Source organism: Brienomyrus brachyistius, chromosome 5 (genome assembly GCF_023856365.1).
Source record: "Brienomyrus brachyistius isolate T26 chromosome 5, BBRACH_0.4, whole genome shotgun sequence".
Taxonomy (NCBI): Eukaryota; Metazoa; Chordata; class Actinopteri; order Osteoglossiformes; family Mormyridae; genus Brienomyrus; species Brienomyrus brachyistius.
Genome location: NC_064537.1, coordinates 20,820,285 through 20,959,857, shown reverse-complemented (window position 1 = coordinate 20,959,857; position 139,573 = coordinate 20,820,285). Strand labels below are relative to the sequence as shown.

The following is a 139,573-nucleotide window of genomic DNA, read 5'->3' as shown; positions in this document are numbered from 1 at the left end:
TTAACAGTTATGTATACTAACTGGTGCCTTAAAACCTTAATCACACACACACACACACAAATAAATTTATATATTATTGTCCTAATATAAGCACACTTGTGGTCCTACAATTTTCTAAAGCCTGATAACGCAGTGATTCATTTATCAGCAGATAATTTACTTGGAATTTGGTAAGAGCTACACGTAGGACAATACTTCCATAAATAGCAACTATACAAGGGGAAACTTTTTGTCTTGAGGCTATTTATGGAAATGCAGTCACAAATCCCTGTTCCAAATATCACCAGGCTCAGGGCACTGCTATAATAGTAGTTATCTGATTCATTTATATTCCGGGTAGAAACCCTTATCAACTTTCACTTTCTGGAATGCTTCTTTATCATGTAGATTTGTATGTGTGAAGACAGGTTACACTGAGGGAGAATACAAAACTCAACGGGAAACCCAGTCGTTAGCGAACATCAATACTTGTCAAGTAATAGCTCAATTTCCAAGTCACGTTAGCAAATAGTGAGAGGTAGACTGGAAAATGCAAGTTATTAAGTTATAGTCATTTATAAGATAATATCGATTCATATTTTACGTAGGGTAATACTTTGATGGGATCCTACAAGAGTAAAAGAATAAGAAGTTGTTGTGGAAGATACACTTACCTTTCACTAGTATATGAATTTGTTATATCAAAATGCAAATGCATTATGTTAATAAAACATGTAGCAAAGGTGCTGTTGTTATTAAGTGGCAGCGCCTCAAAGAATAGGGGTTAGAAACCTAGCTTTCCTGCATTTGTGTGGAATCTACATCTTTCTATATTGTAAGGGTTTTCACTTTTGAAATTCAAAGGTATGCAGTTACACAAACTGGCGTTTCTATGTTGCCTATAGTGTGTAAATGTGTGTGCACTGCGATGGTCTAATACCCCATGTAGACTGTTCCTCTGCCTTGTTCCCCGTGCTGGCTGGGATAGACTTCATGAATCCGTGTATTGTACTGGAGATGGGTGGATATTCCCTTCCCCTCTCCACATCTACTACACAGGATAAAGTAGCTAAATCACCTTGTGTTTTCCATATGCCACTCTTTTGTTTCTACTGAATTTATAGGATTTCAAATTACTTTCACAGACATTTACCTGCAACCAAACTATATGTTCCCAGACTTAAAAATAATAAAGCACAGCATTGATGTAACATGTATATTCTGAAAATTATTTTAGACCATAGGGGGTGCTAAAGCCATAGCAACGTGCCATGACTCCAACAATGTTCAAGTAGAGAATAAGAATACAGTTTGTCCTCCACAAAGATACATTGTAGTCTTAAAGCAACCATATAGACTGTCTTTTACAGGTCAGTCCTGCATTATGACTGGGAAAAGATTATGATCTAAAAAGTTCTGTGTTTATCTACCTCTTCCATTCTTCTGACCACACACCAGGGTGCTGAAAAGGTAGGGGTGCTGGTGGGGGGGCAGGTGGTTACGATGATACCAAGGACCCCTGAGTGACAGAGGACTTTGGAACATAATTGGATTGGCCAGGGTTGGGACCATGATATGATGTACTTTCATGGGGCCCAAAATTTTTAGCAGCACCCGTAGCTACATACTCTCTTGACAATAGGTTATAATCAACAGAAATAGGTATTTGCCCATCTGGGAACTCAATCTGGCTCGAAAACCCAACAAATGATGTTCGTAATGGTGCACATGTGATCAGACTGGCCTGTAGCTTGATGTAGATCTTTTTTGTTTCTCCAAGGCAGCCAAGCCTCCCATAAAAACGTGCCAAAATATGTCTCATGCTCTCCATGTACCATTTTGCACGCCAGATTATGAAATAAACCAAACTGCAGTTTCATTGTACTGAATAAAGATATTCACAATTCAGTTTAGCAATTTAACAGTCACCCAAACAAGCAGCCTCGGGATATAAGTGGCAATTTCTTTCAGAAATTTTTTTCCCGATGGGTTAATTCACTGTGTTAGAATTACAATGGAAAACAACAAACACATTACAGGAGAACAAAAAAATGAAATTATGCAAGACATTATCTTTCATTTTTAAGTAATATTTAATTTTCCATTTTTTAAATCTGTATACAGTGTAGGTATACATGCACACCAGAGTATTAATTTGGATTACATTAACCATGCAACATTTACATTTATTTAGCCGATTTTTACTTTAAAACAAAAATACAACTTGGGCCATCTAACTGTCATTTGTGTCTCCCCATTTTCTGCAGTAAAAATTAAAGGCACTGTAGATGTTTTGGTGTGGATTAAGTACAGTCAGAGACCGGAATTGTAATAGCAGACATTCTTGCAATGGGTATTTTTTCATTCATTTTATTATTTTTGTTTTTTTATTAATTAATTTAAAATTAATTCGGCAAATCGATGAATTAATACCAATGAGGTGTTTAAAAAGAGCAATGCATAATGTTGGACAGCCAAAGCCTGACCTCAACCCTGCCTTGCCTGTGTCTGTGTGCTGACTGGGCCTCTTCTTTTGCCAGGAGAACTCTCCTAAGGCCTGACACCTCAGTACCCCAAGCCATACAGCTTCCTGACATGCTAAGTCAACAGCTCCCTCAGTGGGTAAACATAGCTTTGGTGAGCTTTGCTTCCTTGGGATAGATTCTCTGCCACAAGTAATTCAAATACAAGTTCATGAGGGTCAACAGTGACATTTGCTGTCCCATATCTTTACGGAATGCGTAACAAGTGGTGAAATCTTCAGATTGGTTATTGTTATTACAAAGAGGCAAAAATGCAACCAAACATAAGAATCATAAAATTGTATTGTTTGGGCCTATCTTGTGTTACGTTGGACCTTATAAGTATCTGTGTATTCATTTATGCATATAAAAATGTTACATTTATAATATCAGAATTACACATTGTTCAGGAAATTTTAAAATAAATTATATCTGTTCATTTGTAAGTACTTCTGAACGATATGTTAGCCTTTCGATCAAAACAAAAGAACTGAATGAGGTGCTGAAATGAAACAAATCAATTTGAATTCACTAAATTACATTATATTGCAACTCATATTAACTGAAAACTGAAGTCTCCGCATTTGAATAGAGAGCTATGCATATTCTAGTGAATTTTATGGTCTTTGGTGGTTAGAAACATGCTTGACGTGTCTCAGAGGTAATATAATCTATTAAATATACTTATTACTCTATCCATCCATCTTTTGACCACTTATCCAGCACGGGGTTGTGGCGACTAAAGGGTCCAAATGCTTATTGATCTGAACATTTTGTGGATTCTACAATGGTTACATGTCATTTATTTTGAGATCTCTTTTCAGGATGTAACCAATGAGTGACGTGGGCCTCGTCACACTGGTAAACGGTTTACATAGTTACCATGGCAGCGTTCCATAAGTCCAAGCTTCCTGTATTGTGCGATTCATGTGCAGGGCTACGTCACGCAGGTAGATTGTTTACATGGTTACCATGGCAGTCTCGATGAGTTTAAACTTCCAGCATTGCAAAGCTGTTTCTGCCCAGGCAGTTATACTGATTGGTATCGCTGAGGATAAAAGCCGGGAGAAGCCGGTGATAGGGGGCATGATCCGATGTTCTTCCTGCATTCGATCAATAGTTGGGGATCCCAGTGAGTTGCCGGTTCTCCTGTGTCTGGCTGCAGTGCAAGATACATCCATCCATTTTCCAAACCGCTTATCCTTCTGGGTCGCGGGGGGTCCGGAGCCTATCCTGGAAGCAAATGGCCGCAAGGCAGGGAACAACCCAGGATGGGGGGCCAGCCCATCACAGGGCACACTCACACACCATTCACTCACACATGCACACCTACGGGCAATTTAGTAACTACAATTAGCCTCAGCATGTCTTTGGACTGTGGGGGGAAACCGGAGTACCCGGAGGAAACCCCACGACGACATGGGGAGAACAAGCGAACTCCACACACATGTAACCTAGGCGGAGACTCGAACCCGGGGTGTGAGGCAACAGTGCTAACCACTGTACCACCATGCCGCCCTGCAGTGCAAGATGTTTTGCTTGGATGGTGTGGTGGTGGCGATGTGTTTGTGCTTTTTGTAATGGTAAACTGCTTCTTTTACACTGTCTTTCAGGTTGAAGATTTGTGGGTTTATACTGAAGCCCAGGTAAGATGCATTTACCATTAATTTGCATACATTGTGCATATAATTACTTTAAGTCTGTGTGCATCATGGCTACGGTACTAACTGTGTGCTTATGTTCGCAGGAGTTGCCATCGCTGTTTTTCCTGTACATTTTTAATTTCATGTTTTCTTTCTTCTTGTTTGTGATAGGGTGACCTTTTTGAACAAGTGACTATGCCATGGCTACTGCTCGTGCATATGTGTTGGGTTTCTTTTCTTTTTTTTTACCTTTCAGTTCAGTTTCGGGGTACTGGCTGGTCTATTATCTTGTGTGTGAGTCCCGAGTGCATTTATTTATTTATCCTTTGTTCTCTCTCCATCTATAGTATAGAGCCAGTGAATGTGGTGCTGGTGTTTTGGGGGTGACTGGTGGGGCCTTTTCTGCACTGCATGGAGTGAACAAGGTGTGAATCAGTAAGCACTCTTACCCTACTGTATGTGGTGGTTTGCTGTGTGACTGCGTGTTAGTGATATACACTAACCATGTGATGTGTTTACTGTGTAGAACTTCCTCACCCCTCTTCCTCCAGGTAACCACTCTCACTGGCCCACATATTGGATTAGGTTTCCATATAGAATTGGACTGCCGGTACTCTGGTTTTTGTAACTGAATCCTCCTTTCCTTGCTTATGACTTGTGTTTTTAGCCATGTTTTAATATTGTCTTGTGAACTCAGGTTCCTTTTAAGGGCCTTATTGAGTTAATAAACATTGCCCAAGTCTCTGTGTAATCTATGCGACGTAGCTGAGCCTGAGGGAATCCTGAGGGTAACTGCAGTCATACCTCTTAAGAGGCAAGGCCTTAGGTGGCGTAGTCTGCTCTCCAACCTACATTTAGTGGCCTAGCAGCACAAGGTTACTAGGACATAAACAGTAAACAGTCTTGTGTATTTTAGAGCTCAATGTGAGTTTAATTGATTTTCACTTAATTTTATGCCTGTAATATAACAAAACCTATGACACAGTTTTCTAAGGTCACCCTCCGTACTTTTTTTTATAAAGTTTTTACTATTTATCAGGTATTAACAAATCTTTTGTGATTCAGTTGACATGCTGAACCATTATTCATACATTTCTCATATGCTTAGTAATTTAACAACTGCTAAATGAAATTCATTTACCAATTACAACATAAGAACATTAATGCAACCTGCTTGGATGGGTAGGTTATTTAAAAATATTAGCTTTTTTGTGAATCTTCAGTCTTCATTCTTTGTATTTTTACTTTATATTATTCAGTAAAATGTCAGAAAAGCATGTGTTCTTCCACAGCAAAGGATGATAATATGGGATACCCATTAACCTCTACTGCAGCTCTCAGAATGCTTCTATAGTCATCGCATGTTTTCCTGCCCTCCAAACAACACGTCAGGCTATTTCTGGCCCTGCTTCCAGTGGGATTTGACACATTTAGCAGCTAAGGGTAAAGCTCAGGGCAGTGGGTATGAGAGAGCAGATAAAGTGTCTAGAGGAAGTGAGTAGTATTTATCTATACTTTGCATAGCTATAATCGCTGGCCATTGTGGTCATTGAAATATGCTGTATTACAAATAGCAACAAATATTTTGGAGTCTGTAGGCATTATCTGACCAAGGTTTCTTAAAACATGCACCAGGCTCTGGAATATTGTGTTTTAAAGAGCTGTAGGCCGTGACTGGACAATTTTCATACTTTTATGCTTTGGTGAGTGGCCAAGACCAACAGGCTAGAACTGTTCACTCTGAAACAGGATATTGGGTTAGTAATGGATGTCTAGGGACCCTCAGTATGACATAAATAACACAGTGATTCCTTTACATAGCGAAAGATGTAATAGAGGTTATTCCAAATGACACACATATAAATCCTTTATTAATTAATCATATTAAATAGCATTTAATAAGATCTTGGTATGTGTTAGAGTGGATGAATCTGTTAGAATATCTGAAATATAAGCTAAACAGTTTTGTTATAATTTTACTTTATACATATACTAAATATATATGTATATACTGCTTATATATATATATATATATATATATATATATATATATAGAGAGAGAGAGAGAGAGAGAGAGAGAGAGAGAGCGAGAGAGAGAGAGCAGTAGAGATATACGCAATATATATTATTAATATATATTATATAAGAATTAAGTTGAAATTGTGTGGGATTTTGTTTTAAAAAACCTACTCTCTCATCAAACATCATATTTATTATGCTGAAAACATGTAAATGAAGTCATGTTCACATATCCTGCAATCTAAAACAAAATTCTCTTGAGATGATCTTGATGGTGATCTCTGATTTTTTTAAGAATTAGTATAATATGTATCTGATAACATGTATTTGAGCCATGGTGCTAAATTCAGCCGTAGCAGAAGCCCAAAGCTGCGAGGTCCCTCATGACACCTTACCTGTGACACTTAAACGAAATCGTCCGAAACGCAGCCTCAGTCATGCAAACGTCACATGGCTTAAAATAGTTTTTTTTCTTTTAAATATATAACTCTGATTACTCTATAATCAACCACGATTAAAGTTCACTTAGACTTAGGAATTTGTTCATGAGGTCAGGAGGAAGAATGTTCTTGGAAGCAGACCAGATACAGGCTTTATAAATCAATTCTGGATCTATAACAAAGAAATCAAGGTGATCTAAGCCAGAAATGCAGTTTTAACTATTTTGTGATTGAAATAATATAAAGCTAAACTGGTGGAGGAATGAAGACTTACATACACAACCACTAAGATCGCATCGCCAATGCATTTCTTTTCTTCAGTGACAGTCTCTCTCTCTCTCTCTCTCTCTCTCTCTCTCTCTCTCTCTCTCTCTCTCTCTCATGTCCAGTAATCATTTTAGTCAAAAGCTCTTGTCATTGTTGAATGGCAAAATTTTGAATTCTTCAAAACAACTCTCCATTGATTTTAGGACTATGCACCAAAAATTGTTCCAAAGATTTACCTGGACAAAATGGTCCAGTGTTGATGTAGATCCTGTATTTTTATATGGATTAATAATAAAACATAATTTTCTCATTTACCCAATGTGTCACGCATGCTAAAATAACAACCCCCTTCATAAAAATAAGCAAGTAGTGGGTCTTGATTGATTGATGTTTATATGTTTTATGTATTATTAGAAGAACAAGTATAACTGCAACGCACTAGAATACAAAAGGTTCATTTTTACAAAAGGTTTTATACTAATGTATGTGTGCGTGTGTATGTGTGTGTGTATGTTATGTTTATATTACATTGTGTGGACCAAATGTTCCCCACAATGTGATAAAAAAAGCTGTTATTTTGATGTTGCTGTGATAATTTTTCAGGTCCCCACAACGATCTGTGAATCAAAAAACTAAAAATGGAAAATGTCTCGTATTTTGTTTGGTTACTTATGGTTAAGGTTGGGGCTGGGTAAGGGTTAAGGTCATCATGTTGGGATTAGAGTTTAGAGCTTCCATCTTAGACATGAATGGAGAGTCCCCACAAAGATATAACTAGAAACCTGTGTGTGTATCTGTGCGTGTACACAGACACACACACATATAAATATATATATATATATATATATATATATATATATATATATATATATATATATATAGTCGTACAAGATGTCTTATATATATGTATTAAACCCCCAAACCCATGTGCAGTTACTGAGATGGGCAAAAACTGTGAGTGTCCTTTGCCCCAAAGATTTCTGTAATCTGGATAAAGTAAATTTTGGATTTGTATATGCCTGCACAAGTATACTGTTTATTTAAAATACACTGGCCCTGAATTATGGCTCTTAATGATTACTTAAATGCCATTTCTTTGCACTATTATAACAATGATGCCTCCAAAGAGGCACACTTTTGTTTATTTAAATTTTCCATTTTATATTGCTGTGTGTCATTTGCGTGTTTACAGTTTATGCAAAGTGATTGATTTTTTCCTTCACCCTCTCCTTCTGCAACTTAGTTAGGTGGTGTCATGCTTACTGTCACTGCCACTGTAAAAACAGTAACTAAAAAACACAGTGACACTGCTTTTGCAAAAGTTTCCTATATGTGTCTGAAATAGAAAATCCAGTGCGTATAATGTGTCCCAACTGAATGTTCCCTTCACACCTCAATTGTGTTTTCTTTAATCCTTAATTGCATTAATTAATTCTAAGATGTGCTGCTAGGGCTGTTGGAAATACTGCTGGATGCATATAGCCTCACATTCCATACTTATCATAATATAATGCTTTCCAGAGGTATGGTCGTTTTTAAATGAAGCACAGTAGATAATGTTGCTGTTCAGTGTGAAACTGTGGCAGTCTGGCATTCTAAGCAAGCTTTATTCGGTCCTCACTTATACAACCCCTAGCTGCTGTTAGACGTCCAATTGGATTTAAAACAACACCATACTGTTTACATTGGCTTGGGCGTCATGTACTTCATATTGCTTCATCATATTAAAGTCACTGGTGCAAACTGTTTGGACACCCCAGAGAAAGTTAAAATAAAAATAGTTGTTTTATTCCCCTGTCGATTATATGTTTTTAAATAAATAATATGTGTATATAGCTTGTGCCTACAGTTTACTTTTATTTCAATTGTTAAAATTCTGTGCCACATCTAGTACAGAAAATAGGGCAAAAATATTACATCAATGGAAATGTCTTTAAAAGATACTGAAAGATCAAATGGCAGCGTTTCCTCCAAATGTCTACATATTAAAAATGTTGGTAACACTTTTGACTTAAAGCAGTCATTTTAATGCATTATAGATTCCTTGATAATGCATTATAATGCATTACCAATGTATCTATGATGCATTATAATGACTACTTTTAGTAAAGTGTTACCAACACTTTTACTAAATGAGAAGAGTGAATCATGATCTGTTTTAAAGCAGTGTTGGGGGCAGTGAGTATTGCAGTGATCCTGCATTAGCAGCAATTAAATACTATTTTTTTTGCCTCAGTGAAATATAATACTGGACCGGACAACATGATGAAAGTGATGATTACCTCATTTGTAATTCACTGATTTCCAGTAAAGGTTTAATAATAATTATTTTTAACAGGTCTCTCTGATACATTCCTCATGCGGATATAACAGCCAGGACTTGAAGACGTAGCTGAATTGTTCCCAAACTGTTGTTTGCATACTTATAACTTTCTTGTCGAGATGGACTATAAAACAGAGAGCTTTATTATGACATCTGTGTGTGGTTAACAGGTTTCTGGGCTCCAGTAGAATGCCTGGCTTTAGCATCCCACAGAGAAGTCTACCTGCTGGATTCCTTATGCATTGAGTCTGGCATCTCCAGCAGCATATTTTGCAATAACTCTACCCTAACCTGATCTTTTGTTGTGGATCCCACAAAGAGTGAAGTTTTTCACTAAACTGTCCCCTCCACCTGGACTCGAGTGGTACGCGGTAACCTGCTTGCCACAATGATTCTTTTGGTTTCCATGTTAAAAATCGGAAGCATGCTTAGATACTGAAATGGGTACTTTTGCATTCATTTTGACCTAGAATTTCCCAACTATACAACTGAGCCACTCCTCAAAAAGGCTGAAAAAGTTGCCATTTGGAATCTGTCTTTCCGATACTGTAGCTGCAGTCTACTGTTTATGATATGACTTCCCATTGTAGTCTGATCATCCTATGGATGCAGTCTGTGGGAATTTTGCTTATGACATATAGTCTTTGATGTATACTTACTGAATTGCTTGTCATAACTGTATTAATTCAGACATGTATTTAGATGTACTGGTAATGGAGTCTCCTTCTATTCCACCTCACAGATGAGAAACACATCAGTTTTACCTCTTATGAAAGGATTCATTAAGTGTTGAACATTGTACTTAGCTCCTGCAACATGTGAAACCCTTAAAAAGGGCAGAAGAGGACTCCTCTAATTGGTCGATATACTAAATATTATGAGTTGTACAAGACGTCTTCTGGTGCCTGATGCTATAAGTGGCCATTGAAGTTCCCACCAAATCTAATTACCTGTTTTGGATTTCTAGGGGTCACTCACATCCCCTGCCTTAACGTTGCTTATAAATATAACACAGGGAGATAAAGTCAGGAAATTATTTCTCAGTCTGCAAACACAGAGATGTGAATGTAAATAGTGTATGCTACCTTGTCAGCTAGGAGTGAAAAGCACTTTCCCTACTCATTGCACTTTATATCAGAATTTCTTAATATATTATTTGCAACACTGTAGACGATACAATGGCACAACTTAGTTTTATACAATGACACAACCTAGTTATATAAAGGTTATCTTGATAAACTCTATTCTTTTCATCTTAAAAGGTAAGGTTTTGCACTTGATACTTTGACAGAGGAAGAAGTAGACGTCTGCAGTCTTGTGTCCTGTGTTGGCTCTGATAGGCTTAAGCGCCCTCCCCCCAACCCTCACAAGGACAACTGTTGAGAAAATGCACAGATTTATGGAAGATGGAGAGAGAGCTAGGATCCTACTGTATGCTTGTGATCAGAAGCTCACTGGTTCAAATCCCTGCCTCTGCCCTCAATTACTACTTAACTTTGTTTTTCTCTCAAAAATGTACATTGTGTTGCTTTGGATAAAAGCAGCTGCTAAATAAAATGCAAAATAAAGTACAAGCATCAGATGTAAAGTTAGTACAGGTACCGTACCCGCATGTACACTTCTCCTCGGTAGTCTTCTTGTCACATGTCTGCATGTACACAATAACTTGATATTTTGAGTCCAAATAGCTTCAGTTCACTATTATGATCAGTATGAGTGCATTGATAAGAATGATTGTTCCTGACACTAACATGGGATGGGGATTAATCTCAAAGCCTGGGTGTGGATAAGCAATTCAGTGCTTCCCCATGCTCCCCTAAAGGTATATAATGGCCTAAAAGCATGATGTCATGAGGGAAGTACCTGGTTAGAGTGTTGTAATTTAGTTTGGATCATGTCTATGTATTCATTAATGTTGTTAGTTTCATTAAGTTGGTATTTCAGCGTAGTACCACTGGTTTAGTTTAACGTTGCTTTGTCTAGTTAAATTTGATATTTCCTTAGGTTGCTTTGTCTCCTTTGTTTGCTGAGCAAGCGTGGTCTTCTAGCAGCCAAAACTGTGGGGCAGACGTGAGGATGGGCCTGCTCTGCTGCGCTGTGGCGGAGCCGAACCCCCCACAGGAAGGGGGGTAAGTTCTGTTTTTGCTTTTTTTTTTCATTCCACTTATTGCTGCATGCATAGCTATGTATCTTTTCATTTTCTTTTTTATGTTGGGAAAATTGTCTTTTGTTTCTTTAATTGTTGGTAGCTCTGCCATGATCTGACCTAAAAGAGGGGGGATTATAGAAGGGGGTCTCAGTTGCTCTCAGTTGTATTTTTTTGCCTGGCTAATGGGCAGGTCCCTGATTTTTGTACCTAAGTGTGGGTGTTTTTTTGTTCTCTATTTTGGTCCCTTTTGTGGAATTTCTGATTCTTCTGTTTTTTTGTTAAATGTTTTTATGTTAATTTAGTTTTCTTATTTATTTGTTTGTGTTTGTTTGTTTGGATTGCATCTGCGCGACCAGTGCGGACTGCCATCTTCTGAATAAATCTACATCTGCCTGAGTGTCATGCTCTCCTTGAACCGATCCTCCCGTGTGCCACGCCCCCCTCGCTACCTCGTGTGGAATCCCGATGTCTTCAGCTGTTTCTAGCATTGTAAATAGCTGTTGTGTGTTTAAGTCTGCATTAGAGTATGTTCCTGGAGTCCGGTCATTAATGTTGTAACGTTGTGAAAGTCGTTGTTTGTTCCTGCCTGTCCTTACACTGAGTGAGCCCCGCATTCACCTGATTCCTCAAGTCTTACTCCTATTTCCCCGGTCTGTGCCCGTTCGTTGTGGCACTGAGAAGCAGCTACCTTTACGTCTTTTCGCACCACCCCCACAGCATGCTGCTTAGCTGTCTTGGAGGGTCAGGCTGGCCCTCACACTGGGCTAAACAGCTGTCGTTGCACAATAGTGCATGTAAATATATTCCCCAATTAATTAATGTGAATGGTAAAAAGAAACAACAGCTCTGGATTTGGTATTAAAAACTAACTGTGCACCTAAAGTACCAGTGAAATTGTTGCGTAACATTATCCAGTGCATCTACTCATGAGGCCGACAATATATGTAATCCCAAGCATATTGGGGAACAGTATTTGATTAGTAGTTTTCCAGCATGTTCTTGATTAATGGGTCTGTCCATATGTGGCAACAGCCCAAGAAACTCTACTCACGACTGACCAAACAAAAAAGGATCCCGCTATTCCGGTAATGCCATAAAGGTGCCTTTTTTTCTGGAACCACCTGACTCCATTCTTTTTGTTTCAAGGCCAAAGTAAAGCAGCATGTTATCATAGCATATCATACTATGTAATCCATAACAATTAATGGAGCATTCTCTGTTTTCTCTGAAAAGTATAGTCCAGGATTACAGTTGAACACTTGTCGGACATTTATGAACTTGTTACCGATTGGTATTACTCATGTTACTTGTCCTTCTAGTTCTTAGATTTTTTTTTATCCTGCAGCAAATGTTCAAGACACTTGTGGGAGGTGTTTATGACAGCAGTCGTCAGCCAAGACTTTAGATTCCCTTAAGCAAAAAAATAAAGTCTCTGTAGAAAAGACTTGGTGACATTCTTCTAGCTAGCCAATGATATTCAAACAGCCCATAGAGTGACAATTTGTCACTGTCTCTCCCCCCCACCTGTATTATATTTGAAACAGATTTATGGAGCATTTTACCATTGCTGAATCTGGATTATTGAAAGCATATTGCAATGGAAACATTTCTGTGCTATTCTAAAATTACTATTAACTGTAATAACAAGCATGTAGCAGCCTTTTAGGATATCAGAATGACTCGCTGTATTTTGATTTTTTTTGGCATGGGGGTTTACTTCAGCATTTTTGTTGTGTGATGTCAATGAATATTCAAAATAAGATTATTAGTCAAAAGGGTAACACTAAAACCATGTAGACTTTTTGGCAGGGTCGCCGAGTCCTGTGCCTGAAACCTGTCAGCTTAGTAACAAAATGATTGGTTGTTTATAGAAGTTGAAATGTTCAGAAGGAACGTATCTTCTGGGCTGATCCCAGGAGCCAGAGCTAATTAGAAACAACTGTTTGAAATTCAATTCAATAATTCCAGAAATCTTTCTTTTATGTAGCTTGGCGAGTGGCTAGCTTTTGTCAGCTATGTACAGTGGCTCATCCTTTCATTTTTAGGGTCTCTAGGCTGTAATTGTGTTTTTCTCTTGAGTGCTCAGCAAAGAGAAAAGCTTACTTCTGTTGTGAACCAGTTCATGAAAAGATGTCCCGGTTTTCTGGGGTAAACATGAGAGAAATCTGTTTTTAATTGTGCACTTATTTCTGTATTTGGATCTCGCACTCTATTTTTTTAGTAAACATTACATCATTGGGGGCCAAGGCAAGCAAGAAGCACAGAGTCTTCCAATAATTTCCCTCTTATGTGATCCGATTCAAAAATCAATCATGCTGAACATTTGTACTGTAGTTCTGTAGAATAATGTTTTATTACTGGTTATTACTGCTATAAAATCGCACTCCATTTTGCATTTATTAATAGGCACCTATTCAGGTAGACTTTCTTCAATCTATTTGTCCAATGCAAGGGTTCGTGAATGATTAAAATTGACATACCTTTTTGAAGTAAGCCTTTTGGGTCAAACTGAATCTTCTCTAAACACAAGTATGCCGTTCAAGCAATTCTGCATAGGTAGTGTCCTACTAACTAGAAAAAGGATAACAATACGTCGAGAGATGTGAGAAATTAGATTCGAGTGGGATGATTTGCTTTCAATCACCTGCTGATGTCCACTGGTTATATTGTTGGTTCTCCTATGGATTTGTGAGGCCATGAATTCTGAGACATCGATTCCTTGACCACATTAGGGGAAAGTGCATAACAGTGAAATGTGTCCACTGCATTCAACCCATATGTCACATCATGACATAGCAAGGAGTCACTAATTCAGCTCCCGGGGTGCAGTGCTTGGGGGTGGTACCTTGCTCAGAGTACCTCAGTGGTACTTTGCTGGCCAGGGATTTGGACCAGCAATCTTTTGATTACAAGTGTGTGTCCCCAACCATTAGGCCACCACTGCTACCCAACGTTCCAATTAGCAATAATCACGCTTCGGATGATGCTTATGGACCACGATTCAATTAGTCCTTAGACATTTCTTATTTCATTTTGCTTTTGATACAGTATTTGTAATTTTTGAATAAGCACTCAGAAATTATACAGTTAAGAACTTGAGATTTAATAAATGTTATTTCTATGAGGTGACATATATCTTCAACTCTGCAGTTAGATGTGACAGTTTTGGCAAGTATTCTACAGTACTGCAAACAACTGTTCTATAAAGGCTTTCTGTATCATTTAGTCTTCAAAGAACATACTGTGTTAAGGTTTGCTTTAGATATGCGTATGTTATTTGAATGTTTGTTGGCAGGGACGATTAATATGTTATTATGTTTCAAATGAGGGTTGAGGTCATATAAGTGATTCTTGAAGAAAAGATATAAATATTTAAAGGATTATTATTGTATCATTCACGATACTTTCTTTTAAGGTGGAATATCTATTCAAAATATTAGTAGAAAACCATTGAAAAGAAAAGTCAAAGAATATATGTGTTTAATGGCTGAACACTGTAAAGACAGTCAGATCTCTTTTCCTAAAAGGATATTACCAAGGCAATGAGTATTGTGAGAAAACAATTATGAAACTTCCAACAACAAACATCCATTGATGGGAACCCCCACCTCCTTTTCTACAATGAAACATAACGTTTTGCTGAATATTCACGGTTAGCTCATAGAGTATGTCTTTAATTTAATGACATGAACTAAGTTGGTTCCAGTATTGAGGTAATGCAGATATGCATGACGTTTTGATCTTTCAGCGGACTTTTAGCAGGAGTTAAACCACTGACAGAACCTCTGAATTCATTTAAATTGTCTGCAGAGCCACCCTACCCCTGTAGCACATTTATTCAGTCCCAAAATATTAAGTTACTGTCAGACATTGTTATAGGATAATATTCTGCTGGCAAATTTAATAATTGGCTCTAAGCCATACATTCCAAAGTCTGCGTCAGAATCAAAAATAAACAGTTTAAAATAGTTTGGGATTTTTTGCTCACTGAAGTCGAGATGCAGAAAAAGCCGGACGGATACTGGAAAACATCTTGTATCCACAAAATAAGAAAGGGGGTGAAGCAACTACTTGCGCTGAGTTATGTGGTCGCCGTTTTCTCATCTTCATTTTTTTTTTCTTTTTGGTTTGCAAACACTTTGAACTCTGAACTTTCTTGTTCATCTCAAAATGTGGTTTAGTTAAGCTGATAATTAACACTGATGCATAGAATTGAGGGAGTTTTTGATTATGTAAAATGATATTCTTGGCCAACTAAGATGTTGTTCTTGTGATTACATTCAAAATCCAAACAATAAAAGTAGGGTTAGGCTGATCATGCACTTATTTTGGAAATATGAGAAAATCAGAGAGAATAGCCCTTACCGTTTTGTTTGCCCTTTCACTTAACACGAGAATATATCTGCCAAGTCATTGAACATTAATCACATCCAGGGAAGTTAATACCTTATAAGAGTAGTATTTGAAAGAAAGCTGAAATATACTTTAAATAAGACAATGTAGGGGCGGCATGGTGGTGCACTGGTTAACACTGTTGCCTCACACTGCTGGGACCCGGGTTCGAGTCTCCGCCTGGGTTACATGTATGTGGAGTTTGCATGTTCTCCCCATGCTGTCGTGGGGTGTCCTCCGGGTACTCCGGTTTCCCCCCACAGTCCAAAAACATGCTGAGGCTAATTGGAGTTGCTAAAATGCCCATAGGTGTGCATGTGTGAGTGAATGGTGTATGAGTGTGCCCTGCGATGGGCTGGCCCCCCCATCCTGGGTTGTTCCCTGCCTCGTGCCCATTGCTTCCGGGATAAGCTCCAGACCCCCTGTGATCCAGCTGGATAAGCAGCTTGGAAAATGAATGGATGGATAAGACAATGGAACATATGGATATTACATTTGGCAATCATCCCCATATGAGTTTTCTGCATACTATGTTTAGATTTTGGAATAATAGATTAATGACAAATGTTACATTACATGAAGGTGATTTTAAGTTTTAATTATTGTATAAAGATGCCGATAAATATCGTTATAGTATAGGTAAAGCAGTAGTGAGACAGGCCATAGTAGTACGTTTATAATCAATTAAGCAAATATTAGCTAGGGATATGAATATTACCTCATTATAGATCATAACTGATGCCTAGAAAGAAAGGACTTAAATATTTTGAAAATGATGTGTAGTCTACTATATAACTGTAAACTAGTCTAGCATTTTTATGGAAAGAATTCAAATCATAACACGTTCTCTTGTAGAAAATGCAGATGACATTTCCAACACAAACACCAAACAGAAATAGGTTTTCTATTTTTGCCCACTTCTCTTGTTTTTTTACATAGAACATGACGTGCAGAATGTTCAATTACAGCATGATAAAGTTACTCCTTCCACTGTTTTGTTTTTCCAGTTCTGTTTCCAGGGCAGGTTATTCCGTGTTCATAACAAATTGATTAAATGGTACAGTATGACCGTCACAATATTTATTTGCATTGCTATAAACAACAACCAAAGAGCAGGTAAAATGACACGATTTTAGGCATCGACAGAAACATTGGAGGCATCATTAAATGTGGAAGCCATTTTTGTTACAGGTGTATCTTTTTAGGCGATTTTTAGAATTCGGCACTGCCAGTCTAACTTTTGTGACATTTATCAGCAATTGTAGTGCAAGTGAGAAGCTAACAATGCATTTTAATGATAAACAGATATGTACAACTGTTAAAACAGAGAAAACACATTAGGAAGAATTCCAGACCTACAGTGTGATGCAGTCAAAGCGTTCTTCTTCTATATGAACTTCAATGTCATTTTACTTTTAAACACTCACTGATACTGTTCATTGGCCATTCTTTAACAGTGAATGGAATTAGTACAATGCCTTATTTACTGTATATAACATCTTAACATCTTATTATCAATAAGATTAAAATCTAGAACAATGCCGTCCGATGAAATAAGAAATGGAAATATACAACAAGAACATGTACAGCATACATGCAGATAGTAGAAGTGACACGAGCTTCGCGAAAAAAGAATGAGCGTAACTTAGTGCAGGTGGAACAGAACAGTGATGAGTGGAAGATAGCAGAGTTAGTGTCATCCGAGTTAGGTGGCGTTAGTGCCATGGAGACTGGAAGCAGTGAACAAATCCCTGACGACAGACACAAAGCACTCAGTGGTACATCTTGGGCAAGTCAGTGGCTGAAAACACACCTCATTAGCTCATTAAAGAGTCATGCTTCTGCAATCTCATAATCATAAGATGAATCAAAGCTGGGTCTTGGTTAGGTCCGGCCTCCTTTGAGGTCATTGATTTAAAAGTGGGGGGTGGGGGGCTAGTGCACTGTCAGTGCTTCCATCTGAGAACCACCTCATCATCCAACTATTGGGTAATCATTCCGGATAATTCACGAAGAGTAGAGTAATGCCTGTAAATCTTCTGGTAAAATGAATCACGTTAAACATGCCCAAGACCTCATTCACTGTTTAAAGGAAGCCCCATTGCTTGATATGACAAGCAATGATATGACAATTAAGTACACATTATACAATCAGACGTAATCATATTTCATAGAAAAATTAGCTTGTGTGTCCTTAAATTATTTGAATCTAAACATTTAATATCTACATATGAGCAGATGAGCGGCACCAGATGAGCAGTTATAGAAGCCGCATAGATGTTCGTTATATTAAAATACATTTAGAGTTTTCTTAAATATGTTTTTCTGAAAACGTTTGCCACATAAAAAAATATAATAATAATAATAATAATAATAATAATAATAATAAAATTCCATACTGTAATACATTTGTTTATAAACGTAGTGAAATTCAAACCGGACTCGGAATAAGAGCATGAAACAGTTGTTGTACCATTTCAAAACCACAGGTACTATCATTATGATGTAACCTGGTAAATACAGGTACTGTAGGCTTCAGTACTTTTCGTGTTCCCTGCCTTTGACCGGAGGGGGTTGATTCGACTATTTCCGTGAGCCGAGAGCAATGCAGCACTTAAAACTCGGCAGTTGCTGCTGCACCGTAACTTCACAGACTTGGTGAATAGTACAGTATGTGAGGAGGTCCGTCGTATCCATAGCCAAGTGCGTCTCGACCCACAGCATCCGTAAATTTCATCTGCGAGAAATAGCACCATTCGCCACAGCTACTCATAAAGGTATTTTTGGCTTTCGTTTATTGACAGTTGCCCATAGTACAAGTTCAGTAGCGCGATCAAGTGCTGAAACGTGCCGGCACCGGTTGAGCGCATTGTATGCTGAACCGTAACAGGTGGGGGCAATTTGTAGGTTTCTGTCGCTTCGTTTATCTATTACCTGTGTTCACCGTTCTCATATGAGAATCTGCGTTAGTGTACAACCCTGCTGAAAAAAAAGTACAGACTAAAAAAAATCGTATTAATACGTGACTTTTATGTGTCTTTAATATTCAGCGCTACGATTATTCTAATGGGCTTTATTTGCTTTTCAAATGCTGATATTGTATATTAGTTGCATTTATAGTTATGTAGCAATTCAGTAAATAAAAAAAAAACTGAAAAAGAACAATCATTTTAGTGTAAATGGGTGGCTTTCCATAGGGTTTCATGGTGAAGACAAATGTTGCAGAGTTTGCTCCAGAACATGGAAACGGCACCTGACAGTACACTTTGTTCGAGGGCAATGCTCCATGCAGTGTGTAACCTTAAGCAGGTTTGTTTCAAATCACACATTTGGGTCACTGCAGCTGTGGACTATAACCCTCGAGCCTGTCATTCCATCTGACACTTCACACCACTCAGTATGACGGAATGAGTGATTTGAACATGAAAAGAAAAAAATAAATCATTTTCCTGCTGCTGTTAATATTAATCCTTTAACATCCAAGGACTTCACAAGCTTTGCATAATAAAATAAAATACTTCCAAATACTGCCGAAATGGTTTTATATATCACAATACTAGAGCATTAGGTATAATACATTATATGACATATTCTGTACATTAATAAAATACATGAGAAATGCAGTCATGCAATGTGGAGAGGATGAGTATAGATTCATCTGAAACATGCACCATTTTTATGGCTGAAAACCCATAAAGTACTGATTAATAATGAGATTCTTAAACAATTCTACAGTGGAAATGATGATGTTTTAACTGATTGCCAAGGATCAAGTGGTAATTGACAAATTGACAGAAGAGATTCTATTAGCATTTAATAAAAGGGAGAGGTTAGAATTTCAGGTTCATTTTAATGGTACATCAGACTGTAGCCTGCACTGCCAGCCAGTGTTTTACTGTTTAGATATAGAAACCCATTTTCAATTTGTCATGAACTAGGGACGTGAAGTAAATACATAATTGAAGCTTAGCAAACATACCAAAGTCCAAGCTGTGAGTATATATGTGGTGATCAGGAAATAAAAATTATTTTCCAAATAATTTACCGTCTAATGAAGTGAGCATTAGTTTATTCTAGATAAGACATTGCATCATTTGGGATCCATAAATCTACATCTTTAGGCTTTTAAATGGCACGAGGAAGCATGAGCTATTTTAAAATGCCAGAAAAACTGAACAAGGCTGTATGATAACTGTACAGTGAAGCGAGGAAATGTGTTGCTTGAGATAAAGCTACCCTGACCTAAATATAAACATGAACAAACTGACTCTTACATTCAGCAGTGTGAAATACTAGGCATAAGTATTTTGGTAGTTATCAATAAAGTTTCTGTAGCAACTGTCCCTGCAGAATGCTGTGATCTGTAAGATGCAAGGGCTTTGTTTATAAATGGTCTATTTTCTAGAGACACCAGTGGTCTCTGGTCCTCAAGGGGCTCGTCTTTTGATTCTCTGCCCACAAATTCCTGTGAGTTGAGGTAAAAATACTGTTTAGTGCTCTGTGTTTCCCTTAAAACCGTTACATGTTTAAAAATGGCTTGATTTGGTCTTAAAGGTTGTACTTCTAGGAGGAAAAATGTTTTAGGATCATGCTGGAGGAATTATTTTTTTTTTGGGGGGAGGGTTACTTTATTAGTGTGTATTTGTTAATCTACATTTCATTATCTGCTTACGTATCTATATTGCAGCAGATGAAGACCACTCACAAACTCAGAAACTATCCGTACTATTTACTGTATAATATGGCTATGGGTTATTTAATATGGTGAAATCAAATATCCTTATTTTTCAGGTAAAATATGTGCAGTTGCAGTAAGACTCCATTTTCCTGTGAATATCTTATTAATTGGAGGGCAGTGAGTGTCTCAGTGGGTTAAGACACTATGCCAGTGATCAGAATGTCTTTGGTTCAGATGCCCGGTTTGGTAGTATGACATCACTGCTGGACCCCTGAGAAGGGCCCTTAATCCCTAGTTGCTCCAGGGACCGTCTAACCCTGCTTTCTCTCAATAATATACATTACTTTGGATAAAAGAGTGTGATAAAATATATTAAATATAAATTAACTACAAGCCAACAATTGTAATATGCTTCAAAACACTGGATTTATAGTTTTATTTATAAGAAAAAGGTAACAAAACAAACAATAAAAGCTAGAAGAAACCCTTTCTGTTAGAAGATATTGTCTTAACTACAGTATTGAATGACACTTTGGCAGCCATTTGTTCTACATGTACCTGTCAAAACAGCAAGGTTCGTTCTGAACTTGAGAGACACTTAGGCGTTGAAGCCAAGCGTACTTTTATCACCTACAGAAATCCCAGTAAACTTGGCTTCTGTCATAGGACATGTTGAATCAACTTGTAATGCTGACACATTCCTTAACTGGCCAATGGATTCCTTAGAACACAAGCATTTTAGAATGATATTTCTGTGGGAAATTGAAGACTTTTTATATTTTGCTCCATTATTGTTGGTTTATAGAGCATACATGAACTATATCATTGTTTGTCTCTGTCTCATGCATTCTCAGTTCTGCTTGTCCAAACTCTAGGTATTTCTATTAGTTTTCAGGATTTAGTAAATCTTTTCAAATATCAGTTATAAAAACAGTCCATTCTGGATAATTACAATACACACTATGATGCAAAAATCATAGTGTACTGATTTTAGAATCAGCCACTGTTAATACGGAATTTAGCAAATAGAAGTGTTTCACATTTGGTTTGCATTTGTATTCATTTGCATGTGTTCCTTTTTGTAATCCTCTTACTGTGTTACCAAAGGAACTCCTGCAGTTTAACTTCTCAGCGCCATATTAAACAATTTCATAGGTACATTATATAGGCGTAAAACCTCTGTTCAATAATTACATTATATATGCTGTGTGTGTATGTATACACATGGACACACACACACACACACACACGTTAGTAATTATATCTTTGTGGGGACTCTGTGGGGAAAACTCTAATCCCAACATGACGACCTTAACTACTACCCAGCACTAACCTTAACCATAAGTAACCAAACAAAATATGAGACTTTTGACATTTTTACTTTTTTGATTGCATTCACAGATATTTGTGGGGACCGTGTAAAAAGGTCCCCACAACGTCAAAAAAGCAGGTTTTCATTACACACGCATACATTTCATTTTGGATCCAGTGATGGAAAACAAAGCTTATCCAGTATGTTATCTGTTTTCCTGTATTCTGATACAGCTAGATAACTAAGAACACAGCTACTTCACACTAATGGTAAAATAAGGTACGATAATAATACTTTGATTGGCTTACTGCACACTTGTGATTTACGGTATTGCAAAAAAAAACATGTATGATTATGTTAAGTATGTGATATGGCAAGTTTGATTTATTGCACATAAAAAACAGGAGTTCCTGAGAGTCTGCTCTGGGGCTACTTAGCTCTCATCCCTGGGGGTCACAGTTATGTGTGCTTTTGCCCTGGCCCTAACACTCTGTAGTGCAGAGAATCCTTTCTCCAAATCTCTAAACATGAAAACTGCATTTATATTTAGTCTTTGTCCAAGCATGGAAAAACCCCTCACATGTTTTATCAAAGGTGACTTTTTTTTTTCGTGTTTACAAACGTTTGTGATTTTTTACAATTTCTCAGCACCTCTGAAAAGTGTATATTTAGTTGATTTAAATAAAAAATAGAAGAATGGCATTCTAAATGGTCTCAGATTATTGATACTGAGTTTGTGCTGAATAAAAGCATTTGTAGCACTTTGGGATAAATGTTTTTTATATATGTCAAATATTTTAAGATGTCAAGGCATGTCAGACTGCCTCAAAAGTAGCTGAGAGGCCTCAAACTCCAGAGGGTCTTTAAAAAAAAAACTTGGATTGTTGGTATTGAGAAAATGAAAAGCAAAAGTAATTAAAGGCCCACAAATCCCTTTGACAGCCCATACTCACTGATTTTCTAGTTTATGATGTGCAGATGGGAGGATCAGCAACCTTTCTCTGTGGTTGAATGTGATTTTTATCAATGGACCCCAAGTCTATGTAAAGTCATTTGATGAACACTACAAGTATGTCTAAGTCCAGAAAAGGGAATTTGGCCAACTAGTATCTAAGAAGGACATTGCTGGAATGAACGCCTGCATGCAGCCCAGCCCTCAGGAATGAGGGTTCTGTAAGCCCTAGTGTTCCGATTGCCTATTGATAACAATCACAGTTTTTACATGAGCATTATTTCAGAGCAGAGATTCAACATTTTGAATACTTTGTTTACATTTTAAGAACCAAAAAAAGAAACATTTAATGCTGCTTTTCTAGACGCAGGTCAATGTCATTCTTAAATATGACATGAAAAGTACCCCTAAGATAATATGTATGAGGATGGCTGATGCTCTGTATTGTGAAAAAGTGCTGTAATACTTACATTAATCCAGTGCAAAATCCAGAAACTAAATACTTTTATAAATATTCATGGAAGTAAATATTTGGTTTGTCAGATTTATGTATTGGTAAGCATTTCACTGGACATTAGATCAGATTATGGACATTACACTAATAGTTACAGCAATAGTTTATAGCCAGCCAGTGTCTTTTGTTTCCATAAAACGCGAACTCATTTGATGTGTTATAATTATATAAAAATACTTGTAATTTTTTTTTTTGTAATAGTGATACTGTTCAGGAGGTGGGTAACCAGAATTGAGGAATAAGATTACAGCATCTTGTACACAACGGAATGTTAGCATGTACAGTGTGAAGTCAACTAGAGTGAGTTGATTCATTCATGAAAAAAATGTAACCAGTTCCAAGTATATTACATTATTTATATCTTCTTCAATGTACAGTCAAACCTCGGACTGCGAGTAACTTGGTTTGCGAGTGTTTTGCAAGATGAGCAAAATTTTTAAATAAATTTTAACTTGATAAATGAGCGAGGTTTTGCAATACGAGGATTACGTATACGCTTTGCCTGCCGAGCGTCACGTGATCACGACTGAGCCAATGGTTCTTCTCTGTCTCTCGCTGTGGGGTTGTGGGTAATCGTCTCCCATGCTCAGTCTCAGTCGGCGCGTCTCACTCATATAGTCAAAATTTAGTAGAAAAGCACCACCTGAATAAGGGTGTAGCAGGGCGAGCAATGAATCTGTTTAACAACAAAGCAATGTCCACAGTACCGCGAAATCGAAAAGGAGACTAAAGCAGCCGTCATTGGACAGACTCCTTGTTAAAGTTGCACAAAAAGAAAACTATTCCAATAAACTTATAGATAGCAGTGATTCTGTTAGTTATAGTGAAAGTCGTCTTACAAAATAACCCTTTTCTCTCCCTCGCACCATTCACGATTCTTTTCAAAGGTAAAGTGCAAGTTAATTTGTTTTATGTATTATTACTTTATATTTTGTATTAATCATTTTATATGAATATTTTTGAGATGTGGAACAAATCATCTGCGTTTCCATTATCCCTAATGGGAAAATTCGCTTTGATATACGAGTGCTTTGGAATACGAGCACGTTTACGAAACTAATTATGTGCACAGTCCGAGGTTTTATTGTATATGTTATATATTAGGCCTACATAAGCTTCAAACACATGTTATTTTAAAACTGCGAGTGGAAAAGGATCAACTGAAGATTTTCTTACTAGTTCTTACTTATTAGCTCAGAAAGAAATATGGAAATGGATTAGTTTCGTAAGGGCTGAAAGAAAGTTTCTATGCAAATGGGCAGGACATAGTTCTAGTAATCTTGACAATATGTTTGTTTATTTAGCAAAAATTAAGCAGTCAAGTAGATGTTTGTTTATGCTTTGCTTGGAACCACCCAATTCTGTGAATCGTTTCGATTACTTAAAATTATTTAGTAATCGTCTAATAGTCCTAATAGTCCTGATTTTTCTAAGTGCAGGAGAGTATATGGGAAATGCATGAGATAGCTACTTAAATGAGGTAATAATTTTGCTTTGATGTTATTTTGCAAAAAAGAGGGCATGGTATGTTTTACAAAGGTATAGTTTTATCCCTGCTCTATTAGCAGTGAGTGACTCAGTGGGCTATGTGTTTGTGGCTGTTGCCGATTGCCCGTTCAAGCCCTGGCCTTGGCAGAACAGTCATATGTCCAGGGCCCTTGAGCAAAGCCCTTAGCCCCCAGCTCTAGGGGGTGCTGCGTGTTGAATGACCCTGTGCTGTTACCTCCAGGCTATGGAGAGTCAGATGGGGGTGGTGGTTAGAAGCATTCCAATGTATTTGTGCAAATAGCAAATGAAGTTTGTTTGTTTGGGATAAGCAGATCAGTAGATCAGTAACACACAAAATTAACTAAATAGGCTTGGATGGCGTTGTAGTAATATGGTACACCACAGTATGATGGATATGCTGTGGTGTTTTGGGTATGACTACATTAGGTGGATGTATGACTTGCTCCAGGTAAAAATGTGTGGCATAGCCTAAAACTTATATTAATGGTAACATGGGGTCGATGAAGAAAGTCAATGGACTCATCACATGACTTTGCCATGGTTGGGACCTCCATGTCTCTCCCATCTCACAGTGAGCTAACAGCTAAGGATCTTTGTATTTTGGTAAAGTTGTGCTAAAAACATTGTTACTCGTTGCCAGTAGAAAATTATAGAGTAGACAACAATACAGATTAGCTAGATTTACAATATAGCATAAAATGTAAGTTAAGGATATAAGAAGAGAATGATAAAGATTTCATCTGAAATTCTTGCATTACATGGTTTCGAAAGTGTTTATGCATGTTTTTTTTTTTTTTTGCATGTATGATGCTGTACTGAAATATACAATATAAAGATATTCTGTCCAGTTTTATGAAAGAGGGTGTAAACTTGGCCCTAATGTTTAAATTGATCTGCCCGATTATGAATCCGGAATATCAATTTGTTCTGAAATCAGTGCATCACCGGTGATAGGATTCATTATTCTGGTGCTCGAATATTAATCCTTCATTCTAGAAGACTTGGTATTTCTGTAGCAGCAGCTACTATGCTTCCTGAAGCAGAGGATGCCTGTCTATACTCTTCGGTGCCTTAGGCTTGCTGTCCATGCAGATTGGGTCTTTTGGTTACATTGTTATATACTTTACCTCTTCAGAAGCAATGTAGAATATGCTGGAAAGAGGGACAAGAGCAAGTTTATATATAAAAGAAGAGATTCACCATTTACACACTAATAAAGTAAGTCAGTAAATCATTTTTAAAAAGTCCAAAAAAGTACAGTCCGTTGTGGAGACAAACTTAGCATGACTTAACTTTTTCACAATGCAGCTGAGCACAACCTTCCTAATGTGCACTTGAGTGAGTAGAATAAACTAACCCTGAGCAATTTCATAGATTAAAATATAAAACAAGTCTTTGAACTGAGTTATTTAAACTGTTGTATTTGTGCCGCTTTTTGATCCGTTCTGAGCTCACTTGATGACGGAAGATGTCTTTTTGGCCAAGGCTTATCTGAAGATTGTGTGTAAAGAAAACTGCAAAGGTGATAACAATTTTCTCTCGGAATAATCTGGAATACCCAAAAGTCATCCGCTGTCTTCTTACAGTATATGTGTGCTGGAGATAGCTTGCCTTTTATTTTAACTTTTATAATGTATTTGTAGAGTCTTTATCAGTTGAACAGAAATTCCACAATTGGTTTAGCAAAATACTACGAGACAAAAATAGGCTAACATCAAGGAAAGTATGCTTGGTGGAGTGGGTCTGTCTCTTGCTAGCTACCTGTACCAACATCAGCAGTGACATTTGGTTTGTGTCACAGGGTGCAAATGAAAAGAGAAAGTCCAATGATAAAATGCTTCTGTGACAATGGAAATAGCCCTACTCTGGAGGATGTCATCGCGTATTTCTATCCGTAGAATTTGTCCTGGGATCGTATATCCCGTTTCACAGGTAATGCAAGCCAGATGCTGAGAGGGCACCGGGCATATATTCTGTGTAATTTTTAACGTATAAGCATCACTGACAACTCCAAAGTGACTATGAACTGTAAAAGGTTACCTCACAGCCATCACAGAGATCAAGGGACTGATACTCCCACATTAGAGAGAGCCTGGAAAAGTAGATAAGGAACCCCCACAAAGGGAGAGTAGGTACTGTACAATCCAGTTTAAACAGCTGCTCATTCGGTACTGTATGAACCGGACCTCTGGTCGTGTGATAGGAAAGACAGAATTAATGAACATCTGTCTTAATCATAATCTTCAAAGATTGTTTTATTACCTGTACAGCAACAACAACAAAAAATGTTTCTGGGAGTTAAGCCTCATTTGTCTTCTAGATCACATTTTTAGCTTGTGTGGATCCATAAATGTCTCATTCTTGGGAAATTTCCAAACATACACACACACACACACACACACACACACACACAAACATGTTCGTAACTATATCTTTGTGGGGACTCTCCATTCATTTCTATGGGGAAAACTCTAATCACAACATGATGACCTATGACATTAACCCCCACCCAGCACTAACCTTAACCATAAGCAACCAAACATAGTACTAGACTTTTGGGATTTGTACTTTTTTGATTACATTCACAGATCATCAAAAAAACAGATTTTTATTACATTGTGGGGAACATTTAGTCCCCGCAATGTAATATAAACCTAATCCACAAAAACATACATAATGGCACGCACAAAAATTCTAAAAAACTGCTGAGCAGCTGGCATAGCAATTATTTATTTATTGTTAACGATTAATTGGTGCCATTAACCTTATCAATAAAAGCAGGATGAAGATGGATGGATGGACAGATATTTAAATTAGGCTGAGTGTATTGTTCTTTCTAAGTTACCTGTGAAAGCTGCTGATTTCAGTTTTCACTGCGGAAATAAAAACATTCATTTTATCAAGTACATGGAATAGTAAATTTAATAGTAAAAAAGTAAACTCTGAAAACAATACCAATTTGTTATTTGCACCACTATGCATCCTATGTATCCAAAGTTACTTTTTGGCAACATTTCATAATTATGCATTATTTAATCTTTACATGGGTGACTAGCTGGCACTTATAAATCGAATAACTCTGTACTGTATGTGGTTACAGATAAGCTACTATTTAAGAAACAGTACGATGTAGGCCGTTAGATGCAACAGTTAAAAGCTAACATAAGCTAGCTAATTTTAGCTGTGTGGTCTGGTATGACTGTAATGTGCTATATGATGAATGAATAGAAGGACACCATGCTCTATTTTTAATATAACATCAGTCTAATAATTTTGTGCAGGAAAAAAAAATCCTAGTGTATAGCTATAACATGTAATATGTCTACTAATGTATACATTTATGAAAATTTAGGTATTAATGTATACATTAAACTTTTATGTTAAAAGAATAGACATGCTTGGTTTTTATGGGTATGCATTTGGGTATTTGACGATAAAGCACATTTAAGGTTTGGGTGGATTTTTTGTCTCTTATAAATTACATTTAATTAAACAAACAAAAGAACACTTATGGAAGTGCCTAAAAGCAAATTTGGCACTGTGATGTAAAACCTGTTGCTCCAGGTTTAAGCACCTTAAGCAGAGTAGCCCTGCAGAGTTTTACATGTGACACTTCCTTCATAACTCTTACAAACAAAACTTTTAATTAGATTTGTGGTGTCTTTCCTTACTAAACAGCTGTTTCCTGTTAAATGAGCATCATTGGTAAAATATGATGTTGTTTTCCTATGAAATAATCAACAAAAATAATTATAATTCTGTTAATGTTGGAATGCAGTTAGGCTAATTGGTGTCTCTGAATTGGATGTGTGTGTGACAAAGGGGGGGGGGGGATTCATTCTCACATTCATTTGCTTTCTAATGAAGTTTTCATTCACATTTAGTTTTGCTCATTGTTGTACAATGTTGTCCTTTAAATTAATTTCCGTAATTTTTGTCTTCCAGATCATTGCTTTTGATTCCATTATTTCTGTTATATTACACATTTTTCTGTAAACGCTATAATGTTTGTGCTCCAAAAAAGTAAATAAAACATTTAAAGTATGACTGCATTGTATCCTCAATGAGCAAAAAAGTTAAGTGCGAAGTGGTGAAAATTACATGAATCTGCAGGTGGTGAAAGGTCATGAGACTATATCACAATGATTGTAATATCAGATGGAACTGACAAGAGTTGGCAGTATGGGCACACTGCTGGTCCCATGTCAGTAGTGTGTGGCACCCCCTCCTCCAGGGCTAGATACATGCGGTGATACAGTGTGGAAGGGAGTCGTACAGCCGTTGTATCCTCTCCTGCGGCAAGTCGGCCCACAGCTGTTGTACAATAACTGGCCCTTGAGATCCTGGAGATTGACACTGGGTCTGAGTTGATGTCTGATCTGATCCCACACATGTTCGACTGGAGAAAGATCAGGGGACCTGACTGGCCACTGGAGGACCTCAACATGTCACAGACAGTCCTTAGACACACGTGCCGTGTGTGGACGGGCTTTGTCTTGTTGAAAGACTGTACCAGGGTGCTGTCTCAGCAGGGGTAAGACATGCGGAGGTCACTGACGTAGCACTACGCCATCAGGGTCCCCCAAATCACTACCAGAGATGACCTGAAGTCATAACCTATGGCTCCCCAAACCATGATGTCATACCCCTTGACTCCCCAAACCATGATGCCAGGAGTAATGCAGGTGTGTCTCTTCACAACATTGGCAGGATTGGTCCTCTCCCCTATGTGCTATCATACACACACATGACAGTCATCCGTGGTAATGTAGAACTGAGATTCATTGCTGAACACGGGACGATGCCACTCGTCATCAGTCCATGCTACCCGGTTACGGCACCACTCCAAACGCAGCCGTCTCTGCGCTGATGTTAAAGGCAGCCTGCGCATTGGATGGTGAACACATAGTCCGGCTAATGCCAGTCGTCGAGACACGTTGCAAGATGACACGGGGTGTTGTACAGAGTCGAATACCTGTGTCCGGATGGCAGGCACATGTCATGGGGTTCTGTAATGCTTTGCGCAGAACCTCTGTGTCTGATGACTAGATGTGCCAGCTCCTTGCAAATCGAATCATTTACATACCCATCACTTGTCTGCACTTGTACAAAATTACATTCAGATTGAACCATTACTTCTGGGTGCTTAACTTTTTTTTTTGTCACCGAGTGTATTATTTGCCTTATAATACAATGCGTCCGCTCACCCCCCTCTAATATGGTAGTGTTCTGATTGTGGCAGTTCCATGATGTTGTCTTCTATCCCTTTCAATAAGCATTCAGTGCATCCTTGTGATTTATATTTTTTAATTATACCTTGCTACAACTGTTTTGTAATATATTTAATTTGTGAGAATATGAGGTATACAATTATATATATACACACACATATATATACATATAAATGTGTGTGTGTGTGTGTGTGTGTACGTGAGTGCGTGTGTATAAAAACAAGATATTCTTTAATAAATCCCCCTTCCAAACAATAAAATAAACGCCCCCCACTCCCCAAAAAAGGCCTTGCTGCAACTCTGTCCATTACATGTACCTCTGCTTATCCCTCTACTGCCTTTAATCTGTTACATCTATGGATGTATATCCTGATTGCTCTCCCACCATGGCCTTAAGCTAGTTGGTTTGTGTCTTTTGCTTAGTGTCTACTCTGCTGTTAGCTCCAGATGCTGTAATAATAATAAACTAAAATATAATAAAATATGTAAACGAGTGTGCAGACTTGTCTGAAATTGAAAATTTCACTCCAGCCAGCTGACCAAAGTTGGCAAACCTGCTTACTTACTCGATCCAGAGGGGAAATTATGTGTTTCAGCAGGAAAATCTCCAGGACTGGCATTGAGTCCTTGAAACAGTGAGCAATGAGATGCTCGTTTTAGGAGTGGGCCCTGGTACACCTAGAATTTACCAGTACCCACGTAAAAAATTTAGCTGCTGTTGGTATGCCCTGTAATTAATTACCCTTAAAAACTACAACACCTAAACATCATATTCTAGTTGTCCCATTAAAAACTACAACACCCAAGCACCATATTCTAGTTGTCACATTAAAAACTACAACACCCAAGCACCATATTCTAGTTGTCACATTAAAAACTACAACACCCAAGCACCATATTCTAGTTGTCACATTAAAAACTACAACACCCAGGCACCATATTCTAGTTGTCCCATTAAAAACTACAACACACAAGCACCATATTCTAGTTGTCCCATAAAAAACTACAACACCCATGTGCCATAGTCAAGCAGACCCCTTTGAATCTAAAACACCGGTGCGCCAGCCACGTGCTTCCACGAGGTCTTGACTTCACTGCTCGCTCTCAAAAGCAAAGCAGCTTGTACACCAGAGCGGTTCTGTGCATAAGGCAGACAGATAGCATGTGCGCCAAAGGCAAACTCCAGTTAGGCAAGAGTGACGAATTGGTACCAAAAAACGATGGAATTTCGATTGTTTGGTTATGTAACCAGATACTGAGCAAACTGAAGTCTAATACAAACTTCCAGAAAATGATAGAAAGATTAATACAAGCAGCATGTTTCATTATCACACAATTTAGGAAACAAAACTATGCTTGTACGCTTGCATTACGATTGTACCTTGATTTAAAGAAAACAGTTTTAAGTTCTAGTTTTATAATATTTAAATCTTAAAACGGTTTGTGTGACGTTTGCACTAGTGTTGTGTTCTGTTTGTCTGAATTTACACTCTCCCCCATAGAGATATGAAGTGACACGAGGAGATTCCAGCTTTAATCGTTAAGCATATTAAAATGATGTAATCCAATTAAATAATATTATATGCGCTCACTGTAATGCTAACTATTTGTTTTCAGGGATTTGTTATGATTTTCTAAATTTCGCAGGGCTAAAATTATTGTGAATGAATTGTTTTCAAAGTAAATGTTTAAAAAACATTGTGATATTGATTTTGGATAATAGCACCTCAGCCATACTCAGGAATTAAAAGGTTCCTCTGAAAGGAGCCCCTCAGTCCCTAGGTTCGTAATTCTGGGTATAATAGTTGAGGTGCCCTGTTATTCGACCCCCCCCCCCCACTGTGAGTACTTGCTCTGCAGGTAACTTTGTAGTTTTCACCAAGAGAACCGCAGAGGTGACTCAGAAAAGACAACATTGGCAGCAAAGTTGTGGACAGGTGGACAAAAAGTCAAGAAGCTGGGAAAGCAGGATCAACATGGAGAAAGAAGTAAGACACAAACATGGTGACCATATCAAAGGCAAATCTAACAAAGGTTAGAAACTGAAGCAGAGATAGCAAGACTTACTGTATAAGTGAAGAATGAGATTTGGTTGCCTTGTGATTCTATTGTTTGTTGTTTCTTGCCAAAATGAAGATGCTTTTAATTGGTGCAGTTCCCCACCAACACTTTGAATTTCCCCACAAAGAATTTGACAATGGCTCACTGCCTTGTAGCTGCATGGAGGTATCCTGATCTTCCAATTTCTCGTCAGACAGTGTAGTAAGTGGAACACCGAGCACTTGGCTTCAGGGGACTTCCATTCACAGAGAAGGTCCTCCAGCCTATTTCGTGGTTCCACTTCCTCAGGTTCTCATGAGTTCTAAAATAGTACAGTGTAAAAATATGTCAGAAAAAAAGCATTTGTGCAATAATGGGATGCTTTTTTGATGTTTAAACATTTAAAATTGTCTTCCCCGTCAATTACCCAGAATATAACATATACAGACCAGTAGATTTTATTGTTTTTTTGCCAACCAGCAAACAAGTTAACTTTTTTTTTTCGTAAAAGACTGGACAATTTAAGGGGTGTCAAGGAGGACAAATAAAATTATTTGAGAGAGATGAAGCAACCTTTTTCCCGGTCAGTTGTTCTGTGATTGCATTAATTAAGATATCATTAGCAATGTTATGTTATGTACTACAGTGTGGTCTGTGTATGAATCAAGCGCAGTGGTCTGCGAGGTTTTTGAGGTGGTTCTTGGTTTTCTGTGGCTATTTCAGAAGCAGAGGAAGTCGCTGCCTGGGAGACTCTGCCAAATATTCAGTTAAATTTGCGTTTTGCACAGCTGACAGGAATGCTTTTACTCTTGAATATTGTAGCCCTCAAATTTCACATTCTACAGTTTAATAAGAGCTATTTTCCATAACCGGGATAAAAAAAAAAAAATCATAAAATAACCAAAAGATAAATTATATAAATTGCTCCTACAAACACATTTGGATATTTGGGTGAGTAAACTGGATTTTCTGGTGTCACAGTAAGAAGCAAATATTTTTGTTGTTTTTCTACACAGAATTATTAACGTTATAAGTTGTATTTAAAAGATGTGGTCTTTCTGGAATAATAATTCAGCATATTTTGCCAGTGTTGTCAATGGTAGACTTACTTTTAGATTATTATCCATCCATCCATTTCCCAAACTGCTTATCCTACTGGGTCGCGGGGGGTCCGGAGCCTATCCCGGAAGCAATGGGCACGAGGCAGGGAACAACCCTGCCCATCGCAGGGCACAATTACACACCATTCACTCACACATGCACTCCCACGGGCAATTTAGCAACTCCAATTAGCCTCGGCATGTTTTTGGACTGTGGGGGGAAACTGGAGTACCCGGAGGAAACCCCACGATGACATGGGGAGAGCATGCAAACTCCACACACATGTAACCCAGGCGGAGACTCGAACACGGGTCCCAGAGGCAACAGTGCTAACCACTGCACCACCATGCTGCCCCTCGATTGTTATATAATCTGTAAATATCTGCATTTTATTGGATCAAATGTGCTTGAGTAAAACAAAAAAGGACACTCCTGAAATGTAAACATGAATATAGTGCTAATATTGGCAAACCACAGTAAACCGGAACTTTAGCTTTACATCATTTGTCTTTATTTGCATGAGTATAATTAATTGCCCTGAATTTGGCTGTGACCTAATAGCCCATTCAGGATGTGCTGGGATTTAGTTTTATCAGGATCTCGATAGCAGTCTCACTCTTTAAAGGCCTGAATAATGCCAATTTAACACAATCACGTATAACAACAAGTCATTAGTGTCCTTGTTTTTTGGCTTATCCAACGTCTTTTCATCAGAAATTAGTTTAGAAAATGGCATTGCCCCATTTCACAAACATTTCCCACTAACCTGATCTCTTATCACATGGAAACAAACATTTTTGCTTGATGATATACGCTTACCAAGGCCTTATACATCCCGTAAGATATGTAATGTTTTGTGACGTATTAAAGGACAGTTTTCTTTCGTTAGAGGCCTGTCTTTTTCTTCAGAAGAAAAATGTGATTCTTAAACAGGCTACGATGCTGAATAATAAGTTTATAAAATACAGAAAAAAATACATTTCAAAATTTTGGGCATACTGATAATCCCAAAATGTAACAATTTATAAATTTATAAAATTCCATAGGGGGTGTTTTTGCAATGTAATGGTATTTAGCCTAAATTTATGTATTTAAATGCATGGCTCAGGATGGACATCTGCAGGGTATGCCCCAAAGTTAAATCAGAGTTAAATATGTCTTTTTTTCAAAAGTAATTGTGAGAAAATTCTTTACATATGACGTACAAATGTTTACAGACTCAATAATTGTCCGTATATTTACTTTGCAGTTTGTTTTTATTCCACCAGAATGTTAAATGTTCTCTGGGTGGAGGTCACTGAGTAGTTTACATAGTTTAGGCTATCAGATATCAAGTTGACTACTAATTGTGTTAACAAATAGCTGGGAAATTAGTTGACAAATATATCTTGATCAGCATGAAAAGGATTTGATAAAGGAAAAAAAGGGATTAACAATGAAGATGTTAGCTTTGCTCAGTTTTCACACAGTATGAAACAAACTGTATTTTTAGTTTGGACTATTTTGCTTTATTTCTTTATTTAAACCACTGAAGGGATGAATTGATTTCTAAGTTAAGCCCATTGCTAGAGAGGTGGAGTACTCATGTAGAATAGGCAGCCTCCTTGTTGAGATTAATTTAGTAGGAGGCTTGGTTCATATAAAATTAAGCTGACCTTTATAAGGGATATGTATAGAAGGGAGCCTGGCTAGTAGGCCTGATTATAAAAATGGGAATGGGTATGAAGGTCAAACAGGTTGACAATGTTGGAATTTATGACTGTATAAAATTTGGGGGCGGTATGTGACTGCTGCCACTATTGACCCCTTGAGCAAGGCCCTTAAACCCCAAGAGCTCCATGGGTCCCAGATGTTGGCTGAACCTGCACTATCACCCGCAAACTTGCTCCTGATTGAATATGTGTTTGTGTATGTCATGGAGAGCAAGATGGGATCAACGGAAAGACAGTTTTCCCACGGGGGTGAATAACTTGCACTATTCTGCTATTCTGTTCTATTTAACTTGCCGTGAATGGATATTTGTGTAGATATTATTAAGTGCCTTACGTCTACTGTCACCTTGCTGCTTGGAAATGTTGTTTTTAATCATCTTTCCGCTTTACTTTAATTATGTTACATTAATTAAGGTAAGCTTACTTGACGTCTTAGCACATGGTATTTATGCAAATGTGGAAAAACAACTTATCAAAGATTAAAATCAGTACAGATCATGATTTGTATAATCAGTAATAACTATTCATTACTGAAATGGGGATTGAAAAGGACAGATGCGTTGGTTGTCTACTTGCCTATTGAATAAAAAATAAGCTAAACTCATATTATGCAAATTATTTGCTGACCATTTGGAATATCAGAACACAAACAGTTGAAGAATAAAGTAATAAAATTATTAGGTATATATAATGTAGTGCTATGCTTCATTAAATAGTACTTCTACCTCTCACCTCCAGGGTTTGTGCTTCAAAACCTGCCTTCGCTCAATGTTTTTGACCTTCTGGAGACCAGTTTCCTGGAACCCATAAGGGGAAATGCAATTAAATATTAAACTGTAGTATTTTGTTTGGTTACTTGTGGTTATGGTTGGCTAGGTGTTAAGGTTGCCATAGTTAGCATTAGCATTTGTCCCATAGAAATGAATGAGCAGTCCCCAGAAAGATATGATTACAGGTGTGTGTGTGTGTGTGTGTGTGTGTGTGTGTGTGTGTGTGTGTGTGTGTGTGTGTGTGTGTGTGTGTGTGTGTGTGTGTGTGTGTGTGGTTTCTGGAATATGGTTTGATGGAAGATGTTTGTGCAATCAGATCTGACAAACTTTCATGCTTTCTTACAACTGGTAAACAAGACTTGCACAGTATTTTTCAGTTAATGTTTTGATTGATTTCTTCCAGAAAGAACAAAAATTGCCAGACCAGCTAAGATTTTGACTGCATGTGTCATACCTCCTTTTTTACCGGTTATTTTCAGTGTCAAATTTTCATTGCTTAAATTCCATTGAAACAGAAACTCACTATTTCTCCTCTGTCATACTAGACAAAAATAGTTGTTTTTTTCCAGAAGTTAACATGTCATAATTTCCTCATCTACTTATTTTATCTTACTATTCAGATTTATTTTGAAATACCTGTGAAGAGCCTTTCTTTTGATGTATATCTGTATTTGGAAAATGGGGAAAGTGAGGATTTGCAACAGTAAGATATGATTACAGGTGTGTGTGTGTGTGTGTGTGTGTGTGTGTGTGTGTGTGTGTGTGTGTGTGTGTGTGTGTGTGTGTAGTTTCTAGAATATGGTTGGATGGAAGATGCTTGTGCAATCAGATCTGACAAACTTTCATGCTTTCTTAAAACTGATAAACAAGACTTACACTGTATTTTTCATTTAATATTTTAATTGTTTTCTTTCCCAGAAGGAACAAAAATTGCCAGACCGGCTAAGATTTTGACTTCATGTGGTCAGTCATACCTCCTTATTTACCAGATATTTTCAGTGTCAAATTTTCATTGCTTAAATTCCATTGAAACAGAAACCCACTATTTCTCCTTGTCATACTAGACAAAAATAGTTGGTTTTTCCAGAAGTTAAACATGTCATAGTTTCCTCATCCACATATTTTATCTTACTATTCAGATTTATTTTGAAGCCTTTCTTTCTGTGTGATGCTTCAGCTGTAATATTAAGTTTGAAACACTGAAGTTATGGGCCTTTTGATTGGAAAACCAAAAACAAAGCTAGATAAAATCACTATTTTATTGAAATTTAATAAAAAAAAAAAAAAAAAGTAAAAAAAAACTTAATGCATCCTTTAGCCCCGTTCCATTCTTGACCAATGCTGGGTTTGAGTGCAAGAGGCTTGTTTTCAAACTTCATGGCGTCAGTAGCCCTATAACACCATTTTCCATTAAAACATCCCTCTGGTTGTTGTATATGCATGTTTTTGTTTGCATTTCTGAAATTCCCCTCAATGGAATGGTGACTCCTTGGCAATTAATGTCCGACTACACACAGATAAAAAGCTGTTCGTTTCTGCAAGCAAACATCAGTACTAGAAGAACACAGCATAGGTGATTTATATGTGGTTGCACAGAACTTGTTTAGCATAAGAACTTTGTGAGAGGAGAGGCCATTATCTGTCTTTGTAGAATTTAAATTACAGGAGATTTGTATGTGCCATACAATTAGTGTCCTGGTGGATTTGGGTCCAGGCTGACTGCTAGCATGTAGCAGCGACAGTGTTTATTCCCTTCAGTAAGTTCGCAGTGTGTGCATTTCATATTTCACAGTTGGCTGTTCAGAATAACAAAACATCCGTTCCATCCATCCCTGCTTGACTACTGAAATGTTTGTAGTAGGTATTGCAAATTGGTTCCTTTTAAAGGGTGATTAAAAGCATTAAAAAAACTGAAGAAAATTGCACACCTAGCGCTCCAGTATTGTAATAACTTTGTCTGGACTACCCACTAACTTGGGCAAAATGAATAATTAACAGAATAAGACTAATGGTGAACATACAGTGAACACAAAAATGTTACTTAATTTCTCGAGCAACACTTGTATTGTTAAAGATAGATCTTTGTTGTGCAAGAAGTAGGCCTGTGCGTTTTAGCTGACTCTTCAATATGGGTGTAGTTATTTGTGAAACTGTAGAATTAAACATACCTGGATTGAAAGCCGAAACGAAAGCAACAGTATGAATGTGATTAGCAGACGACACAAAGGCAGAAACCATGGCTCCCGTAGCTCCTCCAGAAGTTTGGCTAAAATGTAGAATGTTCCCATATACATATCCCATTAAGTACGGACCAGCTGCTAAAACTGCATATAGTACCATAATACTGTAGTAGCTTAATAGTAGTAGTAGTTTATAATAGCATATTGCAGCATGCTGAAGCTTCTTGCAAATCAAAGCAGCCCCAAATATCTAAACAATCAGCACATCCTTTCCCTTTTTTCCTGTTGTGTTTTTTCCCAGCAGAAGGATGGGTACTTAACTCCTGCCTGTGTAGTTTAAAAGGGGATTTATCATTAAAGCAATGCAGACGATTGGCAAAGGAATTGGCCTGTCCCCTATTTCATCCTGTTCCTTTCTGGGGGATCTCCATGAAGCCAAGCTCAGCTCGCCCACCCAGGATGTCTCTAACTATATGCGCAGTCTGGGTCTCTCATTTAAATTTTTTTTTTTCGTGTAATATCACTGCACCCACAAACAAGTAGATCCCCTCAGCAAAGGGACATGGAAAATGTTGTTATAAATCCAGATGACAAGTATATTTATTTCCCATATCACATATATAAATCCTGAATGCTGTGAACAAATATATATCATTAAACAATTTTCAGTCATCTTTTTTTCCTGTAGTAGGACTCAATATGAAGGCCAAGATAGTTTTGTGCTTATATGGATAACAAGCAATGGATTCAACCAAAAAGGTGTCCAGATCAGTTTCACTGCAGCTGCAGGGTCTTGTCTTTTGGAAAAAATGCTGATGACCCTCAAACTTCTGGGAGGTTCTCCACATCACCATGTCCTCAAGGCCAAATGTGTCCTACAGTCGCAAGATATTAAAAGTATCTGTGTTCATTTTAATTCAATAGAATATCTGATATTGACATAATTTTTTTTTTTAAATGTTCCCATGACAAAATAATCCCAGATATTTGGGTATGTTTGGCAGCAGTCTTTTTTTAAACTCTAAACTCATGAGAAACCTATTTTTGGATTCGTGCTTTTCCATCTTAAAAACTGCTGCCCGTGATGCATTAGCAGGTGTAATGCATTAAAATAACTCATCAGCTAAACATACCTCAAAAATAAATGTTGGGGAAATAAACACTTAGACATGGATTAATAATAGTGTAGAGAGACAAAATTATTTCCTAACAACCCTGCTAAATCTCTTCAACGCTTATAGTGATTATACCATTGTGTGTCTGCTGTTTGTCATCTAACATTTCAATATAGAATTGCTTGCATTACCAGAAAGTAGCATTTTAAAAAGTCACTGTTCATAGAGTGTAAACCAAAGCTCAAGGAGACTGGAAGAAGCCTGGGGGTCTGATGTTGAATGTGCTGGAATTATAAATACAGATGACTCTGGCTTAGGAAAAAAAATAATAATGCAACATCCTACGCACCAGCGTTTTCCTGTATGTGTGATGTGTTCCATGGATTTCCGCGTGTTTACAGTGTGTCTGCCGTAGGAATAGCCGTTGCCCAAACACAAATATTGCCTGACACGAGGACTACTGTAAGTAGCATTGCCCAGGTTTCTACGTTGCGCACGTCTGTGTCTACAGTGCAAGTTAAATATTATGGCGTGACACTTAACGCTATACAGCACACTTACAGAACCCACACATCAGTTACAAATAGGTAGTCTGTGTAAGGAATTTTGGATGAATTTTGCATTTTAGTACGTATTCTTGATGCCAGATTTATTTATAATATGTTGTTGTGGCTACTTATACATTTAGATAAATATTTAAACATGACTTGTATGTAAACTTGTTAATGTCAGTGATGTAAAAACAGATTTATTTATGAAATTTCTGCATTCCATTTGATTATGCTTGTGAACACACATCAAAATGGTGTAGTACTGTGAACACAGTCTTGAAAGAATCTGAATATTTAAAGCTATTCGGTCTATTCCTGGGTTGGAATGGCGGTGCAATGGTTCGAGTCTTTGCCCTGGTGCCCTGGGTAGAGTTTGCATGGTCTTCCTGTTTCATCATGGGCTCCCCCCCCCCCATGGTCCAAAAACACTAGGTGAACTAGAGCTACTAAATTGCCTGTGTGTGTGAATGTGCTGTGAATGGTGTGTGTTTGCCCTGTGATGGGTTGGTGCCCGATCCTGGGTTATTCCCTGCCTTGCGCTTGTACTGTAGCTCCCCAGATGCACTTCCTGACCCTGCATAGTCAAAGTGTATACGGAGAATGGATGGGTATTCCTTGTTAACTGCTGTGAGATATGTGGTTTGTGTAACGGCTAATAGCTCATTTGTAGAATCCCACGTCACTCACTGCTACTGTAGCTGGCCTGAGAGTAAACTGGAGCCATTAAGACATAGCATTATGTTTCTTGTGCATGACTGGCATTCGCTCTCAGCCTGCCTTTAACTTCTTAAAACATACGGTGAACACCGCATTGAAATCAAATACCTATGTGACTGAGGAATCCTCTTTCAGGCAAGATGTAATAAATGATTAGTGAAAATGTGGAGCGAGTGGCAGAGAGAGGAGCTATGGGAGCAGGGCGACCCATGTGACACAGGCGGCCCTTTTTGTCTTTCCCACACCAAGTGATATGACATCGTCTAAATCGCTGCTATATATAAGAGGACACACCCTCCGCTTGGGCAGTATCAAGCCAACACCGGACATTTGTCCCTGGCTTTAGAAGGGGGCTCGTGTTCTCAAATTTACGATTGTTATAAGTTATGCCTAATATTTCAGTGAAGGGTGGCTATTTGACTTTAATGTCACCAGCTGTAAGCAGTTAAAATATACGACATTGTGAAAGAAACTCTCTGCTTGCTTACAAACACAAAGGCAATTCCCAAGACACATTATCTTAAAATTTCAGTGGCGGGGGGTTGTCTGTTAAGATTTCTATTGATCTACAATTTTTGAAACTGCTTTTTAGCAGATGTAAAAGTGGTGTTCTACTTTGCAGAACTGTCTGTTCTTTCAATTTTATGTTATGTTTTATGTCTTTTTAAAAAGTGTGATGCCAAATCAGACTGAATAACACTGCACCTTGAAGCTGAAATAGGCACTCAAATTTTATAAGAATACTGAAATGTGTTTACTCTAGTAATTCAGTAGTCATATAAGCAAAGAACGGAAAAAATACAGCAAATAATGTGATAAGCAATAATAAGCAAAGTCTGACGACTTAAATGGTCTGCCTAAACGGTGTGGATTCTGCTCTGCCCAACACATCCTCCATAAAAACCATTGTGAACTTCATGGAGAACTTGGAATAATTAAATTGGCTATAAACCATGGAGGTAGCTGGAGAATCCATTGAGTGTGCCTCTGGGAACAAGCGCGATTGCCACGGTACATTTCAGTGCGAGTAAGAGGCGGTAAGAACACAAATTCAGGCCGTCTCTGGGTGCAGCTTTCATTCATTACGTTAGCGATTACTTTTATTAAATTACAAGATCTTTTACTGGATAAGATGGAGTACCGCTGCTTTGTGACCTCCGCACCCCAGGGTCAGGCTGCTGACTCCCCCACAAACCATAAGCAGTTGGATGGGTAAAAGCATTATCTGTAGATTTTACTGAAGAGTAAACCTTTTCAGTAGAGATGTAATGTTTAGGACAGGAGTTTGTGCTTTTTATTCATATCTTATACACTCCCGTTCAAAAAACTGGGCCAAAGCTTAATGTTATGCAATTTGGGTTTGGCCCCATTTTTCACCCAGGAATGTACATGTTTGCATGCAGTATCAAAATTTATGTCAGCTACCAGGCCATGCATGTTGTGGATAAACATATAACAATATAAAAAAAAAAATATATATATATATATATATATATATATATATATATATATATATATATATATATATATATATATATAAGAGGAAATAAATGTAATGGTACTTTGCCTTTTTCCTGGTAGTTAATATTACTGAATTAACAGATAAACTTCTGTGGAAGTTGTTCGGAAGCCTGTGATTTAATAGCAAACAACAGGCTGTTCCCAGAACCAGTCTGACATTCGGCAATGTATCCAAGAAGAAAAACAAAATTCCTGGATGCAAGATCTCCTTAATATGGTGCTGTGGTTTGCATTCTCTCTGCCCAGTCAAAAAGATGCCATCTGAATTAAAAGTACTAATGAGGCAGACAGAATGAACCTTTCATCTAATATCCACCCTAAAACCAGCCTAAAACATTCTGCCATGCTAAGAAATGGGGAAAGGAGATACTTTAAAACAAAATGCGTAAATCTATTATTACCTGGAGGTAATTGCTGTATTATTAATGCCTGTAATGTGGTAATAATCATTATATAAATATATGGGGCATTTTCTTCTTGAATACCTTTTTGATTTGACTACTTGCTACCAGGAAATTAATACATGCTAATACCAGATAATAAAATATTAAAAGACTCATTATATCTTATATTTCTATTTGTTCTTTAGTTTTTTGTTATTTTGGAGTGCACAGTGATTGCAATTGTAAGGATAGCCCAAAGTTTAAAAGCAAGTTATCATTAATCAATTAATGCACTGCTGGAAATTATAAAATTAGTGCTGGTGAAATATGTGTAGATTTATAAGGCAGGTGCTGCCCGTAGCCCTCATGTGAGCTAAAGCTCAGTGCCCCTCTCAGCTGGGCTGTTTAACGGCATGTTTGCTTTTTTTTTTGACCAGTTGCTTCCTGTGACTGTGCCAGACTGGGCACTGTGGCAGGAGCCTCATGGGAAGCGGCAGTCTGAGCTGGTTTCCCACAGGATGATGAGAGAATAGCAGTCCGCACTGTTTCCCAGCCCCTGACTGCAAGCAGATGCTGGTCGAGCACCACAGCCTCTTCCCGACTGCTCACTTCATCAGCGGGCCGCTTGGTTTTGCAGTATGAAACCGTCTAGACTCTAATGGGATATCCCTTCCAGCTCCAATCTCCTCATCTCTTACACTGGACTTATCCCAGAGCCTAATTGTTTTGCTGTTTTTGGCCGTCGCTTAGTTTGACGCATTACAATTTAAAGACGAAAGTGTGAGAGTTCGTATGCATACCAATTGAGGGCTGATCATTCAGCACTGACTTGTTGCTCCCGTTTCCCTGACCCCCTATATTATAGATATCCACCAGCCCCCTTTACATCAGATAAGGGTCGAGGTTGTGCTTACATTACTCATCAGCTATTTTAAAGTTGCTTTTCCTGTAATCCATAGCCTCCCACTTGTGACATGTTGTACACATGTGGAGCCTTTGGGAAAGTTGATTTACTCACATTGATCATATTTATTGCCTGATATCCATGAATTTCTTAACTTGAGCCATAGGGAGGTCTGCTAAGGCCCGGGTTTGAAACCCGAATTAAAACTTGGAGATTACACTGCTGTTTTTTCATTGGCATGTTTCTTTTAAAGATGATTTTGCAATCATTTCGCATTAATCCCCTGTATCGACGTTTCAGTACGACATTGCACTTTTATTCAGGCAAGCGGAATTGTGCTCAACAACATCTGAGATCACAAAAACATGAATATTATGAAAATTATAAAAAAAGAAACTGTTTTAAACAGGTAAGGGAATTTTATCAAGGAGACAGGACTGTCAAATAGTGTGAGGATATGGAACATGCTCATCTGGGTTTCCGAACAGGCCAATACGTGCTTTCCATTTCTTTTATTTAATTTGTTTTGTGAGACCACATGAAATAGCTAAACAGTCCAGCGTGCGTCAAACTACGCAGCGTATAAAATTCAGACAATGTCCTTGACGACGTGCCAGACCTCGACTGGCTCCACGGCATCTGACCACAGGGTCCGGCGTGTGCGCAGTTCAGGGTCGCGGAATCTGCCAGAATCCTCACAATGGCAGCAGGACTCGCGGTGAAATGGCTGCAGGCTGAGCTATGAGGGTATGGAACAGAGAGTAATTCATCACCGCATGCTGGCTCCCCGGCTTTTGGATGGGAGTAAGATGCATCGTGTGTTCCTACTCCAATTCGAGGGGCAGGAAACCTCCCCTGCATTTCTTGGCGGTCTCTGTAGCGCCGTGTCTGGCTTCGGCTCCCGTACGACGGCAGACATATCTAGTCCTTGTCATTGGGGTCAGGTTTGACTCGTGTTTTCACTCCTCATGACTGCAGCAGGCCAAGACGCGCGTTCTCCCCCACCCGCCTTTAACATCTATATAAGAAGTTCGTAGGTAGCTGATTTAACTTGAGATATATACCCTTTACGATTTAATAACTTTGCCTGCCATCTATTAATTGAGATTGTCTGATTTCAACATTCACATGTAACAGAAAATTGTAGGGTTAGATCTTTATTACAGATATTTTAAAACTGTTTCATGTATGGCTATTTTTCTGATAGCTCGTAACGAGGATGAGATGATTGTATCCTCATAAAATCTGATTTGGGGCATTTTTATATATGAATATATTCTTACAAGATCAATTGCTTGAGGCTCCACAAAATTAACAAGGGAGAGGAAGGTAGTGATGGCTGCAGTCTTGGTGCAAATCCTCCGCGGCACTGAGCGGATTAAAGTCGACATAACTGGACGAGGTTTCTGAGTGTGCGCCGCATAATTGAATTTCACGCTTGTTACTTCCCTCTGAAGTTGTGTACCAAAGCAGTCATTTGAAAGTAAGCCTTTTAGTCAAGCTCTTTTGTGAAACTGCGGATCTCGTGTAGGAAGTCGGGGATTATGAAACATCAGCCAACATTATTGCAGGCGTCGCAGCACCTCCAGCTGCAATTTATGATTAGGGGACAGAAATGGAAGCATGAATGTGCTTTAAAGAAATGACGATGCGTGGCACAATTATTTGAAAATGACCCAGGGTCGTAATCCTCACCTGGCAATAGCGAGGGCATAGATCCTTCAATTTCCTCTTCCTGCTTGACTCGATTTATAAAGATGGTAAATGAATTCATACATCAAATAAAGTAAAGAATAATTTCATATTCAAAAATAACCTTATGAAACGGTGCAAATTCTGCCAAGTAGAACTTCTAGCAGACAATTAATTGATATAGGTAGTTACTAGTTTGAGTGTCAGTGCCTATCGGTAAGCATCTCATCAGTATACTGTATATCTGTGACACAGCTTTTTAGTTTTGACTTTATTTTGCTAGTTGTCAATTTTTCATCGTTTTTCATGGTGTATCATTATGTTGACCAGGAACTCATGCAGGGGCAGCCTGCCGCAGAAAGTGGTCCATCAAACATTACAAACCTTATACTGTAGACGGTGGTTAGACTACAGGCACTAAAAAACTGTTGTTTCCCTCATTCCCTCCGTCTGCTACGGCCAGGACGGCTGCTAAATCCTGATCCTCAGTTTCTGATCTGAGCCAGTGCTGTGGATGAGTGCCCATTATCTGACAGTGAGGATCCCTCATACTTGTTTGTTTAAAGTGAGCCCCGCTGATTTATGCAGAGCATTGATTAACGGTCAGCAGTAGAAGTTACCCCGTAGAAGCATGTTGTATGTATGGTGACGTGGCAGGCGTCTAGGTCCCTGGACCCTCTGCTTCTATGAATTCGGTATTAGTGCAGCCTATAGTGTCAGCTTAGCATGGGGTGTCATGGAGACCCAGCTTCAGGGGGGCCAGGGGAGGGACAGGTCTATCACATCTGCAGCTCTGTTGTTATTACCTGACTATGTATACATTAAATAAGCACTGCACAGGCCTTCTGAGCTTAACCGAATTTCATAAATCCTACATCAATCCCCCTCTATGTGTGCAAGTCAAATAACAGTAGAACATATAAATATATGAAGGTTGGCTAAATATATTGCAGAAGTGGTTTATAAACATTTATTTTTGAAAGGCCTGTCACGTAAGATGCCCTGTGTGAAAATAGGTATGCGCTGTTACTGTGCTTGTGTGTTAAACGAACGAGGTAAAAATAGGCAAGTTATTGTTGGAGCCCAGGAGATATTACATGTTGCCATGGAATGCTGCGTTAGGAACCATTTCACCTCTCCAGAGAAAACATGCTTTGTTTTTCTGATCTTTTACGAACATGAAACCCGTCAATATTTCCACACTATTATTATTATTGTGGCCGTGATTGTTATTATTGTAAACTTATAGTTTAAGAATTAATAAAATTGATTGACACACAGAAGGTTGATTCTATGCGCTCCTAAAATACAGTGACACACCAAAGTTTTGCAGCGGTGAAGTCCTTATTTTATGACTTGTGTCGTCTAATTTGCCAACGGTGTGAACAGAATGTCAATTCTTAGGCATAGAAGTGTTTGCGTTTTTTAATCATTTTGATGGTTCTGGATCACCGTCCATTTCACAAACGAAAATGAATGCTGATTAATAGTGGACATGGTTACCGAGTTATGCAAGATCAGAATAATAAGCGGTACATGTTAATTGAAATAATATTTATTCCATGGTCATTGTACCACAGACCATGGGATCAGAAAATATTTAGCATAGTTTCACAAGTATGCGATCCCCTCTGTTTTTAAGGGTATTACATTGAACCACAGCTGGACTGGGATTAAAAATTTTGCCAACCAATGGGGCCCCCCGTAATAAATGTTGCAATAGAGTTTGCCGACTTGGGGAGAAACCGGGAAAATGCCTGGTATGCCAGATGGCCAATCCAGCCCTGCATCCAAACATTGCACACCATGTGGACATGAGACAATACCATTCCCATTATTCTCAGGTGAGGTGGTGTCCTTTGATGTATCTGGAGCCAAAACTTGCCCAGTCAATTATTTGTTGTCTTTGAGGTAGGGCCGCCAATGACCTCAAGCCAGGCTTTTCTCATCATATGTCACTGTACTGGGATTTTTAATCCAACAAAGAATGTTTGTTAAATTTCCAAAACTGACTATGCCCACAGAAATTTTCTTAAATGTATTCCATGGACTGAGTTTTGGAAATTTACTCTTCGTATGTAAAACTTGTAGCAGAGGCGTATAGGAAAACAGCCAGAAATGAAATGTAGCTACAGAATACTGTGTTCAGCTTGCCTGAGTATACTGAGCATTGAGGTATTGAAGTTTGACATTGACATGAAATTCGGAAATATAAAGACCGCTATCTTGGGTCTTGGCCTTCCACTGCAGAAATACTGCCATGTTCTAGTTACACTGGATAATGCAACAGCAAAATTCTACGTTAAAAAACGAAATATGGACAACATCTACCTTGACCGCTGTACCGAACAGAAGTTGTTTAGTTAGCAGGAATGCGAGATATTATGAGTATTACGATAAATTAAAAACAAATTTAAGAATAATGTTTTGATACAACCGGTTTGATAACACAATAGATATTTCAGAGTTTAGCTTTTGAAGCTAATCTGAAGATCTGCCTGGTATTCCACTTTAAAACAATGGTGGGTTTCCTGAAGGAAAGCCAAAAAAGATCTTAAATAAATAGTTTACACAGTGTAGTGTAACTCTTAAAATTGTAATGTAAAATGGTGTTTAAAAATGATTGCTACTTTTAATAAAAATAAACTTTTATTTTAACTGTCAGCGAGACCTTAAAGGTCATCTGTCACCTCCTCTGTTTGTTGAAGGAGGAACCGTAGAATAAATCAGCTTGCGGCAAAGACGCACGCTTCTCTTTCGGCAAAGACAAAAGAAATTCTGTAAAACTTTTACAAGCACACTGAAGGAAAATCTAACCAAATTACAATCCCAAAGGGTCATTTGTAAAATAAGCGAGATCAGTGAGCCAGATCAGACACAATGTAACCATTTCTTTCTATCATTTATTTTTTTAATCTATGTCTTAGCTTTGCTGCCTTATGTTTGGTAATTCTTGTGGTAGTGTCTCCCTCCGTCTACCTAGAAGTACCTATACATCTCCAGGAGTCCTGTTTTAACGATCTGAACGAGTCTAAAGTGCATGGTGCAAGTTCTTTAAGGACATGGCCAACCTATTTTTGCTAGTTTAACAGTGGAAAAAGAGTCAATACACCAGGCTAGCGGTCCAAAAGGTTTGCACTAAATCTTGTAATTAGTCATGGGGGCGTTTGGGGTGAAGCTCACTAAGCCAATCAGAGTGCCTTCTCCCAGGTGTGCTTGCACCTTGGCAGATTGCTATTATAATAGCAGAATTGCCAGGTACTGTAGTAGAAAATAGTTCTCTGCAGAGAAAGTACCCAAAGTGAACGCACGCAAGCAGAGCATCTACGGCAACAGCAGGATTCCACCAGAGGTCTACATTCCCGCGGGACCAGCAGCAACAGAGTCCGGCGCAGGACAAATTTTCACCTTTTAATGCGGAAGCAGGTGGAAAGTGACTGATATTTTTGTGGGAGCAGGAAAAAGAACAAAAATAAGTATTGCTTAATGTTTTTTTTTTTATTTTGTCAAACTATAATTTACGTTTGTGAGTGAACAGAGTTTCATTACAGTTTTTACTGAATAAAAGAAAAACCGGCTACTGTGCCAGTCTATCGTGAAACTTTCGGAAGGACAGCATCATGAATGTCCCTCGTCACTCTTGTGAGCGCCCAGCTAATGGTGGCAGAGCTAGCATGAAACTCTTTAACGCCCGAGGACGTAAGTGCCTGCTCAAGGAAAGGTGAATATAAAACTACATGACTACTTAATGTCAAACGAAGTAAGGGAAAATCAGATATTTGGCAGTCCTTTTCATTGGAAGCGACTACAATGGGAACCACTTGCCTTTGGCCCAATGGGACACATGTACGAAAGTGCTATCATACACTGAAGCCTGGCACTTCAAGGCCATGTGTGTTCATTTTCGGAAGGCCAGACTACTCTGACATTCACTGTAAGTGCAAGCAAATCAAAAGTGTCAACTGCACTAGAAACCGAACCACACAAACGTGTGGATTTTGTTTGTGCAGATCTAGTACCTATTATTACAAATTATGCCTACATATGTGTGACTAGCCTGCTATTATGTGAAAAACAGCCTGTTTTAACTGTTAAATATAGAATGTAGCCTCTTTGGTTTGTCTTTCTTTTTTACCTGATAATGAGCATAGTCAAATAAAACATATTTTTCCTTTGCGAGCAGGGATGGAATGAGACTTATAAGATGCGAGTGGGAGTGAGACAAAAAAAATGTTACTGAATATTTATCTGTTTTACATTAAACACCTGCAACAAAGCCATACAAAAAATGTCAGGCAGGTCCACTTGCAGCTCCGCTGACTGAAGATCCTGAGACTAACCACTGTAACACAGATTTCGTAAAATATTTTGATTTTGTAATCATTTTATTTTAATTTTTTCGATTTTTCTTGGTTGAAAGCACAATTGCTTTCTGCTGACTCAAAATCGCAGTGCGGCAGCAGTGCATCGTTGACCTCATTAAGGCCAACATGTCTGCGGGTGCTCAAATGGGCGCAAGTACATTTGTTCTTTTAACTGGATGAGAAAATGATAAATGACAAATGTTTTGGGCTGATGCTAAAAAAGGCCATTTTGATCGCGACTGGTGTTGCTTTTCGCCAGATGTTACATAGTGTCCAAGGTGTTTAGCCACAGGTCCCAATCCTTCACCCATACTCATCCTCTCTCTATATAACTGATGACTTTAATGAAGACTCAGTCATCTAAGAGCACATGTATGTTCTCTGGGAGCAGGTGATTGGGAAAAACTTGGTTCTGAACATATTTTCCAGCTTACCTATGAGGATACTTGAAAGGGTGACCTGTTACTACATTTCTGCAGGTGTTAGCAAGCAGAAGTCTAGAAATTACCTTTATTTGTGTATATATTACTTATATTACCTCTATTGGCCTTTCTCATTATATCATAATAAACAAATTATGTACATTATTAAAATGCAGAAACAAGTAGGCATTTAATTTTTTTAGGTGTGGAGTTAAAGGTGAGATTGATGTTGACATGATATTCTCTTCTTAAACATTGTTCATCATTTGCATCATGTTCTTATCAGCCTAACAACAGTAAAGGGATGTAAAGAGGAACAAGGTGGTTCAATGAATAGATCCACTTCAGTAACCAGTGGTGTGCTGTCATTTAACATAGGGGTGAAGCTATGAAAGACGGGTGGCGGGTTCAAACCCGCCTTCTTCCTGTTGATTTAAGACTTTGTCTCACTAAGAAGCTCCTTCTTGCTTCTGTATCTTTGTGCGAGATGGAGAACATCGTCCACTGACCCAGAAAATGCAAATTCACATGACATGTTGACCTGATAGCCAACTCCCTAAAGCTCTGACACATGGCTGGTCATGCAGCCTTCACCATCATCTCTGGATAGAAGAACAGCTTAAAGTTTAAATGAAGCGTAACTGATGCGAATCTTGCTTCACTGTTGCAGTGGCAGGATAAGAGATCATTTCTTCTTTATGGTGAAGATCTTGTACTACGACTACATGTACATGTAATACATCGGCAGACAGTGAAATAGTAATGAGGAGCATGTTAACCTCTTATTATAACCACTGTCACTGCTTTCTCACTTTTTTCCCCCAATATAAACGAATGTCAATGCAGTGAAAGGTTGCCCTCATCCACGAGCTTCTTTGCGTTTGACATAAAATACAGTGTCCTCCCCTGCACTGAATTTTCTAAAAGTTCTAGCCCCTTAGTACTGATTTTTCCTATGTTTTGCCATGATTTTTTTGCCTGTATTTGGAGATTTTGGTTTTCGTTTTTAGCGAAACCCAGATAACCTTTCTTATTTGCCCAAATTATTTGAAATTGATGTATTTATGCGCAGCTCTTCTGATAAGGTCTCCGGGAAGCATGTGATTTCCCAGCAACATGGTCCGAAACGATGGTGATATAAGATGTTGGGAATGCCCCTCTTCATTTGCAAATATTAGAATAGTGTTTTTTTTTTAACTTTTCATCAAACCTTCGATGTTTATCAACATATATAAAAGGGATAACATTCAATTTCAAGATCTCCCCTCTGAAATGGCTGCATTTTTCTCTGTTTACTAATCACTGCCATTTGCCAATTGAGTTAACAATCACCATATTAGTCCTGGGTCTTTCCCACTTTGATGCAAGCAGCGATGCCTAATTTCTGTTTGGAGGGGGGAAAACTATTTATTCTACTACGTACAAGCATTTGCGACCACAAGCATTGATACTGATGACATAATGCAGTCAGAATTCAGAGAAAACTATGAATTCTCTAAATATAAAGACTGGGTTCCTCAGAAATGGTATGACAACATCCAAAGCTGTACAGAGCTGGGAAAAAACGAGGCATTGAACAACTATTAAATTTTTCAAAGCCTTAGTGCAATTAATGGCGTTTTACACATGGATCTTATATTTTTGAAGTCTTTTTTAAATAAACATTTAATTTTTTTTATCTCTTATAATGAACTAGGAGGTACTGTTAGGCATTTTTTGTTTATTTCATGGCCATGACCTAAATTGCATCACAGACACTAAACTAAGATGAAGTAAACTAGTTTACCTCCATGATGGGCTACAATGATGTTCACAAACATTTACCCATCTCTTCCATGTATGTGTTCTTTTATACAAACAATGTTGCATACTAGATATAATCAGCACTGACTTAGAAAGATAAAATGAAATATTCACAATATTTGCACCAATACAAACCTTTAAATATATTGAGTGAGAAATAACATTTTACTAAAAAGTAGACTGCAGTTTAGGCCATCTCGCTTATTTTGCTTGCAGTATCACTTAAATCCTGGCCTCTTGTTATAATTCCTGCATAACATTTTCATAAACAGGGTGTGATGGTTTATAACAGTTGTCATAACATGCCTATGACAAGTATCCTAACCTGGTATGAGGCAGGGTTGCAGGCAGCATCACCAGTGTCCACAAACTGCCAGGCGGGTTGTGTGAAGACTGGAAATGTAGCCTCATTTCTTGGAGAAGGATAACAATGGTTCAGTAGTATTGTTGACCAAACCTTCTTGAAAACCTATACTCAAGTATAACACTTTCATGGAAATCATGTATGTTTTGCTTGAATAATTCAAATTAAGGTAAATGTGCTATAATTTTCAACAACATCTGTCCTAATACGAGAAATGATCATGTCCACTTCCCTAATAGCTTTCCTCTCTATGACCTTTAGCTAAAGCTGTACATCATGGTTGTATTCATTGTATTTCTTTTGTAGCCCCAATTAAACCCAGTTATAAAATAGCAGTGCGGGTGGTTCATACATTTCATGAGCATGTATTTTGAGGAGCTGACTATTTCAGACTTTTTGAGAATGGTGCATCATTCAACTCGCTTGCTGTGCTGTTTCTGATGTAGGGTATGTCTAATTTGCAACCTGCCTGGTCCCTAGCCAACCTCTGGCAGGTGACTAAATCCAGTACTAAGTAAAACCTTATAAAAATGTATAAACAATGTATCCAACCTTAAAAATCCATGAATAGTTAGCATACACCACGTAAATAAAATTAGGTATATCAAGATTTCAAGTAAAAGATTCCTGAAAAGAAAAATGCAAGCAGAATTATGTAAAACAACTCTTGAATCTTCTCTGTTATCATTTAAGCATTTGTTAAAAATTTAAAACATATTCCAGAATTGTTGATGGTGGTGGTTGTATTATCTGCACTCAGCCCAATTTTCACAGATTCCAAAATGTTTTTTTTTTCTGTTTTCATGTAACTGAAAATACCTGGCTCCCTATTTCAACCTTTAAATACAGCTTTTCAGTATTTTGAAATCTCTAGCAAACACACTCTGACAAGCGCTATAACTCTCTGTTTTGTTTTTCCTCTCTCATGCCCTGTACTGTATGTTTCAGAAACGTTTGGTGTGTCTGTCCCTCAGTCAAAGTATAGTAGATGTTATTTTTCCTTGCTTTGTTTTGCTTTATGGTAAGTAATAAATAAAGTTTTGTATCAGCTTGTATTGGAAGTAATGTGATAAAATAGCATAATGGTATGTATTACAAACAGCCAAAGAAGCTGAGCTGTAGGAACTTCCTCCAAAGAGTTAGCTTTGATCGATAGGAAGACAACGCAGCTTTACTGACTTATGTTGGTGGCAGCCAATGTTGTCAGATTGTCTACTACGGGATTAAATGCAGTTTTCCAGCCAAGCGAGAGTGACGTCGTAATTCACGGAAAGAAAATGTATCCATCTATGGTATTTCTGGGACTCCAAAGATTTTTTTTTGATGATTCATATAAAAACAGTGTCACTGGGAAACTGTTAGTAGGACCATGAAAATAATTTGCATCTATAATGTGTCTAAGGATCAGGAACAATTAAGCTGCATTATATTGGTAAAAAAAGAAGTATTTTTTTGTGTGTGTGTGTGTTTTGAGGGATAGATGTGTCCTTTTTTAAACTAATGTGTCATTATCATTTTTAAATTATTTCAGATAAATAAAAGGTATGATCACATCTGAAGTGTAAAGAAATACCGTAGTGTGATGTCCAAAACAAAAGTGTTTTATTAATATTATCAAAGGTGTCCTTTGGATGACTTATGGTAATCCATCCATCCATCTTCCAAACTGCTTATCCTACTGGGTCGCGGGGGGTCCGGAGCCTATCCTGGAAGCAATGGGCATGAGGCAGGGAACAACCCAGGATGGGGGGCCAGCCCATCGCAGGGCACACTCACACACCATTCACTCACACATGCACACCTACGGGCAATTTAGCAACTCCAATTAGCCTCAGCAAGTTTTTGGACTGTGGGTGGAAACTGGAGTACCCGGAGGAAACCCCACGACGACATGGGGAGAACATGCAAACTCCACACACATGTCACTCAGGCGGAGACTCGAACCCAGGTCCCAGACGTGTGAGGCAACAGTGCTAACCACTGCACCACTATGCCACCCCGCTTATAGTAATCAAATGCAAACTTGTTTATAGATGAATTTGGCAAAAGTAAGAATATATATTTTTTTCAAACTAATAATTTTAAGTTAATGATTTTAAAATCAATAAACTGAACATGTTCAGAGCAACTACAGGAGAAATATGTGACTGCACTAAGTGCTTGGAGTGTTCTATATAATCAAATGGCAAATTTGGCAAATGCCGTCATCCAGGTGATATTCAAATCGCTCTTTACAGCACAGCTCCATGAACTAAGAAACAGCTAAAGAATTATGCTGCAAATGACAGAAGAGCAAAGCCAGTGAAAAACAGCAGGGTTCCATCACCGTCATTGTCTGGCTCCTCAAATGTAAAAAATCGAAAAAAATCCCTGTTCACAAGCTAATGTACACGCAGAGCAGAAAACATCCAATCACATCTCTCTATCCACTTTCACTACAATCACCCTGCCTGGCCAGTCCCCATTTAACCTGGCCTTCATCGTAATGGAGTGCTGGTTGGAAACCTTCTTCCACACTCGATGAAACTGGTAGTGTAGGAAGAGCTTGCAATCTAAAATCACAACCAGCTTTCTCAGACGTAAAGACCTTCAATGCTCCTTCAATCGTAATGTGTGTCAGTGTCAGGGAATGCGTCTCACTGAAAGTTGAAAAGGTTAAAATAAAATGTTTAATAGGTAACAAGGTTATAGAGAGTGCATTTCGTTCCAGTAACTGAAACATGCGTTTGCTCCTTAAAAGTTGCAGAAAATGAAATATGGTGGGATTATGTTAAAATCAAGAGCATATTCTGGGACAGAGCCAGATACTGTAGGTGGAGGAACATACATAATGCACCAAACTGTGTGTGTGTGTGTGTCTTCTGTATGCCTGTGTTACATTATTGTTAGTCAGTGCGCTGTGCCAGACGACTCTAAATCCACTGCACCATTGTAGATCTGCAAGGTTTCAGCTGCAGCACCGACAGTTTAACACAGGACAAGCAAGTATCAATATCTAGGTTTTTAACCTTTTTGAAGTTGCACTGCAAGTGCAAACAATGTGGGAAGAGAGAGGGCCTTGAATAATGTCCTGTCATTTGAGAAGAAAAAGTGAGTGCAGCCTAACAAATTGTATAAAGGGTTTCCAAAGCACGTTAAAGGTATCTGCCATTGCTGCTTCTTGCATGGAAAGAAGCAGATGCTGAGTATTTTTCTGGCCTTGTTTAATGTCCTGTTTAATTGCAGCCGACATAAACCAATGTTTGTCATATTTGAAGTCCAAAAGTTAAACGAATGTGAAGCAAAAGGCTCAAAGCCACTCAGACGTTTAATTCAGAAAATGCATTTCAGTATGTGGCCAGTTTTGAGCTGCATTAAGGGTGCCATTCCAGCCATTTATCTTCCTGTTAACTGTTGAAGTCTGTCACCTAATATTGATGCTGTAATGAGCTGAAGAGGGTCAGGTTTTGGGCTAAGGGTCATTTATGCAGCATCCATAAAATGATGACAGTGGGTTAACTGAGGACATGTGAATGTATTTGAGTAGCTTGGTAGTTAGCAGGGGCCGGCATGGTGGTGCAGTGGTTAGCACTGTTGCCTCACACCTCTGGGACCCGGGTTCGAGTCTCCTCCTGGGTCACACGTGTGTGGAGTTTGCATGTTCTCCCCATGTCGTCATGGGGTTTCCTCCAGGTACTCCGGTTTCCCCCCACAGTCCAAAAACATGCTGAGGCTAATTGGAGTTGCTAAATTGCCCATAGGAGTGCATGTGTGTGTGAATGGTGTGTGAGTGTGCCCTGCGACGGGCTGGCCCCCCTTCCTGGGTTGTTCCCTGCCTCGTGCCCATTGCTTCCGGGATAGGCTCCGGGCCCCCCGCGACCCAGTAGGATAAACGGTTTGGAAAACAGTTGGATGGATGGATGGTAATTAGCAATGTTGCTTCACACCTTCAGGGTTGCGGTGTTGAATACCATTACCACTGTGTATGTGCGTGTGTATGTTCTCTGTGCACCTGTCATGCAAGTTCCCTCTCGCTGTCCAAAGACTAACTGGTGTCTTCTGTTGCCCTTGGTGTACGAATATGTACGTGGACTCGTATTCTGTCTTGAATGTACTCTGGACGTGTGCCCTTCTGTTCCATGATCCTGACAAGGATAAGTCGTTTGAGGATGGATTAAGAGATAAATGGAGACAACTATTTCTAAAATCATTATAAGGAAGAAATTACTATATTCTCCAGAAAACGAATCATTTGAGCTATTACAGTAAATGTAAGGTTTACCATCATGTATACTAAAATTATTGATTTAATACAGCAATGCGCTGCTTGATGATGTACATACGTTCCGGAAAATAAGTGATCAGGTGATTTCATCATGGAGTGTACTTATACATACCTAGATGGTACAGTCTACTACACACCTCGGCTATATGGTATAGTCTAAATAACAATAAAAAGTCCAGCATAGTAAGTACATAAACCTGTCACTTAGTTGTTTACTATCAAGTATTATGTACAGTACGTAATTGTGTGCCATATTTTCATACGACTACCAGCACAGTAGGTTTGTTTACACCAGTACCACCACAAACACGAACGTAATGAGTTACGCTACAATACTATGACAGCTAAAACGTCACTAGGCAATGGGAATTATTCTGTTTCTTTGTAATATTATGGGACCACCGTCATATATGCAACCTGTCGTCGATTGAAATGTCATTATGGGGCAGAAGGCTGTATTTCACAGGGACCCCTTAAATCCTGAATGAGTAACTGCTTGAAGGTTTATGACCTTAATGATTAGGGTACCTGCTTTTCATCCATCCACCCATCCATCCATCCATCCATTCATCCATCCATCCATTTCCGTAACCACTTGTCATATTCAGGTTTGCTGGGGGTCCAGAGCCCATCCTGGAGGCTACAGGTGCAAGGCAGAGCCTGGATTTCATGTCAGTTATATTTCCTAATGCTTCTTTAATTTTTTTCAGTACTGCAGTCAAAGAATATCTGGGTAACTTTCTTCAGCACTTACTCACTATTTGCCATGTCTCACCTATGCAGTGGCATCCTTGGAGAGAGAGAAACAAAATTCGGCAAAGTGCTAGAGCAGCTCCCACAGTGAGCCATTCTTCTGGTATATATTTGTGTTGCAGCACAGCGAGGGTGTGGTGAGTAACTCAATGAGTAGTGTTGTTGCCTCACACCTCCACTACTGTAGTTCTCAATCTGGCCTCAGTTCTGTGTGTGTGCTGTTGATGTGCTTTTTATGGCTATGTGTTTGAAAAAGGTACTTCAGTATCTGTCTGAAATGTGAGTTGCAGTTCAGGTGAATCTGTGATTCAGAATTCTCCTGTCTAACCACCCTGTAATGAACTAATGTGTTAACAAGCCTCTACTATTACTTACAGTCTTTCCCAGGGTAGTTTCTGTGTAAGTGATATAGCTGTGTAAGCCATTATAGAAAGAGGATTTTGGCTTCCCATATATTTGTTTTGATTTATCATTAAAAAAATGATGATTATACCTGCTTTTCAAGCCCATGGTATTGCTATCTCTCAGAAACATTAAATATTAATAACTTGCTGTACAAAAGAATAACATCATATAAGAAGTATTTAAAATATCATCCATCCACCCTCCGTACCATATCATCTAGTGCAGGGTCACATTGAGCCTGCAGCTCATCCCGAGAAACACAGGGCAGAAGGAAGTGTCACACCATGATTGGGATACCAGCAAATCACTCTGCAGAAAATACACATCAAGTGCTTTTGAGTATTTGTAATAAAGAATCAAAGTGTTTTTCATTAAGCCACATAAAGTACAATACAGGAATAAATCTGTACTTGCAGTGAAATGTCCTTGGCACAAAGTAAACCAAAACCAGCAACATGGCAAAAAGATTGTTTCCAATAAATTTATGTTCCACCTTAGCCAGTTTAAATGTTTAAACAAGTCATGAAGATTTGCTATAGACTGCTGCAGGTGTGCTGTGTCAAATGTAACTCTGCTTCAGCCAGGCTTGATTCAAAAGGGAGATTTGGATTCAGTGGTTGCTGTTGCAGTTCTTCAGGTACAATCTTTTAGTAATCGTCGAGTTTCTTCCACGACATCTCATTTCGTCTATCTGGATATTCTTGTTGTCAATGAGAAGCATCTTTCTAACACAAGCACAGTAGGTGTTTGAAGAACTTCATTGGAAGGAGACACAATACAGATCAACCAGTCTAATTATCCTTTTAGATCCGCAAAGGTGCTACAGTATACATTTAGATTATTTAGTTATTTATACTTTAATTTATTTCTGTATAATACCAGGCTCCCACAAAGATCCGTGTAATCGGATAATACATGCGGGAAGGGAATTAAAATTGCATTCCAAGATATATATAATTTCATATGCATATGCAAAAAATACATATATAAATAAATATATATATGCAGTGTGTAGACTGCGGTATTTGTAATACAACACCGCGATAAACAGTGTCTGCAAACACGTTTAAGTCCTAAATTGTGCAAGGTACCAGAACATAAAATACGTTGCTTGTTCGAATGCACGACCTCAAACCTGCAGCCCAACAAACCAGCTGGCATTAATTATCAACTGTGAGATTTAACGAAAAAAAAAAAATAAATAAAATAAGGAGGCTAAGCGAGACAGTGCGCAAATGCATGAATGGAAATTTGCGGAAAGGATTCCAGGGAGGTCCCTGCTGTTTCACTCATGATGGGTTTGGTGCGCTAAAGGTTGTCACACAAAAACTGAAGAGAAGTACACCTACTGTAAACTTTCCAGGAGCTTTTTAAACACTGCTAGTGCCAGCCCACAGTGTCAGAGCCGAAACGGGGAGACTCACGAGAAATGTCACACACAAAGAGTTTGCAAGCCTTGCTAGAGATTATATTGTTTCTTTGTATTTATATTACCTTATGTATTTAGATTTCATGACTTCTTCGTATTTAGCAAGTTAAACACACGGGGCGTGATTCGTCATGCCTGCTGGAGGCCTGTGACGTACCAGGATGATTGGTGGACAGTGAGGAGTCCCGTTGGATGAGCTCTGACTAGATCATCGAAAATGAAGGTTAACACAGGACAAGCCAGTAATGGTGGGGTGCTCCAAGACCTAGCTGTAGAAACAGAGAAAGCACACTGACTCAGGTATAGAGCAGCGATATCAAAGTTTTTGTCTGGAGAGCCTCCTAAAAAACATTGGTCATGTCGTGTGACCCCTCCCCCCCCCCCAGTCAATATTATAAAATTTGCCAAACCAGTGTTTCGTTAGCAGATTGTTAGCGATACAAGTTGTCAGGGAGGCATCCATGGAAAATCATCTCCAAGCATCCTCTCCAAACTGTTTGACTGCGCCGCACAGAACCACCGGAATAGAGAAATGTACTACAGTAGAAACACTATACATACATGCAGATCACTGATATAAAAAACAAAATTTTTATTGAACGGCATTCAATAATAAAAAAAAAAAAAAAAACAGAATTTTTTGTCTTTCACAATCAATTTTAAGAGCCATCTTCTAAACTCATATCCTGCTCTGCACCATGGGCAGCCTTAAGGTAAGTGAGCTAATATTCATTTATCATATTTAGTAGTCAATACTGCTCAGGAGAGGCTTCCATTTAACATTAAAAAAATATTTTTACATTTTTTTAAATTTAAATCCTTTCTGTGCCAAGGACCCTTAGCTGGCTCATTTACAATAATATTCAAAAGTTTTTATCTAGCAAAATTTTTTTCTTCTTCTTCATGGTTAGCCTGTGAACATGGTCATTTTTGACGATAACTAGCAGAGCTGCTTTTTATTACTCAGCTGAGGGAGGCCAATAAAAGGAAGTAATATAATGGATTTTGATCTCATATTTTAGAGTTATTGTTGCAATAAAATACTTCAATTAGCATCCAGCACTGAAATAAATCCGTGGTGCTCTTCAGGACAGCTGTGATGCATGGTGTGCAGCGTCAGGGTCACCAGGCCTTACATGCTGTTACCTTCAGAGACTGGAAGTAGGCATAACTCAACGCCGACAGCAGACACAACTCAACATCGTATATTACTAGTGCAACCTTTAAAATGAGGTACGAGACGAGGCAGGAAAATCATACACAACGTGCTGCTTCATTTTTATCAAGGGATACCGTGGCTGATGTCTTAAATTTTTCATTATTGTTACATTGTCATTTTTCGTAGCAAGTTCAATAATAACCTGGCATTACAGTTTTAGTATGAGCGTGCTGTCATTTTCTTTAAGCTATTTCCATTATCGGTACGCTCCAGCTGTAATCATGTGATGGATTTACCGCTCAACCACATTGGAATTGGGTGGAGTAGTGGCTCTGAGTCTGGGCATCTGTGCCAGCTATCAGAAGCTCGCTGGTTCGAATCCCTTGAATGCCCTGAATGATCGTACTCCATCGCACCCTTGAGTAAGGCCTTTAACCTGCAATTGCTTTGTTCTGGGTATGACACTAATCTATATCCAGCCTTGTGAGCAGGTCTTCCAACTTACAGGGAAATTTATGGGTTGGTAGCGGGATTGGCACTCCAGCCACTGGAAAAAAACACTGGTGTGTTTGGACTAGTGTGGTGCTGCGGTATTACCCACGGTTCTCATCCCTGAGGTGCTATAATCACTGTGCGCCCCTTACCTCCTACCTCTTCCTCATATTGGTATCAGTTTAATCCCTATCCTTTCCATGCAGACGGTAATGGTAGATGATAACCAATGCTGTTCTGCATGAATAGGAATCTATTCATCTCTCGAATTTAAGATTAAAATTTACTTTATTGATCTCAGGTGAAAACTATACTTATCAAGGTGTTAATGAAATGAGGAAGGGAGCATTCAGCGACAATCCAACAATCTTTGCAGATGACTGCCAATCATGCAGCTGCAAAAGTGTATGCATGAAACCTGTCATTTTTTACTCTTTAAAGTGTGTCTGTGGACTGTGAGATGGACCAGCTGCTGCACCTTGTATTATTAATCACACAGTGGCAAACCTGAATATTTAAATACTGTTTTTGTTTGCCTCTTCTTTTTCAAAACATTCAAGTACAATTATCTCAAGACTAGGATATGGTCGATGCTGTTGGAAAGTCATGCTTGAACAATTCAAGAGGCTAGATAAGTGTTTTTGTACACAAATCATGATTTCACCTTAATTTGTCTTAAACAATAATTTTCCATAGTAAATTGTATAATAATATGTCTTGTTGGTCCAGTAAGGTATAAACTTGTTTTCTCATTTTGCTTCACCTAGCAGTCAAAATGCATATTGTAAGTAACATATTACTTGTTTAATATCTTAATCTTTTTTGGCAGCTGAAGCTAGATTAGTTTTACCGTCTCTTAAAGAAATCAACAGAAGATAATTCTGTGATAAGCATCAGTTATTCTTCAGTTATTATTATTGGTAAATTTAAACATATGGAGTTTGGGACATTGTCTCTTATTTAGTACCTTCAGTTGATTCATTGTCCAAATTTTGGACATAATTCTGTTAAATACCAAATGAAAACAAATTCCATTTCAAAGTGATAAACATTGTTCGATGATGATAGAAGGATACCGGTTGGCTTTTTAAAATCAAGTAATTCATCATGCAATCACTTGTTGCATAAAATTGTGAGAACATATTTGTTATACTTGGATCTGTACATTGTTCAAAATATTTCCTATTGATTTATATCTTTGGCAAAACAAGCAACTTTAAAGCACAGAACAATGACGTATTTAATTTCTCTACACTCTACCTGTTTTATCAATAGTCAACAGCTGATTATAATAGCACGTATAACTGACTGAACTCGTAGTATTGTGTAAATGAAACTGCGCATAACTGAAGATCATAAATGTAGATTGATTACAGATGTTCATGTTGTTTACATACGTTGAGTTGTCAAGCCTTTTGGAAAGAAAATGTTTAAAACAAACAAGTGTATGATAGTATTACCTGCACAGAGGTCAGGGTGGATTTTGTCTGGATCTACATTTATATAAAACATTTAACTGTTCAGCAGTGTCCATAAGTTTACAGAGCTAATCTCAAGTAAGTTACAACATAGGCCTGTATGTATCAGCTGTCGCCCACTGCTTTTAGAAAGCTTTGTAGACTAAACCAATAGGTCATAAAAAAAAGGTAGAAGTAACAAAAAGCTTGGGTTGTTTAACGTATTTTAAAAATTAATAACACTGCAGACTTCTGCTGAATAAACCTGAATATCTCCCATATCTACAATAAAGTGCAGTGCACTGGACTTGCGTTGTATTGCACAGATTTAATATTTTATTTGTGTTACTGACTGTTATCTTTGAAGAAAGCACAATATTCCCAACTGCAGTGTCCCACCAATTCCAACAAATAATCTCTACTCCCTAATGTTTAGTTAGGTTACTTTAAACTGCACATGAAACCTTGAAATGAAAGTGCCGCCGCTCCCCACACATACATCATAAAGATTTATAATTCTGAACAATGGAAAGTTATGTGACTAGGATTACGCAGATTTTTGTGGAAAAACCTAACATTCATTCATCTGATCTAGGGCCTTTTTTTAACACCAAGGTCTTGTCTGTCACTTAACAGTTGACTCCTGTAGTTGTCCCAGCTTAGCAAACACTTGTGTTATATTTTCCATTAGAAAAACTTGGGGTCACCCACATGTCTGACTCTGCTAGCCAAAGCCAGATGGGCTTTTCCTATAAACAAGTGTACAGAGAATATTTATACAGTCTGTGGCACCTGACGCCATAACACTCATGACATTCTATTTAGTAGCCAATGTTGCCATAAGTCAGAGTAGAGAATTAAGTAAATATTTTTAATACAGCCATGCCATTGTTTATTGTAGAATGGCAAAAGCTTTAAATCTTGCCAAATACTCTGTTAAAAACTCATTTAATAACAACTTGTCCTTCAAAGCGAAGTGTATGTAAAACCTGCATTATTTTATTATTTACTTGTCTTGTTTATTTTCAAACAGGTCTTTACAGACTGTTTAGTTCAGCTTCTCGTATATTTTACACGGAAGCAATGCTTCTCGCTGAAAGCATAAAATTTTAAAAAGATAATTGAATGCATCTAACTTGGATTCTGTCACTCCTTTGCTTCTGTTCTTCTTTTTCTTTTGTTCTTGACCACACAACGTAGAGCCGGACTGGCCAGTCTTATCCAGAAAGGGCCGCTGCGTACGCCGGGATTTGCTGAAACTCCCTAATTAGATTAACTAATCAGAGGACTGATTGGCTGAAGAGTCCTCACACCTGGATTTGAACAGCTGACCTAAAGGTTACCCCAAAGACCTACATACACACCGGCCCTTTGCAGATAAGATTGCCCATCCCTGTTCTAGAGTATACGGTATGATACACTGATATAATTACCTATATACCATTAAGATAAGAAAACACGTGGATTGTGAGTTTGGTTCCTGCCTTGACTTTGTGTATGAAGTTTGCATGTGTCCACCTGGATTTATTCCTGCAGTGCAAAGACATGGTTATGTATAAGTACTATATATACTGTATATATAGATCTAAAGAGTTGGCTTTTTGTGGGTGTATGCTGTAGATCACGCAGGGGACATGTTCAGAACAGGTATGGGGTGTATGCTGCTCATGTTCTTCTCTGTAAGTAAAGACAATAAAGACAAACTGTTTTACAGGACATTTAAGTCACTCACAAAACAACTTCATCTCTTTAATGACCTTTTTGTTTAAATCATAATACAAATTACATGTTCAGTGAATTCATCAGCTAATGCATTTCCATTAATGTGTCTCACTGCAAAGATAATAGTATATAAATTGCGCTTGTGTTCATTGCTCTTCATTAAACAAAGTATACCATAGTTATGAAAGTCCTATACAGTACTGTTGGCCCAAAGCATCGTGTGCATTAATTTCATGGTTACCTAACTATCGTTATCAGGATTCCTAGGGTAACCCTTATTGTGCTGCATTAATAAGGAAATAAATTAAAACCTCCCATAATTCTGGCAGTGTTTCAGCACAACTGGTGGTCTATGAGAGAGAGAGAGAGAGAGAGAGAGAGAGAGAGAGAGAGAGAGAAATCCAGATCAAACAGCATCAGGAGTGAAATTATTCTGATGAAGTGCCATCTGGCCTCAGTTAGATTGAAGTGAATTGTAAGGGCTCCAGACGGTTCCAATCATACCGCATTTTAGAAGTACAGGTCATGGATCAAGCATTTGTAATTCTGGAACTCTGTTGACTTGCAATGGGCATCAACTTGTCAATGTTATTTCCGATTCAAACTTTGTTACTCCTTCAGTTTACAAGAGTAAGATATTATAAACAAGGAAATGCAAATCGTTAGTGACCAGACTGATGTATTTGAAATTATCTGAATTGTAGCTAAAATGGGATGACTGATTACGATGGTATACAGTCATCTAAAACCTCTGGGACATTATACATGTTGGAGCTGTACCTATGATGTAATCACAGCTGCCTTCAGTGTAGGCAGGGGCAGTATATTGTGGAGCAAGCATTATAAAGGCCCCGCATTTGCTACAATACTTATCTAATTTTTGTAACTTTTGTAAATTTGGCTACTTAAACAAAAGTTTTTTTCAGTTATTTTCTCAACAATTCATAAATGAAATGCTCTCACTTGTCACAGTGAAGCCAAATTCTACCTCAGAAAACACGGGGCACAAAGGAGGGGGTGCCCCAGACAGGGAGCCAAGGTTTACACTAACTCACGCACAATCATCAAATAAGATAAGAGTTCTCAACCTTGGGTGGCATAGTGGTGCATAGGTTAGCACTGGTGCCTCCCACCTCTGGGACCAGGGTTTGAGTCTGTGCCATCACTCCAAGCGTGTGAAGTTTGCATGTTCCTCTCCATGTCATTGAGGGGTTTCCCTAGGGTACTCCAGCTACCTGTATTGTATTTTACAGGCTCATCCTGTGTTGAAAAGAAAAATAGCATCCACAAGGTGAAATGGTGTGATTCACATCAAAATCACATCACATCAGTACATGTATTTATTGTATGACGTAAACCGGTCCGTGGACATAAAAAGGTTATGAACCTCTGGGCAACCATAAAAACCCTGTTCAAATGGGGGAAAACACAAGTACTTGTATCTTTTAGCACACCTAATCTAATCTGCATTCACAGTGGCCAATAACGACATTTTGTTATAGCAAGGCATGATGGGAGGATGGATGATCCACAGTGTGGCTTACAAAGAGCAGGGATTTTATTATAAACAGACTAAACAAACAAGAAACAATGAAACCATGATGGGAGAAATCAAGGCATGTAGAAAAGAAGAACTAACTAGACATTAACATGAGGGAAAACTAACACTAAACACATTTTGGGGAAAACAGGCAAGTAAGACATACAAGAACCAAGCAGGGAGCAAACACAGGAACAATCATAATGACCAACTGAGAAACAGAATAAGGGCTGGCACTTAAGTACACATGACATGAAGGCAAATCAAGGAACAGCTGTGTACCATACCCAGTTAACCAAACACTGAAGACTAGCATAACAAGACACAGGTGAGGGTAATAAACAGCACTACAGATTCAAACTCTAGGAGAGATTGGAAACAGGTTAATCAGAACACAATAACTAAACTAGGCACAGGCAGGGTAAACCAGGAGAAAATGTATAAAGAAAGATTGCAACTGAAATTCATAAATACAAGGACATAATTACATCAGGGAAGCAAAATCTGAGCGCACTGAAATATAAAAACATCTGAACAAATGAGATTAGCCTCTAGCAACCCTCAAACCACCAAAGGAGAAGTTGCTTGGTACAGAGCCACCTGCTTAGTCCATTTAGCCATGCAGTGGTGCAAGGCAAGGTAACACACAAGAAACCGAACAGACCAGGGAAACATCAGGAGAAGGGATGGCCAGTGACACTGAATGGGGCAGGATTGGGACCAATCCATGAGACATTTTTATCATGTGATTAGTTGTCATACCTCCCATCTCCATGTAGAGAGGAATTCCTCAATTCTAGGAAATTGGAGTATAGTGGCAGAAATAGTGAGGACATTTTGGGATGTTCTGAGTGGTGAAGCACCACATTATCCAGAATTCTACAGTGCTGTGGATTACTGAGGGGGTTATAGAGGGGGTTATGATACATTTTCAAAACTAAACTTAATATTTACAATTTTTGTGCGTTCTGTTCTCATCTGAAAAAATACAAATGCAGTACCGAACTTTTTTCAGGAACTAAAACCTTTTTTTAGAACCAGGAACTTTTGTTGTGTTTTCAACGCAGGAACTCGGCCCAATTGTAGTCCATTGGAGGCAGTTCTGGAACTCTTTATTAGTCCCTACTCCAGACTAGGCACTTTTTGTTCAAACACAAAGTACTGGAAAGGTGCTTACACCAATAAACTTGCTGATCGGTTGACCACAATCACCAGTGTTAACTTAGAAGTTACACGGGAATACAGGGAAAATAGATAGAAATAGCAGAGCAAAAATTAAGCATAAATTTTTGTACCTCATTTAATGCATCTATTAATGCAATTTTTTGCCTTCCATGTCCATCAGAAAATTCATTTGATAACCAATATACTTTTGTCTAATATCACCGTTGCTGGTGATAAAACTCACCTGTGCATCATTAGTGTAACTGTGACGGTTCTTATTTTAATGTTGCATAAAATTTTCATTATAGTCAGAGAAATAAATGGAATATCAATATTAAACGTAAAAATATGAATAATATACATGACAGTTTCAAACATGGATATTGAAACGTATATAAAAGGAATACAAGTCACCACCTACAGTAATTGGTGGGGAAACATAAGTGCAAATAGTCATATACTGTAAATGTAATATGCAATAAATGTAGAAGTATAATTTCACAAATATGTATTATATATATATATATATATATATATATATATATATATATATATATATATATAAAATATAAATACCTTAACTTTCCAGCTGATCCATCCAATCATTCTAGAAATAGTACTTCACTAATACAAGTTTGTGAGTGTGGGACAAGTACGGATTAGGGAGCGAGAGCAAATGACATGGCTATCTGGGGAATACAATGCTGCCGTTTCCGATAGCAACATTGTGGATTTGTGGACAATTGTGGATTTGAGTCCCATCTGGGTTGAACAATTTGGGGGGCAGTGGGCTAAGCCTATGTGCCTGTAATCAGAAGGTTGCCAGTGCAAACCCAGTCTCAGCACGTCTGCAGGGCCCTCAGCTCCCTGAGTGCCACTAATGGTGGCTGCCCTTTGTGGACAGCTTACTCTACAAAGAGCAAGTTGAGGGAGGGGTAGAAAGGGAATTTCCCCATGGGAATCAATGAAGTATCTGTTACTGTTATTGATGATCCTGCACACATTGAATGTTGGCCCCTCTCTGGCCTGGAACAGCAACTGTTGTCCTTTTTCCATTTATATTTCTTCCTCTTCTTTCACTTCCATCTTTCTCTAGAAACCTCCCTTGATCCATGTTTACAAAGGAACTCATTCCATCGATGTCTCCTTTTTAAGGGTGGCAATGTACTTGAAAATTAAACACCTGTGTCGATATTTATCTGAAATGCAAATGAACTGTAATTAAGATTAGATATGTGGCAAACTGCAGTAATTCTATTTTGAACATATTACTACCAGTTTTGAAAACAGCATATACAGTCAGCAAATGCAAAACAGGCTCTAAATACTTACATTTTGCTGGTGGTGTACTTTGAGTGAGAAAAGAACCCAAGTAGTTTGTGAGAGGAGGTCAGTGGATGCATTTAGTGTCACAGCCATGAGATATGATCCACAGTCAATGTGTGACAGGTTTTGAAAAAGTGACTTTAGTATGGAGAAATGCTTTAAATTACTGAGAAATTACTGAATGTAAAAAAACTGTATTGTCATTGAGCCACCCAAGCCAGTCTTATGTTTTAACTAAAACATTTAACTAAGTGTCAATTATATTTATCAGAATTATTCAGCCTGCTTGGTAACCATACCCAAGTCAGAGAACCTATCACCTCACACATGTAGAAAAGGATATTTATTGTCATCCTCTGTACATTGTTCAGGAAAACATGAAAGGGGGATTTTGATGGTCCTGATAACATGGAGAATTATAGTATATCGCTCATTTTCATTCACAACCCTATCTGCTGCCACTTAGTTGTATTTTAGTGCTACACAAAGGTTGATATAATCAAATAAACACACAAGCCTTTGAAGGGAGGCCTCATGAAATCATGCTGAGCAATTCAGACTCCTAGAACAGCACACTGCATTGGCATTGCTAGCTCCATACAGTAGGTCACTGGTTCTTATTCAGTCAGCTCTTCTCTGATCAGCAACAGCACCTGACAATGAAAAAGGCCTACAGTACAATTTGGTTAAGCCCTTGAATGGAGTCTATACCTATATAGTCTGTATGGAATAGATTCCAGTCTGTGTATTGTATTATTCCAAGATTTCTTACTTACAATAATGCAAACGTCTAAACAGTATTTGTCTAATCTTCACAAAAACTTCAGAAATCCCAAGTTCCCAAAATAAGGATACCAAGATGATACAGTAAGACTGTGTTATAGTTATCTTAAAACCATCAACAGACAATGACGTGATCTTAATGAAAAAAAAATGTAGATAGCAGTAGTGTCCACTTTAAGGTTAATGATGATATGATGACAAACATCCTTTTCTGTATGTGTGAGGTATTCTGCTTTCCAAGCAGGCTAAATGACATTATTCCATATATGGAAACTATACCAGAGGAAAGCAGCAAATCTACATTACTATGATCATATATGTATACTATCATGTACTATGGAGAAGTCATCTTCTCTACTAAATGAATCGACATGTGAGTCAATTAGCTGGAGGCAACATGTTTTTTGATGCTTTTAAATATACACCAATCAGACACAACATTAAAACCACGGTCAACCGGTCAACAAGCGATAGGATAACAGGCGCACAAGACTCTAGACTATAGATGCATGTGGGGAGTGAAGGGTAGTCTGGTATGATCCCACAGGAGAGCTACTGTAGCACAAATTCCTACAATGTTTAATGCTGACTGTGATATAAAGGTGTCCAAACACAGGGGGCACCGGGGCCCTGGTGTGTATGGGGCTGCAGACCTGTCAGAGTGCCCATGCTGACCCCTGTCCACCGGCGAAAGCCGGCATTCCTGTAGATTACATGGATTCATGGGTTACTTTGACATGTACCACCTACCTAAACATTGCTGTGGACCAAGTACACCCCTTCATGGAAATGGTATTTCCTGACGGCAGTGGCCTCTTTCAGCAGGATAACGCTTCCTGCCACGCTGCAAAAAATGTTCCGGAATTGTTTGAGGAACACAAAAAAAAGAGTTCAAGGTGTTGAGTTGGCCTCCAAATTCCCCAGAGCTCAATCTGATTGCGCATTTATGGGATGTGCTGGACAAACAAGTCTGATCCATGGAGGCCCCACCTCACAACTTACAGGACTTAAAGATCTGCTGTTAACATCTTGGTGCCAAATACCACAGGACAGAGGTCTTGTGGAGTCCGTGCCTTGATGGGTCAGGGCTGTTTTGGTGGCAGGAGGAGTACCTACACACTTTTAAGCAGGTGGTTGTACTTGTATGGCTAGTTGGTGCATTACAGCACAGTTCACTCTTTCGAAAGCATCTGTAAAGGACCTTAAGTATGTTTATTCTGACCTATTCAACCTGCAGGTTTGATGAAGACCAATGCACATGTTATAATGCAAAAGTGCGTTCATGTGAATTTTTCCAATGAAAAGAATTTATACAACTGCAAGGAAAAGCATTACCACTGTTAAATGAAATATGTGTTTAATTTTGTTTTCTCCAAGCAGTGATTTAGTAATCTATATATCAGCCGTGTTAAAAGGGGCAGGTGAATTAATTGTTTAAGCTTCATAGTTTGTTTTTATTTTTAAAGCATAGATTTTCCCATTCATTTTGGAATCTTATGTACATCCTGGATTTGGAATTGAAAACGGGAGCCTAAGGCAGCCTATTGAAACAGCGTTGCTGAAGTTGTTACTACTCTATTGATATAAGGTGCCTCATTAAGGAACCTGGGCTCCAGCATGACCAGCCTCCTGTCAATAGCGGAACAACACAATTGCCTTCACCATGGGGCTGGCAGTTAACACACAGTGCAAGCACTAAAGTATCCGTACAGAGACATTTTTAAAATGTGTTCCCTTTGTCTGAAAGTGTTTAAATAAATGAAATGCTTCAATATACAAGCATTGCTCAACATATACAACATTTTTTTTTGTTGGAAAATAGAGATGATATAAGTGTGAAGAATGTCTAATATATCCTTTTAACTTGAAAGAAATTCTTTTTGTAGAAATGTGGTGCTTTTTCCAGTATTTTGGTTAATACTTTATTTCAGAGCAAGTGACACGTTAATGGGAAATAGTCAATATTTGTTATGAGAAATAGTCATTATTTGTTATGACATTGGCAAGCACTTCAAAACTAACAATTAATGCTGAACATAAAAATATAACCTCTATCATGAACTTGGATAAACTGTTTATATCGGCTATTTGAATATCTTTAAAGAAAAGAACAAAAAAACAAACTGACATCGGTGATAAATACAACTTCTTGTCTTGATATTAACACTTTCTTCAAAGCCTTAAGAACATATGTTGATATAATGCTACTCTCACAGCAGCTCTTTAGACTGTTTACATTTTTGCAGTGTTTTGCGCTCGTTTATCACTTCTTTGTACATCCACCATTAGTTAGGGTACAATTTAACTTAATAAAAATACATGGTAAATGTTTATTTTCTAGTGTACTCTAGTTATCGCACAAATTATCATTTAGAGAATACTATCCCACATAACTTCCTAACTCGACTAAGAATCTTTGTATAATTTAACTTGACCATCCATCCATCCATCCATCCATCCATTCCAGCCACTTGTCCAGTACAGAATCATGGAGTTTAACCTCAACAACAAGTTTAAAATATTATATATTGCACAATAATGTATGAAAATATCATATATTCGACAAGAAAATAGGCATAACCACCACGACTACTGGGTTTCATATAACAGCAAACGACATGGAAACTAGTGGTATCCTGGGTTGTGTTTATTACAACACAATCATATTACAATACAGCTGAATCATTCTCTGCACTATCATCCATCCATCCATCCATTTTCCATACCGCTTATCCTTCTGGGTTGCAGAGAGTCCGGAGCCTATCCCAGAAGCACGAGTGATATATTTTTTTCTCATATGATTTATAATTATGAAGTAATGGTATTTTGGTAGGTTTAATATGTGAATTGTGTACAAAATCATCCTTCAATCCATCTATCTGTCCCCCTTCTACGTTTATATTCTTCTTTGTCATAGTCAGGAAAAACGTATATATTTGCTGAGCTCTGGGGCAGATGTACACAACATTTTGAACAAATTGGGACAAGGTGAAATGCATTTTAAATCAGGGAACTACAATATAGGGAAATCAGCAAAATGATTGCACATGCAAGCACTTCATACCACGTACCCACGTCTTCACATAAAAAACATCAAATCTAAAAATATTTACATTTATTTTCCATTTATTCATGTAAGACAAAGACTAGGTATTTATCTTGGAGAATTTATTTGTCACCTCTACCCATTAATTGCCAGAAATGTATCTGTTACTATAAAATTTTCCTGACGTAAAGATTTTTTTCCAAATGACAGATCGTACAGTACATCACAACGGAGACACGCCAGAATAGGGTAATGACTTCTAGGTGTGAGACTGAGCCTGGGACTGTGTGTGTGTGTGTGTGTGTGTGTGTGTGTGTGTGTGTGTGTAGTGCACTCACAGAAAGTCTTGAGATGCTTAATTCAGTAAAAAATATTCAGTAGTTTTAAGTATTACATTCATTTCAAGTATTAATAAATTGAAACCCAAATTACAGTTCATAAGAGATGTTCTGAGTTAAAAAGCTCATTGACAAACAGTCTCACTGGGTGCTTTTTAATTAGTAACACCTTTTCAGTAACATAAAACACCAGGAATTTGTGCCAATAGCAAAATGGTAAGAACACAACTGAATAATTTAGTCGAAAAATGACAGTTAATAAAATGACAATAAAAAGTCAATGTTTGTGGTAAGATATGCACAGATATGTTAAACATTGCTTGTCAATGGACTTTTGTCATGAAACCAGTAAAATCACAACATTGTTACAGAATTTAGCAAGCGTTTCAAAACGTTCTGTGAGCATTATGTGTCTCACTTAGTGTGTGGCGGCAGGCTATCCCTATCAGCCAGTTCCATTTGGTATGATCCTGTCACCAAATATCCAAGTGTTATCAGTAGGCCTACTTAAAGTTGAACAGGTACAGCATGATTTCGTAATGTTTGTCATTCAAGAACCGGGGCCAGTTCATCACACAGTTCCATCTGAATCGCTCTTGGCAATCTAAAATGGGTGACAAGCTGCAAATCATTATTAGAAATTTATTGTGATCTCCAATTAATTGTTCCCTTCTTATGTGGCCGTGCACAATGCACAACACAGCTAAATATGCTGTTATGATACTGCATGTGACATACTTACACACAGGCCTTTTTATGCCTATTAGATATGGGTGTACAAATGTTGGTGCTTACTTACTTTAACTTTCCAGTACGCACACCTCTAAATACACTGGTAAAGTGATAGTGATTAATTGTCATCGTTGACACACCACAGCACACGACAATGAAATGTGTCCACTGCATTTAATCCATGTGTGACATTATGACATTGGGGGCAGCAATCTTTTTGTGGCCAGGTAGCAGTGCTTGGGGGTGGTACCTTGCTAATGGTACTTCAGTGGTACCCTGCTGGTCAGGTATCGGAAGCAGAAACCTTTCAATCACAGTGCTGCTTGAAAGTTTGTGAACCTCTTGAGTAGTTTAGATTTTTCGGTTGTTTTACCATGATTTTCTTATGTTATCATCACCAGATTTTATATATGAAATGTCAGGTTTCTGCTCATCAGTTCCATGATGAAGGGAACTGTGTACGTAGCCAGCAGACTATGTGAAACATGGAATCAGAATATGTGCAAAAGTAAGTAAACCAAGTGCGTAATAGACTCAGGTGAAACGCATGTGGTGCTCAAGTAATCAATTAAGCAGACCAATCAAATGGGACATCGTTAGGAAAGGTTTCGTGCAGCAGTGATTAAAAGAGAAAGCAAACCAACCAAACCACTGTCATGCCAAGGCATAAAGCACAGAGATCAGCAATGCCGAGAGGAAAGGACACATTCGAGGAGATCGGGAAGAAGGTGGTGACAGCCCATCAATCTGGGGAAAGCTACCACCAAGACCACCCCCAAAAGATTCCAGCTCCATCCATCCATTGGAAGACAAATTATTTACAAATGGAGGGCACTCAGCATCACCACAACTCTGCCCAGACGTGGACGGCCATCAAACCTTTCACGAAGAAGCACCATATGAACAATAATTCAGGTGAAGGCCAACTCACACATCACTTCCAGAGTTGCAGACCTCTCTGGCAGCATCTGGGATGCATCAATAATCAAGCAAAAAGTAAATAGATATGGCATTCATAAGAGAGTTGCTAGAATGAAGCCTCTGCTCTCAAGAAAGAACAGAGTTGCCCGTATAAACTTCGCCAGAGAGCACTTGGACAAACCAGAGGCCTTCTGGAAGTCCATTCTCTGGACAGATGAGTTCAAAATTGAATTATTTGGCCACAATCACAGACGCCATGTTTGGAGAGAAGTCAACAGGCATATCAAGCAAAGAACCTTCTCCCAACAGTGAAGTATGGTGGTGGAAATGTGAAGGTCTGGGCCTGCTTTTCTGCCTCCAGACCAGAACGACTCCATATTATCCAGGGAACCATGAATTCCCAGGCCTATCCACAAATTCTTGACCAGAATCTCCTGCCATTAGTCGGGGAGTAGAAGCTGGGACGGAATTGGATTATACAATAAGAAAGTGCCGGCAAAAATCCCCAAAAGCAGATGTGAGACACTGGTTTGTGGTTACAGAAGGCGTTTAGTTGAATTTATGGCTGCAAAAGGAAGTGCCGTGAAGTACTGATTAAATTAAACATATTTTTGCACATGGCAGATTTTCTGTTTTTTGAGAGACAAGGTACTTTCATTGAATAAATAATGAAAATATATCTATTTTAAGGTTTGCTTTACAAATTGGTAGTTAAATGTTCATTTTATAAGGCTATTTTGATTTTTAGAAAACAATTTCCATGTTTGGAAGGTTCACAAATTTTCAAGCAGCACTGTGTGTGTGTGTTTGTTTGTGTGTGTGTATATGTAATTAATTCATTTAAAACAATAAGACAAATGCTTAGTGTTGGCTGTATTTCTGATTTAACAAAAATGTTTCTGTAGTTATTGACAATTGTCATTTCACAACGTGCTAATACTAACTTAGATGCGTATTTCTATCGAAACTCTAGATGTTGCTTTTTTCTATCACCTCCAAAATAATTTGGATCATTGATAAATGTGCAAAGAATAAGTCTTATAAATCCTAAAATCTTTGTATAAATGTGCGTGCAAATGTTTCTCCCCTCTTTCGTTCATACACAGCGATTACAAATGAGCTCTCTGGAGCTTAGGGTTACCTGCGTACACCTTGGACAGGGTGCCGATACATTTCAGGTCACATGCACACAATCATACACTAGGAGCAATTTAGAGAAACCAGTCAGCCAATGTGCATTTTTGGACTATAGACACACACACACACTCACACCATTATCATTTATACATACATGTGTGTATAAATAATAATGGCACACAAGACTCAAAGAATTATTGGTCATATCACATTTTATTGCCTTAAAACATAGCACTTATTAATGAAAACAGTGTATTGTTTTTGTATTCCATTACGTGGTTTGTTTTTTTAATGATGTACTGTATCACAACAAGCTAAGGAAAAGACTTGGACTCCACAGCAGAGTGTGATGACCTTGTCATATTTCACAGTCACACTGTGGGGGCTTTCAAAGCTACTGAAATCAGAACTCGTCTGTTTAATATTTACACTGTAGAAAAGTGGAGGTTCTGAAAAGGTCTGCACTTTGTACATTCCGTAAATTAGTAAGTTGGCTGATGAATTTGAAGGGAGACACGTTTGTGGACTCAGAAGGAGGAAGAATGTAATGTAAGCTATGTAAATAGAATCTGATTGAGCAGAATTTCTTCAGACTAAAAGCAGATGTGAAGGAAAAAGGCAAAAAAAAAACGTGAACTATTAAGCTTTGTATTTAAAAAAAAATTCATTTTGATTAAAGCTGTCAATAATGATGATATCAATAAAGTAATTTGCCAATTAATCTGACCATTCGAGTAATCGTTTAAATACATAATATAATATGTTAATATAATATAATTATGTTTATAATATAATATATAATATAATATGTAGATTGCAATTGCCATGAGACAGAAACAAACCAACCACTGTATGTTTTTGGATGCTGGAAGCAAACTGGATGATCCACTGCAAAGTCAGACACCCAGGAAGCCGGCGTTTACTGCGACAGTGCCACATTCTGCGCCACTGCGCTGCCCTCAGGGGGCTTGCGCGACGTGTGAGGTGAATGCTAACATGGCATTTCATGCACATGCATTTGTCACATTGCAAAGACCACGACAGTCAGTATGGTTGAGAACATCATTTTGTTGCCACAAAAGTTTTACTGAGTCATAGGAAACAAATCTTTGCAAAAATTACGATTTTAATGGTTTCTTTTTAGCAGGGTCTTAAAAAAAAGTCTAAAGTTTACCACCATTGCTTTTGCATGTGCTCTGTAGGCTGCCACCATAATAAAATATAATCTGAAAGTTGCCCAGATCCCAGATGACTTCATTAAATGGCAAACGTTTCTCCTTATAATGTAATGGGTATGTTATGCTGATTCATTTACGTAATTTGATTACATTTTACTTCATGCTGGTGTCAAGCCATCTGTGTATAGTGCGTCTATGCGTGAATTCTATGAATTTTACATGGGTACATTTATTTGCTCAGATCTTTGTCATGAGGCATGCCTCCCATTCCAACTTGATAATATTCTTCTTTATCTGATGAGTAGCCACACAAAATTGTATCCAATTCAACGATGGAATTTAGGGGTTAAGCTGAGGAACAGTTTCTTTCCCACAGCTACCAATGTGCTCAAAAGTACCTTAAAGTGTTGATTCCGCAGCCCATCCTTCACTGCTGTAGCTCTGCATGCCCTTTGGAAGATAATCATAATCATTCCCATTCTTGCCATTTTATTCACTCATATACCGTGTGGTGCATTTGTGAAAAATTTGTCAAAAATGACTGAACAGGAAAAAAAATGAGCAAGACACGGTCTCTGTTGGTAGATAACATTTAGCTATATCATTCATTTTCAACTCCCACAAAACTTCAAATATCGCAGCACAAACTTACTCCAGTATCATTCAGCCCTGCGAATACATTCACAAAAACATAATCAAACGGGCTGTTATGTGTTATTATGTAAGATGATGCAGCTAAGTGATGGGACTAATTTTAGCTGTGATTATTTTGACATACAGGAAATACATAAAGTAAATTAAGGAAAAGAGTGGTCACACTTTACTTGAGGGGACATGAATAATGTAGTAGTACATGCTTAATTAATACATGAATTAACTAGTAACTAAGTGTTAGTTATGTACTGATCCCATGTTCATTCATCAGTAATCAATCATGACAGAATTTATTCCATTCAGTACTATACTAGTAACAGTAAACTAATTAGTAAATAATGTTAAGACTTCACTTGAGGGGCAGAAAATTCTTAACTGATTTACTACTCAAGAACAAATAATGAACTAATATAGGTTTCCCTATGACATATATTAATTGTCATTATTGATTAATGATGAATGAACATGGCATCAGTACTTAGCAGTTACTGGTTAATTAATGCATTAAGCGTGTACTACAGTACTACATCATTCATGTCCCTTTCAAGTAAAGTGCTACCCAAAAGCAATGAAGTCAAAGTGATGACAAAGACTTACACCAAGGTTACACCAAGAGGCTAAATGGCACTTATGGTTAATGTCACATCATTGCTTGTGTCCGTCGAACCTGAATGTCTTTTAAGATGCATTTGCATTGCAGTCGTGCTGTGGTGATATTTAGGTTCTGCTTTGCAGTACTAACAAAGAACTGCATTTTCATTCATTTTTAATGTGAAATGCTTCCATACAGTTGATGTTTTTGCTCTTAATTTAGACCGTCGTCTTCTGTGCACCATCTTCCTTCCTCCATGTTCCTGAGTAATCAAGAAGGAAAATTTTAATTGTGACGCTTTTAAATAATCAGGTTTAATTGAGTAAGTTCAGTAACTAACTAAATTAACGTCAGTAAGTATATACAGTATGTAATTTTGTGTAATTATTGTATGTGTTTTGACAGTGAAGCTGATTGGGGCTGTCCTCTATGAGAAGTGATCTGGAACAGTGTGTGGTGAGGGTAATGAATGGAGGGCTGACCACCAAGTCATCTTCTCAGGAGAAGGACACGCTGCAAGTCCCCACGCGCTACCACGGCAATGCTAACTGCGTCTCAGATGACATGAAAGATCTAAGTCTCCAGGTTAACCGGCTGCCTCCCCCACTGGCCAAAAAACAGAACGGTAGGGGCTTTGTGTTTGCTTTTAACTAGAATTGTCATCTACTTATAGATGATGGCTATCATTTGTTTGGCCAAGCCAATGAATTTATGCTCAGAATAGAGCACTCTTATAGATAACTGTTTAAATGTATTACATTAATAATGGTATTTTGTAAACATATGACTGCAGTTATATATTTTTGGTAATGCTTTCCATATAGGGCTTTAACTTTTGCTTGCTGAAGGCTATTCTTATTGCGTTCCCATTGGGGTTGAGTTCAGGGCTCTGTGCAGGCCAATCATGTTCTTCCACACCATGTCTTTATGGACCTTGCTTTCTCCACTCGGGCACAGTCATGCTAGAACAGAAAAGGTCCTTCCCCAAACTGTTGGCACAAATTTGGAAGCATGCAATTGTCCAACATGTGTTGGTATGCTGAAGCATTAAGAATTCCCTTCACTGGAATTAAGGGGCCTAACCCAACCCCTGAAAAACAACCCATACCATTACCTGCCCTCCATCAAAGTTTACAGTTGGCACAATGCAGTCAGGCAGGTTATGTTCTTCTGGCATTTACCAAACCCAGACTTATCCATTAGACTGCCAGACAGAGAAACGTGATTCATCACTGCACAGAATAGGTTTCCACTGCTCCAGATTCCAGTGGCGGTGTGCTTTACACCACTCCTGATGCTTGCCATTGTGCTTAGTGATGTGAAGCTTGCATACAGCTGCTCAGCCATGGAAGCCCATTCCATGAAGCTCCCAGTGCACAGTTTTTGTGCTGGACTTAATACCAAAGGAAATTTGGAACTCTGCAGTTATTGGGTCAATAATGCGATGGCGAGCCTCTGTTACTTTACGTGGTCTGTCACTTCATGTTGTCATTTCTGTTGTTCCTGTACGCTTTCACTTTGCAACAGTACCACTTACAGTTGACTGTGGAATATCTAGTGCGGTAGAAATTTCATGAAATTTCTGACTTATTGCAAAGCAGTGTCCTATGGCAGTACCATGCTTGAATTCACTGAGGTCTTCAGAACGATCCATTCTTTCACAAATGTGCGTAAACTTGATTTTATACACCTGTGGCAATTAGTAGTGTAACACTACATGTATTCATATTGAAAATTTTAGGTATGGGTTTTTTGGTTCAGTACGCATAAGTTCCGAATGAATGCAGCAAATGCGGAATCTTTGTGTTTCTTGAGTCACATTTTGAAAGGGGTGGATGAAGCTGCATCACTGCGCATGTGCGCATTGTTATCGTGACCACGGATAAACCAGTACCTGAAAACCGCCCAATATAACTAGTCCAGCACAATGCTGCACCATAATGGAGATTTATTTTGTTATACTTAGACACAATATTTATGTTGCAAAATTCTAATATGAAGCTGAAAGCTGCAGATGTGCATACAATGCAGGTCATGTGCAGTTAATTTTATAAATGTGTGCCGTAATGGATATTTATTTTATTTTCATTTACTTTTAGGTAAATTGAAACATTTTATTAGTAGGTTGCAGCAGTATCGACGGAGACTTTTTTTATCTAAGAAAGACAGTCATACTTTGTTCAGCAAATAGCAAGAATTTAAGAAAGAAGCAATTTACTGTATGTTTTGATACTGCAAACATTGACTTATGATTCAGTTTTGTGAATAATTTTTTAACTGATTTTCTGTCTTACGTGCATTGCACAAACTAATATCCAGTTTGTCACACACACAACATCTTATTGTAAGACTGAAGAAAATGCTTTTTTTAACATTATTGGGAAGATGGCTATAAATTGACGATAATATATAAAGTATTTTTAAATTGAACAGGTTTCTGAGGTAACATTGCATACCTTACATGAACAGTCCATAATTAACATCACGTAAAGTTCCTGTAATGTAGGCAGAAATTGGCTGTAAAATGTGGAAGTGTGTGTATTATATTAGATATTCTTAGCTCATAGGCTAAAAATAATTATAGCTCATGGATGGATGGGTATTTTTAGCTCATTACATTTTTCATTATTTTAAATGCTGCTGAGACTGTTCTTAGCCCTTTAAAAAACATCAGTAATTATTATGATATGAAATAAATATTTTATTAAAACACTGAAACAGAGGTGTTCGTTTGGATACTAGCTACATGTCAAAAATAAATGTAATTGATCAAAAGAATCAAAGACTTCATGAAATGACCTTAAGATTTCTATATTTAGGAATGTTTAGCACATTTATGTTTTTGCGATATATTGCTGATTAAGAATTTAAGTTCAAGGTTTTATGTGTTAGGAATAGTGCTATTGCTTTGGCCCACATACATACCAGGTAAATATGTAAGTATGCGTTGCATACTCTGGGTCTGCCAAACAACTCCCTAGGCCAGATAAAACAGGACTGTTTGAACAGTTTATTAAAACCAGCTGATGATTAATCCATGCTCAAATATCAGTACACTCTGTTTTCCAGCTTCATAGCCTAATCAAACTAGCTTAAATGCCACTCGAATCACAAGGTTTGAGATGAAAGTATCTGAGGAATCCCATGATATAAATTTTATTTTTGGAATGATGTAGCCCTGGGCTCACCTCTCACAGTGAGAGAAATACAGAGTTTCCTACTTCGCTTTTTAGAGCCGACTCGTTTTTCCATGATGTCATATGGTAGGGTGAAAGTAAATGAAAGAGGTTGCAGAACATAAATTAGAATCTCTTCAAGTCTGGCCATTCATTTTTTTTAGTAGGTCCAAGGCAAAACAAAGACTTCAGAACTTAAACATGTATTCTAGCACAAGTGCCAGAGTTTGAACAATCAAATTTTAAATGAATGACAAAAACTATGAAGTCATAGTGCCCAACGTACCTCATATGAATAACAAAAATAGCTTTAATTTTCATGTTGTATTCAGGTCCTTTCAAGTAGTTATTTTAGCAGTTACATTTTTTTTTGTAAGACACACCATACATTTAATATGCACAATAAGAAGCATTGCAGCATTATTACAAATGTAATCCAGATTAGTCGATCTTGGACGGCTTACCCTTCTGCACTCACAAATTCACTGAGGCGCAGATTTACAATCTGATTTTAGTTCATAATAGACCTTGTAATTAACTTGGAGAACAAACACCTGTTTATCAGATGTAGCATTTACTGTAGCAAATAAATTAAGCCTGTCTCAACTAATCTTATTTTGCTCCAAGTTTAATTGATTTGAGAACAAGATGGCATTTGAGGAACTTGAATCAAGAGTTAGGTAATGTAATGTGTCTTGTTTAATAAATGCAGTTATCATTTAATAATGATCAAAATTCATCTTCATCCCCCATATCTGCTATCCAGTGTAGGGTTACAGTAAGCCTGAGGCCCCTCCCAGCAATCCCTGGGCAGAAGCCAGTAGCCATCAAAGTGGTTTAACTATTTGTTTTTCACCGTAGGTAGATTACCTCTTTATTTTAATTTATGCTGCAGCTTTGTTAGCATTAAAAGCTTACTGGTGTATACTTTTGGGACAAGTCCTCTGCGGCAGACACTTAAAAAAAGACAATAACTTAAAAAAGTGTTTGATGGATCTTTTTCAAACTTTGTGAAGGCTTTGTATGGGAGACTTACAGTACTATAAATGATTAAATTTAAATATTGAACGCACCAAAATTGAAGCAGTGTAACATAGTGATGCGAAAAAAGGGCAGTTTTGACACTTGGTCCCGTTAAGATGATAACTCAAAAACTCTTTTTGTTTTCAAACTTGGCAAAGGCAAATTTTGAGACAGATTGCCCCAAATTTGATGAATTGCCACTTAGTGGCAGCAAAAGGAAGGGTGAAAGCAAATGACATTTGGCATTATAATAAGTAATAAGTACAGAAGTTTTTGATGTGTATGCATGTATACATACATTGGTTATTATTTCTTTTGGCAAGAACACCCATCCATCCATCCATCCATCCATTTTTTGTACCCACTTGTCCTACTTAGGGTTCAGAGCCTATTCCAGAAGCTATGTGTGCAAGGCAGGGAACAACCCTGGATGAGGTGCCAACCTGTTACAGGGTGCACTCTCACGTTACAGGCAAGTTGTTGACTCCAATTCACCTTAACATCTTTTTGGAATGTGGGGGGAAACTGGAGTACATGGAAATTCGGAAACCGCACAACTACACAGGGAGATCATGCAAAGTCTACACACGGGGTTCTACTTCTACGATCTAACGCAAAGCGGAAAGTGTGACTATTTATTGGTTCGTTCTCTTAATTATTCAGAGGCGTGTTTCAGGCGTAACATGCAATAAACCCATAGGAATGGCTCGTCACCTCGCCTTTAAATGGCAGCAGCACATGATCTATGGCGGTTTCCTATTACAATGGTGCATTTGCCCAGCAAGTCAGATCGCTTTTCAGCCAAGGAAACGGGCGCACTTGTGTGCGAGTTGAAAAGGAGGGGGCACATCACCTAGAAGGAGCCGCACTGTTCTACCTAAGACTTTCGAGGTGAAGCAGGAGCGGGATGAGATAACGGCGGGTGTGTCCTCGTTTTCTGGCATCATTACTTCACCTGCGCAGTGCAGAAAGCAGTATAATGATGTTAGAAGACAGGGAACCTCACTGCTGAAAGAGGGCAGCGGCTGGGAATGGGGACTTAATTATGCACGTGTGTGGTTTTTTGGTTTCATTTTGGGTCTGCGGTTCACCAAATATAAATAAAAATGCAACCTTTGTTCAAACAAAACACAACCTTGAGTTCTTAAGATGTTCAAATAAAAGTCAATGGGACTGTTATTTTTCGATTCATTACTAGGCTACAGACGATTCAGCTCTTCTGTAAGCTGATCCTTCCTTGTCCACACTGCTGCCGGCGTGTACTCATTTGTTAAAATCGTTGCATGCGGTTTAGAATCGCGGCTTCTAAAGTCCTCTAATGTGTCATTTTTATGCAACAGATATCCATCACACTTGCTGATGTTACGCAACATACAACATGCCACTAAGAACGCTGTGACCTTCTGAGGGCTATATTGTAATTTTCCACCTGACTTATTTCAATATCTGAAACACATTTTCAGTGATCCAAACGTCTCACAATTGCAGTACGTGCTTAATTCTGATAATGAACTTGAAAGGGTTTCATTAAACAGTATGATTACATGAAAGGACCAGATGTACTCTATGAAAAACTCTGTGAAGCATTTATGTGAGCTCTACTCTGAGGTGCTGCTAATGTATGGTTTCTGGGGCTGGTAACTCTAATGAACTTATTCTCTGCAGCAGAGGTAACTCTTGTCTTCCTTTCCTGGGACGGTCCTCATGCGAACCAGTTTCATCATAGCGTTTGATGGTTTTCGTGACTGTACTTGCGGTTTAGAATCGCGGCTACATTCAAATTCAGGATACATTCAAAATTCTTGCAATTTTTCCGATCGACTGACCTTCATGTGTAAAAATTACAATAGACTGTCATTTCTCTTTACTTAGTTGAGTGGTTCTTGCCATAATGTGGAGCAGAACAGTGGTTGAATAGGGTTCTTCACTGTATAGAACTATGTACCAACCCTATCTCTGCACAACACAACTGATGGTCTCAAACACATTAAGAAGGCACGAAAAACACAAATGAACTCTTGACAAGGCGCACCCGTTCCTTGAAACCCATTCCTGGTCAATACCTCATGAATCCGATTGAGAGAATGCCAAGGGTGTGCAAGGCTGTCATCAATGCAAAAGGCGGCTACTCTAGAATCTAAGAATCTAAAATATAAAACAAATTCCGGTTTGTTTAACACTTTTTTGTTTACTGCGTAATGCCACATGTGTTGCTTCATTGTTTTTAAGTCTAATATTAATTTTCAAGTACAATTTGCAGAGAGGTTTATATTTCAAATTAAAAATGTACTTGTGCTTAAGAAATTGTAAACCAATACGTAAGAGTTTAAGTGTTGCACATGCTTGAAATACTGCATGGGTTACATAAGGGATCCTATTGCATTTATTAGAAATTCATATTAGCTTCATATTCATAGAATGCAAACCCAGAAGTTTTTACTGTATCGGTTGACTGTAGTACAACAGACAAATTTGTGTTCTTAGTTTTGAAAGTGCTTCGCAAATCAACACTTGTTATTCTTGTCATCCATATTGAAAGTTTTATTACACAATACAATTTGTAGGCTGCTTTCTAAAGGTGTTTTCATTTGCTTTTGTGGCGGCTGCATTTGAGAGATTAAACTCATCTGGATATGATTTTGCGTCATTTGGAAGGCTTACAGGGGCCTACCACAGAGATCTCTGAGGTTACTAGAACATTCAGTCCAGAAGATTAAGATACAGCAAGCATGAAGCATTAGTCGTTAATTATAAAGTTTGTCGCTAATTCGTTATTTTATCAAATAAGTTCTGTGGTTTTTTAGGATGTTACATTGGAAAAGAAGGAATGAAGCCTTTAAATGCAGAACTATGGCTTTTCAGTTAAAATAATGATATGGCCTTGCAAATAGAATTTGCTTGCAAATAGAATTGTTTTGAACTTATAACAAATTCCTTAGCATTCTCTTGTACATTAGTTTTAAAAGGGTGTACATTTCTGGCAATTGAGCACATTTTACATCACCAATAAAAAATAAAAAAAAAAACTTTTTTTATATGTACTGAATATTACGGTTCATATAGTCACAGATAATAAAAATAAAATGATTGGTCCAAGATTGTCTCTGTGCCAATTTGGAGTGCAGGGTTTTTTGTTTGTTGTTTTATGCATCTAATTCATCCCTGAAATTATTCTTGCATATGAAATTGCTTATCTGTTGATCATAATTTCAGGTTTGATTGAATCCATTTATGAAAACGAGTCCAGCAGCAAGGTCTACAGAAAGAACTGCAGTCCACATAAAAAGAAAAAAAATCAAGTAAATATGATCCAGTTTCCACAGAATAACTGATACATATTCATGGGCTTTATGCACTGAGGGGCCCAAACATTATCTCGCAAAAACAGTGTAAAGTCTGGGATATTTCAGACGGTAAGCTAACATTTGTTACTCACCGTTCACATGTTGAATGCAGAAAAAATGGGCAGGAATAAAGATCTGAGTGACTTTTGCAGGGGCCAAATCCATCCATCCATCCATCCATCCATTTTCCAAACCGCTTATCCTACTGGGTCATGGAGGGTCCGGAGCCTATCTTGGAAGCAATGGGCATGAGGCAGGGAACAACCCAGGATGGGGGGCCAGCCCATCACAGGGCACACTCACACACCTCGGCATGTTTTTGGACTGTGGGGGGAAACCAGAGTACCCGGAGGAAACCCTATGACGACATGGGGGGAACATGCAAACTCCACACACATGTGACCCAGGCAGAGACTCGAACCTGGGTCCCAGAGGTGTGAGGCAACAGTGCTAACCACGGCACCACCATGCCGCCCCCAGTGGCCAAATCATTATGGGCATATGAGCGGGTCAGAGCATCTCGGAAACGGCAAGGAAACGGCATCTCGGTCGGCCATGGTGAGTACCTACTGAGAGTGGTCTGAAACGGAAACAGTCACGGACTGCAGCCAAGACCCGTTGATGCAGGATGTGAATGAACAGAAGGGCTTCTGTGGCACAAACGGCAGGTAATTTCGATAACAGAAACAGCACACAGTACATGGAACCCTATCGCGTAGTGAGCTACGTAATCCATGGATTGGATTTGTTGGTCCAATGCATCCCACAAATTCTTGACACGTATTTGGCCATGATGCAACAGAAGGAGGGATTCATAGAATTCCATTGCTGCATGTTCCTGTTCTGGCTCTCCCATGCCATTGTAGGCGGTGGTTCTCAGTGGTGGACAGGGTTCAGCATTCTGATTGGCCTACATCTGTGAAGCCACATCCTCAGCAGGGCTGGATGACAAGTACGTCATGACAATACGCTCCCATGTTCAAAATGATCTGTCATTTGTGCCACACCTAATGTTGGTTCATCCAGACAGGATAGCCTTCATTCACATCCCACAATGACAAGCCCCAGCCACCCAATACCCACTCAGCGGTTCATGGTTTTCCCTCTGACCCGTCTCAGTAGGTACTCATGTTTGTCTTTATCCCTGCCCGTCTGATCTGCATTCAACATTCTGCATTCAGTGAGTACCGAAAGCTAGCTTACCCTGTAATACATCCCAGACCTTGAAATGCACCATTTTTACAAGATAGTCAACTTTATTCGCCTTGTATTGGGGCTGATCATAATGTTTTGGCTCGGACAGATGTGAAAAACAGTCCAGATGACTAGTCGGTACGCGAACATTGAGAATGTATCTGACTGTGCAGTGTACTGTACAACGGCAGGAAGCAGCTTTGCTATAAACAGCAGAGGGGTACACCTCAAGCTAGCACTTTAGAGATGGCGAGTTTGTGAAATTCCTCCCAGCTGGCTGGTATTGGACCTATGAGATAGAGGTGCCACCGAATACCTGAATCGTGTTGGATTAAAAGAAGCTTGTGAGGCTTTTGTTGTTACTCTCATAGGAGCTTCTTATCTCTGGGGGGTCTCTGTTGAGGGGATAGTCATCACTGCTCAGTATAGGGAGTAGATTGGATGCCTCTCTTCTCTCCACCACCTCTGCAGCCTCAGCACTATGACAGAACTGGGCTTCTTAATCAGTTTATCTAACCTCCTTCCTCTTGGTGTTGCCTGTGGCAAAGAACAGGTCCCGGCTAAGAATGGACTGGTAGAACATGTGCAGCAGTTTTGTTCACGAACCTGAAGGACTTGAGTCTCCACAGGAAGAACAGTCTACTCTGCCCATTCCTTGTAGATTCTACCTCTGACTCTGAAGTGTAGATGTTTCTTCGTACACCATCCCATGAAGCTCTCCACTAGTAGGCACCGCCCTTTCTCACTGATGCATCCAACACCTGAACTCAGTCACAAATATAAAGCAGCTTTACATTTGTTTCGAAAATGTTATTTGCTTATGGAAACTGTAAACTTTCAAGACTGTTGAGCTACAGCCAAGAACGGTTACTGTTCACCGATTAGGAATGAAGAGTTGAAATTAAATATAAATAAGGACAATGATTCTGCATACCAAAGCAATGGTAGACTTTTACAATTTATGAACCAACGGAAAACAGATATGTGACAAATTGTTTACGCAAACACATTCTTTGTAGTAGAACTTACACCTGGGAGGCAGATGTACACCTCTATAACCATTCCTTAATACAGGAGCATAATGACATTTTTTTCTTGGAGTTATAAATTCTGCAGCATGAATGTGTGAAGTTGTGGTTTGCACAGAATATTACCATCATCTGGACATGAATAATCCTTTGCTGTTCATTTACTCAAACAAATGAAGGAACCACACTTATATTACATGCTATCTGTATGTCTCTTTAAAAATGTAACTCTACACCTCCAGGGTTATGTTAGGGTCCTGTGACTGACGTTTGCATATTCTCCATGTGAGCTTTATATAGGTATTATATAGGAATTCTGATTTCCTCCTGAGTCCTAATGTGTATTTCAGTGTCTCCAAAGTGCATTTGTGACTGAGTGTGTGGCTGTGCATCTTTTTGTGGACTGGTCTCCTGTTCACTGTGTCCTCTGTCTCATGCCCTCAGCTTCCAGCCAAAGAATCCAGTTTCATTGTGACCCTGTACTGCAGTATTTCCCAGCCCGGTCCTCGGTAACCCCTAGACAGTCCGTGTTTTCAGGATCTGGGAGGGAGCAAGAACCCGGACTGTCTGGCAGTCCCTGAGGACCTAGTTGGGAAACACTGCAGTACTGGATAAGCGGTATGAAAAATGGACGGATGAATACTATTAACAAGTATAGCATTATCAACTCTTTGTTTTGTTTTTGATTTTGCAACAAAGTAGAATCCTCTTTAAATTCCCTTTCAGTAAATAGTAGATAATACGTGTGTTGGACGGAGATTGTTTCAGTTTGGTGATGTAATGTTTAAAGTGCAACCTGATATTTTAGGAAACAAGGCATTGTCCTGAAGAAACCTGTGTTTGAGACATGAACCCAACCACAATCATGTCTTATTTAGGAGTAATGATGAAGAATTAATCACTTAATGGCCACATGAACATGTTTTACAAGATGATATAATGCTGGCTTGTGAAAAGAACATTTACAGGGAATGACTAAATCTACAGAATTGCATCCTTTTTCATTCATCAGTAGGAACAAAGGGTGATAAGGATTGTTGGATACTGGACATTTTTCAGAAACTATGCAGTGTGAGTGGAAAAACTTAGGTCATTTAATTCAGAAGTCTATTTAAAGACGTTTTACAAGGGAATAGTAAACAAATGTTGAAAATTTCAATTAAGCCGGAGAGCAATGATGACCTAAAAACAGCCTTCCCAACTTATTTAAAAGCAAAGTTCTGCACCACATTAAAACTTGGATTTTACAGAAGCAAAGATTAATGAATACTTTCTTTTTCTCATCTTTTATTGTGGATACAAGAGATTTCGGTTATGCATTTTGCTAAGGAAAAAAATCTTCAATCTGAAAATGAAAACAGTAACATGATATACGTAACTGATCTTCTTCAAGAGAGACATTTAAAAAAAAAAACAAGTTTTCTCCTTGGAAGGTGATTTGGAACAAATCAGATACTTCTAAATGCACCAAAGTCTGAGAGCACTTTACTATTCTATATCTCTCTATCAAAAATAACAGGGGTTTCTAATAAAAGTAAATGACCAGTAGTCTTGTTAGAAATATACTGCAGCAAAGCTTAGAAAATATTAAAGTTCAGACATAAAAAATACTTTCAGTAATATTAAATTCTGTAAAGCACAATGAATCATATAATCTCATAGTCATGTAGTCGTTCTCGCATTTCTCTCACACCATCTTTTATTTGAAGTTACACTTGTGACATCAGTGATTTGGCACCTTCTTGCACAGGATTTTTTGCTTTTCCCTCTGACAAACAACCTTGTGATATGATAATTACAAAAATGTACTAAATTAAACGTAAGTTTTTTTTATTGCAGTTTAATTGTTGAACCACCACAATTTGCCTTCTCTTTTGCAGCTATGGCCCTGAAGTCTTAGATATATGGTTCATAATTCTAGTGGGAGAATAAATTGTTTTCATTCACCGAAGGAATAAGAGGAAACATTTGAGAGAGTTTTCCAGCTGTACACTGAAAACTGTTTCATCACGGCTGTCGGGTGCCTTGCCTCGGATGTGGTCATGCTATTTCTCCTGATGTTCCTCACCCCTTCCACATAACACCATCCCATGCAGCTCTTGTTATGCTAATGGTCCCACTCAGACAGCTACACAGGGTCCGGAGCTGGCGAGATGCTCAGCAGGCTAACCCTCTATGCCTGAGATAGGATGGTTGTTTGTTCAAGCCCCGGCCTGGACGAAATAGTCACGTGTTTGTGGGCCAAGGCCCTTGACCTGCAACTACAGGGATGCTGCACGCTGGCTGACACTGTGCTGTGACCCCCCCCCCCCCTCCCCCCGATGTGCAAGATGGGGTAGGTGAAGAGAAGCATTCCGATGTACTTCTGCAACTGAAAAATAAAGGGTCCTCACTTTTATTTTAGGCCATGGAAATAAAGTAATTTTTACCTTCATTTATATTCTGTAAGATTAGCAGCCTGGCTGCTTTTTGAACAAGATATATTTGATTTATTTGATTGTCCTGTAAGATTACCTGAAGTTTTGGGGGCATTACTTATTTCTCCATAGTTCAATTTATGTGGACGTTTTAGTATGCATATAGCAGGCATTGCCGAGGATATTGACCTGGGATTTTGGCAACAGAAGGAAGCTGGTATCGATTAAATGTTGATTTAAAAAGCATTCTTCATGAAACTAGAATTAGGAAAAAAGTTTGTTTGTTATTGAGATTCCTGACAAAAGTTTCCATTGTGTTAGCCAAGCTAGCGCAGAACTGGATAAAAATGAATGCACAGTCTGCTCTTGAAAACCAGACAATCAACAGTATGAGTTGGCTATTCCCAAGAGTTTCATAACTGGCTGCATTTGTCACATACCTGGGGCTTTCATTCCTTTACTGATTGACCTTATTTCCATGCGTGGTTTACTAGGTGAGTAAACCGTGTATCTGCCTGGTCTCTTGCTCCTGACACTATTGCCACCAGAAGCTGCCATACACCATCTTCCTTTGTTGATATTGATTATAATATTTTGATCATGTCTCATTAGCTATCTTCAAAAGAATCAACGATGTGTGTCACTTTTGAATATGAGTAGGCCAGTGGATCCCCCACCCCCAACCACATTAACATGGAAGGCAGTTGCTATGGCGAGGAAGGCAATCAGGAGCGGAAATGGCGGGAAGGTGGGCGTAGCCATGACAGCAGTGTTCCCAAATGCACGTATGTGACTCAAATATAATTTTAGTGCGTAGATTTGCTTGAACATACTTGAATCTTACCCAAAATTATTGTGATTTTTTTAAAGCATACTGTGTTTTTTTTTTACCCGTTTTGTAGAAAGAATTCAGTGTGTTTGTTCATACGCTTTGAGGACTTGGTGACAGGCTGTATTCTTTATATTCATATTGGTAAAGTAATTTATCCAGTATTGGATTGCAAATAGGTACACAATTATACACATGATGAGTAAGTCTGAAACATACATTGTGCCAAAACATATGATTTAGACTGTGGACAGTAGCACCAAGATGCTCCTCTCAGTAAAACTACACTGAAAAGGCATGTCTTGGTTGGATTTAAAGACCCATAACTACAGGCCTAAAGCTTCTAAAGCTGGACATTAGTAAAAAATTTTGTAATAAATTAAATCACAGGAGAGGAAACGAAAGCATGCTAACCATTTTCATGTGTTTCAAAAATGGTATTCATGTTAGTCCTATATTTTACAGCTCGAGGTATAGATTTTACTATGCAAGGCATGTACCAGAAGGAAAATGCAAAGTTAGAACCATATGTTAATTTTAAGGGGAACCATATGCTGATGATTAAAGACATGCTATTGATGGGAAGAGAGTGAGCAAAGACGTCAGTGTAAAGGAAGTCTGGATAACGCAACTGTCGCTTTCCTGACACACAATAAATTAAAGCAATGAAAATAGACAGTAGACACTACTGGATAATTTGATTATTAAAACTCAATTAAAATTGCTGTATGATTAGCTGGAATGCAGCTCTTATGTTTACAGACTACAGCCCAGCCTCTCATTATCATATCTCATTATCCATTTCTTTATTAAAATTTCAATGTATACATTTATCCGATACTCCAGACTCTCACGTTTATCTATAGTCCTACTTCTATGTCATATTTTCAGGAAATAGACACATAAGGAAAAAAGATTATGTCAAATTGAGTAACATTGGTTCTTTTTGGCAGTAACTGAACTCTTTAGAATTAGTTTCTTTTAACTTTGGTGTTTAAAGTATTGATTTGAGAAGTACAAAGGGATGATTCAGTTTATAATCCAATAAAGCTCTACAGAGACCTTCTTCTTCTTTTCCTTCTTTTTCTCCTCCTCCTCATCCTCCTATCTTTTTTCTTTTTCTACTGCTTTATGTCAGCCATACATGTGCTCATGAAATCCTATTTAATCTAAGTAAGCTTATGTTTTTTCACATAGCATTTTTCATTCGCTTTATGATTTTTTTTTTTATTATTTGAGAGTCATGATTCTTAAGTGTGAAAATCTGAGTCAGACATAGTGTCTAGGGATGAGTCGCTGCATTGATTTAGGACTGAGTCATTAAAAAATTGTTTCCAGTATAACGAGATTCTTGGACTTGAGAACTACAACCAGTTATTTTTAGAAACGTATACAATGTCCACAACTTGTGGTATGTATTATCTGACGTTAGCTCTTGTTGTAAATTGTAGGCACACCGTTTCTCCAAATTCCATTATTTTTAAACTTAACACTAAGTTGTTATATCCTTTGATTTTTCTCAGTAAGTTAAGTCATCATCTACTGATATAATTCTTCTACCGTCTTTCATCGTTTGTTCTCCTATTCTTGCATTTTGATGCAGGATTTCCTACAATGCAAAAGCAGTACACAACCCACAATATATTTCTATGGTGACTCTAGAAAATAATTGAATAATTACAGGAATGATACTACAAATTCAACAATAAGCATGAAGTTAGACCAAACTCAAGAACATACTATTTAAGTTTAAGCTAAATTATGGAAATAGTGAATAGTGAGTATGTTCACGTCAAATACAAATCAATGATGACTTGTTAGTGGTATCCAGAACAACTCAGAGCATTTATAACTTATTTTTAACCAAAACGTCGGTGTATCACATTTTAAGCAGCATTAAATAAAAAGACTATTTTTAAATGTTCAAATGCCTTGTTAAGACCTCTGAGAGCTAATGGCCAGTAGATAAACACTCCAGTAAAGATACTACTAGTGAGAGCTTGTCATGTCAACACAAGGAAAAGGTGTTTTCATCTGTGAGAAGTTTGTGTCTAACATTTCTTGTATATTGGCTGACCTGGAACTCTCCTATCAATTCTGTTAAACACACAACCTGTTTTACTCTTGTTTCAACGGAATCTTTGCATTATATGGATAAATTTAGCAGATGAATTTTCCACTGGAGAATATCAAAAGCGGATGAGTGTTTGAAGAATTGCACGGTGCATTATGCAGATTGAATTAATGAATGAATGAATGAATGAATGGGTAATGGGCAGCACCTCCCAAGAGTTTGAATCTGACTGTGTGTGTGCAATTTGCATGTTTCCCCAAGTAGCATGGGTTCTCTCCCACAGTACGAAGATGAATGTGTGTGTGTGTTTCTGTGTGTGTTTGTGTGGGTTTGCATAGATCGCATTTGGGCACCAAAATATCCCCAAGGTGCGGTAAAACCTGAAACTTCCTTACTCTTGGGGACACTTCTTCAGGTCCCCATTTGGATAACCTCAATTTTATAAAAATCTGTGAATGCAATCAAAAAAGTAAAAGTGCCAAATGTCTTGTATTTTGTTCAGTTACTTATAGTTAAGGTTAGGGCTGGGTAGGGGTTAAGATCGTCATGTTGGTTTTCCCCATAGAAATGAATGGAGAGTCCCCACAAAGATATAATGACAAACCTGTGTGTGTGTGTGTGTGTTTCCCCCGCCTTGTGCCCTAAGCTGTCTGGGACAAGTTTGAGGCCCCCGTTCCATGACCCTGACAAGCACCTGGAAGATGAATGGACGGATAACTTGATCAACAGAGACAGATATTACATAAAATTATCACTCTTATACTTAACCATAGCAAAGCTGAAGGTGGGTGCAGATACACTGTTGTGGGAAATTAGGTAGAATTGCTCAAGAACAATTTTGAAATATGTAAGTGCAATCTTTTTTCCTGCAAAATATAAGCAATTAAATGAAAATTAAAATGCAATAATGTAGTATTTCTCATAGTACTTTCTGATATTAACCATGAGAGTCTTTCTCTTGCTCTGTGTATTAATAGAAAATTCCGGGTCATAAAACAAATTTAATTCTCCCTTATCCAGATTACTTTATCAACTTAACCCTGATTACAACACTAATGCACAGCCTATTTGACAGCAATAACTAACTGCAGGTGACATAAATATCACATGATATCTTGAAACAATGATGCACTGAATCTAAGTGCAAGATAAATTGCTCTTTAGGAGTCTACTTTGTACCTGTGATGTGTGAAGAATTTGTGTGTTTTTAATCTTAATACAGAATATTATACCTATAGCTTCCAGTATCACACAGCATGAAGTGTTTTAAGCACCTATGTACTTAAAAAGTATTCAAATAGCGCTTGAACCACATGTTTTGCTCTCAAATTAATATGTTTATGTGCATCTTTCAAAGGAGAGTAAGATGGGATGTATGAAAGGAAGCTTTCCAATGTACCTGTACTTGTGCAAATGGCAAATAAAAAAAAAATTTAAATACCTTAGTTAAAACCTTTGAATAGGCAAAATACTCCAATTCTATGAAACTATAATAGAATCTGCCATTTCTGTCAATCACGCCTTTAACAGAGCCTTGCTCCCGTGACTATTTATAATTCCTAATCCTGGGGTCAAGTGGAATCTCCCCTTCCAGATAACTTCCATTTATCTCAGGACAAAGCCGCGTTGCCCTTTTGCCCGGCTTGTTTCTGTCAAACAAATGTCACACACTTTATAACATGCGGCCTGAAGGGGTTTGGACCATACCAACAAAAACATTGTTTTTGTCCTTCTCCATTTAGTTAAAAATGTGCTGCATGACAGCGTGTTTCAGCGAGAGATTTAAAAAGTGCCGGGTTCAGTGTAGGATACCAAAGGCAAATATTTGTCTTATTCGATGTCCTTTTGTTTTCGGTGCACTGGTATGGTTTTTACGTGGAGCCCTGGAGATATTGCACGTTACACTCAAATAGTTCCTGTGAATGAAAACTTAGGGCGCAATTAAGAGCACTGCTAATAGGTGTGGCTGTTTCGGATCGTCATCGACATACAGTATGTAGTTCCTCAAAATGTAGGATGACACTCAACAAAGCAAGTGAGTGACTAAGCTGTTCCTCTTTCAAATTGGGTCCTGCATGTTATGGCCTTATCGATTAGTCACATTGTCACAGTCAGCCCTGTCCTAACCTACTATATTGTATCTCTTAGCTTCACCTATATACAGTAAATTTATGCATGTGTATGGAGTCCACTGATGCCTGGCCCCCCCAGCGTGATGCTTCCTGGAATAGGCTGTATGCTCAATGCAACCCTTTTCCAGATAAGCTGTTGGATGGATGGATGGATGGATGGATGGATGTATTGTTCATTTATAAGTTTGAAGAATTCATGCAGCCCTATCTATATATCTGGAACGATAATTACTGGTGTTCAAACGACAGTCCGCTGCGAAAGGGCAGAGCGGCCTTGTGTCAGTGAAACATAAGGGCTCTTAAAAGAGATCTGACGGTGAACTTTTAGAACATAAAATACGAAATGGGATCTGTGCAACATCAAGAAATATTTTATTCAACATTTCCAATACAAATGTCTTGTGAGCCTCAGAAACAGAGTTTGAAACAGCGTGCATGATTTTTTTTTCAAAATATATATTTACACAAAGCATGAGTAGCTGTTATCTGTAATGCAGGGATCTTTATTTATCTCTTTGTGAAACTGTCTCTGTTCAGGATGGTGAACAGGGCAACATGAATAGGGGAGGATTCCAGCATGGAACTTTTCTTTAAAAAAAAAAACAACTGTTACACCACCTGTTTCCCATTAATAACAGTTGTACAAAACCACATCTATATTATCTAGATACAAAGCCATGAGTCAATAAATAACCGCAGCCATTAAACATATTTACCCAGATGCCTTTATCTTATCAGGCATACTCGAATTATTTTACATGGCAATCTGATTTGCTGTGGCTGCTGCGGTGCTCATTCCTCCTGAGTTTGTGATGCAGATATTTACACTAGCAAGAGGAAAACAAGGCAAACGAACGAAAAGAAAAACCTACGTGACACATCAGAACATGCCGCAAAATGCAATGACTGCTTTTTGAATTTAAACCCTTTTCTCTGAAAACGATCCGAGAGGGTAAAGGAGCAGGTTCTAACAAAGAATCACATAAATGGACTTGACACCTCCTATCTCATACCTTTTGTTAATGTTTATTGACGGTATTGTAATGCTAATACTGCAGCTGCTGAGATTACAGCATGTTAATTTAGAAAAAGAAAATAACTATGGTAGTGATTCTTGTCACTTTATATTATTAGTTTTCCAGAAGCAATTTATAGTCCTGAACCCGCAACACATCATGTTTATTTTAGTCTCTCAATTGCCTTCTGTCGATCTGTAATGGCATTTAATATTAATAAAAGTTTGATCCAAGTAGAATGTACAATGTAGAATTTCTTTTTTTTTTGTTCCTTTCAATAGCTGCAGCTGGTGTTTGGAAGCATTTCCTCCTGAGGGCTTTGATAATGATGTAAATGGTGTCCGCAAAGCGCTGTCTGTCTCTAGGCCTCTGTCAGCACCTCTGGCAGCTGACAGCTCCCAAATCCCAGACCTCCATCTTCTCTTGCGAGGCCAAAGAAACTGTTCTACTGTAGCAGTCACAATAAGGAAATTGTTCCTTTTTAATTAAGAGAATCAGATATATTCATGAAATCTGTTTTAGATTATTTTGCAGTTGTGTGTAAAACAGTGGCCAAATACTGTATTCATACTGTGTCACCAGTTTAACTTTGATATGGGGAAGATAATATTGCTTGTTAATAATGGTTAATGTTTTAATGTAGCTTTTATCTCACATATTTGGAAATTGTGGCTTGTGATGCTTATGCCTTTAATCGGCATCATTCTGTCCTCAGAATTTCACTGTAGTCTAATCTAATCTGTTACTTCTGAAAAACATTGGTAGGGCAATGCTGAGGCCGTGTAAAGAATGACGACTTCTGGGACCGTGTCTGGGCATTTATATTCTTGGCCTGTATCTGGATATCAAAGAAATGGATCTGGATCTCGGTTTCGGATCAGAAACGGGACTTGAACAGAAATTCGCCGAGAACTGCATTGTGTAACTCTCAGAGCTTGGAGTTTGGACATGAAAGGTGTTGGATTACACAGCCCTGGACACCTCAAGAGGATGTCTGCAGTAGGAAGATGGTTTCTAAAAAAAAGAATAATGAAGATACAGCCTGATTCTGAGCAGCATTTGAATTTATACTAGCCATCATAGATTAAATAATAATAATAATAATAATAATAATAATAATAATAAATTCACAGTTTCAAGTACAAAATATTGCAATTTGAATTTCAAACTTATTAATGTAAATGCAGGCATAGAATATTCTTTTCTTTTTTTAAATTAATATTACTTGCAAACCTCATCCCCAAAATATTACCGCTGTGTGTAAACCTTCCGCTTTACTGTTTTGTAACCATGACCTGGGGGCAGACAAGAAAAGACCCTTTTGGACAAAGTGAAAGTATATTCCAGTCTTGCATTTCTTATTACATTAATGGTAAGTGGTTTTAATATGGAGTATATAAATACATTTTTACAGAATGCCATATATGCATGCATATACTAGCTGCACTCTTTGATAACCTCCTCCTTATGAGAATTAAAGCATACTGTATTGTTTTAGAGAATCAAGTAAATAAAACATACAGCACAACTAATGTTGAATGCTTTACGTTTACATTATTTGATTTTGAAAGTAACATATATTGGTACCAGGGTGTAAGTTTGGTTTCAACATTGGTAGGAACCAAATCAGCCCTGAACCACCTACCCCTAAACACATGATACTCTATTGGAAGGACATGTCCCTACTGTCCATACCCAGATCCCTTGCATTGATACATAGCAACAGACTTAGATCATCATCTCATGCATGTTAAAATGAAATGATGCCTTATTTAGTGCTGAGAGCAAAGCTTGGGGTTACAGTGCTGGTTCAGCCATTTATCTGGCACCCCAGTGCAGTTTTCAAGGACCTTGCTCAAGGCGTCGATGTTACTATTCTACTGACTGTGGGATTGGAACCAGCAACCTTCAACCTACCTACCTAATATATATATATATTGTACTGTATATATACACACATACAAAGAACACAAGGTTATAATGAATGCATTCAAGACTGTCACCTCACACCTCTGGGACCTGAATTTAAGTCTGTGCCAGGGTTTCCTTTAGGTCCAAAAACATGCTGAGGCTAATTGGAGTTACCAAATTGCCCATACTGCAGGTGTGCATGTGTGAGTGACTGGTGTGTGAGTGTGCCCTGCGATGAATTGGCGCCCCATCCTGGGTTGTTCCCTGCCTTGTGCCCATAGCCTCCAGGATAGGCTTTGGACCCCCCCCCTGCTTATCCCTGAGTAGGATAATTGGTTTCAGAAAATGGATGGATGGATAGTTTAAGGGGGATGAGTTTTCAGACTTTTGTTGAAAGAGCCTTATCAAAGTGGGCTTGGCCGAAAAGAGAGTTTTGTGTTTGGAGTGTAAAATAGAGATCAGTTAGCCACCAGTGAGGACAGTTGGGTCCTTTTTTGGGGTGCAGAAACTGAAGTGCAAAGATTTAATAATAGTCTTGGAAAGGCTCTGTTGATTTGTTTCGACGACATTGACTTATTTAGGTATAGTACTAATGAATCTGTTCTGGCAATGCAAGTTTATGGGTGTTACTTTCAGCAGATATCGTCTTTTATTTAACTGTTTCATTAAAAGTGATCATGTACATGGATGCCACAGTCATTCCGTAGATAACTTGATGAGTGATTTTGCAGCACCAGGCCGTGTGAGTGTTCCCTGTGATAGCTTTTTGTCCCAATCAGGGTACACCCTACCTTCTGCTACATGCTTTCAGCAGTAGGCTTCAGGCATACAGTGATCCCATGTTGGATAGGCAGTAATGGAAAATGCATGGATGGAACAATGCTGTACAGAGCATACAGTACCACCATCACATCAGATAATATCTAAGAGTTAACCCTAATCTTTGATGCAGAGCTTTGGTGCATGTCCTTTATTTAAAATAAGACCACTGAAATATTATTTGGCCTCCCACGTGGCATGAAGCCATCATTCTAGGGCGTAAGCAGGGGCAGAATCAATTACTGAGATATAAACACATAAAAGCACAGAATAATATCGGGGTGTTTTACTTTGCGCAGTCCAGATTCCATGTGAGCTAACCTATGTGATTGCAGTCATTTTTTTTCTTTTGAATTCCTCTCAGATTACTTTTGCCAGCTCAAAAGACGTTTTGTAATTTCACACTAAAGAAAATGTTCCCTACCTTGGATCTGGGAGGATCTGGCTCCAAACTCTTATTGTCATTTTTTTGGCTTGTTTCTTCCCCAAAGTGCTGTTAATGAAGACCTTACTTGAGTTAATGAAGTATGTTGAAATAGAGTCTTTACTTGGCTGTGACACCCCAAAGTGCTGAAGCATTTCACTCTCTGGCAAGGCTGCTAGACTAGAAATGATCGCCGTAACCATATATTGCAATATCTAGGTTTGTAAATCTTAATGGACATTAGATCTGTGGATGGAGAATAATTAAGTTGCTTTAATTTTAGATGCAATACGGAACCTGTTATATGTTATCGCTGAAAGAGTTGAAGGAAAAGTTAGGGATCAGTGGAAAAGATCTCGTAGGACATGTATTGTAATCAAAGTGACACAAGCAACTATAAAAGCACGGAAATCTTGCAGAAAACGCCAGTCATGTTTCAATAGATGTGGAAATTACAAGACACAGAGTAACAAAACAGTGATAGGCCTCTTGCCTTGTGCCTCTGATAAATGATTTAAGTGCACCATTTGTGAATGTTTACCTGCAGTTTCAGCCATCCCTCCAAGCTAGTCAGAACCGCGATGGTAAGCAGAGGACTGTAATTAAAGCGACATTGCAACTGAGACCAATGGGCTTCACGCAGATAAGAACCAGCTGCTGCATCTGCCAGGCCTATTCCCACAGTGACAAACCAATAGTTCCCTGTTTATTGCGTTCATGTTTTCCAGGAGACGGCTGCGTGTGTTGGCTCCTCGGGTTCTAGGTACAGCACAACAGGCACTACAGCCGATATCTAGTCTGGCTGCTCTAACGCCAGGCTACCAGATCTGTAGCGGAGCCAGAGTCATGTCAGAGGAAAGCAGGCTTCCTCATATCCACCTCCCCCAAGAGATAAAAATCAAAACTAGAATAATATCAGACATGCAAAATAGTAATACAACTAATGAAGATCGTTACAGGGTCAAATGAAAACTATGAGCAGAATCTACATGTTACGAGATTAACGAAAGTTAGTCACATTCTTCTTTATCTAATGTGCAGCCCATTAATTAACAAATTCCTGTGACTGATATGTCTAGATTTTGTAATAAAAGTGCATTTTCACTAAGTAGTACTGTTCAGCAGGGGAGCAAATATGTATACCACTATAAAAATATTTTGCATGTCCCAAGATCAAGAAATGTAAGGTAGTGTAGTATTCATTGTTACATTGTTATAAGACTTTAGAATATGTCAGTCCCCTTTTTAAGAGTCAGGCAGAAAAAAAAGTTTTATTTTCGTATTTAGTATTTTATTACGATATAAACCTGTTTCTGCTCACATATAATTGTATGTCTGAGCGTATAATGGCATTACCCATGCATGTTATTTATATGGTTTTATGGTGGGGAATTATTGTAAAACCACACATTTTAGAATGATTACAAATGCGTTACGCTAAATCAAATTGTTGATGGATCCAGCGTGGTTTAAAAGTGAAATATGTTCAGTACGGTTCATTTTACAAATAAAGAAACTTAGCCATCAGGGTGGCATGCCTTTAACGTGAGCACTGTTCCAGCGAACCGTCGCTGACGAAGTCGTGTGCACTATTACAAAGAAGCATACATCATAAATGGGGAGCGATGACTCATGCCTGGATGTGTTCCAATGAGAAGCTCCAATCAGTTTATTCAGATGAAACATGTCATCCTCATTGACACCAGGCCCAATTAAGGTGGGGATTAAGATAGGACTCTGTGACCTTCACTGGAATTTCACAAGGATGCAATGTGTTCATTGTCAAACTCACTGTTGAAACCCTACTTTAAGCACTTTCACCTGCTAATTAACTGATCCAAAAGCAAATCAGTAAAATTTGTGGGTTTACGGCGATCCAAAGAGGCACAGACGAGTTTGTAACACAAGACATTTTTATATAAACAGTTTACTTTGATTAAATAATGGAGTCAGGTCTAGAACACTTCGCACTCAGTTGCTTTGTGTGTGATCTACAACGAATAGCCAACATACCAAAATTAGTACTGCGGGAGTATTTTAAGCCTCAAAATGCAGTACAGGATCCACATTCTCAACAACAGCAAGTCTAGCTAGTATGGAGCAATACAGAAGTGAACCTCAGAAAGGAAATGCAAAAAAAGTGTTTAAAAATGAAGAGGGGAATTATGCGATAAGTGGGCATTTTAAAATAAATGTATTGCTTGGTTTCTCTGATTTGACTGACCTAGATCTGCAGGAAGCCAGACACAATGACGTTATACTAATCATGAGCACTTGGTGGCCACATTTCCAGCAGATCCACCAAACAAATTCAAGTAGTAGAACATTAGAACTATAAAAAACCAACAGAAACAATTGTTGAAAAGTTGAATAGGAGAGTTAGGAAACGGATACACAGAATACTCACATTTTTAAATAAATACACTGAGACATTCCGAGGGATTATTCTGACTTATTTGAATATTTTAGATTTATAACACGTGTCAGATATAGTTTAGATCTTAGTGACACAGCACATAGAGTTAGGGATCAGAGGAACTGTCTGTGTGTAGACTGTAGACAGTGTCTCCACAAAAGTTTTGCAGGCATGTAGCTAACCAAAATCAGAGCAAAACACAGACAAATGTTATGACTGTACTGGAGAGCTAGAGGGAGAATCATCTTCACTGTTTTGTCAGGATTATTTCTTACTTAAGACTGGGCAACATACTGACATAAAGAAAAGCTAAACAAAAACGTGAGGAATTTTAACTCGAAATGCAAATAATACAAATCATTTACTTCACGTTATACATAATCAACATCAGCTGCAACAGCAGACAAGGTATAGTTTTAGAGTGTTTATTTTATCGGTGGGAGATGTTACTCCTTTTGATATTTCCTAATGCAAATAGCTATAGTGAGGCCCTTATTTCTACTATGACAATGATTCGGCTCGCTGACCACTGTTTACTATTACTCGTGTGCACCGCTGATCCCCAGACTCCTTGGAGGACTGGTGTATATGTAACAGAGAGCTTGCTGGGATATCTGTGTGGTGACTGTCCTGGGGCAGACATTTTACAGGGGCGTCTGCAGCCCCCCTGGTAAGGTCTTTGCGGGAGGAGGGTTCTGTTGAGCCTTTGGTTTTCTGGACCCTCCCAGCACAGGGGAAATCATTCGCTCTCTTGTGGAGGGTCAGTGGTAGATGGGACCAAAAACCATTTACAAGTTTTGCTAGCTGACTGCATTTACGAAAGAACCCCAAGGGAATGCGCAGTCACTAGCGTATAGAAGTTTAAAGGGATAGACTCCCTTTTTCCCACACTCTTTAACTGCTTAGCCCTCAAATGTTTTCTTTTTTTTTTTAATTGAAGTGCTTTCTTCCTACATTTGAGCTAGACTTGTTTGTTGTCATTTAAGCCAGCATCTGATTTGAAGAGAGAAGAGTGTAATTTATGTGGCTGTCCTTCTGACACTGGACTTGTATTCAGAACACGATGACACTTCTCGGATCTGAACATTCTTTACTCATTCGAAGCAAGTTCAGATCAGGTGAGTTGTTTCACTTGTCTGGTCCATGTCTGAGCTTTATCTACTTTTATTCTGTTGTTTATATATGTCTTCATTGTTCTCTCTTATTAAAGGTTATTAAGGTTATTGTAAATCTGTTTTTTTTTTGTTGCTTTTCTTACAGTTTTTTTAAAATCTTCATATAATTTGTGAATTATGACTTTAGTGATTTATGACTGGCTTTTAATGTGTGGAAACTAACAAAATTTAAAACGTTTTTCTTCTTTTGAGATCTGAGTTAGGACATTATGGGAATATTTCAGCTAAACAGAATGTCTATACAACTAAAGCACATATTTTTGACACCTGGTACTAATTTTACAAGTAACATCATCACCATCCTCATAATCTTCACCATCATTATTATTATTAACACTAATGTATTTCCTGCTGATTTAAAGCTTGAGTACTGTTGTTTTGTGTCGGCGAATTATCTGTAGAATGAAGGCATCATTTTAATTTGTAAATTTCTTAGTATTACATAAAACAGCTGATGTTGGCTCAAGGCTCCCCTTTTAAGTACGTTTTAAAATCTGCAGCTGTTTATGTTACATGGGTCTGTATGGAATGGTCTGTACCGCCACCTCTCTGGTGAAAATGTTACTAAAACTGACTTGGACAGTATACTGCCTGGCTAATATTACTAGAGAGACTGTCAGTGCTAGCAGATGTATTTCATTGTGGTTCTGAACAAGAAACTGCTACAGTAGTATATTACATAACTTTTTTTTTTTCCAGGGATAGTCATTATAAAGATTGTCCCCGTTGTTTAAATTGTTTTTAAACTGGACTTTCCAAATTAATGTGAATATTTCAGTTATGCGAATTTAAAGACTGACAGCAATTTCAGACACTTGTTTACTGAAATAAGTTTGGACCAGGAATTATTTAAAGTATTTTAGCAAAACAGCTGATATACAGTTTTATAATTGCTATAATCTTATTAGTTTCCACCTGGTAATTGTCCGCCGTTAAACATGGCATACAACAACTAACACTAGAGTAAATTAGTCAGTCCGTCAAGGAAGCAAAAAATTACAAGCTTGCAGTCAGAAATGTGGCATGGCAAGAAACATTTAAAAGCCGGCTTGTTTTTTTCCACAAACATTTGGCCAGTAATATGCAGCAGATGTAGAAGTCTGTTTACACATATGTATTCAATCAATGAAGACTTTTCTTTTAGTGGATGGCAACTTGCTGCTTTTACTTTCCCATACAAAATGTTGTTCCAGTCGGGACAGGTATTGATCTTCCTTCACTCTCAGCTAAAACCTTTGTTGGATTAGTCTCCTACAACTGCCAGTGGTCGTAACGTCATTCATGTCACATAAAAGCTAAGAATCAACACTCGACATTTAGGTCCGCCTTCATAATCCGGTCTAAATGCAAGTCCATAAATGCTAAATGTCTTTGCTGATAACATAATTGGGGTAAAAAGATTCAGAAAGGGAAGGAACATATACATAGTCGGAGCTGTACAACTGCAGTTTACAAATACAGTCACATCCCATATCGAAAAATCTGTATCTGCTTTTTCCCATGGTGCATGCTATGAATTTTCTAAAGGAGGCATTCCATTCTAATTGAAGCAAGGTGTATACTTCTGCTCCAGTTTGATAATTGGAGGGCTAATGGCTACAAGGATCACAATCAGGGGGACAGGTCAAGATAAATGAGGGAAAGCATGTTTCTGGTGGGTGTCTTTCACTTTTCAACTCCAGCGTATCGGCAGTCACCAGGCAACAGAAGGAGAGCAGAGAAAAAGGAACAGTATAGAGACACAGGGACCAAGGTAGTATGTACAAAATATAAAGATGCCAGATGTTATGTAGCGTTACTCTGAGGTGGGAATATAGATTGAAGTTTCATTTCATGATGACTCTGTGTCCTTGGGAGACGGAGCGTATTTATACTTTACAGCTGATGGTCTGATCGTGTATAAATGACCATTTGAATAATACTACATAAAAGTCAACTCCAAATCAGAGAAACTGGAGAAGGAAAAGCAGAAAAACATTCTAAGTAACGAATGAACTGGTGAAAAACGCTGTGCCTGTTCTATAACCATCGTGTGTCTTTTGTTATCATATTCTGCTTGTGCCTGGAATGTCCAGCAGGATAGTGACGTGAAAAGGTTTACATTCTCTTTATCAACATTAACTGAATGGATGTAAATACTGCAGAGTGAACCTTATGCTTTATGTTTGCCTCATCAAATAGTTTTATTTATATTTGTATTGAAAAAAAGGAATGATGGTTATGAATTCCTAATACGTTACTCAGGATTTAATACACAGTACTATGATTTAATACTACAGCATTCTTTGACGTGCCTTTTAATGTCGTCAACTAGCTGCATTTTTGGGTTTGTAGTTTAGCCAGCATTTTCAACAAATATCGCCTGAAAAATAAGTTCTATTACATAATAATCATCTTGTAGATCAATAAGTATTGCACTTTGTCCCAGCATATTCCTGGATGTCTCCTTGTGTCAGTTCATTGAATGGTGCAACATGTACGTAATTCAGAGTTGGAATATGTTTACATGGCTGGCATTAATCATAGTGTGAACTGCTGATGTTCATTCATGATGGTTATTGAAGCCAGCACTGCAAAAACACTCCACAGTTTTCGTCATTTGCTGGAGGAAACATTGATTTTACACCATTGTTCGCTGTGAAGAGTTAGTGTCACCCCAAATAGCAAATGACTTGTATTACTATTACAAGCATTACACAAAAGTTCAAATGTCTTTGTGGAGTTTGCGTGTTCTCTCGGTGTTCTGCACCGTTCCTCCCTCTGTCCAGAAGCATGCAGTTAGGCTAACTGCTGTTTCTGAATTGCCTGTTGAGCGTGACTTTGAGTGTGTATGTGCCCTCTGATGGGTTGGCATCTCGCCCAGGATGAATGCCAGCCTTGTGCCCAATGTTGCCACTGAAAGGCTCCAGGTGACCCTGACCAGGTTAGACAGTTAAAATTAGCACTGATGGATTAATCAACAAGTTGTACAATTAACCAAATTAAAAGGTGGAGTAAATCGGCTCTCTTAATCACCACCACCAATCCAGTGCCTCGTAGTTTGCCAGAATCTTCAGTCCATTGGTTCATTGTTTTATTAAATCATTTAAATTAGCTTGTAAATATGCAATGCTTTGTTCAACATTATTTTCTGCTTCTGAACTAATTGATTATGAAGCACTTTTTTACTAAAGTACTACAAATGTGTCTTCTCTGTATCAACCAACAGAATCAACAATCTAACATAAAAATGATTACTGTCTGGTGATTCTGTGACAGTGTAGCACAAACATTGCAGAGGGGAACTATAAAAGCCTGGCCACAAGATAATTAAAACTAGTTATTTTATTGTAACCCCATGTATTGATTGTACCATGATACACGGAGACAGTATCTTGTTGCGGCTCTTTTTTTTTCCTGCTCCTTAGATACTCCCAAACTTTCTTGAACCCCTAACGCCTCATTAAGCTCTGTATCCTGCTGACTGCTATTCCAATTGTATCCCACAAGTAACAAAATATGGTTCACTGATGTTCCTGTGAGATTTCTCTGAACAACAACATATGTACACCGAAATTATTTTCATCCCACGCAATGCAGTGCATATTAACCAAAATATGACTAAGTCTCATTAATGCATCAAAATTATTTCCCGAGCTTGATTGGCATTCCAACACCGGCATGCTCGTATATGTTACTACTGAGAGCAATTAACGTTGTACACAATCTTTTTATCGTTCGACAGACAATGACTTTAAGGAGAACTTTGCGCTGAGGTCACTGTACGTAATCCAGGATGCCCAGTCAATCTGAGAGTCTTTTGTTTGAATGTACACTACCATCATGCATGCGTTTTGCATGTGCAGAGTCTGCGGTTCATATTGACCGAGTGTGCAGTTCATGGTACAGGCACAGCTTCAGTCCAAGAGCTCAAGAGAGGTTGCTTCTTATGTGTTGGGTTCAGCCTTATATTTGAGTGACCTTGCAACACTCCACACCCAAAGACCACACACTGCAGGGAAGTTTGTTTTAAAGGTGGGAGCCATGTTTATCATAGTTGAACATCCTGTTTTAAGAAATATTTGTTAGCTTACAATTTTCTTTTTCATTTTATTTTCTTTTCATGTTTTTCAGAAGAGTATTTCCCAAAATCACTTATAGTGAACATTCCCCAGGCTATTGAGTCGAAACTTTTAAATTGCGAAATCCTTTCCCATCGACAACTTCATTTTAGTTATTTTACTTCATTTTAGAAATTAAGAAGTCTACAGTTTCTAAACTTTACACTGCTAAACTTCCAAATGACGTCTTTGATGAGTTGTAGCAATGAGATATCATTGCATAATAAGATGTTTTTGTTAATTTACAAATTTACTTGGTTATCCATAAAATTTAGTTGACTTACAAGTTTGTCCTTGTTAGTTGGCCCTTCTCGTATTTCAGTTTGCTGAAACAATAAGTTGGATCATGATCTATAGAATGATTTGGATTGTTTCATATCACTGTATTTTATGTTTGACTCATTACTAGAGCTGCAGTTTGTGATGTGCCAGTTAGAGTGACCTAAGAACTTTCAGCAGAGTGCCCTGCATTACATGACTAATAATCACCTGGCCTTTCCATACTGGAATCAGCAAAATCACATTATTTCCACCTTAACCAAGAGTGGTCTAAAACAAAACGTAACTATGTATCTAACGTCAAATTTATTTTGCGCTCACGCTGTAATAATTCACCATTTACCCTGTATCTCCCATACTAATATCCTGTGGAACTGAAAAAAATCTCTCAAATTCATGCAAACAAACATTTAACATATTCACAGGCTTATGGGTAGATTTAGATTAAATCAAACAGTCTGTTTCCCACTTTCCCCTCCCCCGTCCAGTCCTGCAGTTACGACTCCAGCAGAGGAGGACACGAGAGCAGCTTGCAGACCAGGGCATCATGCCTCGTGAGTAATACATATAATATGATTTATACATATTCCATATTTTTGTTTACCTCCACCTTTGGGCCAACAAGTGGTCTTTAAAGCAACAAATCTGAGTCATGTGTGCAGAGTGAACTCTGGGAACTCTTCATGAACGGAAGCGGATAACCAAGCTACAGAAACACATGGCATTGTTTTTACAAGCTAATGAACATACTTGGAAACCAGAGGTTCATTTCGTTTGCTTCTCTTTTCTTTTTAATCTAGTCTTTTTAATGGAGGTTTAAAATCAGCGTAGGCAATAATCTTGTCATATGCCACTGACAGCTAGCAAGCAACAGCAGGGCCAGAAGCTGACCTCAGTGGAATGCCCACGTGCTTGTCGCGCCTGCATTGTTCGGGCTTGCAGGCAGATACATTTACATGAATAGCACCTGTTTAAACCACAACCGGCTCTGAGCAGCACTCAGTTGTTGCCATAACAATGGATTTTGTTATCACACCCAACACATACATTTTGAAATTTTGACTTGCATTGTGTGATCACAGTAATTCCCGTATAAGTAGAAAGGAAATTTAATCCGTTTACTTGCTGAATCTCTTCCGTTAATTGATGAAGGGTGTAAGTACAGTATGTGAAGATCGTGGAAAACGTAGTTTTTTTTTTTAAGAAGCGGTTGGCAAGTAAGAAAGTTTTCCAAAGCTAAAAGTCAGATCGGGTATTTATAAGACAACAGAATTCACATTCTTTAAAACTGAGTCTCATGAGAACAAGGGTTGGATCCTTTTTATAAATTATTGAATACTGGTACTTAAAAATGAATTCTCACGTTAAAAATGGTTGACGGAACGTTGTCCCGATTTGCTAGCAAAAAATAAGGTTTTAGAAGACTCACAGAGCAGTACTGTGAGTTACAAACAACATACTGTATTTACTTCATTTGATCAAGTCATTTGTAAAGACACTGCTGGGAAAGAGATTATTCAATTAGTTTTAGCTTTTTGAAATGGTACAAGTAGAACAGAGATAACTGGTTTACAAGTGTGTAAGGAAAGGGAATTCCGATGCTAGTCCTATCAATTTCACAGAGTCAGTTGGAGATAAAAAGCCACAGAGAATGCGATTGGCTAGACCATGGCCCTTTTAAAAGAAATTTGGATTGCCACTTTATCTCTTGATTGTAGGCAAGAGGTTGCAGAGGGAGATAGAACCTTTTTGAAGATTTTAGTGGGTGCTTTATAACAGCTTTCTTACCTCTTTGAAATGCAGCTTTCACAGAACGTGTTGTGTACCAAGCGACAGAGATGGCACGTATAACTTTTATTCGCAAAGTAAACCCTGAATGGAATCATCATTTCTATTATGCTTCAGAAAATTATAAAATTATTAGATTTTTTTAATCAGATGGGCATTAATGTTTCATAGACTGCTTTTTGTGTGTTATATAATTCTTTACAATTATTTTGTGTGTGTTATATTTCCATTTACTAAAACTTAGTTTTCGCAATACTGAAGTATGAATATGCTTTATTCTTGGATAAAAGCATTTGCTTGCATAATACTAATAATAACGATAATAATAATCTGCACCTTTGGGGATAATCTTATACTTTGTGGTCTTAAGTAGCTCTGCAGACTACTTGGACGATTTTTATTATTGGAAGAGATTTTATGTTAATCTTTTATGGGCTTGATATTTCAATCTTTTTTGTCTATTTTGGAAGATGGTCAGTGTGTATAGTCTGTGTATACATTTCTGCCAGGAACATCTGGTGTTTATTAGGCTCTTTAACATGTAGTCAGGCCTCTCAGGGTTGTTTGGACTGTGGCCTGGGAGGAGCTGGAGGACGCACTGCTCGGCGTGCGTGTGGCTTGTTCCTGGGTCTCGCTGGGTCTCTCACAGTTGGGAGATCTCTCTCAATGGAAGAATATATCAATTCTCTAGGCCTGCAGTTCATTCTTCGCTGATTGTCTGTGTGGTCTGTCGTATAAAGAACAGTCTGTCAGGTGAATGTCATTGAATTGTAATGTAAATCAACCCTTACTACTTCCCAGGTCCATTTGTGTTCATCTCGCAGAATCTCTCAAGTTTATCACTGCTTTCACTGTATATAGAACAGAAAGCATTATATTTACTGGGAATCTCCAAAAAAGTTCAGTTCAAAATGTTTAAGTTTCACCTTATTTTCTATCAACTAACTTGGTAAGTAAACTTATGATAATAAAAACATCACCTTGTTTATTAATGCCAGGTAATTATCAGTGATGGCGAAATATAAAGTTAATTTGACAGATTACTTCAGACATCCAGTCTGTGGGCCCACTGCCTCGTGTCTCATTCCCTGCAAAGGCTGAAGGCCGTATCTGCATTATCTTTCAAGCCCCCTATTGGAATGACTGCCATGTGCTAAGCGTTTCATGTGGCCCACTATATGTTTTATGTACGACTATACTTTGTTCTTGAATAACAGATTCTGTTTGCATAATATTAAATGTATGGATGATATTTTGCTTTTGCATCAGTGGTTTTCCTGTCTTCATAATCTAGTCACTCTCCATGTTGGTAGAGCTTTATACATCTGTTTGCAATATTTGAAGCTTAGAGCACAATTATAGGAATCAGCATCTGTGATAAAAATTAAGTGCAGTTTATGCTGTTGACCTTATTTTAAACTGTACAATACAAACACATTAAGCAGATTTTAGTACCCTTTTTGGAAGCTGTAATTTTTAAAGTATTCATGTGCAATTGTGTGCATATGTATAACTGGGTTTTCAGATGAAAATATAGTTTGAATCCTTACTTTGGAGTTACGAAATGCACTAACAAGTTAAGTTCGTTACTGACAGACTGTATTAAACATGAGTATATGTTTCATCCAGTAATACATTTTTTTTTCAGTAATACAAAAGATTGCAAAGCTTAAGCAACAGATCAAATATGGAAATGAATGTTATGTATTCTAAAATGAATCTTATGTATTCTGTAATGAATGTTATGTATTCTGAAGTCAGGTAGTGCCAGTGTATATTTTTGCAGAGTCAATTAGCTAAACTTTTTCTTAAAGATCTCAGTGTACCTTGTAATCAGATTTCATTGTTTATTTTACAGCACTGAAGAGTCCAGCTGCATTCCAAGAACAGAGGAGAAGTATTGAACGGTCCAAGGTAATAGACACGAACACCATAAACTTAATATAAATCAACAGAAATCTGCTTTTCAACCCTGAGATATTTCTGGGGAAGCGCTGTATTAAATATTATACTTCAGATTCTGTCCTTATTGACAACAGTAAGGTAACACCATAGCTTAGCCCAAATTCCCCTATACTAATAACAGTTTATTTAATTTCTTTAATCAAGTATCTATTGTTATCATGAATGTAGCTTTCTGCTATAAACTGCTCAGATAGCGGAGTTCATATTTCAGGTTTCGCCTCCCGATAAATTAATCTGTCCTGTCAGTTATATCTCATGTTCTGGAAAAGTTTCAAATTCCGCAGTACATACTATATTTGTATGCCGATCATCACAAATACTCCACAAATACTCCACTTCTTTGATAAGAACTGACAATGGAAATATAACATTTTCAATCACCGTCTTTGGCAGAGAATGTATTTTACGGCCCCATTTGGGGATGCTTTCTCCCTGGAGCATTTCTCATTGAAAGGATGTAATACATATGATACTGAGGTAACCCCATAGACACAAGACGAGAATGGAGAGATGTAACCTTGCACACGTAGAATTAGGGATAAACAGAAGCTCATTAAAATACTTGGAGATATTGGCGGATGTTCAGCCCTCCTTGAGCATTTTGTATCTTAAACATCCTCATCCATCCCAGGTGTACATTCCTGCAAAAAAAGTTCTTTGGAAGTTCCTTTCATTTATATATTTGTGGTAGCTGCTTTTCTGAAAGGGGATGCATCAAATACCTTCAGCATGTAATCAAAGCTGTTGCCCATTTATGATTTATGATCCCTTATTGTATTTTGTGATAAAAGAATAGCATATATATATTTTTTTTAATGGTTTACATTTGCAAAAAAAGTACATAGATGACTGCAATGGATACTGTCATGTTTTGCAGACTGGGGATTTCTTAAGGCATAAAATTAGAGGTAGACAAGGGAAGTCTGATTTGCTCAACATGCATATTTTACGAGGTAAGAAACACATTTTTTGTTGTTGTATCTGTGTTTTTTTTTTATAAAGTTGTATGGTGCTTGGATGCCCAGTTGATGAAGTTACACTCTAATCAAAACAATTACTTTGATTATTCAATAATAGAAACAGCCCATTTACACACCATTAAGCTTCATATTTAACACAGGAATTTCATTATTATTACTGATTATTATGGAATTCAGAGGCCTTCTACAAAACCCAAAGGACCCATAAAAATCTGTGAGTGTATAATAAAGTATAATTAATAGATAGAGAGAGTATAATAAAATGAATTGATAAGTGTTCATTTTTCTGACATGGATAATACAATGAGATATTTTCTGAAGAACAAACAGATTTTGTGGAATTACCAATGGATACAGGATATCTAAATAATATAATGAATGAGTCTAATATACAGTACAGTATAGATCTGGCCTACAAGCATAGAAATGGAAGCTGCCTGCAGAAAATGGCACTAAGACAAATACTAAGACGTGATGTATTGCTGTTTGGAGTGAGTATGATAGAGCGCAAATGAGTTGCAGCTTATTATCTCTATGCCAACAAAGACACATTTCAGGAAGCATTACGCAAACCGTTTACTTACTATATCACTTCATTCATGCATCCTATATGTGCTTCTGACAGGCACTATTGCAGTGGATTAATGGTGCTTATCATTATGTTTACTGTACAGACTCAGCCACCGAGGGCTCCGTACAAGCGACTCAGATGAAACTAAAGCGAGCCAGGCTTGCCGACGATCTTAATCAGAAAATCGCTCTAAGACCCGGCCCTTTGGAGCTGGTAGAAAAGAATATCATTCCTGTTGATTCAGCTATCAAAGAAGCTGCAATGAAAGGTATCTAAAAAAAATAGAGAGAGTGTTTTAACTCCAGATTATATTGCAGTGGATAGGGTGCTTTTTCCCTGTCTGTCATTTTTTTTCCTCAGCACCTGGTTTATTACATAACTTGCACACACCCACTAAAATTCAACACATGGCCTGAAAATCTGTATAGTTCACATGCAAACATCTGTTTCAACTCCAACATTCCCCTCAAGACAGCTGGCTTATGGCAGTGGGCTTCTTTGTCATTTCGTCATTAGAGTCCATCGAAGCTGAAATTGTGTTGCAATTTACCTCTACATTGTCTGCATCCTTTGTTTTCTTTTTGTCCAGTGAAGCTTGGAATGGCAGATTATAAACTTTTCATTAAGCTTTCACAATATTCATTGCTTCTTTGAAAAAGCTAGATCAAAAGCCTGTTCTTCTGTGATCAAAAACCTTATCATTCTTATTTATCATCCAAATATCCATAGTATTCCAGATAGTATAGGTCACAGTGCAGGGGTAAACCTATGATGGGATGCCAGTCCACTGCAGAACATGTAACCGTGGACACAATTTAGACACTATATCTGTATGTTTTTGGACTGAGGAAACCAGAAGACCTGGAGAAAAATGTACATGTCACAGGAAAAACATGCAAGGTCCACGCACAAAACAGAGGTGGGATTCAAACCCCATCCCAAAGACACAAAACAGTGGTGGGATTTGAACCCCAACCCACACACACACAGAAGTAGGATTTGAACCCCAAAAACATAGACACAGAACAGAGATGACATTTGAACCCCTACTCTTTCACACACACACACAGAATGGAGTGTATGTAGGTTGGGGTTCAAATCCCACATACATGTACATTGCAGCATGAGTCAAAGACTAATACATAACATGGCTGCTACAAATGCATATTATGTATCTTGGTACTTGCTGCAGATTCCTCAGTCAATTCCTTACTTAAGTTTACACTTTTTTATTTTATGTTATAATATAAAATTTTCCCATAATTATTGTGCTTGTCATAAAATGGTTACACACATATATAGAAACGAAAAAGGAAACACAGACAGGAAGTGTAACTATAGTGGATGTCTTTTGTAAGACTTCCCCAAATACCAAGAAAGACTCCAGGTTGCACTATATTCCTTTGTTGTTTATTGCAACCTGCTCTTTTAAATTGTTTTTCTCACAAACAGCTGACCTGTGCTGCTGCTCTTAGATCATCCTCTGATTTTTGTTTAAACCCCATGCAAATACTTAATGTTTACTACTGTAGTTGCTGAAATCTGAAAAAAAGGGGGAGAAAAAAATAACATTACGTAAGCCTGATTTGGTATTGGTGACCAGCATTAGTTTACATGATCTTTGTTTAAAAGCATGTTTTACTTAGATAAACATCAGCTGTATTTAGATCAGCCCTCCTTCCCAGATCAATTGAGTGTTTCTGCCTTTTCTGCGTGTGTTTGGACTGCATGCGATTTACGCCTTTCCACTAAACCAAAGGCGTCTCAGAGAACAACCCTTGTGCAGGTGCTTGTTTTTTGTAGTCAACCTAATGAGGCCCCCTACCTGTATTAATTTAGTGTGAGAAATTTAATGTGAGCTGTAATGCAGAGCATTGCTTTAGCCTTTTGTTCTGTTGCTGCAGACACTGCAGGGAACAGTTTTCCAAATGACCTATGGTGACAAACACCAAGACGGCTTTCAGTCAGGTGTCTTCAAGGCCATAATGTAGCCTGAGTCCAAAATCAACAGGTGGAGGAAATAACAACCGTGTTGGTTGCATGCTTTGGACGGCATTTGCCAGGGCTGCAAAGGACTGCGGCTCTCGTGATTAGAACCAGGGTTTGCACATGCCAGGTCACTCGCCCAATCTCTCCGCCCACTATCCCCAAAGTAACCCTAAAGCTGACTTGTGTGTGTATATCACTGCCTATCAGTGTTCAGCTTATCACAGGGTGCTCTCTACTGAAGTGTTCATGTCAGTTTCCTTCTGATGCATCCCAGCACTTCCAGGCGAAGTGTTTGTACTTAGTGTCAGTAACAAACAATTTGTTACTTTATGTTAAAAATATAGGCATAATATGGTTGAAGGTCATACGGATGTAGTAGTTATATCTCGGTATTTGGTATCTTACAACAGGTGGTCTACGTTAAAAAGAGAAGTGCTTGTTTAACTCTAAATACTGGACTGTATGTCATATACCACGTTCTCCATTTGGCTCCTTTCTCATGAGCATGTTCATGGCTGACTCATTGCAATCATGCATTTGGTCTTCCTCTGCAGTGAACCATGGGAAGTTCCTCAAAGAAGAGGATTCGTATGCGTTTGAGGAGGACAGCAGCAGTGACAGTCTCTCCCCTGAGCAACCTCACAGCAACGAGTCTCAGGGCTCTGTGTGCTCCTCGTCAGAAACCAAGAGCAGTGACTCCTCTTCTCCAGCCCTCGCCGGCACCCGACAGGTGAGGAAGAACAAAAGAAACCGCACCAAAAATCGATTTCGTGTGAAGGACGTCTACAGTTATGGAGATGACTTGAATAAACTATACCATCTCAGCTCTGGAATCATGAGTGTGTATTCTGATTCAGCTGGTTCTGTGCAAACTACATTTGTTACTTTTGACTTTCATTAGACATCCTCCCATTGGATTATTATTATAAGATGCCATCAAGTCAACTCTGTGCCATCTAATAGATGCCATCACTCTTCTGTCTGAGTCTTCTTGCTTCCTAATGGCCCCATAGTATTAAACATATTCCTAATGCTGAAATGAATGAATTTTACTAAATATGTAAATTATAACACACATACACATAACAACTGCTTAATTGTACAAGTAGAATAAGAGTTCTGTTCAGCAGCTATTTCTTGTATAGTTTCTCCTGGGTTTTAGCCTAATAATAAGGAAAATGGCTGTTAGAAAAACAGCATCTCAGCTGAAAAATATATTACTGGTTACACATATAACCATGCTTAAATAAAGATTCGTATTGCCGATAGATAGCTATCACTGTGAATCATAGCGTTTATTTGCTAAAGTGGGTTCAAAACTTTTTTTTTTTTTATCTATGTAACCTTATTACCAAGTGCATTAGTGGCCCACTACATGATCACTATCAATTGCTAGCTGAACATTTCTACTAAACATTGGTGTACTCTTGTGCTATCCCATTTTACTGTGTACATCCTAGTAAATAAACCCCTTGTTCATATAATAGTTTGAAGCTTGACAAGGACAGTATTACCTAGAGGGGTTGGGGTACCATGCTGGGTAGATGCCATGGATTTAAATGAGGTTTGGAATAATGACACATGAAATTCATCCATCTGCCCATGAGTCTTCCAGCCCCTTGTTTAGTTCAGGGCTACAGGGCCTGTAGCCTCTGCCAGGCAGAATTCCACACTGGACACCTAACATGAGGTGTCATAAAATGTGAAATTTGAATGATTTTCATCATTTAATAACAGCATCTCACAGTACACTTGAAGATTACTGAAGATTATAAACTTAAGGCTTAAGGCTTATCTGTTGTTTAGTGGTAATTCAGCCTCACTTTGCAGTACATCTCTATTAACAGTGTTTCAAACAGCCCTATTAATTTTTTCATTGACTGTCATTTAATTCTTGTTTTAATCAGTAGTATTTTAATAACGAAGAAACAAGGATTCGAGAACTATGCTTAACAACCGTCCATCCATCCATCCATTTTCCAAACCGCTTATCCTACTGGGTCGCGGGTGCTTAACAACCGTTTTTACCTATAAGAATGACACATCAGTTTATGTCAAACAGCACGTTAGTAACTACCACATCAATTATGTGGTTCAATAACCATTTTAATGTTTAAAAAAAAAAATACTTCAGATTATTAGTCAGATTAATTGACCATAGAATAGTTAATCGACCATTGTTGCTATTGAAATAGCATGAAGAAATGTGGTAGCATAATCTTGTAGCCTTGTGAAGAGGGCAGTGGCAGAGCGGACCAATGTCCTGTTTTAAATTGACCATTAGCTCAAACGCGACAGATCCTTGGCTCACGGTGAATCTTGCATACCAGCATCTTTGTTACAGAGTGTTCTTGGTATGGGGGCTCTTTGATTTTCCACCAGGCTCTGAGCATTCCAAATCATTGTCTGTGCAGTGAGTGCCGTGGCTATTATTGGCTTCACGTGCAGGAATGGAACAGGAGTGGGGAAGCGGGAACATGTGTCTCCTCTATCGGCTATCAGTGGCAACTGGGAAATTTCATTGTGAACACTCAGTGTTACAGTAAGGGCTGAAACGCTGTTTTTTGAGTCTTTCATTTCCTTTCACATCTGGTCTCAATTAAAACAACCAAGTCAGATTTCTGTCAGAGGTCTTTATCAAGCGCTTTGATGTTTATGTCCAGTTGAAGAATTCTACCTAGGTCTACGTGTACTTGTTTTTCATGTGTCCTGGAGTAGAAATAAATATCTCGGCATCACCCAACAATAATATTAATAATAACATTAATTTGTAAAAAAAAAAAATGTTATTTTGCTTTTGTATTTTTTTCAGGGATCTCAAAAGCACGACCACAATGGTTCCCCTATCAGTCATGTAAGCCAAGAGGAAAGTCTGTCTATGATGAATAACAGTCAGCTCACCCAACCAATAGCTGTTCCAGCAATTGTCAAGGTGAGTGATATTAGTACTGTGCTGGAGAAAATTCCTCTAATTGATAAATGATTTCAAGGTGATATAAAAAAAATTAAAATAACAAGTAATATTTTTTGTGTTTTCAGTCGAAAACTTCTGACAAAAACCGCCACAAAAAGCCAAAAGACGCGAAGCCCAAGGTGAAGAAGCTGAAGTACCACCAGTACATTCCGCCGGACCAGAAAGCGGAGAAATCCCCTCCCCCGATGGACTCGGCCTACGCCCGGCTGCTGCAGCAGCAGCAGCTCTTCCTGCAGTTGCAGATCCTCAGCCAGCAGAAGCACCAGCAGCACTCCCAGCAGCGCCAGCAGAACTTCAACTTCCAGCCTCTCCACTCATCGCTCAAGTGAGTCACAGAGAAGAGCATCAACAATTCAGAGTGACCATATGCAAAGCAGAGCACTTTATAACTGGCCAGAAAGGTCACACTGGAAGAGTGTATGACATGTCCTAAATCCACACAACCAGCACAGTGTAGTGTTGATCAATAGTAGTAACACAGCTAAGTAAAAGTAGGTTTTTCCAAGTAAACCTCCAAGCGAATAGCACACAGACTACATATGACTTTTCATCAAAAAACACTGACATTATTTATCTTATGTTCTTGAGGTAATAAACCAAAAAAGTAACTGTATGACACACCGGTTAGTCTTCATATAAACATAAACATTCCTTCCAAAATCCTGAAATAATTTGTTTATCAAGTAAATAGTCGTTGTTTGGCATCTATTAAAGGTTCACTGTTTACTGGAACAAAAAATATTGTTGCATTACGATTAATGAGGCACAACTCTGGTAATAAAATCATTGTATTAATTCATTCTTTTCTAAATAGGATAAAAGCCCTTTAATTGAATTGCATGCCCAAGGACAATATTTTAGTTTACAGCAACTTTAATTTTTAACATTAGTCAATATGCTAACATTTTAGTTCTTGGAACCATTTCTTTTTGAATCCTTGGCATTCAGGATTATAGACTGATTCTGTCTGAAACAAATCTTAAGCTCTTTCACCTCTTTTGACTGGTAAAATTAAGTATAAACCCCATAGCAAATTTAGCAACGCGTCTGCATGTGTGCTTCATTTTATTTATTATTATTAATATTAATATAAGTTTGATGCTATATACTAAGTGTGATGTATTGTTGCATCGTAAATAGAAGGAAACATATGTTTCCACAAATACTGTATAAAAATAAATGGCAATACTAAACAGCAATATTATTTCTATTAAATAGTAGTGCAAATGGCTTTGATGAATGAAATGACATACTCATCGATTATATAAATACAATAATATATAAAAATGTTAGGGCAAATCAGGAAACCTCAAAAGGGGCTGCCAGGCCTCAGACTCCACTGTTAATGATAAGCAGGAAACTCGTACATTCTGTTCCTTCTGTAAAGCATTATGGGTACTTGTTTTTTGTTTTTGTTCCAGACAATCTAACGAACAGCTTCCAAGAAATTCAAACGTTTCTACGAGCACCGTGACAAGTACTTCTGCTTCTCCTGTGAAAACCACGTATTCTGCACAGACAAATGTTTCTGCAATAAAACCTGGACCTTTACCCTCAAACCTGGATGACTTAAAAGTATGCAGTATGCACTGATATCTGGAGTTTGAACATCTGTTCTTGTGTCATTCTTGACTGTCAGGTGTAGTATGCCTGGCACCACTTATATCCACTTTAGGTGCTAGTGCAATTAATATATTTTTTTAACGTACAATGCATTGAATGTTTAAATTGACCAATAGAATAACAATAGAATTGACAATAGAAGTTGAAGGCGCCATAAAAAGTTGGAAGTTGTGTCATTAAATGTTACTTTCATGACATTTTTCAGTGTCAGTGTGTAAAACCTATAAGAAGTTGCAGTTATACTTGAAAAACTGGTACAATATATATGTGGCTAATGAAATATATATATGCAGCAATGTGAAAACACATTTACGATAACCGAGTCCTGCGCTGTGCTGTTTTTGACAGGTGTCTGAGCTGAGGCAGCAGCTGAGGATACGTGGCCTCCCTGTGTCTGGCACAAAAACAGCTCTAATAGAAAGGCTAAGGCCCTTTAAGGACCCCAGTTCCAGCTCACCGTCCAGCTCCAGTGACATCACCACCGTCACCTTTCCAGTAACACCCACTGGCTCACTGTCGTCTTACCATTCGCCGAGCTCTTCTGGTGCACTGTCCAATGGGGGTTTCTATCAGCTGTGCAACAACAGCACAACCCCACCCATCTCGCCAGCCTCCTCCGACCTCTCCGTTAGCGGATCGCTTCCAGATAGCTTCAGCGATGTCACCATGTCCTCCCCGCAGTTCAGTTTACACGCCTCCCCCAGGGCTGACGAGGGCTTGGCAGCAGCTCTGAACGGTGGCCGCCTGCATCCAGAGCCCGAGGGTCTTGACGCGGAGAAAGACAAAATGCTGGTGGAGAAACAGAAGGTGATCGAGGAGCTGACCTGGAAGCTGCACCAGGAACAGCGGCAAGTGGAGGAACTGAAGATGCAGCTGCATAAGCGGAAGCGCAGCCACTGCCAGCAGGCACTGCCGCAGCAGCAGGCCCACCTTCACCCTCTGCCCCCGCAGCAGCAGACCATCTTCGGCGTGTCAATCAAACAGGAACACGTGGCCTCCAGTTGCCCACTGTCCTTGAAGCAAATGAAAGGCCCTCCAAGGAGCTGCATGGAGAGCCTGGCTCCTTGTGCTTCAACAGTCCTCTCAAACTTGGGTGGCCCTCGCTGTTTGGACGCCGCGACGGCAGGGAGTCCTGCAGGCCTGTCTGCTTTCCTGAGCCCCCAGTGCTCACCTCAGCACTCCCCCATAGCAAAAACAGCCAGCAGTCCTCAACACAGCAGCCTGTCCTCTTCCCCAAACAGCCCCTACTTGCTGTCTGTGTCCTCTACCAGAGGGGCTGGAGATGGTCAAAGTCATTCTCCACAGCAGAGTGGTAACAGGCCTCGAACCATTCAGGTACGGCAACGCAACACGGAATACAAAAGGAAAAGATCCATATTTTTCACAAATCATGAAAGTAACCTGAACTTACATATAAGAAAAAAAATCTGCATTTCAGTATAGAGCCAATAATACATATTTAATACGAATTTGACATCACAGTGTAATAATGAGAGATGTAAAGACTGTCTCAACTTTTATTTATCCAGTGAATCATTTGCTGTTAACTTCCTTTTCTTCATTCAAACTACATTTGACACCCACATTGGGATCTTCATTCAAACTGACACCCACGTTGGGAGGTTCAATATTTAAAAGCAAAACCTGAGTATTGTTCCCGTGTCTTTTTTTAGATCCCCCAGAAGAATTCTGGCCCAACTGTGAGCTGCTCCTTTGCCCCAGACCAAAGGAGCTTAACACCAGTGTTTTCTAACTCGGCCAACAGCGGTTTTAACAGGGATCAACACAAGCCAAAGGGTGCAAGTATACAACACAAGGTATGGGTAACAGCCAATGGAAGGATTAAACAAGGGCATTAATTTAACAGTATGACTTCTCATATTTATTTATCCTGGAGAATATGGTGAGACAAGGTTAAGTAACTGGCACAGTGTCACTTAGCTGTTTTCCGCTTCTCTCTGAGTTGCTCGCCTCTTCTCTCAGCCTGGCTGTTACGGGGCACAAAGTTAAAAATAAAGCTGACCCCTGTTGCTCTTGAAACTACTTCACCTCTATAGCCCCACACCTAAAAAAAAAAAAAAAACTAAATCCAGATCCACACTTATGAGCTGGTTCACCGCTCATGTTCTCGCTATTTTGTCATGCGGCTGTTTCCTGTATCAGGGAAGCCCTGAAGGCAAGATAGGCCAAACGCCTCAGAAAACCTCTGGAAGAACAGCCTCAGTCAACATCTGAAAGCGAAAAGTGTTAAGCCTGTGATAAGAAACATGAGCAGAAGAAGCTTGATCAGATCATTTATAGCATAAAATCCGTTTTGGTCCCATTTTAACGACAAATTTAACTTATCTTTTCATGTAGATGGCAATATTACACCCCAGGCACGTGGGTCATAAGTGCCCCATCTCCTCTGCTGCCTTCTGCAGCTCAGATTCTGCTGCATCAGAGATTAAACAGCCCCCCTGCTATGAAGATGCAGTAAAGCAGGTAAACTAAATTCAAGAAAAACTAGAACAACATTATTTTTTCTTCCGCTATATCCATGGCTATCTAGTAATCTGGCTATTTATTAAATATTTATAAACAAAAAAAACCAGACAAACAAAAGCAGAACCTTTACCTCTTTTTGCTTTTAGCATTGCTGCCTTTTTGACCTGCACTTCATTATGCTACTTTCCCCCTCATCCATGTGTGCTGTCCACTCAGCAAAACTTCTCTGTTTTTCTTAAATAAGAGCCCGATTATGCCAATGACTGCGACTGAAAGAACAATGATCTTTTCTAAATTTAAAACAAAATAAATATCTTGTTGGTCCGTATTGAACAGAGACTAAAATAAATCTTAAACTGGCTAATTTAAAAAATAGCAGCAGCCACATGAACAACAGCGATGATAATGAAGTTTGTAAGATTCTTGTATGCATTTTAACCTTGAGATGTGCAAAACAGTTTAATGTATTATATATAGTATTGTAAGTTGTGTATATAATTGTGTTTATATTTATACAAACATTTATTCATATGTACGTATGTATTCATATATGTTGATATAGTGGTTGGTGCCAATGGAGAAATTTTGCTGATAGGTTGTTACAATTTCAGCAGCTGACCAGAAGCCAGCAAATGGATGAACTTCTTGATGTTCTTATTGAAAGTGGAGGTGAGCATTATTTCTACTGAGATACAGAGTTGCAGTGTGAAATGCTTCTGAGCAAGATGAATTCCAAATGTTGCACGTACAAGATATTAGGAACCACTTTACCACATTTGTATGAAAAAAAAAATCCTACAGTAGGTCTGTAATTACATAAATTGTAAATGAACAACAGTTGCACTTCCTGGAAAAAATAATACACAGATGTAGCTCGCTGACACTGCAGCGGTTTCCTATGATGTGATTAATCTTTCTATTCATGCAGCGTAAGAGTTTCAACATTTGTATCCTATGGCCTATAAAAGATCTTGAGCGTTTGCCTGAAGCTTTTTGATACCGTAAATTTTTAATCAGCTTAGATTTTTCTCCATCGTGGATGTTAAATCAAAATTTGTGGTGTGACACCCTCCCCCGTTTTTTCCCAAGAAATGCCAGCTAACGCCAAAGAAGAGAGGCCCTTTGTAACAAAAGTTATGCCTCACATTACAGTTTCAGGAGGCCCCGGCATTTCCATCCCAAAATTCCCCAGGCACTATGAACACCTCCCCCCTGGCCAGGTCCCTTTTGAACACGCTGCCAGCAATGGGGACAGTCACCTGGAGGCTATGTTGAACAGTCCCATGGGAAGAGCGAGTGAAGCAGCACTTCTTAAGATGAGCACAGGAGAAGGGCAGCTGGAGGATGGAGGAGAGAGATTCACAGGTACCCATCAGGAGAAGATGCTCGGTAACCGGGACATGATGGAGATGCCACTGTCCCCAATGGATGCCAGGATCTCACCTGCAGCAGAGGCCCAGGGCCTTAGCGTGCCCTTCACAGAGTCCCCGTGGGAAACTATGGAGTGGCTAGATCTCACGCCGCCAAGCTCGGCGACTGGCTTCAGCACCATCCCCCAAACTGCTCCCAATATTTTCAACGCAGAATTCCTTGACGTCACAGACATCCACTTGAATTCAACCATGGACCTTCACTTAGAGCAATGGTGAACATGAGAGAACCTTAGATTTAAAGTAGCCTCACACCAAGCAATAGCCTAAAATTTATGAAGCTCGCCTTAATCTTTAATGCTGTATATAACGAAGTAGGTTCTTTCTGGACATGATGCGCACAATACCAGAAGCAGTCTGTATGTACATTTATTTTCACACCGTTTCAGCAGAAGTAATGTCATAAAAAGAAATAGCAAGGTCACCCACACAACGTAGGTAAGGTTAGGTTAGGTTAGGTTAGGTTAGAGCAGGGCAGGAATCAGAATTACACCAATCAACAATAAGGAAAAAAAAGGAATGCGTGATATATTACTGGAAAAAATTTAAAAACTGATTTGAAGTTTCTATTGGGGTTTACATATTGGCAAAAAGATTCAAGTAAAAAAATCTAAAACTATGTGTTAAACATTAATCACATGTAAATAGCATATTACTGTTGTTTTAAAGAATGGAAATCAATAACGTAAATGTGATTAGCTGAAGTATGTATTTCAGCTGGAACTGTGGGAGGAACTGCAGTCCCACAGTGTATTAAAAAGTAACATATTTTATATTGTACATAGATGAATGACCACATTGCACATTGATTAGAATAGTACAAGATGACACACTTTGCTTATTTGTAGTAATGATTAGCTGGGAAAGAATTTGAATTTCCATTCCATGCTAGTATTTTAGTAGCTTAATTTGCTTTGTTTTATTTATTCATTGCACTGCAGTTATGTCGACTAAAGTGTATAGACAACACTTTTTTTAATGCACAGAGCTTTTTGTAATCACTGTTCCAAAAATGTCAGTACTTTAACAAGCTTAAAAATTTAGGGATGGGCAATGAACTGAGGAAAATCTTTTCACCATTTCATTTTTTAACACCTTTACATTTTTCATTTGAAAACAATGTCGTAACGTCAGAATGCAATGCATAGTAGCACCTAATGTGTAGGGAGGCCTTTTCACTATATTCATATAATTCATACTGATGGAAGCATCTGCGTAAACTATCCCAACGTGTTTTACTGACTGTATTATTCATGCTTCTTTACCAGCAAACAACTTTTACATATCCACATAATGCACCTATTGTTTCCATGCAACTAATTTACTGTCCTACTTGTCATGAACTTGTCAGTCATTTTCCATATAAATAATAGCCCACGTTTGCCATATATTTTAGAAGCCATGACTTCTCAGACATATTTATTACTTTGTAAGGTTTTATTTTGATATTTATATGTGACATTCCAAACATACAATGGACATCAGGTAATTTAAAACCTAAAAAGCTTAATTTAATCATAACTTGTTTATTTAAATGGTTCACTTGACAAACACTGTTTAGATGGACTTGCAAAATGAAATATATTTATTGATTGTAATTTTATGAGACTAATGTTTCAAATGTTTTAAAAGTATTCCCATAGATGCATGCAATTGACTGGAACTTTCAATATGGCCAATAATAGATTTCCTGTAAAAAAAATAAGTTTAATTTTTAAATGAATTGACATCAGCTAGTAGCATCATAGACACCATGCAAGACCTAAATAAGTAGCATATGCACCCATAATCTGTCTAAACAAACAAACAAATAAATAAATCAGCTTGACTCGGAAATTATAGCTGTAACAAAACAGTATAAGATCCAAATGCAGAGTTTAGCAGATTTAATGAATTATGAGGCCTAACAGGCATGAACCAAAACCCAAGAATCATAGGTATAAACACAGGTCAGAAAAACACCTAGAATAAGACACCTAGATCCTAATGCGAGGTCAAAAACTGGCACAGCCACACAGACGAGCAAAGAGCAAGCTTAGTCCCTCTCAAAGGCTTTATTTTGGAGAGGCCATTATATTACATTTATCCTAAAGTGTGTTTGGAATTCAGATGAGATGGGGTGCGGTCTGACTGGACATGGCTGAGGGGACATTGCACTAGAGCTGGCTAATAATTAGGGCAACAATGCTACTTAAATACATTTGAAATATATATGATGTCTAATATCTGGTGTCAAATCTGTAAAAATTTAATATGTGAAACGTTTCAGTTATGATAATGTGCCATTAAGGACAGTCATCATCAGAACCCTATTCTTATTAGAGTTCAAGCAAATACAAGCGATTAGTCTTGGTGTTGCAAGAAATCTTTCTTTTCTGCTTTATAAACTTGAGTCTCTACAGTATGTTACGCCTTATAGCAGAAGAGGTATTTATACCTCTTTGTAAACTGTTTTTCACAGTGTTTCATAAGAACTTATAAACAATACATTAAGCTGCAATACTCTTTGAGTAAATTTGTATTTTTGGGGAAAATGTGAAGCTGACCTTTATATAAATATGAAATGCTGTGAACATATTTTTATAAAAGAATTGGGAAATTGTCCTGTTATGCACATTTTAATTATACTGGGTTTTTTTTCCAGAATGTAAACAAGGGACTGTTTTATACAATGTGTTGACACCACATAACAAAATGTGTTGAATTTGTGGGGAAAATACTTTTAATCAATAGTGAACTACATTATTAATTTAAACTGTAAGTAACAGTATGTGACACACTTTCCAGCTCTCCTGCAAAAACTCCATAGAGCACAAAAAAAAAATGAAATCATTACCTTAATGAGTTCCTGCATAAGCTTTAGTGAGACCAGGAAAGTTTGATGGACATGATCATAGACAATTGACAGGCAACCAAACCAACCAAACCAAAAGAATGTCTGAGTCCATATAAGCTATATTCAATCGTTTATTATTGCATTTAAATTGATTTTTTTTTTTTTGCTAAATCATGATCTTTCCCAAACATTCACATGGATGCTTCCCCTAGCTGGTATTTTAATGACTGAAGGCTTTTAAAAATATTTTGACTACTTCTGTTGTGTTGGGTGAATGAGTATGAAATAAAATGTCTTATGAAAACAGAAATCCATCTTGCTACACGTGGATTTGCTATAAATCCAGTATCACAAGAACTTATTTTGGACTTTTTGTGTACAGACATAGTGCCCATTTTGGTAAAACAACTTGCAAAATGGGAAGCAGGAAAAAGGACAGAAATCGGGTTAGATTTGGCCCCGCTGCATGTGCCTTAGTGTATATTGATGTGAAGAGGATGAAATGATTTGAATGATGACCACAGACAATCACCATGGAGACCATCTGACAAAAAGCTTGTTGTGATGCTTGGCCACTGAACTGCTTTAAATGTCAATATCTTGTCCACATCACTGTATTACTGTACAAAACAAAAGCAATAAATGTAAATGCAGCCAATATTTTTCTATGACCAATCTGTACCTGCCTCCATTCCATTTCAGTAACGCATGTGAGATACAATATGGCCTCTTAATCATAAACAGATATCTTGTTTAGAACCTAATGAAACGATTGAATATCCATCCATCCATTTTCCAAACCGCTTATCCAATTGGGTCGCGGGGGGTCCGGAGCCTATCCCGGAAGCAATGGGCACGAGGCAGGGAACAACCCAGGATGGGGGGCCAGCCCATCGCAGGGCACACTCACACACCATTCACTCTCACATGCACACTTATGGGCAATTTAGTGACTCCAATTAGCCTCAGCATGTTTTTGGACTGTGGGGGGAAATCGGAGTACCCGGAGGAAACCCCACGACAACATGGGGAGAACATGCAAACTCCACACACATGTAACCCAGGCGGACACTCGAACCCGGGTCCCAGAGGTGTGAGGCAACAGTGCTAACCACTGCACCACCATGCCGCCCCACGATTGAATATATTGGTTGTATTAATGTTCACAACCCAGAACAGGGCAACCATCTACACACCAGCATCATAATTATAATTTATTATAATTTAGGTAGAAGCTGTTAGTAGAGTGCAACCTTATTTTAAGTCTGTGGGCTTTACCTGTGACAGCCTAGTACTTTTATTTACTCCCTCTTTGTTATTTTACAATAATTTATTTAGCAGATGCTTTTCTCCAAAGTGACGTACAATTGACAAGAAAGGGTCATTGAGTGTTTGGAACAATTAAGAGTTAGTGGTCTTGAACAAAGAGCCAACAGTAAAATCATTCTGCAGACTTTCAACCAGTGACTTTCCAGTTATGGATACAGAGTCGTAACCCACAGAGCCACACACCGTCATCGGCTACCGAATTCAGGTTACGCATCTGCTGAAAGGGGAATCATTACCGGCAAAATTTTTCCCATTATGTAGTTATTTGTTCCTCAAGAATATGCTACTATATATTCTGTTCTTTCCATTCTCTGGCTCTGCCATCCACAAGTATCCCTAGGACACATGTGGCCTCACAGTAGCTAGTAGCAGTTCCTTGGATGACATGCTGTTTGGAGACTGATAATAACGCTAAAGACATGACACTGCCGAACTTCCTGCCTTTATTGTACGAGACCAAAGTTTTTTTTCCCCACATTTCCCATCAAAGCACTATAGAATTTTTACCAGGGCTTCAGAATATTGATATATTGATTACATGTTTTTACACAAGAACATACATTTACAGAGGGGAGGCCATTCAGCCCATCAAGCTCATTTGGGGAGAACTCAGCTAATAGCTCCGAGTTGTTAAAATCTGATGTAAAAGAACCCGGGGTTTTGGCTTGCACTACACTAACAGGAAGACTATTCCATTCTCTAACTACACGCTGTGTAAAGAAGTGCTTTCTTTAATCCAGTTTAAAATTTTCCCCCACTAATTTCCACCTATGGTTCTTGTATTATTTCTATTATTTGAACTAATATTGAAGTAACTGTTTGGTTGAACAGCATCCAAACCTGTTAGAATCTTATATACCTGGATCATGCCCCCCCTTAGAACAGATTCAGCTCAGCTAACCTCACCTCATAAGACATTTTTCTAAGACCAGGAATCATTCTTGTAGCCCTATATTGAACCCTTTCTAAGGCAGCAATATCCTTTTTAAGGTAAGGTGACACAATAACCTGCACATAATATTCTAGGTGGGGTCTTACCAAGGAATTGAGCAAACTTTAGCATCATCTCCCATGACTTAAACTCCACACATCTAGAGGTGTAACCCAACATCCTATTGGCCTTTTTAATTACTTTCCCACACTGGCGAGAGTGGGACATGGAAGCATCAACATACTGTACATACCAAGGTCTTTCTCCTTCTGTGTCGCTAGTTCAGTATCTACTACAATACCCACCCTTGTGTCGTCTGCAAATTTAACCAGTTTACTGTATATATATTGGCGTCAATATCGTTGATGTAAATTTGGAATAACAGTGGTCCTAAAATTGAACCCTGCGGTACCGCACTATGAACGCAGGCCCACTGTGACATTGTGCCTCTAATAACTACTCGCTGCTTCCTGTCTGTTAAACAGATTTCAATCCAAGCTGTTAGTTTTGCTCCACCACCTTACCAGCTGGATTATAATTTATTATTAGTATTATTATTAATGCAAAGGTAGCTTCTCCAGTCTCATGGCTTTCTCTAAGCGAGATGTATTACTGTGCTCTTGACTCTTTCTTGACCAAATCCTTTTTTCTTTTTTCAATGCAGCAGCTAGGTTTGAACCGAAAGACTGCTCTAAGCATAGTCAGGGTGGGGCAGTGTACTCTGAACCACTTAATGACTCTCTTGACTGTATTCCAAAAGGATATTCACTGCCTTTGAAATCTTTTCTTACACCCCTCCCCTGGATCATATCTCTCTGCAACTTTTGCCCAGAGTTATATGCTTGAAAGGTTTTTGATCTTCATGGTGTCTTTGCCGTCGGTGCTTAGAGACATTCCAAAGACAAGAGCATTTAGTCTGAAATAATGTGAACCGCTTTTATAAAAATGGATGTACTCAACAGAGCATTGGGTGGCTTCCAAAGGCAGTTTGCTGCAACGGATTATTTTAATGAAGAATTTTTCAGGTTTTTACGTTATTTGTGTTGTCCTGATGCCCAGCTATTTTGGACCACTATATAAATTCTTGAAAATTTCAGGATGATAAAAGCAGAATACTTCTTATAAGTACTGCAAATGGGCTATGTTTTGCTCAATCCATTTACCCTTAGTCACTGGTCAAAGTTATGTTGCTTTTATTCTTAACACTACAGATGGTGTTTAACTGGGTGACTAGCATTTGCAAGAAATTTAAGCTTATACTCAATCTCTGATTCAGTAGTATAAAAACTCATTCAGCAAAAATTAGAACACTATGGTATATACAACTACATTATTTGTACTCATAGACTTCCATTTTGTTTAGTCGTCTTGTTAACATTATCCCATTCAGATATACTACATTTTTCTTACCATAATTATGAGCACCACATATTTAATTCGTAGTTACTTTGCTGTTAATATCTGCTTACATTTCAGAATTTCTCATTCTCATTTGCAGGTGTTTTAGCCCAGGTAAGAAAAAAATGAATGGTAATTTCAAGCAAATTATAAAATCTAAAAAGTACTTTTATTCCCAGACTAAGAGATATAGTCAGGGATGTATACATCAAGACTTTTATACTATATATCCTGCTTCCATTTCATTTAGTGTTTCATATAATTTGTACAAGGGATAATTCATGAACTGCCATCGATGTCTTTTATACAGTTAACAGTAAATGACCTGTATCATACACAGTTCTACCAATAACTGCATAAAGGGCACAAGAGGGATTCTAAGGTTACATTATGCTGTTTAAAACGATTCAATTAATCAAAGTACTGAATGCCAGTAAATGCAGTGTTGAGACACAACCACATGGTGTCACTGTGCAGCTATTTCTTTCAGTGCCATGTGCAATATTTACTGGTAATCCAAGTTGTTTTGTAACATTTCATATACATTCAAATTCACTCCTCTGATGTTCAGATGCTTCTTATGTGTGCCACTGCACATGTTGGCCTTTTATTATAATAACTGTTAGTATTTACTTATAAAACCTAAATCAGTCTACCAGTATTTTTTTTTTTGGATTCCCCATAGTTAGGTCAAGAGACTGGTCAGAGTTGACCAATTACTCAGATGATTACATTTAAAAAATATAGTCGTTTCATAAAAATACAGCTAACCAGAAATATATTTTATGCATATACTGTATATGTAAAAGATACTGCTCCTAGACTAATAATTTAAAAAAATAAAATAATAAAACATTTTCAGACCTTACAAAAGATGACAGGGTCATAGTCACGTCCTAATTTTATTACAACTGACCTGCAGGCAGATACTAGATCATATCATTACTACATGAACACTTAATATTCCATTGATAATTTCTTAAATATGTGAAGTAAATAGGATAAAATAGGCAGGAAGCAGGGAGCTTGCTGAAAGCAGGTGTTACATTACCCGAGCTCCCGTTCACAGACATAAGGCAATATCCCTGCACGTCATTTTTTTAATACATTTTCTATTGTACAGGAAAAAAGAACAAGTTCACAACATACAGTTATAATATTTTCACAGTTGTGTGAACATCATACATACTTTATATTCTTAAAAGATACACTGTAATACTCATCACCCTTAATATTTTATAATCAAATATTAACATTCTAATAAACTGACGTGTCTACACTAATTTTACTCCATAAGAAAGTCTGTATACCATAAGACGATTTCCACTTGTGTTTGAATTCCATGACTGCAAAGGAAACGTATTAGACAGGGGGATAGTTCTAGCATGACAATTTTTACAGCCAAGTCACACAAATTTAAATTTTACAGCATTCTTGTCCATGACTTCTGGATGTAAAGTCTGACAACTTTAAAAACATGATTAAAGAATACTGTGCAGGTCACCATTTTTTTCAAATATGTAAAACAAAACAGCTAAAATGTATCATAACTTGGGTTCAGCAGTAAACAGTAGTTTGAATCTTTGAAATTAGTTCTTTGCCAGGAAAAAATATTTTAATGCATGGCACCAAATGATTTCATGGTTTCTCTAAGTGCAATCTCTCATCTTAATATATATGATTATACTTAGATAAATGGTTGACATTTCCCTTTCAGATATAACATTGAAGTGCTGTAGTATACATGGAAACAATGTTGACGACGTTTCAGAAGAACAAATTAATTTTGTATACAGTGATACTACAAGTGGGTTACTCAAAAAACATGCCAAGTGCATTGTAGAAGATGTGACCAAGAAAAAAAGGAATCAACCTGGACCTACAATTAAAAGACCGCTTAAACATAAAAGAGGCAACTTCAAAAACAAAAGGTACGCACACGCACACAGACACACTGCTGTCATGTCCTACTGTCTGAACACCCCGTGTAAACTGTGCAGCTAAAAAGGATTTGGATGCTTTAAAATGAATTACACAAAAGATGTTTTGCATATAAAGAAAATAAAGCCACAATATACAGGTCATGTTTTAATAGGACAACATTTTTGCATACGAACTTATTTACAGAAGTGTAGAGTTGTCCTTTCCTTTGCCTGTGAGACTACGTGTGCACATTTGTGTTTCCGTACTGCTATATTGCTAATAGAAGAGCACAGAGGAGCACACACATTGTACTTTTCTACATGTATGTTGCATTCTCCCTAAATCTCATTTCCAACCTTTTTTGGGTAAATTTTTTAATTTGTTAACATATATATTTCACTTTAAAATTTATATTTTTACATTTATTTTCCCTTAAAAAATATCTAAATAAAAGAGATGATAGTCCCATTCCATCAACATTTCTGAAGCTTTTTCAATTACATCTTTCTTTACTCTTTCTAACATCTGCAGATCCATTGGGTGGTGGGTGTGATGACGTCACCTACTGTAATGTAACATGATTGGGAGAAATGGACTTGGACCATTTGGAAATGGACATTTCCCTTTCAAAATTCAATTTCCAAATCATTTTCTACCCGAATGCACACACTCTAACCGTGATGACTGTAATAAGCCCCGACGTTGCACACGAAGACAATTAGCATGTTTGTATCCAAGCATCTGCGTGGAAATGTTGATATAGTACAGAATGGTTGAAATGACATTATTGCACATGGCATTCTGGGATTGGGATTCCCCCCCCCCCCCATCTCTTTTCAACACTTTAGTGTGTGATTAACACAAATCTTTACACCTATATCTGTTTATATCTAAAGCCTATGCCTGCACCTTTAGCGATCAGTCCACATACATGGGAGAGGTGGGAGAGGCAGGCATCTGATCAAGGATCCTACACACGTAACTGGCAACTTCCACAGTCCGCTCTTCATACATCAAGATGAACGGATGCTTCTGCAAACCACAGAAATGTACCAATGAATACAAACTGTAGTATACACACACACACACACACACTGCAAGGGCACAAAAAGTATATTTTACACTCTGCCGACAATTACAGTTACTTACCAGAAGCTCTCTATACTTTGGCCTTTTTGATTCGTCTTTTGTAAGGCTAAAAAGAACAAACGTAATTAGCAGTCCTTTCACGTGGATCTTGCATGTAGATTTCTTCTGACTAAAATACTGACATATTGAGAGGAGTTTAAATGATGTAAGTTCCGTTCCACTAAAAAAATGTCAATATGGTTTATGGAAATAACGTTCCAGTATTGTAAGGAAACTAAATGTTAGTTTTGTCTTGACATACCAGTATCATTAACATATATATACATTGTATTGTTATACTCACCACAGATTGACAAAGTTGATAAACTTGGGGGAAAACTGCCTTTCCTCAGAGTTGCTCAGCTGTGGAGGATCTCCCTTTACAACTTGGGTCAACTGATCAAAAACACTATTCCACTTTGGGTAAGGAAATCGACCAGTGGCCAGCTCATACTATGCCGAAGAGAAACAACAACAGGATCATTTTGAAAAACGGCGACAGAAAATTTTTACAGCCAAAGGATATTCAAATCAGTCATATTTGCAACAGTTCTGATTATTCGCCTACTTAACGATCAAAACTGAACCTAGAGAGCTCACAAAGAAAGAATCGTAATGCGTTCAAATTCACAATAAGCTATTAATGTGAAGGTCAATGAATTAGAGATGGGCCGATTCACATTTTCTCAGTTTGGATCCAATACCGATTCTGGAACAAGAGCTCTTTTTAATATAATAAATTATATATATATATATATATATATATATATATATATATATATATATATATATATATATATATATATATATATATATATACACACACACACACAAACATACATATACACACACACACACTTTATGTATTAATATTTTTAAAAACTAGTAAATACAAATTTAAAAATGTATGCCAAAAAAGCTTTAATTAGGCTACTGGTAACATACATAATGTACTGTTGACCTCGTTTGTACATCTTGTTTTAAGCATTTTTGAGGCATCTGCAGTTCAATTTGAATATCTTCCAAGTGTGGATACACAAGTGGCTAATGCTTAAAATGCCCCACAATTTTTCTCCCAACTGCTAACAGTCACTTACACCAGGGGCTGCTATCATAATGAAGTGTATCACAAACTGTAGCGATTGCGCAAAGCAACCCAAGCTAGCTGACTTCCAAATCATCCATTGCTTTTTCCATACTACTCGCATTGTCTTGCACAATTGTGTGCGCTTTGTTTACTGGGATTTTCCACTAAATGCTGCTTCCACTTCTCAAATCTGTTGTTACAAAGTTGCTACAAAGATTGCAAATTGCTGTGGTACTAGTTGTTTCAAACGTAGAATACTTTCAGATTAAAGATATGTTTGTTAATTTACTTGCAAGCATGCAAGTCACATTTGTCGTCACCCTCCTATCTGATGTTCTTAAGCTCCTCCTACTACAAAGGGTATGGACATGATGTCACAGCAGGTGGATGTCACCGCGCTCACATCCACTGAGTGGCAAATAGTATGAGTGGCAACTTTATCGTTCAGCTTGAATGGTGAAAAAAAATATCTGAAACATGAGTTGTCGTGCTATTATTCGTACAAATCGTTTTAACAAGAAATAGGAACCTTCTTTTTACAGACAGCAGAAAACTAAATAAGTATCGGACATGGATCGGTCACATATGGCCAATGCCCAATTTGTCTAATATGTCTGGATCGGTGCTGATACCGGTCTGAATATCGGATCAGTGCATGAACATCACTATAACTTGTATGACTGTAAACTTTGACCTACCAGTGTGATCCCCAAACTCCAGACATCTGAACGAACATCGTACCCCTGCCTGGAAGCACTAGGGTCTATTCTTTCCGGCTATAAAATAAAGACAGACAGCACATATTAAATCATTGCCTTAAAATAATAATAAAAAATAATAACATTGTATAAAAAGAGTAAAAAAGCTAACTATAATTTTTATATTTACTTTGCCTTTAACGATGAGCATATATGGTAACTTTATTCATAGAGAATGAAAAATCTCATTGAAAACTCCAATTAAAATCTGAGGCTTTCCTGTGACCATATATCTGATTTTATGTCTCTGACATGGTATAGTTGTCCATCAACACTTATGATCAATACCGAAGAACAAAACAAAAAATAGACTCATGCAGAAGAACAGAAGATTCTCAAAAAAACATTACTCAATACATTACTCAATACTAACATTCTTTAAAAATATGGGAAGAGGCTATGTTCCTACCGAGAAAACACTTGAAACAAGACTCCTTACAGACTGAAAGCCTTCAACAATGTTAAAACTGGAAATGATCTGATAAGCATAGTACAGCACCATGAATAATAAGAGACTGAATTAGCCATGTACGGCTCGATTAGCATTTTGTATTGCAGAGCAAATTGATTTTAAACCGCAAAGACAAGAAAAACACCAAAGTTAATACACATGCAGAGATAAGATTAGATGCCGCAGTACCCAGAAAATTCAATGACCAGGATCCATAATGGTGCCAAGAAAGGACACAAAGTACATTTTAACCTCCCTTCACTGAATGCATACCGCCATGTAAGGTCTACATCCCGCATCTCTGGTTTTTGCGATGGAGTCAACAAGCTGTCCACTGATACCAAAATCACAGAGTTTGATGTTGCCATTCCTGTCTAGAAGGATGTTGGAAGGCTTTATATCTGAAAGTGTCAGGGAAAAAAAATAAACATGATAGCATTTCAGAAAGGGCATGTGCATAATTTATTTGCAGTGTTGCTAATGTAGGAATAGATACTGTAGTATTACAAGAATATCTGGTAGGGTACCAACAGTAAATGTTATCCTACTAAAATGTTATTGTTCACAATTTTTTTTTCCTGAACTTACCCCTGTGAATTATTTTCAAGTTCTCTTTTAAGTGGTTAAGTGCTTTCACAGTCTAGAATAAAAGGTCAGAAAAGGATCGTAAGTAAATATATTATGGCCATCTATATTCATGTGGTTCAAAATACATTTTGTCAGAATTTCATTTTTAGGGAGTATAATGAACTTACAGCTAATGTTATTTTGCCTAATATTTCCTCAGGAATCACATCGTCTAATGAAGAATACACATATTTGTAGAATTTGTCAAATGAGGTAGACATGAGTTCCATACATATCCAACAGTCACCCTGAAAAATAAAAGTATTTGTCATTTTTTGGTCACACATTCAAAGGCAATATATGTTAAGGTACATTTCATTCCTAGTATTGTCACCATATATGGAAAATAAAGCAATTAATTGATTTCTTCAAAATGACAAACTTTTGGTAATAAAGATAATAACAACATATAACACTAATGGAAAAATGTTTAATTCCACTAAAAAAAGAATTGACCTTCTGATAATATTCTGTTCAGTCTAATCAACAATGTTTAAGTTATCAAAACTATGAACGTTACCTCTCTGAAAAGAGCCCCGTAAAACTGAACAATAAAGGGACAGTCACTACTTCTCATCACTACGTCCAAGTCCATTAGAAGCTGCTTCTGTTCCTTTTCATCAACTGTTGACCGAATTCTCTGCGATTTAAAAAAAAAAAAAAGCACAATTGTAACTGAATGCTGTAATTGAATTGACATCTATAGTTAAGCACCCACCGATGCTGCCAATTTCATGATATGGTGCACAGCAGATGAGGATCTAAATAGAGAGTGAAGGCATCATTTGTGAGTAAGCACTCCATATTCAAAGAGAATGAAAATGCAGTCGAATGTCAATATTGCAAAGCAGAACATAAATATCACCACGGCATGACTGCAGCGCAAATACCGAAGATGGTCAGGTATGATGGACTCACTCTATAATGCAAGGTTAGCCATTGATATGTGCCATTTAGCCTCTCGGAATAGCCTAGCCTATATTTGTCATCACAATGACTTAAATTATGTTGCTTAATTTAATTTTTATGATTCCAATTTGTCAAAGTAATCGCGGCTATACCAAAGGTTGCCCCATCATCTTACACAATACAGTATATGACATAAATACCACATCAATTATTTTTCATGAACATGTTTTAGTATGACTAAACAATATTGGAAAAACTTATACTTGAAGCTTTTGTAATATTTAGGAGTTGAAAATTAACTATATAGCTACATAGAACTTAACTACCAAGAGTTTTCCAAATTAATGGTGTTGCTGTAAGTTGTGCCAATAGACACAAAGCAGCGCTGATGAATCGCAAGATGAAGGTCTTATCGTGACCAGCTCTTGTTCACTTTTCTCCCCTTCATTCATTTTTGTTTAATTTCTCATACAAGGTCCGTGAGTGAGCCCAACAGCAAGGACAGGAATTATTGTGATTGTCTCGGAGAACGCACACGGAGCTCATGCAAAAGCAATTGTGGTAAACTTTAGACTGATTTTTTTAACATACACTAAATAATGTTTAAAAGGATTTGTCACATGTTCTGATGCAAGCTGACTGATGGATTGTACAGCGGACTATCACAGTCCTTACATTGTGAGAATTGCATGTGCATGAAATGCCATGTCACTTAACGTCACACATGGTGCGAGCCTGTGTGGAACAGTGGGGTAGCGGGTAGCTATGTCAGTGCACTAGTATTGTCACAATACCAACATTTTTGTTTCCATATCGATACTAAGGCACGAATTTTGATTTAGATCATTTTTGATATGTCATTATTGTGCTTCTTTCAAACAAAAAATGTTTTAAATGATATTTGAGTTACTGGTGAGTCAGTTAAAATTTAAGTGTGTTAATCAAAAAGCAGGTCAGGCATCATTTTGCCTTTATTAGTATTAGCAGGTGAAGTTACGGTCTGGTTGACTTAATTGGTAAGTCCAGTTTAGGTCGTGAAATGGACCAGTGCATTAGTCAGCCATGTATAAATATGTGTATTAAAGCTGTGTAGGGGATTTTCGAACACTGATTTCTTTCATATAAAGCATATAAAGGTTAAAATGCACAATAATTTCGTCATAGCGTAAATGCATATAAAATAAGTATACATCTGTACTGTTACAACAATCGACTGCCACACGTATCGCTTTTAAACGTGAACACTTGCTTGCATACCAGTTGTGTGCGTCCCTGATTATTGAAATAATCAACAGTGACAGCCCTATACAAAAGTGTTTTTTTCCTGCTTAACAAAGGGTTGTCTAATTTCCATAACTGTTAAGAGAGTATAAAAATCAACATTTAAGTCATTAAAAAAAAACTGACACAATATATAAATCCACTAGGCCCCCAATAGTCATATTTGATTGTCTTGGCAATCCCTCGTTACAAGGTAAGAGGTATGCATCACCTTCACTGCCATGATTTGGCCACTTGGCTTGTGCACCATCTTGTTGACTGATCCATAGGCACCTCTCCCAATTTCACCAAGGTCTTTGAGGTCCTCAGCAGTAAAGTCACAATGCTGTTCCGGGGATATCTTAAGCTTTCCTGATGACTCGATACTGTGCGTTCGCAGCCTTTCACTGAGGACGGGAATGATAATAGGAATGAAACCATCAAATCAATATAATGATGAAGGAGAATATAAACTCTGCCTATAGTTTTTGATGCTTCCAAAAATTTTGGTATCTTTTAAATAACCAAATATCAATCAATTCCAAAATAGGATTTTAATTAAAATACATCAAACAAATCATCAGATGTTAAACACAACAAATATTTTCAAACATTTTCTACTTTAAATCGCTAAAGCAGACTAGTTACCACTGGAAAGACTTATTTACAGTGATGAGGTAATAGAAGTTCTGAGTGGCTTGCTCCTATCGCTCCTACTGTTGTGTCTGAAATGAAATGTATGGCTTTAATAATCCTCCCACCTGACAAGAGACTTTTCATGTAAATTTCCTGGATAGTAGAAAGTTACAAACATGCAAGGGTCTCTAAATTCAGGAGTCTACTCACATGTGTGGGTTCTGAAAAGGAGGCCCAGTTGTGTGGATTCTGGTTGTCGGTTTAATAGGTGGATTAGCAAAATTTAGCTTCAGTGCTTTACGTTTACCTGGAAAAGATACACAGTGTGCCTTTGACAACCAGAAGAAGACTGTCAGAAGAAACTCATGCTGTGAAAAATTATCCTAATTTCTGCTTATTCTAAGATTTCATATTTCATCATATTCATCAGAGCAGTATTGCACATTCTGTCATACTGTAGCATAATCTACATCTGATTTAATGGCTGCAATATAATGGGAATATTTGGGGAATATAAAGCAATCATATATAGTTTTTTTCTAATAAGTATCCCTAATCACTATGATATACATCTGACTGACTTGCATTGAAGGTGCATTCACAAAAATACGAAGTAAAAATTGATTTGAAAGATAGCAAATAAGTGACAATCAAAACAACTAATTACAAAGCCTGTGTGGAACTAACGCTAACACTAGCTTATAAAAACCATATACTACACCAACTCACACTATACTCTAATACACAAACATATATAGAAAATTCAGGGGAAAAAATGCTAATTTAATCCATAAATGTTTCAACAAAAAATGTGCATTTGTATTTCTGCAACAAAGCTTTATGTGCAAATGTATTTGCAGATAGAAATGCATATATAACTGCAATGAGGCAGGTCTCAGATATAGACTGAGGTTTAAAAAGGCCAAACTATGTCAGGGCTAAAGGTAGTTCTGTATACGAAGGTAGTTCTTACAATGAAGAATATAGCAGTAGCTACCTTGGGCAGTATGAAACAAAGAAAAAAATATAAGACATCACGTGTGAACTCCTTTAAAAACCATAACATGCTCTATATTTACAAGAACTGTACAAAAATATATAAATGAATAAATAAAAGTTCAACACAAAATGGGTGTGTATATAAATTCTTATATATCTGGGCTATCAGAGGACTGCCTCTGACTTTCATGGTTTGTCCACCCCTGTTCTCAGTAGTGAAATCATTAGAATTTTTATGTTTACAAGCAAGTATTCATGATGAGAAGGATTTGGCAAAAAAAAAAGTTGCCATCATTGCCACTGTCAACAAATACGTGAAACTGAAGGAAATGACGACTGAGACTTTTTTGCATGTGACACCATACAAAATTAACAATGAGCATAAATGTTCTCAAAGTGCAGCTCATGCCCAACGAGAGATACTATGCTTAAAATAATAAAATAAAATGTGAACAGCCTTATCTGTTAGTAGTACTGAAGCAAAAATCCTGGTAGAGCTTCCATTACAATATTTTGTATGTAAAATATGAAAGTAAAATTCAGTTACTTGAGTGAACATACACTGCGAAACCTACATTTTGAAGTGGCACAACAGTGAACATTTACCTGTCAACAATGTGATTTAAATCAGCCACGAACATGTGATTCATTCCAAAGTGTAAATGGAAGCTCACCCACCACATTTTGTATTAGTGAAGAACAAAAGTGGACAGACTCCCCATACCAGACTGTTAAACCGAAACACAAAAGGCATGGTACGTTAGCAAAAAATACTTGGCTTACTTTGGGGTACTCCAGACAGGTTTATCTGAAAGCCTGAGGTAGAGAGAAAACATTTTTAACATGGTTTTGTTTTTGACATATGCTTGATTCTTCTCTAATGTGGAAATAAGGTTAAAAAGATCTCAAACAAATCCACGTTAAATACCTACAGGAACAATACACCCAGAATCTATTTCGAAGCAAAAAACAAGGCAACCGTGTGGCTGAAAAATGCTTATTGGCCTAAATAAAATGCAGGAAGAATATATAAAATTAACTGCTACCGTACTGTTCACTGTTCTTGCCTCCTGCAGTATAGGGTAGTAGTTTCACCATATATTGTAGATTTTTTTTTTGTACTAGCTCAATAAAAGCTAGATTTTGACAACAATTTAGAAATAATATTTTAATATTTTTTAACAAAACACATCTTCTATTTCACAACCCCGACAACATCAAATCTAAGTGGGAAGATGGGAAGTGGAGATGTGCCATGTTTGGGGTCAACAAAACCACTCCTGTAAAAAATTGTCTTTAAAATCTCGGTAACAACCTTAAGTATCAGGGCATAGACAATAAGCTGAATTCTCCAGTCTCATGTATGCGGTAAATGAATGTGATTAAATTACTAACGCTGTCAATAAATGGAACATAAGCATGGGAATTACCAGAACCTACCTAGCAGGTGTCATTGATTACAAAGTACAAACCCCT

General features: G+C 38.0%; 2 protein-coding genes across 13 annotated transcripts in view; one reads left to right on the top strand and one right to left on the bottom strand.

Moving 5' to 3' along the window:
• Positions 1-18,378: 18,378 nt before the first annotated feature.
• Positions 18,379-125,319, top strand: myocd (myocardin). Of its 8 annotated transcripts, none has more exons than XM_049013156.1 (15): positions 18,379-18,511; positions 77,067-77,286; positions 106,507-106,572; positions 109,665-109,720; positions 110,649-110,724; positions 111,426-111,590; positions 113,866-114,041; positions 116,124-116,243; positions 116,351-116,610; positions 117,707-117,860; positions 118,257-119,243; positions 119,582-119,725; positions 120,267-120,392; positions 121,007-121,064; positions 121,548-125,319. In XM_049013156.1, exons 2-15 carry the CDS (start codon positions 77,091-77,093, stop codon positions 122,042-122,044), a joined length of 3,081 nt encoding a protein of 1,026 aa, XP_048869113.1. In that variant the 5' UTR covers positions 18,379-18,511; positions 77,067-77,090; the 3' UTR covers positions 122,045-125,319. The 8 variants fall into 8 exon arrangements, with proteins under 8 accessions (XP_048869113.1, XP_048869112.1, XP_048869115.1 ...); XM_049013155.1 differs by having other exon boundaries at positions 121,485-125,319; XM_049013158.1 differs by lacking the exon at positions 106,507-106,572 and having other exon boundaries at positions 121,485-125,319.
• Positions 125,320-129,202: 3,883 nt separating this feature from the next.
• Positions 129,203-139,573, bottom strand: part of map2k4b (mitogen-activated protein kinase kinase 4b) — a 17,457-nt gene continuing 7,086 nt past the window's right edge. For 2 of the 5 annotated variants that reach the window (XM_049013168.1, XM_049013172.1), the window contains exons 3-14: positions 138,881-138,913; positions 137,309-137,405; positions 137,131-137,187; positions 136,695-136,869; positions 134,814-134,933; positions 134,422-134,541; positions 134,255-134,306; positions 133,940-134,067; positions 133,156-133,233; positions 131,675-131,823; positions 131,392-131,437; positions 129,203-131,274 (exon numbers count right to left, since the gene is read on the bottom strand). In XM_049013168.1, the coding sequence (XP_048869125.1) occupies positions 131,161-131,274; positions 131,392-131,437; positions 131,675-131,823; positions 133,156-133,233; positions 133,940-134,067; positions 134,255-134,306; positions 134,422-134,541; positions 134,814-134,933; positions 136,695-136,869; positions 137,131-137,187; positions 137,309-137,405; positions 138,881-138,913 (1,169 nt within the window). In that variant the 3' untranslated portion in view covers positions 129,203-131,160. The remainder of the gene's footprint in view (positions 131,275-131,391; positions 131,438-131,674; positions 131,824-133,155; positions 133,234-133,939; positions 134,068-134,254; positions 134,307-134,421; positions 134,542-134,813; positions 134,934-136,694; positions 136,870-137,130; positions 137,188-137,308; positions 137,406-138,880; positions 138,914-139,573) is intronic. The other 3 variants (XM_049013169.1, XM_049013170.1, XM_049013171.1) reach the window with 3 other exon arrangements.

Coding starts and splice junctions, on each gene's coding strand:
- myocd (XM_049013155.1), top strand. CDS start 77,091: ATGAGAAGTGATCTGGAACAGTGTGTGGTGAGGGTAATGAATGGAGGG. Junction 111,591..113,865: donor CAAAGAAGCTGCAATGAAAG/GTATCTAAAAAA, acceptor CTTCCTCTGCAG/TGAACCATGGGAAGTTCCTC. Junction 119,726..120,266: donor GTGCAAGTATACAACACAAG/GTATGGGTAACA, acceptor CTTTTCATGTAG/ATGGCAATATTACACCCCAG.